This window comes from Papilio machaon, chromosome 8 (assembly GCF_912999745.1).
Source record: "Papilio machaon chromosome 8, ilPapMach1.1, whole genome shotgun sequence".
NCBI classification, from domain to species: domain Eukaryota; kingdom Metazoa; phylum Arthropoda; class Insecta; order Lepidoptera; family Papilionidae; genus Papilio; species Papilio machaon.
This window is the reverse complement of record NC_059993.1, coordinates 7741177-7863072: the sequence shown is the minus strand read 5'-3', so window position 1 is coordinate 7863072 and position 121896 is coordinate 7741177. Positions and strand designations below refer to the sequence as shown.

At 34.4% G+C, this 121896-nt stretch overlaps 8 protein-coding genes across 13 annotated transcripts; 2 read left to right on the top strand and 6 right to left on the bottom strand.

Annotated features, from left to right (window-relative positions):
- Positions 1 to 1388: 1388 nt before the first annotated feature.
- Positions 1389 to 41375, bottom strand: LOC106720350 (myosin heavy chain 95F). 2 transcript variants are annotated; one of them, XM_045679116.1, is made up of 26 exons: positions 41136 to 41375; positions 20773 to 20965; positions 19838 to 19911; positions 17514 to 17643; positions 16904 to 17068; positions 16396 to 16658; positions 16161 to 16310; positions 15531 to 15787; positions 15133 to 15290; positions 14407 to 14571; positions 13834 to 13957; positions 12894 to 13002; positions 12327 to 12524; positions 11765 to 11989; positions 10751 to 10958; positions 10147 to 10388; positions 9415 to 9527; positions 7156 to 7263; positions 6752 to 6889; positions 6060 to 6152; positions 5702 to 5746; positions 3646 to 3766; positions 3199 to 3316; positions 2775 to 2957; positions 2205 to 2343; positions 1389 to 1566 (listed from the first exon to the last, which is right to left on the bottom strand). In XM_045679116.1, the coding sequence occupies exons 2-26, from the start codon at positions 20957 to 20959 to the stop codon at positions 1551 to 1553; spliced, it is 3729 nt and encodes a 1242-aa protein (XP_045535072.1). In that variant the 5' UTR covers positions 20960 to 20965; positions 41136 to 41375; the 3' UTR covers positions 1389 to 1550. The 2 variants fall into 2 exon arrangements, with proteins under 2 accessions (XP_045535072.1, XP_045535073.1); XM_045679117.1 differs by lacking the exon at positions 5702 to 5746.
- Positions 36602 to 37336, bottom strand: LOC106720349 (myophilin). The gene has a single exon (XM_014515003.2). The coding sequence runs from the start codon at positions 37201 to 37203 to the stop codon at positions 36640 to 36642; it is 564 nt and encodes a 187-aa protein (XP_014370489.2). The 5' UTR covers positions 37204 to 37336; the 3' UTR covers positions 36602 to 36639.
- A 2258-nt stretch (positions 41376 to 43633) lies between the features above and the next one.
- LOC106720321 lies at positions 43634 to 64879 on the top strand. 3 transcript variants are annotated; one of them, XM_014514946.2, is made up of 26 exons: positions 43634 to 43809; positions 52343 to 52525; positions 52769 to 52909; positions 53129 to 53161; positions 54314 to 54496; positions 54752 to 54895; positions 54981 to 55163; positions 55269 to 55400; positions 55478 to 55792; positions 55948 to 56262; positions 56344 to 56658; positions 56751 to 56939; positions 57061 to 57201; positions 57278 to 57598; positions 57796 to 57978; positions 60727 to 60858; positions 60931 to 61254; positions 61403 to 61591; positions 61750 to 61887; positions 62079 to 62180; positions 62508 to 62822; positions 62905 to 63061; positions 63135 to 63301; positions 63839 to 64165; positions 64237 to 64416; positions 64651 to 64879. In XM_014514946.2, exons 1-26 carry the CDS (start codon positions 43638 to 43640, stop codon positions 64836 to 64838), a joined length of 5169 nt encoding a protein of 1722 aa, XP_014370432.2. In that variant the 5' UTR covers positions 43634 to 43637; the 3' UTR covers positions 64839 to 64879. The 3 variants fall into 3 exon arrangements, with proteins under 3 accessions (XP_014370432.2, XP_014370433.2, XP_014370434.2); XM_014514947.2 differs by lacking the exon at positions 53129 to 53161; XM_014514948.2 differs by lacking the exon at positions 62079 to 62180.
- A 1555-nt stretch (positions 64880 to 66434) lies between these two features.
- Positions 66435 to 71463, bottom strand: LOC106720204 (2-acylglycerol O-acyltransferase 2-A). Its single transcript, XM_014514789.2, has 5 exons — positions 71288 to 71463; positions 68426 to 68653; positions 67751 to 68194; positions 67300 to 67499; positions 66435 to 66652 (listed from the first exon to the last, which is right to left on the bottom strand). Exons 1-5 carry the CDS (start codon positions 71314 to 71316, stop codon positions 66495 to 66497), a joined length of 1059 nt encoding a protein of 352 aa, XP_014370275.2. The 5' UTR covers positions 71317 to 71463; the 3' UTR covers positions 66435 to 66494.
- Positions 71464 to 73752: 2289 nt separating this feature from the next.
- Positions 73753 to 75323, bottom strand: LOC106720088. The gene is made up of 3 exons (XM_045679092.1): positions 75071 to 75323; positions 74491 to 74827; positions 73753 to 73909 (listed from the first exon to the last, which is right to left on the bottom strand). Exons 1-3 carry the CDS (start codon positions 75288 to 75290, stop codon positions 73753 to 73755), a joined length of 714 nt encoding a protein of 237 aa, XP_045535048.1. The 5' UTR covers positions 75291 to 75323.
- Positions 75324 to 75838: 515 nt separating this feature from the next.
- LOC106720090 (set1/Ash2 histone methyltransferase complex subunit ASH2) lies at positions 75839 to 87297 on the top strand. 3 transcript variants are annotated; one of them, XM_045678852.1, is made up of 10 exons: positions 75839 to 76102; positions 76303 to 76481; positions 76803 to 76950; positions 77504 to 77700; positions 84073 to 84287; positions 84633 to 84810; positions 84899 to 85055; positions 85621 to 85744; positions 86449 to 86703; positions 86962 to 87297. In XM_045678852.1, the coding sequence occupies exons 1-10, from the start codon at positions 75954 to 75956 to the stop codon at positions 87064 to 87066; spliced, it is 1707 nt and encodes a 568-aa protein (XP_045534808.1). In that variant the 5' UTR covers positions 75839 to 75953; the 3' UTR covers positions 87067 to 87297. The 3 variants fall into 3 exon arrangements, with proteins under 3 accessions (XP_045534808.1, XP_045534809.1, XP_045534810.1); XM_045678853.1 differs by lacking the exons at positions 75839 to 76102; positions 76303 to 76481; positions 76803 to 76950; positions 77504 to 77700 and adding an exon at positions 80947 to 81259; XM_045678854.1 differs by lacking the exons at positions 75839 to 76102; positions 76303 to 76481; positions 76803 to 76950; positions 77504 to 77700 and adding an exon at positions 81289 to 81468.
- A 1926-nt stretch (positions 87298 to 89223) lies between these two features.
- LOC106720281 (putative bolA-like protein K11H12.1) lies at positions 89224 to 90656 on the bottom strand. Its single transcript, XM_045679015.1, has 3 exons — positions 90499 to 90656; positions 89996 to 90195; positions 89224 to 89530 (listed from the first exon to the last, which is right to left on the bottom strand). The coding sequence occupies exons 1-3, from the start codon at positions 90539 to 90541 to the stop codon at positions 89381 to 89383; spliced, it is 393 nt and encodes a 130-aa protein (XP_045534971.1). The 5' UTR covers positions 90542 to 90656; the 3' UTR covers positions 89224 to 89380.
- An 11721-nt stretch (positions 90657 to 102377) lies between these two features.
- On the bottom strand, positions 102378 to 103890 carry LOC106720285. Its single transcript, XM_014514879.2, has 3 exons — positions 103660 to 103890; positions 102853 to 102932; positions 102378 to 102617 (listed from the first exon to the last, which is right to left on the bottom strand). Exons 1-3 carry the CDS (start codon positions 103763 to 103765, stop codon positions 102378 to 102380), a joined length of 426 nt encoding a protein of 141 aa, XP_014370365.2. The 5' UTR covers positions 103766 to 103890.
- Positions 103891 to 121896: the final 18006 nt, after the last annotated feature.

Here is a 121896-nt window from a genome sequence, read left to right as displayed (position 1 = left end):
ATATATCAATTTATACCGGTGTCCCAAAAGGTTACGTACACAGGAAGTGGGGTGATAGGGGTGGTCACAAGGGTCACCAGAAAAATAAAATAAAAATTCCCCTCTGAGTATTAAAAATAAATGGCATTTTTTTTAAAACTTAAAAATTTTACACCTTGTGGGGCGATTTTGCTACCGATGACCTACAAATATTGCTATATTTTTTTTTTTTAAATATAGCAATATTTAGCAGAGGGGAATTTTTATTTTATTTTCTGGTGACCCTTGTGACCACCCCTATCACCCTCCTTCCTGTGTACGTAACCTTTTAGGACACCCTGTATAGTAAATAATTAATTACTACGATCAGCCAAGTCATAAGTTACAAATCAATTACTTGGATTCAATTTGTTGCAATATGGATGGAAGAGGAGTTTTTAGACTAAAATTATGACATCAGCGTGAAATATTAGATTTTTTTTCACCAAAACTACTATTTTCTGTAAATACCAGTTAAATTAACCCTGTCCAAATTAGACAACAGCTTTTTTGGACGATGTATTAAAAATAAAACAACAAAGTATTGATTAAATCTTACATTTATTTGGTAAAGCGTAACACAAACGATGTTCATGTAATAAGGCATTACAAAGGCACTCTCTAACTGTACATTGTACTTTAATATAATCTACATCTATATGACATTTAAAATTCATTTAAAAAGGAATGTGTGGAATACTGTGAAGTAAAATACTGCTCTAAATGGAATACTGAAATTATAGAAAAACTAATCCTAGGTTTCTGAGACCAAAATCCCCGTTTAAAACAATTTTTAGCCGACTTCAAAAAGAAGGAGGTTATTTTAATTGTGTTATTAAAGATAATGACAGGGATAACGATATGTTTTATATAAATATAGACTTTGGTCTCAGAAACCCACGGTAAGACATTGCTTTTTCAGTCTATGTATATATAGGAATGCTTTTTTTTAATAAATTTGTCTATACTTTCAATAAATCACAGTTCCATTTTACAAAAAAAAGGAATTAATTTTAATCCTATATTGCATATTATAAATCTATAATAAAAAATATACGTTAATATTTTTAAGTAAATTTCTATGTTTAATTTAATATTTAAATAGTTTCGGAAAATTTTGTTAATTTAATAAAATTTAAGATAAAATTCAATACATATATTGTATGATTTTATAAAATATAAATCATTAATAAAGCAAAGTTTTCTTCAATACAGTTTTTTAATATGCCAAAAATAGTGTAAAATGTGAATATATATTTCATTTTTTGTTTATAATATATCCTTTAATTTTTTTCCATTTATAATTCAAAAAAATGTATAATTCATTACAATTTAGATATAAAAATCATAAAATATAATTTTTAAATTTCATTGGACTCTAAAATGATAGCTTGCTCGCTATGAAATCTTACAATATACCTACATACGAACCTGTGAAGGCACATTTGAAAGCACTAATTTGTTTAATATATAATATCTTAATAATAAATAGAGTTAGAAACTTGTATCGTTGAACTCCTAATTCATTTCCGCTAAGATTGCTGGATTCTGTAAGAAAATACAACAGATTTGATGTGAACATACTTTTATTAACTTTCTAAATGTCTCTCAATGTACAACATTTGAATAACACAATGTTTTTGTTTTTTTGTTTATGCCCTGAAGGATATTTCAAAATCTGTATGAATGAACATGGGTATAAGTCAGAAACTTTTTTATAGCTTTCTATTGACTATAATAATATTACAACACATTTGTGTTTTTAATTTGTACTAAACAATGTTGCAAGTGTTGTGTAGTGCAGTGTGCTGCATTGTGACAAGGAAGCCGTACTAGGGCAATAGTACAATCTTACTAATATTATAAATGAGAATGTTTATATGTATGTTTGTTTGAAGGTAACTCCGGAATAGATCAACGGATGTTGATGAAATTTATCACAGATGTAGAACATAGTCTGGAAGAACATATAGGTTACTTAATAAGTTTTTTTTTTTAGTTCCATGCGGAATAAGTTGCGGGCGACAGCTAGTGTTATATACGTCAACGACACATAGAGTAAAGCAGCCTTATGGTAATAAGAACAAGAGTTCAACTATCTTAGTTAACAGAATGTAAGGGGGAGGTTTAGGGGTACTGTAGGAGACGTAAGGGGAGATGTATGGCGGTGGAGTGAGTGTAGTGACCTGTCAAGAGCGCGATATGGTGGTCCATTATGGCGCGCCCACTCGCGCTCGAACTCGTGCTCGAGGATCTCAGCGCCACGTTTGCGCGTCAGCCCAGTCTCCTCCAGACTCAGCTCACACATCTGCATGTCGTCTATGCCTGTATAAAAAGTACTATGTAGTACATAATACTAAAAATATATGTTTAGTAAAATTGTTTTAAAGTAAAGAGCGTCGGTGGCTCAGGGGTTAAGCACTTGACTTGCAATCTGCAGGTCCTGGGTTCGAATCCCGCCATGTATCAATGTGTTTTTCGATTTACATATGTACATTTATCCGACGTTCTTACGGTGAAGGAAAACATCGTGATGCTGCACATATTTGAGAAGAAATTCAAAGATATGTGTGAAGTCAACCCGCACTTGGCTGTGGTTGACTATGTCCTAGTCACCCCTAACTCGGGGTAGGCTCCGAGCCCCTCGATGGGGACGTATAGTGAGCTGATGATGAAAGTTGTTTTAGGATAATGATTGTGTATTCGTGTGATCGATTTCTACGTGTAAGTGTAAGATAGTGCGTTGTATATCGTACCCGCCTGCAGCAGCACCGGTGTCTTATCAGGATGCAGCTCCATCTGTCGGGCGACATAGCGACCATCAAAGTGAGCATACCACCAGCCGCGCCGCTCACCGCCGCCAGGTCTCACGAACGGGATACGGAAGTAGCGATGACGCGCACCCAACACTTCACGACCGCTCACACGAGGAGCTTTCGCTGTTTACAAATATGTCAATAGTACGGAAGTTAGATTGATAATCGATGTCTATACTAGGGAAGTTGATTTGATAAAAAACGTCAGTTGAAATAGAACTTGATGTGATAAAAATAATGTCAATGGAATGGACTTTGATTTGATTAATCTTGTCATTAGTATGGAAGATATATTGACCGTGGATTGCAATTCTTTATCAGTATTATAACATTAGAAAGAGATAACGTATAGCAGTATACTGACCGGCCTCCATGATGGACTGAGGCGCGCGCTCCTGCTCATGCATGGTGGTCTTGCGCGCGTTCTTCGCCTTCCACGCGTGATACACCTTCAGACGTCGGTGGAACTCATGACGGCAAGCCTACACGACACATAATGATAACAAATACGCCATCATACATCTAGATAAACATATATGAGGTTTTTTTAGGTTATTTTCCAATTTGATCGTCAAACCTAAGAAGAAAGTAAACTATAAAATATATAGTTCGTTCATCGCAATCGAAAACACACATAATTTTCAAATTGACAGTGCAAAAAATTACTAAAACATAATATTTTTAACTTTAACAAAGATGTCGTGATACGCCAGCCAATCACAGACCGCCATGTCACATTACCACAAGCAGCCAATCACAGACCGCCACGTCACATTACCTCAGCCAATGACAGATCGCCTCGTTACATTACCTCAAGCAGCTCGATATCGCAGGACGTGTTGATGGTGTCTCGCAGCTCGGAGTACTTCCATTTTGATAGATCGTACTTCTGTTTGCCCGCCATCGCTTGCTGCATCCGCACGCGCTCAGATCTAACACACGTCAATCTAATATAGATCTTATTGTGATGCGTTAAAGTTTAATTTTAGTTAACAGTGCGGCATTGTGCTAGTGCAATATGTTAAAATACATGCAAATAGTTAAATTGTTTAAAAATACATACAGCAAAAAGGGTTATGTGAGTTTAAATTTTCACATCAGTTCCCACACTTTAAAGATATATTACCATCCCTTTCGTTCTCTTTGAAGAAACAGAGACAGCTATATTACGTTTTTGTAAATGTGTATAAAAAATAAAGATTGAATATTCCGAAGATTTATATACTTTGAAGTAACTTTAACTGTGTCGTAAAAATTGTTTTAATATACAAGATTTAACGTGAGTTTCTGAGAACGATTTTAGTCTCAGAAACCCACAATAAGTAAGCTTACACACTAAAAATTCTTAAGTTATTACTAAAATTAGTTATATTTAGTAACATAAACTACAAACTACTTTACAGAATACGTGCAGAAGAAATAAAAGAAAGCAAAAGCCTAATAAAGTTAGCAGAATTAGTTTGTTATTTACAAGAGTCCTCTTTCAACATAACTTGTTAAATTATTAGACAGAATTTAGATAATGTTTCAATTAGATTATTGCTAATCCAACTATTTAATTGACGTTTGTTTCCGAGACCAAAATCCCTTTATAAAACATATTATTCTCTGGTTTGTCAAAGATGACAAGTATAACGGTATATTTTATATAGAGTATTTTGACCTCAACTAACGCTAATTATTTCAGAACTATAGTTGACAAACATTTTGCCAGCCATTTTAAACAACATGAGGGATAAAGTAATAAAGAAAATAAAAAGTGAGTTATTTTCGAAATCACAAAATATTTAATTTTATAGTTCTCGATGTTGGTACCAATTTAATGGTTTAATAGTTCATTTTTAAGTTCAAGAACCTGGATAAGCGAAAACTTGATAATCAAGAAACCTCTATAAGCGAGAGTATAAGTGTGAGAAACATACATAAGTGAGAGTCATTGTCCGGACGAGCTCCATTAGCGAGAAACTCCGGTGTGAGAAACATACATAAGTGAGAGTCATTGTCCGGACGAGCTCCATTAGCGAGAAACTCCGGTGTGAGAAACATACATAAGTGAGAGTCATTGTCCGGACGAGCTCCATTAGCGAGAAACTCCGGTGTGAGAAACATACGTAAGCGAGAGTCATTATCCGGACGAGCTCCATTAGCGAGAAACTCCGGTGTGAGAAACATACATAAGCGAGAGTCATTATCCGGACGAGCTCCATTAGCGAGAAACTCCGGTGTGAGAAACATACATAAATGAGAGTCATTATCCGGACGAGCTCCATTAGCGAGAAACTCCGGTGTGAGAAACATACATAAGCGAGAGTCATTATCCGGACGAGCTCCATTAGCGAGAAACTCCGGTGTGAGAAACATACATAAGTGAGAGTCATTGTCCGGACGAGCTCCATTAGCGAGAAACTCCGGTGTGAGAAACATACATAAGCGAGAGTCATTATCCGGACGAGCTCCATTAGCGAGAAACTCCGGTGTGAGAAACATACATAAGTGAGAGTCATTATCCGGACGAGCTCCATTAGCGAGAAACTCCGGTGTGAGAAACATACATAAGCGAGAGTCATTATCCGGACGAGCTCCATAAGCGAGAAACTCCGGTGTGAGAAACATACATAAGCGAGAGTCATTATCCGGACGAGCTCCATAAGCGAGAAACTCCGGTGTGAGAAATATACATAGGCGAGAGTCATTGTCCGGACGAGCTCCATTAGTGAGAAACTCCGGTGTAAGAAACATATAAGCGAGAAAAATATAACGATCTCTTGAATTCGACTGTATTTAAAAAAAATGTGTTAGTTTGAAAGAGGACGTAAGTAAGGCGGCGTGCGAAAGAGAAAATGATGTTTATTCCGTCTCGCTTGTACCTGTTCAATTTATTCTCCCCGTTCATTGTGTCCATTGTTGGGAAACTGTGGCAAACATACAACATTACTGACGTACGACAAGCTATGTACAGGAAGAACGCGTGCTTTATGTAATCATTATATAAACATTATATACTTGACAACTATTTATGTATATAGAAATATACACATAAGACATTTTAATTTTTTTCATTTGAGTTTATTAAATAAATGACATAAATTTGTAACTAACATTTTCAAGAGAATGAAATTTGCCTAAATCCTATTGAATATATATGAAATATGAAAAACAACATAAAACAAGTTTTAAATTCACAAAATAATAATATGTTACATACAAATAAATGTGAACAAATACCTTCTAAGTTGCGGCGGAGAACCTTCCACGTGTCCGTTGGTTTCTTCAGCGAGGCGCATCGCCATCTCGTGATCTCTCCTCTCCTGCTCAAGTCTGTTACACAAAATATATTTAATATCTAGTATTGTGTAAAGTGTACAGATTATATTGCGTAATATTATGTGTATTGTTTACACATGTGGTAATTTTAACTATGTACACATGTTGTGGTAACACCGGCATCGGGATTGCGCTGCCACTGCGACCCGCGAATTTCACCTATTTCGTTGATTTTTTTTTACTTTTTCTGACATTCATCTACACATTCTTAAAAAAAAAAATGTATTTATTTCAAGTAAATCTTTACAATCAAGTTGCCGGGGCTTCCCAAAAAGTAGTCAAGAGACACTTGTGTAGGGAATGCCTCGCGCTTCCAGTGTACATAGCAGTTCCGATTTACATTCTTGTCATTTTCATAAGAAAAAATTAATCATTAGCAGAAATATATCTTTTCCTTTACAAATTCATCATTAAGCTATGGAATATATTCAATGCAACGCAACTACACATGTGATAATGTGTATTGTGTACACAAGTGATAATGTGTATTGTGTACACAAGTGATAATGTGTATTTTGTACACCTGTGATAATGTGTATAGTGTACACAAGTGATAATGTGCATAGTGTACAGATGTGTATCACGTATCGGACCTGTCCCTGTTCTCGAGGTCTGCCTGCGCGGCCTGCTCGAGCTGTCGCTGCAGCTGCGCGGCGGCGGCGAGGTCACGCTGCTCCTGCTGCAGCCGCGCCGCCTCCTCCGCCTTGCGACGAGACTCCATCTCCGCTTTACTGCATCACAGATACGTACACTTTGTTACCCACTATCAAGAGCTCAACATCTCTACTGTCTTGTTATTACAGTTTAAGCTTAAATTGTTGCGAGTACTTAAGTGTGTTAGGGTGTAGTGAGATTTTGGGGGGAGGGTGCAGCGCAGTTCAAAGATGACCTTGAGCTGCTAAGATATTTGAAAAGTATAATACCTACCTCTGTACGGTCGCTTGTTCTTTATTTTATGAGATAAGTTGATAGTTTAGGATTATTATGTGCAACTCACAGCCTGCGGTGTTCCTCTTCTTGTTGGATTCTCTCCTGCTCTTTCATCTTGGCTTCCTCTGCGGCGCGCATCTCCGCCTCGATCTTACGCAGCCTCTCTTGTTCCTCTCTACATACATATAAGTAAACAACTCAGTATACATTTGTTAATAAAAATAAAGAGAACAAATTATTATACAATAAATATAGAAATAAAACAAATAAATACATTAACAACTTAAGAAACAGAGCAATTAAAAAAGATGTACAGAGTAATTTACATAACCCAATAAGATTATGGCAAATTATAAATAAATTATGTGGAAAAATAACTAAATCGTTAGATGACACAATTACAAAGTCCTTTTCAAACTGTAAGTTACAAGACCTAGTAAATAACTTTGCTAGAGAATTTAGAAATAATGTTAAAAATATAGGATGTGGAGACTATAATAAAAAATCTGAATATTAATAAAAGTCCAGGTTATGACGGCATACGTGCCTCGGACATTAAATATGTATGTGAACAATTAACTCCTGTAATAACACATCTTATAAATGTATGCATAGCGAAAAGTACTTACCCAGATAAGTTAAAAATTGGTGTTATAAGACCAATACACAAAAAGGGTGCTTTCAATGTTTTTAATAACTATAGGCCAATCACAATTCTCTCTTGTATAGATAAAATTATAGAAAAGTATATCGGCAATGAATTGTGCAAGTATCTAATTAATAACAACATAATAGACGAACGTCAATATGGTTTTCAAAAAAATAAAAACACTACGCAACTATTATGTAAATTCACGAATGATGTTAACAGTTACCTGAATGAAAAGAAGCATGTACTTGCAATGTTTATAGATTTTAGTAAGGCATTTGAAACTTTAAAATTCTCAACTTTATATGAGAAACTCGCACAAAATGGCATACAGGGACCTCTTTTAGATTTATTTAAAAATTACCACAACAACCGATTAACGACATTAAAGATAAATAATGTTTTTAGTGATTTTATTCCAACTGAAGAAGGCACCGCTCAAGGTTCAGTACTGGGTCCGACGGAATACCTACTATATTGTAACGACTTGTGTAACGTACTAACTGAGGGCTCTGTATACCAATTTGCTGACGATACTTGCATTGTTGTAGCAGATCAATGCCTAACGAACGCAATAGACAAAATGCAGTTAAATTTTGATTTGTTATGCAAATGGGCTCACGATGTAGGCTTGGTCATAAACCACGAAAAAACTAAGCTCATGCACATACATTCCTCTCATATTAAATCATTAATCAAACCTTCCATAACAGCACATTCCCACCAATGCCTACACCGACAAACACCCGTTTGCAACAAAGGTTGTACCTTAATTGAAACTGTCAAGGAACATAAATACTTAGGACTTATTGTAGATAGTAAGCTTAACTGGAAGCCACATATAGATTACGTTTGTAAAAAGCTAAGATCAGTTCTTTCTAGGCTGTCCCTACTCAGACAGAAATTACCGTATAAGATTTTGAGAATGTTGTACAACGCTCTGGCCGACGCTGTCATAGGTTATGGGTTGAGCAGTTACGGCAGAACATACAGTAGCTATATAAACAATATATATTTGTTGCAACTAAAAATACTTAAAATAATCATACCAAAGCATTTAAATAAATCATGCAATGAGCAGAATATTTTCCGTTACTGTAACATTTTAGATATCCATAAAAAAATTAAATTGTATACTATTTGTGATGAAATAGATAACTTACCCCAATTAAAACTAAATCAAAGGCCTAACCAGTTACGAAATTTACCTAATGTACCCAAATATAAATTACCTACTTACAATAATGTATATGGTATGCGCAATTGGCAATATCTCTTGCCGCAGCTGCTCAACGAATTAGAAAGCGATGTGCTTGACCAAATCGTTAAAAAGCCAACAAAATGTAAAAGTACCTTGAAATCGGCACTTCTAACTCAATAATTTATATTTATCATACAATTGTCAATCAAACGGTTTTTATGATCTGAAAACAGTTTAATCTTTCTCAGTAAAATTATTGAAATGAAGTAAAGGACGTCTGTAATATTCTTAATTTGTTGATTGTAATAACCTAAGCGACCAGTGAGTACACTTAAACCCTGTGGGTTTTCGTACTGCTGCCTATTATAAATTGTATTGATTCTAAATTGTTTTGTACATTAAAATAAAAAAATAAAAAAAAAATAGAACAAAATTAAGAAATAAAGTGTTAACTTGCTGAGTGTTAAAGTGTTTACCTGTTCTTCTGATCAGTCATAGCCTTCTGAAGCGCGGCCATCTGAGACTCCGCGTCTTTACTCAGCTTGTTATATAACTGGTCTATCTCAGTGCGAGATATTTTCTCGTTGCTCTAGAAATAATTATATAAGACACCAATTAATTTAAGTTTTAAAATTACCATTTATATGTGGACCATTTAAATAAGTCACATTTGACACTTCATCAAAATCCAACAACGTAACCTTGTAACGACAGCCGCAATTTTTTTTTAAATTAAAACTACACAATTTCTTACCTTTTTTTTAAATATTCATTACAAATCTATATATATATATATAAAAGAAAGTCGTGTTAGTTACACTATTTATAACTCAAGAACGGCTCAATCGATTTGACTGAAAATTGGTGGGCAGGTAGCTTAGAACCAGGAAACGGATAATTTTTACCCCGCTATCTATTTTTTATTCCGCGCGGACGGAGTCGCGGGAAAAAGCTAGTTTATTATAATCATGTCAATCGAACGTCGTTACAATGTTACGTTAGTGAACTAACACTAAGGACGTTACAAAAAAAAATCGAACGAAAACCATAAAAATTTCATAAAAAATTAAATTGATTCACACATATTTGAAGTCAAAATCGATTTATTTACTTTAATCTATGTTTTGTAAGCAATTCACCTTCACTATAAAATGTAACCTAAAATTACCCTCAACATATATAAGAACATTTCAGCAATAAAATATTACCTTAATCAAAGCACAAGCATTTCTAATAGAGTTCCTAAGATTTTCTATATTCTTCTTTGCTGTCTCCTTCTCCTTACTGAGCTGTGCTGTGACAGACTCCATCTTCTTGAGGCTATCTTCTATAGCTTTAATTTTAGCAATACCCTGGTAGCGAGGTCTGTGCTGACGCCGCACTAAGTACCCTCTGATGGTCTTTTGTAGCAGAAGAAGACATTCGCGACGATATAGTATTTTATTCTTCACTGAAAATTTAACATTTTAAATTATATATATAATAAAAGTAAAGTAAAGTGGAATATAATGCATACTGGCATTGGTTATATTAAAAAAAAATTCAATTTAAGAACTAGATTGTAAGAAAACAATAAATTCTATTTGATTTCTTAGTACGAAAATTTAGATGGATGGATGGATGTTTGTTTGTAGGTATCTCCGGAAAGACTCAATGGATCTTGATGAAATTTGGCACAGATGTAGAACATAGTCTGCTTGAACATATACTCTACTTATTGTTTTTAATTCAGACAGAGTCACGGGCTATAGCTAATATAAATAAAAAGATAATCAACTCCACAGTACAGGAGTAATAAAAATGTATAATTACATTTAATAACAGAAAGTGCTGCAAATATGGACCGCCTCCAGCGAGACTTGACGAGCCAGGCGAGGACGGAGTCCACGATAGCCTTCAGGTTGTCGGGGTCCGAGCGCATGATGGTGTCAAACTCAGAGTACTTCCCGGGCCGGAAGAACAGACGCGTCACACCGAACTTGTAGTCTTTGTCCGATAGACCGAAGCTGTGCACTATCGCCTGTACACAAACACATAGTCCATCAGAGGAATTGCCAATGTAAGTGTATCAGAATGTATCAGTATACAAGTGTCAGCATATAAGTTTCAGTACACAAGTGTCAGCATATAATTGTCAGTATACAAGTGTCAGTGTACAAGTGTCAGTATACAAGTGTCAGTACACAAGGGTCAGTGTACAAGTGTCAGCATACAAGTGTCAGCATACAAGTGTCAGTATACAAAGTCAGCATACAAGTGTCAGTGTACAAGTGTCAGTATACAAGTGTCAGTACACAAGGGTCAGTGTACAAGTGTCAGCATACAAGTGTCAGCATACAAGTGTCAGTATACAAAGTCAGCATACAAGCGTCAGTGTACAAGTGTCACTACACAAGTGTCAGTATACAAGTGTCAGTGTACAAGTGTCAGCATACAAGTGTCAGCATACAAGTGTCAGCATACAAGTGTCAGTATACAAGCGTCAGCATACAAGCGTCAGTGTACAAGTGTCACTACACAAGTGTCAGTATACAAGTGTCAGTGTACAAGTGTCAGCATACAAGTGTCAGCATACAAGTGTCAGCATACAAGTGTCAGTATACAAGCGTCAGCATACAAGCGTCAGTATACAAGTGTCAGTATACAAGTGTCACTACACAAGTGTCACTACACAAGAGTCAGTATACAAGTGTCAGCATACAAGTGTCAGCATACAAGTGTCAGCATACAAGTGTCAGTATACAAGTGTCAGTATACAAGTGTCAGTATACATGTGTCAGTGTACAAGTGTCAGTATACAAGTGTCAGTATAGGAGCCGTACAAACCTCGCAGAAGAGCCTGGGGGAGAGTTTCTGCAGCTGGTGCGGGAGATGAGCGGAGTACATGGCGTGCAGGTCGCGGCAGTGCGCGCGCGAGGGGTAGCCGTGCTGCATGAGGGCCAGCACTGAGGCTGTGCCGGAGCACTGCAGCTGTGTCAGTACCAGCGCTCCCTCCACCACACGACCCTGCATGCGGCTGTTCGGCTTCACGCATCTCACGAAGTTTGTACCCTGATCATATTTATAATTTCAATCTTATGACCTTTAAACATATAGCGTTTTATATAGAGATAAAAAAATTAAACTTCCTTAATTCATATACAAACAATTGTTTAGATGGATGTTTGATTGAAGGTATCTTCAGAACTGCTGCATGAATTTTCATGATATTTAGTATAGATGTAGAATAAAGTCTGGAAGAACATGTAGACTACATATGATCTCATTATTACATTATATGGCACAGATATAGAACATCGAATAAAAAATGAATTATTTTTCACCCTCTTTAAAAAAAAACATATAGTCTTATGACTTTATGTCTTTGACTATGTCAATAAAAACTTACGTTTTCCTTCAACTTGTCCATGAGCTGAGAGAGCTGCGCCTGGAACTTGGCACCGACGGAGATGAAGTTGAGCTTTCCCTTGGCATTGTTGTTATCACTGGTGAGGAACAGCTGCTGGACCAGAGAGCAGCTCGATTCCTGAACTAAGAACTCTAGCGAAGCATGCAGAGCGTCGTTGTTCTTCTCTATGAATTGATTCTGTTAACAGATGACGTAACACCACGTTTACATTAATCCAGTGATCGAATCCAGCGCTGGATTACAACAAGAAAAGATTAGGAAGACAATTATAAATTATATTTGCTTTTTTTCAATAGAAATACCAACGTAGACATAATAATTAACTCTCAGTGACATTAACTTGCGCGTTTATAGTTAGGGTAATTTAATAAATAATATTTCATGAATTTGCGCGTTTATAGTTAGACCAATTTAATAGATAACAATTGACACTTCAACGAAATTCAACAATAGTGGTATTTAATTATATTATGCCCAGCAGTGGACGTTACGTGGCTGAAAAGAAATAAGAAATGATATTTAATGATAAAACAAGGTAAATATTACCGTGTTATAACAGACGGCGCCCGCAAAATGTCTTAAAAGGAATCCCTCATCATCTCTGAGAATGCGATGCGCCTTCAGTCGGGACGCGCGCGGTACTTGCAGACGAGAACTGAAAATTATTTATATTCATGTTTGACTAGTTGTCACTCGCGACTACGTCCGCACAGAGTTAAATAAAAACTTTATTAATAGTTTATGTGTTCTTCCTGACTATGTTCTACATCTACGCCAAATTTCATCAAGATCCGTTGAGCCGTTCCGGGGATACCTTCAGAAAAACATCTATCCATTCATCCATCCAAACATTCGAATTTATAATATTAGTAAGATTATATTGATTTGACATTATTATATCAATATCAATATAATCTTACTAATATTATAAATGCGAATGTTTGGATGTATGGATGGATGGATGTTTGTTAGAAGATATCTCCGGTTCGGCTGCATGGATCTTGATGAAATTTGGCACAGATGTAGATGACAGTCTGAAAAAACACATGGGACACTTATTATATTTTTTTATTTAATTCCTTGCAAACGTTGTCTAAGGCGACAACTAGTCCTACATAAATACACAATATGTTGCTAGAAAGACACAGTTTATGTTCCTAATAAGGCTTCTACTATATTATAAATAATATAGTTTTGTTTGTTAGTTTGTGTCATTCAAAATCAAAAACTACTGAACAAATTTAAAAAATTCTTTCACTCATAGAAATCTTTTTTTACAGCAAATAATATAATCTATATTTAAATGTTAGGGGTGGACAGCCCTTATCATTTAGGAGTATAAAAAATAGATAGAAGCCGATTCTAAGACCTATTAAATATGCATATAAAATTTCAGAAATATCGGTCAAGTCATTTCGAAGTAATATGGTAACAAACATTGTGACAAGAAAATTTTATATATAGACTTAAACAAGGCTATATGTACCTTGTCGCGTTCCCACCGAGTTGTTTGTGTACAGAGTGAGTGAAGTGACCAAATTCCGGTTTAGGTAACTTTGACTCCTCATCTAACAGATGGAAGATGCCATGATTCTTGCTCTCTATCAAATCTGTACAAATAAAAAAAAACATTCAATTAATCAAACATTTCATAAAAAGAAAAAACCGTAATTTCAAATTGAAGTTAAAAGATATTAAAGTTAAAATTAAAGCTTTATATCTAAAGCAACAAACTTTATCAGATATAATTATAGATGTAATGATCAGCTTTTTTTTAGTAATTTTTACTTTCCTCTCAAAGATAAAAAATATAGTTTTTTTATTAAAGCACTTTTATAAAATAATCTATTGAATTCCTGAAAAATATTTAATCATTATTTAGCATTTTATTAGGAAGAGCAAGCCAAAAAATAAATTTGAACATTTCTTTCAATAAACATGAGTCTATTATCTATAAAATTACTTAAATAAGAGTGTCTGTATGTAATATTACAAAAAACAATTTGTTAACATTTTTGTCAGTCTATCTGTCTGTCCGTAATTCATATAAGAAAGTTACCTATACAATCCTGGTTATCCACAAATCTTATCTCGGGCACATTGAGTCCCTCGCGCTTGTACAGATCCTGCTCGTTCTTGAGGATGCGCTCGTTGAAGAACTGCTGCAGCTTCTCGTTGCAGTAGTTGATGCAGAACTGCTCGAAGCTGTTCATCTGGAAGTATTCTGGAAACAATGGTACATGAATTAAACGATGGCCGAAACGTTAACATACGTACGTAGCCAATAACAAAACTTTTAATTTTATTAATGATTCTAATATTATAAAAGCGAACGTTTGGATGTATGGATGTTTATTAAAAGGTATCTCCAGAACGGCTAAACAGATCTTGTTAAAATTTGGCATATATGTAGAACTTAGTCTGGAAAAACACATATGCTACTAGTAGAAGTCGTGGACGACAGCTTAGAACCACATCGACGAAGGAGGAGACGCACAAAAAGAAAATATTTAACCTTCCTATGCATCTCCTCCTCCATCAAATCCACCTCCCCTTATAAGAAAAGTGATGGGAAGGGGAGGAGGACTAAAATGAGTCCTCCATCACCACACTCATCAGACTGTACTTGGAATTACTTCCACTTGACGCCTGTCTTCTGTGTGGTTGTGATATTTCACTGAGCGAAGCCAATTCGTGCAACTGATGTTATTGGCGTCTACCACTGTTAAATTTAAGAACTACAATTTGTAATGTATTTGTATGTAGATGTAAGTATTTGTCTCACCGAAGCCCGCGATGTCGAGTACGCCGATGTAGTAGGCGGAGGCCTGGAAGGGAATGCTGGCGTTGATGCGATGTACGATGTAGTCAAACAATCTGCTGTACACCGCCTTCGCCAGCGCATCGCGTGCGTTCATCGCTTCGTAAGGCTTCAACGGCACCCTGATACAACCCAGTCACTTAATATCACTTAAGTAGCAGTAATAGACACAAAAACCATAAATTTCAAGTATTTTTATTTCCGCTTAAAGTTTCCTTTACATGACGCACGACACTAGCGCCATGTAGAACTTCTTGGCGTCCACAATTCGGGATAATATATTATTTTATACCAGTCCCTATTAATTGTTATACGTTTTTCACTGCAAATACAAAGAGAAAAAGAAAAGAAAATAATCTTACATGATAGCAGTGCCTTTTAATCCACCTCGCGAGCTCTGCATGAGTCGCGACACTAGCGCCATGCGGAGCTCCGCGGCGTCAACTCCCAGTAGATGTGCGGCTGCGGCGAGCGCCGGCTCCGAGTGCTGGGCGACGCTGCAGCCTCCTCGCGCACCACCGTCTTCCTCAAACTCCACGTTGCCGAGATGAAGAACTGCAGCCACTACACTGTATACTGAACGCTTTTCTTCTTCAGTTAAACCTACACGTGATAGTGCCTGAAATACAATACTACCATTTGTATCTGGAAGTAACAGATCGTAGATATTTGGAAAATTTAAAAGCAGCTTTATACAGGAGTATTAATTTTGGTTCTCTTCCCTTTTCGTACATGGAAAGGATGAGAAGCGTGAGTAGATTTGGCGGCGAAAGGGACGCGTTGGAAATTCGTGTGCTTCTGTGTGTCCCCTGCTCTGCTGATTAAAGTTTCGAAAAGCATCTGCAAATGCGGATGACAATGAACAACGATCACTTCGCTATTTCGGAGAATTCCGGCTGCCGCTTGCTTGTTTGTTAACCTATTAACTTTCCTTCAATCTTTTTCCGTTTCAATGTGATGGCAAAAGCATATTATGAGTTATGATAACTTACCTGATGCAACCTCTGGAAGTCCTCGACGTCGTCCAGTATGGGGTCCCGTAAGCCGCCCTTGGCCGCCTGTTGCTTGCTCTTTTGACTCGCGCTGATCTTCTTCTCAGACCCCGCGCTCGTGAAGTACTGAGTGCAGCCGTTCTTCAAGTACTACGCAATAGTAACATATAAACATGAAGTTGTATGACAAATGTGTGTATGGATGGATGTAATACTGAATGGAAAGAAATCTTACTTGATAATCATCAGGCTTGGTGATCTTCAGTGCAGCTCTTAACTCCTGGGGCGCACCAGCACAGAGCAAATAGAAGACATGGTAGTTCCTTTCCTCTGCGCTCTGCGTGCATATTCTAGACTTTTCTAGCAGATAATGCGAGATATGTCCCCCCACCACTTGGTATTTAGCACTAAAGTGAACCTCCATGAATTTGCCGAAGCGAGAACTGTTGTTGTTTCTCGTTGTTTTTGCGTTACCGAAAGCTTCAAGTATCGGGTTGGCTGAAAGTTAATTTTTTATTGTAAAATAGCTGTTTTGAATAAAGTTACGTTAGTACTCATTTTTGAAGTCCTTTCTTAAGAACCAATAAGTTTCAAATAATAATCACTATATTGTTACGTCTTAGCTCTAAAATTAGATGGATAAAGACTTAAATACACATTTTCTTATGAAGAACCGATGGTCTAACTTTCCTTCTTTACTATTTCAACAACACAGACAGTTTAAGATGTAAATATCAACTGACCATCCAATATCTTCTGTTCAACGGGACCGGCGCCCTTCGCCCACAAATCACAGAGGTACTTAAGTATGTACTTAGTGGACTCCGTTTTGCCCGCGCCCGACTCTCCCGATACTATGATAGACTGGGACTGTTTGAACGATTTCATATCACGAAAAGCTTTGTCCGCTGAAAGGTAGAAATTATGTTAACATAAAATGTGTTTTAGGAACGAATCTGACAAGATATTCACACTAGATGTATATATGTAACGTTAGCGTTGGTTTCCATTGCCGAAACACAGTGGAATTAAACATACTGTTATATCTGTTTTTATCTTTTTCTTGTCTTTTTCCTTTTTTATGTTGTATCTGTTTATAATTAGTTAAAACTTAAGCAAAAACTTTAAGGTTTTCTAAAACCTTGTGTGCTGACCGCACGTGAGTGGGATAAGGCCAGGGAGATGATGATCTTTTATCTGTTTTTAAAGTATACAACTCTTTCAGTTTAAGACCACGACAAAATTTGACTGTGGAAAAGCAACATATAGGCTTCGACTTAGATATTTCTTATGACAGAGACAATCAGCGATTGTCTATAGTTTCTCTGGAAAAGAATGTTGATTTTTTTGTACCTATAGCAAAGACGTGAGGTGGTAGTTCTCCCAACGAACGGCCTTGGTACTTCTTGATAGTGGCCGACGAGTACAAGTCTGGAATGTCTTCGTACGGGTTCACAGCCAGCAGTATATTGGCCACATATGTCTGTAAAAATATTACAATGGTTCACTCGTAACAACGAGTTACATAACATAACATAATTTATGTTGCTCATTTATAACATAACATATGTTATAATGCTCGTTTACAACTTCCTCACTCGGTGCTACATAATTTCTCCAGTACTCGCTTTTCTCTCAACCATCAACTTAGTTATCATATCGTTCCCTAATATATCCATTTTTTTAAACTATCAAAATTTTGTAACTTAATAGGTACGCTAAATTTTACATATACTGGTATTATATTGGTGACGTCAAAAACATGAATCGACACAATAGAAATAAAGTGAAACATAATTCGTGGCAAAATCGAAAAACGTTATCTTCACCTTGTCCTCTGAGTCATGAGTATTTGTCACATTATCTATTCATTATCGTACATATATGAATATTAAATACACGTTAAAAATTGCTTAATGTACTTTATTAGCAGGTGGCTTTGATGTACGAGACCCTGAATATAATCTACTTAGATATAAGTACACCCTAATTTGTATTACTTTACATGAGCGCAGATCCAATTACCTATCATGACCTTTAATATATGCTAGACAAGCATAAACCCGTGTAACGACACGTAGAAAAATATTAATCTTAGAATAAATTAGATCTCGTTTAAGTACATTTCAGCAAAAAAGTGGTTTCTAAAGCTCTTAGGAAAAATAACAAACTGTAGTTAGACAGGAAAATGTTATGATTCAGAGTGTTTTATGTTCCTTTTTATATAAAAAGAAAAGTAATAATTTCATGTACTTAAGATAATTGACCTTGAATTTGTAAATTGATTAAATAAAGAATTTCAATATAAGATGACTTATAATTCTAAGCAAATAATTTTATTTCTAAGTTATTAAATGAGTTCTCAGCACTTATCAAATATCAAACTGCATGACATTGTAGTTGCCAACAAGGCTGGACATCGCAATCTATTGTGTGTATTTCTCACAAAACACTATTCTAAGTGCGGACAGAAACAAATTGTTTCACATTGCTTTGTTCTAGAATCTCACGAGGTAAATCAAGATGGATTTTACTTTAACATAATGTATTACTAACATTTTGTATGGATGTCATTCATAAAATTGCACATTATCGAACTAATACCATAAAAAATCAATGTCACCATGATTCTCTTATATATTTGGGAGTATTCGAATAAGAGATCAACAGCGTAATCCGAAGACAAATCTCTAAGATCTTTTCACAATATATATAGATTATAGATATACTAGCAAAAAAAAAATTACATAGTTAATTAAACTAAAACGCCATGGTTTGAAGAAAATATCTCTTAATATTTAATTTAATTCTTGGCATCTGCTTCCTATTAATGCATGTTATAAATCCAGTAAAGTTACCAAAGAAATATGAACTTGTATGTAGTTACGTAACAATAAGTGTACGATGCGGTTACAATCGATAGCAAAGCAAAGCGCGTCCTCAAGGCTGGACAGAGTGTCGCATGACTCACACCTTAAGACGACATAGAACAGTGACACCGTAGAACAATTTCAATTTTTTTTTAAATATTAGATTTAATAAAAACTTGTTATCTTAATGCTTACTAAGAGTTGCATAGCATATCTCTTAAAGGAATAATTTAAATATGTACGAGATTAACAAAGTGATAGTGATCAAACGAGATGAATTATAGACGTAAGTTCAACGAACTTTATCAAGGACTGATTTGTATTTAGTGATAGTTCAGTCTTGCGTCAATATTTGTTAAAAGTTAATAGTTTCAAAATTACTGGCTTGTCACAATGTTTTTTCTGTCTAGTGCAATAGAGTAAAGTAAATAGTTTAAAGTTTAAATTGTCACTGTAATTAAATTGTTTAAACTTTCGTGAGACATTATTTTAATTAATTAATTGGCGAAAAGTGGCGTATGATTGTCCGGTGAAGGTACCGACTAGTTTCGGACCCGTCGGGGGTCCATCTTCAGGACAAGTGTTTCGAGTTCTTTGCGGTCGCGTCGCGCCCCGACGGGTCCGAAACTAGTCGGTGCCGTCACCAGACAATAAAACGCGAGTTAAGCCGTTCCTAATTAATTTATTGGAATTGCAAGTTTACAGTGCAACTAAAAAAGCAGATACTTATCGTTTCTAAGTAAAATAAATTAAAATTAGATAAGAAATGATTCTACTGATTTAGCCTGTGTCATAATTTATACTTACGTAAATCTTTTTCTTTTTGTAGCGACATATTATGTTGTTTAGCAATGTAGCCTCGTTCAGGAACATCAGTTCGCCTGAAAAATTAACAATATTGTTTATAGTAAAAAAAAACAATGAAAATGTTTATAAAATAATTCAACCCAGAAACAAGTGTCTGAATGTTAATTTGGCTTCGTCTTATTAAATGAATTTGTATTAAATAAAATTAATTTCAATCGATTTTACATAGTCAACTTTAATCTTACTAATATTATAAATGCGAATGTTTAGATGGATGGATGGATGGATGTTTGTTTTAAGGTATCTCCGGAACAGCCCAACACATCTTGATGAAATTTAGCATAGATGTAGAACATAGTCTGGAAAAATGCATAGGCTACTAATTATTTTTTTAATTCCGCGCGGACGGAGTCGCGGGCATCACCACATGGCGGTATGTGTTAAATTTTTAAGAAATCGTAACTATGTTGGTTTACTGCACACAATAAGTACACTAGGTTTGCGTGACCAACTGAATAATAACAATAAATATAATAATTTGTTCAGCTATTAAATTTACTTGACCCCATTGCAATCATAGTTTTACAAACGATTAAACCTGTAGTTTCACAGAGTAAAAACATTATCTGTATTGATGAATAGACTAAGAACTATAGTTAAGCAATGGTCAAAATAATAGAGTTAATAGTCACTTCAGTTTACTTAGAATAAGCTATGGTAGTGCTGAATGGATTAATTGTAGCTTAGAAATTATACCAGGCCAAACAATTGGTTAACTTCATCGTAGCTAGTAGTTTACTGAGAACTTATGTCTGTGCAGATATGTACTGCGGGTAAAGGAAAGCGTTCGCAGATGTGTGTATCTCGAATCCCTTTTCATCTTGCCGATACCTAAAATTGTATTTTGATCAGTCTCAACAGTCAGATTAACTTACAATTATCATCGACTTCCTTGTCAGGGTCGCCGGCGGGCAGTATATCATCGAAGTTGGCGACGCGGCGCGCGTGCTTGCTGTCCAATGGCACGACGTCCGCCTCCTCACCGAGGAGCTCATGTAGCCGCGCTAACACGAACCCCTCGGAACCCTCACGCACCCACACCAACTGCTGTTCCAGCGTCATTGTGATCTGCAAATATACGAGATTTTTTAAGACAAATATGAAATGAACAGCCAACCTATGACCTTGAGACTTGCCTGCGATGAAAACATTTTTCGTCGTATATATTGCTTTATTATGACTCTACAAGAGTACACAGCGAGTGTCACGACCTTTGTGGTGACAATAGTCAATCTTACTCATATTATAAATACGAATGCTTGAATGGATAGATGGATGTTTGTTTGAAATATCTCCGGAACGGCTCAACGGATCTTGATGAAATTTTCCACAGATGTAGAACATAGTCTGGAGGAATACATAGACTACTTATAAAGTTTTTTTTTTAATTTAAGAGCGACAGCTGGTGATATATCATTTGTCTTTAATTTCGTTTGTTGATCAAGTTTCACATAACATCTTTGTATCCCTTCTTTTGTTAATCTTAATACGCATTCCAATTATAAATGCTGGCTGAAAACTATAACTGTTGATCCTACTACGGTGTAATAATGAATAATGCAACAGACAAAACAATATTACATCAGGAATGGTATGACATGTGTCCATATACTACATGGTTAAACATATTCATAAAACAATTCATTCAACGTCACATTGTTTATGGCTGTAAAGTTGATTAATCAATTTATAAAAAAAAAAATAGTTTCGTTTGAATATTCATAGCGATAAAGGTCATTATATAAAACTATAACATGTAACTGTTGGGTAGGTCAAGGGTGTAAATACATTTTTATTTATACAGTGTAGTCATAAACAAAAAAGTTAACATGTTTATTATTAAAATTATATATTTGTATGCTAAAAAGCTAAAGAAAAAAACCATAAACACGTACGTGGTTTATAGTTTTTACACAAGTCGTAATTCGGGACAATTACATCAAGTAACATCGCGTTACTGGCAACAACAAAACTTCACTTTCATGAGAGGCGTGCGTCTCGCGTGGTTGCGTAACATGTTGTGGCACTAGTGTTGTGCGTTATGGTCGTTGAGCTAACGGAAGCGGAAACAACGCCAGAGACGCAGTCTGTTATCGTAAAATATCTGGCTGGCATCGAGTTAAAAACCAAAATATGCAATAAAAAGTTTTCGTTACGGTCTGATTGTAGTTTTTACGTCCTGTATAATAATACTTTATCCTTGACACTGTAATTTAACGTAAATTTCATTTCTTGAAATGTTAAAACACTATAGCATATAGCATTGCCAGGCGTCGGATAAAGCTGGACATAGGTAGGCTTTTTGATTGCGTGTCCGGCAAAAAAAAGGTTTTCCGGCTTTTGTTAGTCTTTTTACATTTCCCAAACGAGAGTGTACCTATTAATTACTAAATAATATAGGGTGTCCGACCTTTCTACCCAAATGTCCGGCCAAACTGGCTGGTCTATCTGGCTAGTAGGTTTGGCGACCTGGCAACCCTAATAGCATAAAGTCCGATGAAAATGTGTAGGAAGTATTCAGTGGGCCTAGCACGAGTATTTGTGACAATCGCTTTCGTATCGTCATTGACAATAATGTCGAAATTAGTATGAGATCTTTGGTTTTCTTTACGCCCGAGAGGGGCAAATTTGAATACAAATTTTGTCTATGATGATATGGCGATGGCGATTATCACAAATATTCATGCTAGACACAATGTACAGTAAATTATAATTAAAATATAAGTAAATTCAGTGTACCAAGTTTAAGCTGCTGTAATTGGATTGTTTTTGTTTTTGTAGTTGAAAAAGTCTTTTCCTGGGTATATTTTAGTTTGTTTTATTAACTCACTCGCAAAAAAGTAAACATTCAAACTCGGATTCAAAGAGAAAGCAAGATTTTAGATAAAAAACAAGAAACAAAAACATGGTCGGAAGCGGAATATTGTCACGTAGATGTAAATGGTCTACAATAAAATTGAAACACGAACTGTTGCGGATCTGTGTTACATATTAATGGTATATAAGCACGAGAAGATAAAAAACTATTATATAATAGGAAGTTACAATCACTAGTTAGTAGTATGCTATAAATAAATCTCCAGTTACCTTTATTACAAGAATATTGCCATCAAACTCTTTCTTTTAGGAAAAAACTGAAATAAAAATATGATTTTTTGTTGAAACTCGCGGTTACCCCGGTTACCTAAGCATCTAATATGTTCTATCTGCATTTGTTTTGGCCCTACGTTGTCATAGTAACCATGATGAATTAATGAAGAGCTAGACAACTTTAAACAAATTGAGTGTGCCCGTTGAGCTCTTCGATTTAGTGATCCGTAAAATCGTATCATTGATCGGTCGGCCCAACGGGAAACACGCAACATATACAATTTTTTAAAAATAATTGTATATTAATAAACGACAGGGTAAATTAACGACATCGAAAATGATACAGCCAAATTCAATATTAATAATCAATAGAGACGTTGTTCTCAATTAAAAAAATATTTTTTGGTCAATATTATTTTATTAATAAAAAAAAACGTACCTAAATTTATCTTAGTAAAAATACAACCAAATACAACAGACAAGACAAAAGAACCAGGTCATTGAAATTACAAAAAAGCATGAGGGAAAAGCGAAACTGGTACGACGGCAGTAGCGTGGATAAACGTAGCCACGCGAATTACACGGTCCAGAGGTGGTCGTACAACGGAATCCATAATACCGCTGTGATGGGTTTTAAATTGTTTTATATGGATACCAATGACTCTGATGACTGTATTTCTTATGAGAAACAACGACCAAAAGAAGAAAGTTCTAAATTGTCAAAGCATTCAATTTATATACTGCGTTTGGTTACAATATAACTATAAATTGCTAATTAATAGTTCGTTCGGAAACTCATTTCGTTTTTGCTCGAATTAGGATTCGTGTATTTTCGACGAACATGCACCACGTCCTGGAAGGTCGGTGCGAGCTGATAAAGGCATTATTAAACATAGAAAATAGAAACTAATATAGAAATAAACGTAGACTCTCACGCCCCCTACCTAATATTGACTAGAGTTTTGTAATAAAGCGCGCCATTTTCCATTCAATCTTGTATTATCTAAAAGTTCTTAGGCACTAATATATTAGGTACCTCACTCTCATTTTTTTATTAATAAACAGTATTATAACAATCAGTATGTTTTATTATCAACAAGATAACTCTTATAATTTTACAATCAATACGGACATATTATTTTTCCATTATTTATTTCAAGATTACATTCAATACTTTCCGTAATTCATTGTTGGAATAAATATACAATAATCGATAGATTTATAAATAATATTTAGTTTATGTTTAAGAGATTCAATAAACAAGATGTAAACAACAGGTAACAATCACAAATTAGAAGCTGTATTTTATAATCAAGGTCATGAGATGTTATATAACAAAGGATATATGTCTCTGTTCTTTCTTTGTTTTTGCAACTTTCACTTATACAACTTAGGTATAACTATCCATCTTGTAATTATGCATATCAAATTAAACTTTATCTCATTAACAACTAAATCTAACTTAATAAATGTGAAAGTTTGGATGTATGTATTATTCTTTGAATAAAACATAGTTGACTCAATTTTTTTAATTCAAGCGAACGAAGTCTCGAGCCATATAACATCTAATATATAAAATTCTCGTGTCACAGTTTTCGTCACCGCACTCCTCCGAAACGGCTTGACCGATTCTCATGAAATTTTGTGAGCATATTCAGTAGGTCTGAGAATCGGCCAACATCTATTTTTCATTTTTTTTTTAACTGCGCGCGGACGGAGTCGCGGGCGACAGCTAGTAAAATATAATTAAATAACAACTCTATACAGTTCATACATCGTACAATTGAATACGATAAGCAACGTTATTGAGAATTATTGGTGCTTCGCTATTGGGAACACAAAACAGGTCATGATTCCGCACAAGATAGATCCAATTTATTACTAAGTATTGACTATAATCCTCAAATAAGTTAACAATAAAGGCTCGATAAAGTACTATTACATTTAAATCAATATTTGATATTATATTTTGAATATTCCTGAGGGTTTCCATAACTGGAAAAATTGTATACAAACATATCGTCCTTGTCATAACTAGCGGTCAATAAATATTTTTATTACCAGCGGTCGCCCGACTTTGTCAGCTCAGAAAAAGAAAAAGTAGTCTACGACATACCCAGGTACATAAACTATCTTCCCGTCAAAATATGTCCAGCCGTTCCGGAATGAAATGAAAGATCAAAATTCAAAAATTGATTTTTCGCTACCAGCAACGTACGTACATCAAATGTACAAAATGTGTTTTTTTCGATATAACATAAAGACCCTCAAATTTTATTTATATTAAATTTATAGACAAGTATAACAGGAGTGGAATTTCACCGTTACATTATCTGCATGAAAATAAGATTATCAGTAAAAATGTTTCGAAATTTCTGTATGAGCGAGTGATATCATTATCCTAATCCACATAGCTAATAAATAACGTTGTTAGAAAGCAATTAATTTGTATAAAGTTGATAATCCGACCGATATGAGGTCAAAGCACCGCAGTCGTCCTTACAACCGCCAAGTCGACCATGTCACTGACCGCGACACTTTAGAGAGTACAACGCTTTTAAGACCACTATCCTATATACCTTCGATAATTTAGACTCTATAGTGCAAACAATAGAGTTTATGTTACAATGAACTTGTTATCCCGGTCATACGGAACATTAAATCCGACCCGACCTCAAACTGTGCCCTTTTCAGCGAAAGGAAATAAATGACCGCACCTCCATGGGTCGTGTATCTAAGATTTATGTCCCTGATGACTCTATATAGATCAAATATTAGATGTTTCGTTGTTAAATTAGGAGCTTATGTTCACACATTTCATTTTATTGATCCGGGCAAAATGATTGCTGACCTCATAAATAAACGTAACAAGGAACTTAATAAAGTTAAAGTAAGTCAAGTTAAAAACTACATCCGACTTTAATATTTTGAAACATCGTTTAAATAACTATCGCCCTAAATCTAAAGTTTTCGGCTAAACCTCAGTTACGATTTTTCCCAGTTTTCTTCCTTCAGTCATTATTTAGAAAATCCAGACAAATTTTTGTAAGTAAAATTACGATATGTTATTCTTTATTATACACTTTAATAATTTAATCTTCGGACAAGGTTTCAATCTGCGAAGCCAACACAAGCATATTGGATTGTACGTAACGTCAATACCAAAGTTAAACCTTTAAAACATTTTAACATTTACAATGTGTGAAATTGTGAACTAAGTTGCAAACAACGTGTCACTATCGTTATAATTTATATGTATTTATTTAGATTAATGTAAACAGTACTTGTATATTCTGATAGGAAAAACAATTGCGACATAAGAAATACCATATTCACCAACTATGATGGGCAAAATCGCTGGAAAGAGACGCATTGGACCTATAAAGAAGTATTGGCTAAGGAATATCAGGGAGTGGACAGACATTGCAGTATCGAAGACCTTTTTGACTTGGTCAAGGGAGTCATTCTCTAAGCTAACGGACAAACTTTAATAGTGGAGGGGTAAAAAAAGAAGAAAAAAAACCACTAATAATCGATTATTCCAAAAGAGACATTGTTTTTTAAATTAGATTATCATATATTGCTTACTTTACTGGATATAAGAGTGTGAACAAAACAATCCTCTTGCTAAAAAGTTTTATGGATGCGGTATCTAAAGTTAACATTTAATTAAACGCCTTAACATTCATAATCGTTGGTTTCTAAGACCAAAATCCCTGTATAAAATATATTGTTATCTCTGTTCTGTAAAAGATAATGAAAGGGATGACGGTATGTTTTATAAAAGGATTTGGTCTCAGAAATCAACGATAAGTGAATTAATTTAAAAATCGGTTTACAAAATGAATCACCACAAAGACCCATTAGGGACAGCTGTGCCGTGAACAAATTTACGTAGACAATACGCATTGCGCAGTTTGTACTCTTGTACTATTCTAAGGGATTAGTATGAAATTATTTCATAGTTTACACATTGACTAAGTATTTTGTAAACATGTGAAAATATAAGTTTCAATTCTTGTTATAAATAAATGCGGTAGCTGAGGTCTCACCACCGTATGAGTCATGGGCACAAATTGGCTGCGACCTCCGGGGTCGGCTGGCCCGTAATCACTTTCAATCAAAATTTTCACGAACATTAATACATAAGAACTGCGAATATACCAAGCAAGGAGACAAACTGTATCATCTACCAAGTTATATTGCTAAAAAATAGTATAAACTTTCAATTGTCAATATTTTTAACTACCCGTCGCCTGCGATTTCGTCCGTGCGTAATGAAAAAATCTTAATTTGTAGCCTGAGTTCATCCAGACTATGTTCTACATCCATGCCAAATTTCAGCGAGATACATGCAGTTGTTTAGTATATACTTTCTAACATCCATCCATACAAACATTCGCATTTATAATATTACAAGCTTTTGACCGTGACTCCATCCGCGAGGAATTAAAAAAAAACACTTAATTAGTAGCCTATGTGTTCTTCCAGACGATGTTGTACATCTGAGTCAAATTTCATCAAGATCCGTTGAGCCGTTCCGGAGATATCTTCAAACAAACATCCATCCATCTAAACAACTGAAAGACCATACAGCAATATTCTTTTTTCTCTCACTCAAATATGAATCTTAAACTATGAATTGCATTTCATTTAATTGTACCATACATAATAAACTTTGATCTTCTAACTTAGAATTCTGATTTCAAGACGTACTTAGCATCAAGTGGTTTAAGAACGGTTGATGTCAGATTACGCATCAATGCTGAGGCGTTATAAATAGACGCACCTGCCCCAGGCTCAATAAGCAGGTTTACTGACGCCTCAAGAGCTCTCTGCCCGTGAGAATAAAACCTTCTCATATCCCAAACATGTCTTTAACATTGAATATGATAATTTAGTCCTTATTTCCTTACACATAGAGTTGATATACAATAATATAATGGTGTAGACTACAATTATGTAAACTTGATCCTGCGTCCATGACCACAGAATGTTGATAAGCCACTAAATAAAAAAAAATAAAAAAGTAATAATAAATAAAAAGTAATTCATAATTGTAATCAACAATAGGAAAATGTGCAAAAAAGAGTACGGACTAAGAGTCTGTAGATGTCGTTTTTGTTCCTAAAAAAAATGATGTAAACTTGTAATTAAGGTATTATATTTTGTTTACTTTTACATAAAAAAGCATTAACGCGCGTACAACGCCCTACGCGTACAATATAACAACGCCTTCAGGGCACTGTTGGGGCTGCCGCGCCACTGCAGTGCGTCGGGGATGTTTGCAGAGGCGCGGGTTGATGGTTTCGCCGCGATTCGGCGCAAGCACATTGCCTCCCTGATGGAGCGGGTGCGCGGCAGCCGTAACACTATCCTGGAGGTGTTTGCGAGTCGCGTGGATAGCCCATTGTGGAAGCACTGGGTTAATGCCCATGTGCAGATATAAAATATATTGTATGTATAAGTTATTGTTTTAGATATAAGTTATTACTAACATAGTTTTTAAGTAAAACACTGTACTAACAATTAATGGATGTTTATCTGAAATAAATAAATTATTATTATTATTATTAATATTATTATTTTAATTTATAACACACAATAAGTGTTATGTACTACAGAAAACTTGTATGATAAATGTATGTATATATTTCTCCATAACGTCAAAATATTCTCATTGATGTCTTGCCTTACACAGACTAAAATTATTACCATTATTTATATTATCTATTTGAAAGCGAAGTGTTAATTAGAACGGAACGATCATTTCTTCATAACAACAGGTTCACTTTCCGAGACTGATCCTATTATGTGCGAAACAGATCACACTTTCCAATGTCGACCCAAAGATGATTCTAAATGTACCGTTACTATTAGATGTGTTATAACGAAAAAGGTAATATCTCGTTGAAGTAATCATGACTAAGAAATCAATGTATACTTGGAAGACAATAGACAATAAATAGTTCGATTGCTAACCCAATTTTGGAAGGTTCTTATGTACAAAGTTATTCGAAGTAACAAGCTAAAAAGTGAGGATTAAAAAAAAACTAGAGTTGGTATTTTAGATGGAAGTTTTGGGATAGAAAGAAGTTACATATGTTCTGTAATATTAGTTATCGTATATCATTTTCTTCTATTCAAATGAAAGTCGAACCTGAATAACGTCCCTTAGCTTACAACACCGCTGAAGTCGAAAATTGGCGGTTTTCACATTTAAATGCTATTATATTAGATGAAGCTGCTCTTTCCGCGTCTAGGGCTGCCAGGTCGCCAAACCTACTAGCCGGACAGACCAGTTTGGCCGGACATTTGGGTAATAAGGTCGGACACCCTATATTATTTAGGATTTCGTCTCAGTATTAATAGATACACTCTTGTTTGGGAAATGTAAAAAGCCTAACAAAAGCCGGAAAACCGTTTATTTTGGGCGGACACTTAATCAAAAAGCCTACCTATGTCCGGCTTTATCCGGACCCCTGGCAACGCTATACGCGTCTAACTAATGATCACATGATAATTGAAAGGTAAAATACATTTAAAAAGTTAAAATAAAGTAAATCGACCAAAACTAAAGAAATAGTTATTTCTTAACCGCTAAATAGCATATTTATTAAGAAATAACTAAAAAAAATTCACCGATTTTTTTTTAACTAGTCAGTTTTTTTCGTCTCCTGTAAAGTTGATAAAAATGACTTATGCGGTGTTGTTAGCTAAGGGAACGATAAGCGAGAGTCCAAGGCACCGCGATATTTTTCTCGCTTATAGAGGTTTCTTTGTATAAAAGTTCGACTGTATGTTCAAAGGCGCAGAGCTTATTTTTCCTTGTATTTTACGTCAGTGAATCTGATAAAAAAATCATCGTATTAGTCATCGAGTTCCCTCAATGCCAAGGCCTGTCGCCGCATTTGGTGACTCCCCATACAACTTGATCGTTAAAAAGTTACCGGTACTTGTATAGACTCGACGATCTTGTTTTTATCGCATGTTTTTTTAATTAACATCTTCGGTCTGACGTAACCGGTTGTAGTTGAAAGAATCGAGACTTTAATGCGAAGTAGTGTTAGCCCAGTATACGAGTATAGTTAAACCGTTTGAGTTGAGACCTGGTTAAAAGTTTGAATTTTAATTGAATGAATATAACGTATGTTTGGTCGATGTTTATCTTTAATTATATTTATCATGTTTCTAAATATAGATTGCAGTTTACTTCTCCCGATTGACACTAATGTTAAGGCGGTTCCACACTGCAAGTATAGAAACGGTACGGTTTCATCTTTAGATAAAAGATGAAATATTAATTAATGAATTACATTAGTAATCCGTGCCGTCTCAGTCCGACGCGTACGTCAGTAGGCCGCTGTGTTAAGTAACAGTTAATTACATTGTTTATACATTACATTTCATTATTACAATTTTATAACACGAACTGTACGTCACGGAAGACTTCGGACACAGATGACGTCATTATGACGTATTAAGTTACTATATATTTTCTATTGGGCCTAGCACGAATATTTGTGATAATCACCTTCGTATAGTTATCGTCATCGTATAAAGAAGTCATTTTTAGACTACACAATCTACTTTGGACTTAACTATTAGCGTAGAAACGATTAAAAGCATCACACTGTACATTGCATTTGATGTGAAAATACATATGTAAATGCAGTCCGCAAAACATAATGAATTTGCAAGTAGATTATTAGGACGATGCATACCGTTACAACGGTGCGAGAGGTGGCCAAGGAAACTGCGACAGCCACTTGGCGACATGTGGGTTAATCGACATCAAGTAGCAAACGCTTTACGGAGAGAAGCCTTCCAGCACATATTTTACATTACCAGTTTATAGGTACCACTTTTATAGTGGTACTTATTCCTAACTAAATGTTGTTGCGTTGTTAAGTGACGAGAGTTGAGTCATCGAGAAGTAACCGCAAAAAGTCTATTTTAGAATATCATAGTTGAAGCCTATGAACAAATAAATACGCCACATTTCAGGAATCATAGCTAGAGTTTATTATCGATCTGTCTTCACAGCTAGGAAAGGTAAATGTACATTCACCCTATTTTAATGCCTCTCTACTTACGTTGGCTTCTGTTTTCTATTACTCGTCACTTCACGTGGGTAACATAATAAGTTTAAACAATATGTACCGTTCTAGAGTTAGATAAATAGAACCGTATTTATTCAATGTTTTACTAAAAAGTCTGGTACGGTTTGTTCCTAAAAGTATAGCTTAACCATAGTTTGAATTTCAAAACCCGCAGGCTGATAAGCTTACGCCAATCAATAACGTCATGCAATGGTTCAACACATGAGTACAGAGGTTAAGCGGGTCGCTAATGTGATGTGCACATAAAATGGGTGAGCAAACAATTACTGCTGAGGTCGAGTATCGATGGGCAGGTTAACGAGCAAATTATCGGGGGAGCGCGAGGACGAATCAATTGTGTCCCCCACTGCGACGCACTTGCACGTGTTGAACGTGAGAATAACATGTTCCACCTATTAACAGACGTTCACGTGGCGTAGATCTCGAAGAGATAGTCGTTTATATATAGATATGACGTAATAAAGGGAATAAAAAGACTGAGTTTTAAGGAGTTCTCTCTCTAATCGAAGAGTTAATTTATTATAGTAATAACTGAATTAGTAGTCGACGAAGTTGTTAGATTGCTAAGCTTAAAGTTATATTAAACTGGCTCCAGTGCCCCAAAACATTTCAGCTATTGATTGCGCATTTAGAATACATCTATATCTCAAACTTATGAAGCAGTTCCTAAACATTTTTAAACGAAAGTAGTAGGTAATTAATCTTATTAAGTGAAGACTGAAACGTCTATCCGCAACATTACAGATCTCACACATTTCATTCACTTGCAGCAAATCAAACAATTACAGTCATCAACTTTCGCGTTTGACAAGACTGTATGAAAGTTAATGCAAGCCTTTGTACACGGCTGTAACACGGGTCAGCCACTGACACAAAGTGCACTGTATACTTTCTCCGAGATGACGGATCACTTTGTATATTGAACATTTACTCGTACAGTATTGTAAGTGTATTTATTTATAAAGCTTTCACTGTCTGTTTTGAAGCTTTGTTATTTGCAAATGTAATCGAAGATGTACCAAGGTTTCTCAGATTTCAACGAAAATTGGATAATCAAATTTAGACATATTAATTCTTATTGCTTGGCTCGTGCTGGAAAGAACCGACTATCTATTTTGTTAATTGAAATTATTTATTACAGTCCGGAGCGAATCCAGTCCCGTTACAAATTATCCGAAGTAACGGGACGAATACGAATTAACGGTAATCAGATCTTCGGATAACATGGATAAAATGTTTAACAAACCTCCCAATAGGAAAGCTACTTAAACCATAATCACAAACAAATCCACTTAAAATCAACTATCGTTTCTTTATACAATAGTTAGAGAGGTATCGTGTAGTATCGAGGGCAGGTCTGACCACAGACGAGCTTGGGAAACCTGACAAGCGCGGCGTCGTATTACCGATGCGTACCGCGGTAGGCGCCGGAATTCTAACACGAATAACACGCTATTGAATATTAAATGTTCTGAGATTTAGTAAGGACCTTAACAGTTTACAGATGCACCTAAATTTAGCAGAGAATTAGTCTATATGTAACTCTTCGTTAAAAAATAATATTCATCAAAAAAAACAAGGCAAACAATAACCTTACTAACCAAATCAATTTGAATGTTTTACAGTAAGTGGTCATAGCAGTGCCTCTAACACGTTCAGTGCCGTCAACTCGTCTTGCGTGCTCGCTTTGTTATGTGAAAATCATAGCAGCATTGAACGTGTTAAAACCCTAAATTCCACTTACGTAAAGCATCATTTAACGTGGTTTATTTTATTGAGGTGAAGACAAACTGAATGCATTTTTCGGTACCAGAATCACGTATTAAAAAAGAAATGTTTTGCTTCATCATAGTTGTACTCTCAAGTATCAAGATGTACTCAGTTTATTGTATTGTCCTCAGTAATATCACGCTGACCAGTTAGCGTGTATTGTACGCATAATGATAGGATCAGAGAACAGTTCAAATAAGCCAGGATTAACGGATTACCCTGAATTCCACTTACGTACGGCATCATTTAGCTAGTAATTTAATAGATCTTTGTGATAGTCTGTGGTATTTTTTTTTTATTTTTCATATTAAAAACAAAAGCTTTTTCATTATATTTTTCTAAAGTTTGTCTTATGTATGTCACTATTTTATACTTTATTTACTAGTACATATGCATATATACTTTTGCTCTGGTCTGTCGGCAGAGGAAACCTATGAAATTTATTGGTACGAACATAAATTGATTTGTTTTTTTTAATCCACCAAAAGTTATCTTTATAACCTCTTTACGTATAGACAAGATTGAATCCTATTTAATGGCAACACGAACCATGAATCGTACTAATATTATAAATGCGAATATTTAGATGGATGGATGGAAGTTTTGTTTGGATATAGGAACGGCTGAACGAATCTTGATGAAATTTGGCACAAATATAGAACATAATCTGGAAGATCACATAGATAACTTACTACTACGTAATTCCGCGCGAACGGAGTCGTGGGCGACAACTAGTTACAACATAAAAGTTGTTACTTGACGTTAACGGATGAATTGATAGGTGTCAATTTATATGAAAGTTAACATGCTTTTACATTTAATAGACGCTATATTTTCTAAACGTGCAGTATCATGGTGTTAAACTAGTGGTAGTTTATGGAGATAATTATGCACTTTCGTTTCGTTTAATTTCATGTGATATTAGATTTCAATCATCCGTATACTTCATTGATAAATGTAGTAACGTTATACTTTCACTTTATTGGAAAATCATTTCATGTTTACGTGGTTAAGGTATTTTAAGAAAAATTTTAGGGCCAGTGCAAAAAGAGGATGGAACGTGGCGCATCAGAAAAAACACTGAGATTGAGAAACTGGTGGCCGAGCCCAACATCATTGGCGAGATAAAAGCGCAACGACTCCGCTGGCTCGGCCACTTAGAAAGAATGGATGATGTTCGTGGTGTCAAACGCGCATATATGGGACGACCGAGTGGTCGGCGTCCAGTTGGCCGTCCCAAATATCGCTGGATAGATGAGGTAAATAGAGATCTTCGGGACCTACAGGTCCGAGATTGGGTCGGGACGGCGCGGGATCGGAAAAAGTGGAGACTTTTGTTGTCGGAGGCCAAGGCCTAATTTGGGTCACTGCGTCACCCTAGTTAGTTAGTTTACGTGGTTACATTTTTAATTTAAATTTAATTCAAAATATTCTTTCGCTTTCATTTTTTTTTGCATAAAATCAATATAAATGTTATAAATAAATTATAATTACAAGAAATTTAATACTATAGCATTACATAATACTCTAATCTTACTTATATTATAAATGCGAATGTTTGGATGGATCGATGTTCGTTCGAAGGTATCTCCGGAACGTCTCAACGAATCTTAATGAAATTTGGCACAAATGTAGAACATAGTCTGGAAGAACACATAGGCTAGTTATAAAGTTTTTTTTAAATTCCGCGCGAACGGAGTCACGGGTAAAAGCTAATCTTATCTAAATGTATTGCATACATTAATGTATTAAAGCAAAGATGTGAATTCTAATAAGATGTCTTATATAAGAATTCACTTTACAGTAAAAATAATGTTTTGAATATGTGTACAGTTCATTGCAAAATGAGTTAGGCTATATTTATTTCTCTTAACGATTTCATTACTATTGTTTACGTCTACAATCAACCGATCGTGTATTGTTACGTAAGAATAATATATGCGCCTGCGCCGAGACAAAACACCCCAGTTTTATAAACAAAAAGGTTCATTACACCCCACAAAAACATATGGCGTGAACATTTTCGAGCAATGAACATGATTTCTTTTCACTCTAACATACATTGAAACTAGTAGGTGTGAATGAAATAGATGTATGTACATTCAAAGCCATAATTCAAACGGTGTGGATCGGACATCCGTGGTTCCGGTGTTAGCGACGCGTGACCGTGTCTTCCTGGCCTATGACTCATTTGTATCGTATTTATAGAAACAATTAAACTAAAATTATTAATAGAATTTCTATGAGACTGTACAAGTAAAAGTGAACGAGATTTATATGCTTCGTTTCAACTGTTAATACAAAACTGTAGTATGAATAAGTAGACTTAATTGATTAGCAACTAAATATTGATTCAAAACGCTAAAAGCAATAGAAGTCTCTAATCTTTTATTATAGAACTTCAATATTTGACATATTTTCACCATAATATAATAATAATTATAATAAACTCATTTAATCCATTCAGAAAGAAAACAATAATTAGAAAGTAAACAATAAAAATGTAAAAAAAAAATACCAAACATGCTGAAAGGAGGGAAAAAAACACAAAACCTATATAAAAAAATAAAAAAGCAACAGGCATGTACATATTAACAAGTATAAAAAATCAAAGTTCGTACTAGGTTTGCAATGCTGAATGGACAAGGCCTTTACTCAGCATTGTGCTTATTACTTTTCAGAAATAAGCGCTGTTTTTCTGCAAAAGCCTTTGCGTCAGTGCGTCAGTTACAGCAGTAAATAACTGTTAATTTTCATACATTTTCATAATATGGTGACGCATTCAATATCCAATATTTTTTGATATCATTTCACGTTTTTATTTTACAAACAAGGAAATATTTGTACTAGGATCATCTTATAACCTATCGATTACATTATGAAAGTTTCCCACGACATATAAATATGAAAACAAGCACTGCCTGTTACATACTGACCAAACATAATGTAATATGTGCATAATAATACTTAGATCTTTAGACATCAGCATATATTTTTACAAAAAATTAAAGAAGAAGAGTGCAATGATCAGAAATATTCCGTATAATATAATAAAATATGTCAAACTGAATAAAATTTTACTGTTTAATTTCATGACAAACCTCGATAAAGCGTTCGATTACATAAATCACTCGGAAACAATGCTAACAATGAATTCAGACAGACCGTAAAAAATATACATGTATAAAGTACTAAGTACGTCAATGCTGCATTGCATACAAGAGTTATTGGCTTGTTGGATCGATACACAGTAGCGCTGTCAACGTAGTTTACCTCAGGGGAGTAAATTTGGCCCCTAACATTTACTAAAGGTCTTGTATCATTTGTTATTTTAGTATAAATTTTAATTAAAATACTGTCTTTTAGTGTGTATATAAAATACAACATTTCACTAATCATTTTGTGAATTATTTGGGATTACGTGACATTACGACAATTTACATAAAATAATGTTTATGTAATATTTAATAATAATGCTCTTTGAGTTAAGGTTTATAATACAGAAGAAAAATTAATTACTGCAATTAAATTGCAATTACATGATTATTATGATATTATCGAAATCGTATTACAGCTCGTTTTATTGCAATATTGCACTTATAGTCATACCTACGATCGACTGGAGTTTATCTAATCACTCCTAGTTACGTATTCTCTAAAGTATTTCGATTTGCCACACCTGAATTAAGAAAAAAAATTAAGAAAATATAAAATACTGTTTATTAAATTTTATAAAAAAATACATATAAATTAATAATATCACATTTGACGTCTGTTGCCGAACGAAATACCGGACTGCTGGCCTTTGTTGCTACCGTACTGCAGAGAGATGACGTTCTGCCCCGCCTTGAGTTGTTCCTCGGTGAATTCGCGGACATTCTTCTCCGCTTCTTTAGGCCCGATAGAAGGCTTGCCGTAATTACCCGCCTTTCTGCCCAATGACTGTAGACAAATCACCACCGAATACAAATTCTGTCTCTCCCAAAGGTCAATAGTCTGGAAGGTTTCTTGCGGCGGTACTCCTAACTTCTTCGCTGCTTCGAGGAATGCGTTGATATTCTCCATGCACTTAAAGGCCATGGTTGACTGGTTAATCTTTTTTACCGAACCCTCTTGTATAGCGTTGACCAATTTACAGAGAAGCGTGCCGTCTTTGAGCACCTCGTAAAGGTTGTCGACATTGCCCGAGGTGTCAGCAGGCGAGCCAGTTAGTGTCTTGATCCATTCTAGTGTTTCATGGGCGATATCATCATTGTACTTGCTGTTGATTCTCGCCTGTGCCTCAGCGTTGATGCCGGCTTTATTAGCGCGATACTCTGCCATGTCTGTCTTTTTGTCTGTACTGTTCGTTCCACGGACACGTAGCCACTGAGGTGCTCGATGGCCGACTTTCCGATATCTGCGATTGTTCCGATAAAGTCTATCATTCTACGAACGTTACCGCGACAATTTATCGTCTGTTATCTTTGCCGCATATTTGATGATTGAAACAATATAAATAAATGTATGGACGATGCGATATGGATTACTAATAAACATAATAGGTTAACATTTTTATATATTTTATCATGGAATGTTTTCATTTTCCACGTAACGATCAAAAATTTATAAGGAAGGAAAAATAAAAAGAGGGATGATGTAATAATGTTTATCAGTATGTTTGTAAGTTGTAAAACACCAAGAAAATAGTTAAGCAGACATAAAATTCGACGCCCTTAGGAAATAACAGTATTGTTATATGCATCGACTTTTTCTTAAGTTTATTATTATAGCAGGGCCAATTTGATAGGTCACAATTGACATCTATCAATTTTAACTTCATTCCGAGGGATCAGCTTAAAAACATCGATTAAAATGGATAAATCGATTTTGACTTCAAATATATGTGAGTCGAATTGTTGTTATGAAATGTTCTTCGGTGTTCTTTGTTCGATTTTTTTGTAACATCCTTAATATTTAAAAAGAAAAAAAATCACTGACGCAATATTGTAACGACGTTTGATTGATACGATTACAATAAATAAGTAATCGAAATTTGAAAAAAGTTGAACAACTGTGCAATTCTAAGTTCAAAAAAAAATTTATGCCGTCATTACAAGGTTACGTTATTGGATTTTGAAGTGTCAAATGTTGCCTATTAAAATGGCACTTCTATCAAAATATTAAAATACTAGCGACCCGCCCCGGCTTCGCACGGGTGCAACGCAAAATATACCTACTACAGAATGTCCTTATACACAACGTTCACAGCGTTCACATTAGAAACCTTTAAATTTATCAGTGTTTCTCTACTATATTATGCATTTATTATACATACAAACCTTCCTTAAGAATCACTCTATCTATTAAAAAAAACCGCGTCAAAATCCGTTGCGTAGTTTTAAAGATCTAAGCATACATACGGACATACAGCGAAAGCGACTTTGTTTTATACTATGTATTGATATATATATTGATTTTCTTTACATTTTAATATTGTGTTTTCTTTCAAATAGATATTAATTTCGCACCTATACAAATGTGTACTTATTATGACTAATCTTTTATAATAGCTATCAAATACAAAGTATGTTAAGAGCTGAGTGGTCATTACTCATAGAAGCCATAGCACCGGGCACTACGTAATCTAGACTTAGCTCTTGCTAGCTAAAAACACTCAAATATTACGTCACTCGATAACTTGTTGACTTTTTTTGCAATTCCAATTGCATTTTAATTTGTAAAATTTCTACTTACTTTAATTTATTTTTAATTTACTTTAATTTATTTTTATTGAATGAGGTTAAAATAAAATTGATTAAATTACAGCGACTTTTATATTTTAATTTCATTGGATAATCGGCTCAGTCCATTTATACCTGTAAATGGTCAACAGAATTTGTTTCTTTTTATTCTTGAAAACTTTACAGTTTTTTTTTTAAGGGTGAGATGGAAAAGGAGAAAGAGGACTTATTCGTGCAAAGAGATGTAGTTGTTGCTGACGACTGCCACTGTTAAAATGATAAAAAAATAAAAGTTTAATGCATTATGTTCAAAAATACAAATAATTCTTCTTTATAATATGATTTTTAGGAGGTAATTTGGGGAGTAATAAGAGGTTGTTAATATTAATAAAAGAACATTCTAGAAATGTGATTGGTCAGGACAATCTTATCGTGCGGTATAATATACGCTTAGATTTTATCGTAAGATTTGATAACAATTCAATTGCATTCAAGTACAAACGCGGTTACTTTTATATCATATCTACATACTAACAAAAGACCAATTAATCGTGCAATCTGTAGAACATAGTTTTCATAAAGTATAGATGACGCAGGCAAAGGCTTCCTAGGTATATATAGGTAGTTAAAAAAAATCATCGAGGAGAGATTTGTCCTTGAAACCGTACGCTACATGGAGCCAAAAAGAGGTTACAATTTTCATCCATTTAATGTTTTAGTGGCGTTCAACTTATTTTTTTTTTACCTTGTTTAATACAATGACTTTTTTTAATTATTTCATCTACGATTAAATAAATTTTGCGGTTTGTAAATGAACACAATGAGCAAAAATAAACAAAACGGGTATCGATTTTTTTTTCAAATTGTGCAAAACAGTGTAAAAGACAAACTAGTCGCGAATAGCCTTGTTACTGCACGGCACAGATCCGTAATTTTTATTGTGTTTAATCAGCGAACGAAACAATACCCCGAGCGGATTGCGCCAAACAAAAGGCCGCTATCACAATTTACAAGTGATAAAACTGGCCAACGATATAAATCTTAAAAATAATAACCTGGCAGAATGCTTTGTTTCCTTTGTCTAAAACGGATAACATTTCATTTGGCCAAAAAGGCATTTACCAATTCTTTGCAGAGCCAGGAAACAGATAACTTCTCTTCCACATTTTTTTAACATATAAAGAATGTTAATAATCTTACTAACATTATCTTACTAATATTTTAAATGCGAATGTTTAGGTGGATGTATGGATGGATCTATATTTTATGGTATCTCCGGAACGGTTCAACAGATCTTGATGAAATTCGGCATGGATGTAAATCATAGTCTTGAAAAACACATAGGCTACTTATAAAACCTACTTTTTTTTTCGTGGAGTCGCGGGCAAATATAATAAATAAATGCATGGACATGGTCAATCTGAATGGGATAACTTTTTTTTGTGAATGTTTTGTATGCATCTCATCTCTCTGTTCCTTTTGCTTTTTATTTTTTGTTTGTCGAACTGCTAGTGTTTCTTGAACATTCAATTCGTGTTCCTTCTTAATAAATATTTAAGTGTATACAAATAGAAGCATTGTGCTAAAAGAAATGTGTTGGCATAAAACTTTTAAAGGTCAAAATATAAAATGACATATTTGATCATGTTTGCTTTCAAAATAAAATTATCATTCTCTATGGTATGTACTCACATAATGGCTATGAAACTCTTAATGGATGGATTTGAGATTTAATAGGGAAATGTGAACACCCCTGTATACAAGACTTTAAGAACAATAGCTTATTGACTACATAAGGGAACAACTACAAACATTATGTATATTTCTATGTACTAAACAAGTATGTTATGTTCCTTTCCAGATTTTTAAGACTTGATACTTGAAGTATGATTAAGTTGTCAGAATAAATATGCAGTGACAATGTTTCTACAACTTAGAATATTATCTTATAAGTTAGTTCTAACAAATAACTTATAAAATCATAATTGTTATAATTTTCAGGAAGTGTCCTTAATTTATTTTGTGTGTTAAAGTTAAATATCATAATTTAAAAAGTTTGAAGTCTTAATTGACATCCAAAATAAAAAAATAAAAGTAGAAACTTGTAAAAAACAATTACTATTTGACATTTTTTTACAAATTGACATTCTATTTGAAGGTACGTGTTTGTAGAATTATCGTTACAAATGTAACGTAATGTAATGGGACAGTAATTATGTTCTTTTGTTGGCGCATAAATTATAATTTCAAGGTAATTCATTATTGCTTAACGTCATAGTAATAGTTAGGCATAATATTACAGCTGTAAATGTTGTTGAATAAACAATTTTGTTGAGAGTAATTTAACATTTTCAAAATTTGAAGTTTCGTAACTACAGAATAGCTGAAACGCGACAATTCTAAGCAATCAGTTTTGTAACTCGGACGAATAACGTGATAAAACTATGATAACGCTCTCAGGTATGCACGCGTATCAACTAAAATCAAACAGAGATCGTGGAACAATAGTGACAAAACCAATAAGAAACTTACCGAAACTTTTTACACCTGAGAAAAGTTTTGAAATATTTTCACTATGCACAGAGAGATGAAATGTTAAATAATTAAATTCATTTTATTTCACAGCACGACACTTTCACAGTTTCGTTGTAGTCAGCCGGCTAAGCGGCAAAATTTGTTGACTCCCGACAGCGTAAAATGAATAAAATAAACTTTTACGTTAGATCCGCCGTTCACGAACCGTTCGTTCGGAAACCTTCGCTCTTTTCCTTCGTCACGACCTCCCCACTACAGGCCATGTGACATTAGGTTCTAGCCTCTCATTGGTCACTTACTTTGCTAGTGTTGTTCTATATAAATTTTGATCGATAAGCACGATTCGATGAAAAGGAATTATGCAGTCAAATGTGTTATTTTTCTAAACAACTAAAGTGAGTCGTCAAATTGTAAAAAGAATTACTGGTTATTTTTAGTTTAAACACTCCTTCTGATGGTTTGCGTAGTCTGACCCATGAGGTATGCATCGAAGTAAGTTAGCAATTTTTTTTTTAAATCTGGAGATAATAATGAGTTGGTATCTCTATCTCCGACAGTTCACTAACATTCACCATGTTTATAAGGCATAGATAAAAAAGATAAAAGTGCAATTGATAAGACGAAAAAATAAACTTTTATAAAACTATCTTTCAACTTAAGCCATCGATAGAGGTATCATAAAATATTAAATCCTTAATCACAGCCCTATCCATTGACTTGACGTCAGCTGTCGTTGACATTTATAATGGCGTTCCGAAACCTAATTCACTAAGTTAATTTAAAAGTATTTTATGACTTGTAATACTTTCCTTTTTTCCGTATTAAATCAAAAATTTGCATTATCATTATCCATATCTATACATATCATTAAAATTGGAGTGTTGTGTGTAACATTCTCTATAAACATATACACTCTAAATTAAAAAAAATCCAATTTCATACATACTAATTTTTCATTTGCGTTTCTGATGACAAAAAGCCAATTTTTAAAATTTCTGTCTATCTGTGTCCGTCCAAAAGGTCGCGTTTGTTTTGGGTAATCTCCGGAACGGCTGGACCTATTGTGACGAGATTTAACAGAAAGGTAGCTGATATACGAGGTCATATTCAGGCTACTTTTTTTTACCCTGCGCTAACGAAAACGCAGACAACCGCTAGTTTTAGAATTAAATTAAATTGCTACATATATCTATACACTATATACTTGAAACTATATTTTTTCAGAAAAATAAAACAAAATAACGCCTGTGCAAACAGTTGCGGCAAAATATTTTTTCTGATACTTTGCGATTTTTTTTATGGATCGGATAAAAATGGGAATTTAAAGAAGTTTACAATTATTCGAATACATACCTTCTTAGTCTTTACCATTTTAGGAGCCCCGGTGCGCCGCCAAAATCAGTCTAAAACACTTAAAATGATAAACCTATTTAAACGCCAAAAACGTATTTAAAGGGTGCAAGGCGCCCTCGGTTTAGGACAGGCCTGGTTATTATTGTTTAATTTATTTACTGATGATATTATTCAAATAATTCGGTTTTTCAAATGGATGTTATTATACTTTTGGACAAGTGTTTTATCAGTGGAAGCTCACGTTGAATAAGATAATAAGAAGTTCGTGCTATCGAAACGCAGAAATACATCTGTGTCACACAAGCTTCTATTATTTCGTAATACTTTTTGTAGTCGATCCATGCTATTATTTATCTTACTAAAATATGAAAGAGTAAACTGATTGATTGTCTGACTGGCTGATATAAAAAGCACAGCCGAAACTATTGGGCATAGACTTGCACACAGATTACTACGCAGACGAGCACTAAGAAAGTTATTTACGAAATTCATCCACTAAAGGTCGAAATAAGGTATTAAAAGTTTCTATTCCGTTATTCCTTCGTCAGAATTACTAGGAAATTGACATAAATGCTTTTCCTGCTTTCAAATTTGTCCTGTAAAAGTTTGTAAAAGTCTTTAAAACTTGGTTTAGACTTTTAAACACTACGCGAACGAAGTAGCGGGAAACAGCTAAACATTCATATTACAATTGTTAAAAACTTAAATCATAACCCGACTGACTCAGGAAGGTACGAGTATATAGTGAATGCGAATGTTTAGATGTATGGATAGATGGATGTTTGTTACAAGGTATCTCCAGCAGTCTGCAACAATCTAGCTGAAATTTGGATTAGATGTAGAACATTGTCTGAATGATTACATAGGCTATCAATTAAGTTTTTTTAAAACCGTGTATTTATTTATAATTGAATCAAGTAAGACAAGGTCATTGAAAATGGATCAAGTTAAATTAAAAAGTTAAACAAGTTTTTGTTTTTGAAGTCTTTTGTTTTCATTAGGAAAAATGTGGTAGGGCGGCGAGAGCGAGAGGTTGGGCGGGCGGGTGTTCGTGCGTTGATTGCGCATGCGCGTTTGGGCGCGAGGTGCGAGTGTGCGCGCGCGGCGGCGGCGCACGCGCGGCGTCAGTTCGCGCGCGCCTTCGACATGGCTCGGTGGCTGCCGGCCCTCGTGGCCCTCGCGGCGCTCCTCCTCGCCGCGCCGCCCGCGCTCGCGCGCAAGTCCGCCCCTCACAAAGCCGAACCCCAGATCGAGGAGGTCACCGCCAAGCAGCTGGAGCGAATACTGGAGGACAAGGACTTCGTGGCGGTGTACTGGTGTAAGTGCGGCCCGGCGCTGGCGCCCCGCCAGGCCTGCGCCGACGGCGCCCGTCCAAATGGGTTATCGCCGAGTTAATGATCTTCGGTCGGGCGCGGAGGACCGCCCGATATTTTCGAAGCTTCGCTCGGTCCTGCGTCTCGTTATGCAACAGACATAAAACTTGACCCGGCCGCTGCGGCCGTCGACGACGCCTAAAATGGCGGCGAGTCTCGGACTCCACGGCACCGGTGCTGGCGCGGCAAGGTCGCCGGGCGCCTACGCTCCGCACCGGCTAAAACTATAGCGGAGACGGAGTGCGTCGCCGCCGCCGCCTGTTCCGCTGAAATAGATCTCTCTTACGTTGTGTTGGCATTTCGACTATTTTCGTTTGTCGCCAACGATTGTATGGTGTCCATTGACATGTCGCTCTCTGTCACCCGATGTTGTCTGACGATGGGACTGCCTCTAAGTAGTCTAACTAATAAATATCAAGTTGCTACAGTTATTTTACCATGTCTGAACACGATTGTACTCCTTGTATTTGTGTTCATTCAAAGAAACGTTTGAACAGACGACGTCGCTTTAATTATTCAAGACGCGAAAATGTTTAATTAATCAATGTCAAAACGACAAAACGGTCATTTGTCTAATGAACTTTCGTATCGGTACTGTTTGCAGTACTCCCTTGGTTCGGAACGGTCTCCTTGCAACTGGTTTCATAACTAATATACGCGTCGGTCGCTCTGAAAGCTCCACATCAATGTCCGACGTCAAAATAAACATAAACAAAACATTAAACTTCATAAACATTCCGCGCAGATCATCAGGAACATAACAATAACGAGCCGTTGAAAACTTCTACGTGTTACTTTCATATTTTGATTTTATTTTTAAATTAACTATCCAGGACTTATTAAAAATTCAGAATTGTGAGAAAACAATTAATTTACTAAAATATTTTTATGAATTGTATGGAAACATTCATTCTTTGAATAAAATACTCAAGCCATATCTATGCCGTGATCTGTCTTAAGATTAAAATAGGTCTCATGTGGGAGTTCTATAAATTAACAAAAAGAAATATCTCCAGTCTCCAGATTTATCAAGATTAACTACACCGGTAATCTACTGGCATCTTCAACGTGAATCGAGTTAAAGAATTTAGTTACACGATGTTAGTTTGATCTGACAACGCCTGCCGGTATTTAAAACGATTTGTATTTTAAAAATAGTGCCAGTTGCCAGTATAATGTTTTAGAAAAAGACATAATTACGAAAATGCTCCGCAACACAACTGTTGCGTTTGGATAACATCCAAAATCATGGTACATTATCAATTTAGTTACCGGATTAATGAAAATCACGACATTTTTCTCTGAAGAATGGATGTAAAAAATCATTCGTGCGAGGTTAACGGAAAAATAGATATAAGCAAGGGCAAACATGGCGTCAATGTTGGCGGGAAATTTTGACATTACGCCATTAGGTACTGTCATGTTAGGGGTTAGGCACGACAATTATTTTACACTCTATTGATGTAAACTACTTCAATTTGCTTAAGCAAGGTTGTTACATTCGATTTAGAATATTATTGACGCTATTAACCCACATATTTAGAGAGTTGTTACAAACAGATGCTAAGAGAACACCCTTTAGTGTTAGCAAACAAACGGTCTAGACACCATATTATGTGTTAACCGCTTTGCTCCTGACTAAATGTAAACGGCAAGAAAGCTAGAAAATTAACTATAAAAATTATAAGTTTTATTTACAGCGATATTCCGTAGTTTCAACATTTACCAAACTTTATCATTTTACTATAACGCATAAATCACAAAATGCCAAAACAACTTATCCATGGGTTTTCAACAAAAAGCAAAAATTAATTTTTCCGTTCGTGCATTAATCAAGAAGTTAAAAGAAAACTAAAATTAAAATAGTGTTCGTGTTAATTCCGTTGAAATTTATGTGCCTTTGCGTATCTTACTTCTGAACGATTTATTAATAAGAAAACTAGAAGAAACTAGTTCTTTCGCGTGGTAACAGAATTTTTTTTTTGTTTGTAATACTGATCATATCTGGTTTGTTAGAGTAGCTTTTTCCAGACGTGGCTGTGTCCTTAAAGATTTAATAAGGTAAAAGGAAAACTGAAAAGACAATGTTTTAGTTTCATACTTAAAAGAAAAGTGGTAATTTTAACGCACAATGACATCCATATATTTCTTTACTTTATGAAATACTTTATTGTAACGTTTTAATATTTTTTTTTTTTTGGGCGGCCCTATGCCGCCCTCTCGTTCCCCTAACATAGTTTAGGTCAGGGACTTGGGGTGCGAAATTAATCTTTATTTACTTTATTAATAATTTAAAAACCAATTACATAAATCTTAAATTAATATCACATTCGTTAAAACTTAAATAACTTTAAAATACAATAAAACCAATAAAATAATACATTTTAAATATCTATATACATTTTAAAAATTTCCATAAAAATAATAATACATTCAAACGTTTTAATATTATGGCCAATCATCAAACTAATGTCCAATATAACTGTACTCGTTGGTTAACACTGTACTTTAACAAGAATATAATTACATATATCAAACACCTAAGTGTGGGTCTAATGGTTAAACATACGGACATTAAATCTCGTGGCCGAGCGTCGAAAGTTCCAATTCCACCATTCGAATAATGCCACAGATAAAATAAGTTTTTTACAGGTGCTTCTATAGTAAAAACTCACGTTTGTTAGTTTATGATCTAAAACAGCGATAAATCACGTTTTTAAAAATTATAATGGCGTTAGAAACGAGGCTATTAATTTATTGGCAGCTGATCGTTGGTGAATCAGATGTTACGTTCCTATTCACGTAATCCGATAATTGACAGGAATGCTTTTTAAATGTAATCCATATTAGCTGTTGCCCACGACTCCATTCGCGCGGAGTTAAAAAAAAAAACTAATTAGTACCTTATGTGTTCTTCTGGACTATGTTCTACATATATGCCAAATTTCAGCGAGACCCATTCAGCCGTTCTGGAGATACCTTCTAAATTAAAGTTTTAATTTTTATTGTAAAATAACCAAGTAGTTATCAATTTAGTGAAAGCCTTATTTATTGATCCTTATTATGTTTATGTGAAACACTATTAAACATACAAATATTTAATCCCCTTATAAATCTGGACCTAAATAATTTAAGTAACAGTTCAGTTCCGCGTATAAATCAAGTTGTTAGTCTAAATTTGTATCGTTGGTTTATAATTACAGTGGATTTCCACTGTAATGACGTATCACATATGTTGCTATCTCTGTTTTTTGAAGAGATTGAGACGGATGGTAAAGTTAGGTATATTAGTGCTTTGACAATGGAAACCCATGGCGTAGAACAGAGATGATTTTTATTGCATATAAAATTGAGTTTTGTACGATTGGAACAAGGGTTATTTTATTTTTTAGCCGACTTCAAAAAGAAGGAGGTTATCAATTCGTCTGTATTTTTTTTTTTTTTTATGTGTGTTACCGCGATACTCCGCCCCTGGTGGTCCGATTTTGATGAAAAATATTTTAATCGAAAGGAAGTGCTTGCAGGTGGGTCCCATTTTTTTGTTTTTTTTTTTAAATAACTAGAAGACTAGTAGATTTTGAATATAGCTTCAAAATTTGTTGCGAAGATTAGGGACATTTTTGCTTTCAGCGCTTACGTAGGCTAAACTATAGGACCTACATAAAAATGATGTATGGCGAATTGTAGCTCTTTAAATGTGCTAAATAAAAGTCAGCGATAGCATATATCTATCTTTTATAGTTTTCTCACAATAACCATTTTTTTCTTCAGAAACATCAATTAAATTCATGCCCTATTTCCGACGCTATTATTCGAGTTCAGTATTAACCCTTATGTAAATAAACATGTTCATTATCAAGAGAATTTAATGTAGATTATATTTGCAATTGAAACTATATCATTCTGTCTAATAGTTTAGGAGATATCGTAAGAATAAAATTACGCGGAAACGAAAAATGCTACATGAAAAGCACAATTTTGCTTTCTGGACTTACGTAGGTCAAACTATATGACTTACATAAAAATGATGTCTGGAGTAATTATAGATCCTTAAATTTGCTAAATAAAAGTCTTCGGTGGCATATATCTATCATCTATGGATGTCTCACAAAAACCATGTTATTGTGAACAAACTTCGATTAAAATGGACACGAAAAACAGCGCCGTAAGCTTACGGCACTATTATATTATATTCGATATGAATCCTTATCCAAATAAATATGTTTTATGGCAAGAGTATTAAATGCAGATTACATTAGCCTTTAAACTATGTAATTCTGATCAATAGTTTGGGAGATATTAAATAATTAAAAACTACGCGCATTCGAAAAATGCTAGTGCGGCGCGCGGCTGGACCAAATTAAAGGTACGCTACGATGTATTAGTTCGGTAATTTTCAATTTGTATACCGATTTTGATAATTATTTCATTGTTTAAAGGATAAGTGGTTATCTGCTGCATTCTAAATTAGTTTTTGAATTGAAATACACACATATCAAATAGGAAAGTCCTTTTCTTTATTTGTCTTATTTATGTCTTTATACGTATTAACGAAATTTGTAATTGAACTTCAAATTCACTAAAAATTGTGAAATAAAACAAAAATTTTAAGAAAAAAAAATAGCCGACTTCAAAAAAAAACAATCTCAAACAAAATGCACTGAAAAGTAACCTAAAAAAACCAATTTCAAACAAAATACACTCAAAAGTAACATAAAAAAACAATTTCAAACAAAATGCACTCAAAAGTAACCTAAAAAAAACCAATTCAAACAAAATGCATTCAAAAGTAACATAAAAAAACAATTTCAAACAAAATTCACTAAAAAGAAACAAAATAATGTCATGAAAACTCTCTAAACTCTAGTAGTTGCTCTCGTTGCGCTCTCTAATAGTAGGGGCTCAGTTTTCCGCAACTCCACGACTAGCGCGTATTTTGCGTGTCTCTAAACTCTAAAGAAAGTTCTCTTCTTTCTTGTAACATGTCTATATTGTATAATTATTGTTATTTTGGAGTCGGTTTCGGCCTAAGTAGGGACATAAACGTAAGTATGTCTAATACATCTCAAATATAAAATGTCATCTATTTACTTCGGCCGACACCGACTGCGAAATAACAATAATTATACAATATAGACATGTTACAAGAAAGAAGAGAACTTTCTTTAGAGTTTAGAGACACGCAAAATACGCGCTTGTCGTGGAGTTGCGGAAAACTGAGCCCCTACTATTAGAGAGCGCAACGAGAGCAACTACTAGAGTTAAGAGAGTTTTCATGACATTATTTTGTTTCTTTTTAGTGAATTTTGTTTGAAATTGTTTTTTTATGTTACTTTTGAATGCATTTTGTTTGAATTGGTTTTTTTTAGGTTACTTTTGAGTGCATTTTGTTTGAAATTGTTTTTTTATGTTACTTTTGAGTGTATTTTGTTTGAAATTGGTTTTTTTAGGTTACTTTTCAGTGCATTTTGTTTGAGATTGTTTTTTTCACATCTTTTCAAATCTTTTGATAAAAAAGACGCGCAAAATAAAATTAAACCTTGATTCAATTTTCTAAAGCTCACTTTTATTTGAATTTAATTTGATAAATTTAATCTGCTCCCCGCCCCGATTTGTGTTAACAGGCCCTTAGTTGTTAAAAAACAATTGCAGCGTGCAAACACCCACCCGCGCAATGCTGTTTGTTTATAATTGGACAGATATACTCGCATAACTTTGCTACTGGAGGTATCTATGTAAAATAACGTAATATTTTTATTAAATAGCCCAAGTACTGACAATGAGAAACAGCTTTGTTTATTTATTTTTGAACTGACAATCGAGCATTTTGGTATTCTGAAATTATGCTGGCTAAACATTCATATATTCAAGAGTATATAAGAGCTGGAAAAGATCGTATGATCGTCAGTTTATTCAGGCGATTTTTTTTGTATTTCGTTCATTTCAGAAATGGTTAGAAATACCACATATCTAGGGAACTTACTTCTTACTAATGTAATTAATGAGAATGTTTGAATGTATGTATGTATGTATGTATGGATGGATGTTTGTTGGAAGGTATTCTCCGTAATGGCTCAACGGATCTTGATTAAATTTCGCATAGATGTAGAACATAGTCTGGAAGAACAAATAGGCTACTTAATAAGTTTTTATTTTAATTCCGCGCGGACGCAACTGCGGGCGACAGCTAGTTTCCTATTAAAAAAAAATTGCTATGTGCCATTGACATATATACTTTCAGCAGTAAATAAATCTCGTTTGAATAAATAAGTCTTATGAAGAACGTAATAAATATTATAAATCAAATAATTTATCATACATATTAGCTATTTATTTAATGTTTTGTTCACGGACACGACGTGTATTTTAAAGTTTAGATTTCTATTAAATATGCGAACTCTTAAATTTAAGTATTTGTCCAACAAAACTAAAACAGACAATGAATCATGATATTCAGTACGGCGTAGATTAAGTGCTTAGGATTATGTTCATGCAATAATTTCGTAAATCAAAAGCAAGTCTTTTGCTCATGATGTTAATGTTCCCTGTGCTACTTATTTGTTACAAAAACCGTATTATCATTTGTTTCAACAAAAGTCAATTAAAACACGTGCAGTATTATTGTTATTTAAAAACAAAACAGTTGAACCTGGACGCGAGAGTCTAAGGGACCGCGATATTTTTTTCGCTTATAGAAATTTCTCTGTAACCCGAATTTCTCGCTTATGGAGGTCGTGTCAGAATCAAAAAATGACTCTCGCTTATAGAGGTTTCTCGCTTATCCAGTTCTAAGTTATTCAGGTTCGACTGTTGTTACTTTTAATTTTTAATACGTAGGTATTCTAGCCACAATACCCTTTTAATTCTATATGTGGGTTTCCAATGTTTACACGTGGACGTTATTCGTTTATCCATCTTATTTAAAAAGAAAAACATTTCTATATAATGGACCACAATCCTGTGGTTGGCAGAGTAACGTCATTTCTGCAAAAGCTGTGACTGTCTGAAGGCAGCCTTAATTATTACTTACATTTAATGATGAATACTTGAATTTTTCCTTTTTAGTTAGTTTAATGTTTATAAGAGTTATTAATAACATGCTATACAAGTCCAGTGCCTCCTAAAATTAAGTTATAATTTTATTATTATGTGCAAACTTACGTTGATAACTACACTAGAGATGATCAGGGCGAGCGATTAGAGTCCCATACTGTGCCACAATGCTTACAGTTTTGTGGTACACTTTACTAAGAAACTAATTTTCTTTCAGATTTAGTTTTGATACAGTTATATCAATATATTCCTAGACTATATGTGTCCAATATTAAAAATCTATTTTCTGGTTATATAAATATAGAAGATTTTATTTAATTAGACTTTCATTGTATTTAAACGCCATCTGTCACTCTGTCACTATAATAAATTAAAAGGCATTTTTTATGTTACAAATTATGACAGGGTAGAAAGCTTTCCGAGCCCGCCTATGCACCGTTTTTAGCTAGTTAATTAAAATAAATATTGTTTGCAAAGTAATTTGTTTAACATAATTTTAGAGCTTTGAGGTTATCCGAAGCGTTGCAAGTCGTTAACTTCCCGCGCGGCCGCAGAATGGACCGCGACGTGGCCGTAGCTCGTAAATCCTCCACGCATATGACTATTTACATTTGCCACGAGTTTATTTTCACTCAAATATATAATTTTACAAGTACTCAATTTAAATACGAATAAATTAATAGAGAATGGCACAGAAAAGAGAACATCTGAGGTTGCTCCAGAATATCGGAAGTTCATAATTATCACCAATTTAGTTTAGATAGAGTTTAGGTTTATTTAATTAAGTGGTTTACGTTGCCGTCGTTTCTAGTCTCGTAGTCGTAGTAATCTTCGGAATTCTTAGTGGCCTCTATTCTTGGCCTTCATATAAAATAGTCTAATTTCTCTGATGGCGAAAGAACTCTTTAGTTCAAATAAAATCCCTCACACTATCTTCAAAATATTGATTATAAATATCTTCAAAATAAAATTGTATTTAATAGTTATTATATTAAATGCATACATTTTAGTTTAACTTGGTATGTAGTGCGTCTGTTAGAACTTCGGAAATAATTCTCTATGTAATGACGTCGGTGTCTGAGAGAAGATATTTGCGGAAAAAGATTGCAAACAAATAGAATAGATACAAGGTTAAAATACATAGGCATTTTACTTGCAATCAATTGAAGTACAAATTCTAAGCAGCTCTTATTTGGGAATTTATTATAAATTCTTATAGATACACTAGTATGTATGGAATAGTATCACCAGTGCCGTGCATTTGAATAAATAAATCAAGAACCATTATGGATGGAATACGTAAAATTGACGTGATTAAGAAAGAAGTGAAGGTTGAAACAATTGATGAAAACTAAATGCGGATCACACGTAGAGAAGGATAAGACCAGAGAAATGATTACAACGATAATTAATCTGTGTTAACAGATGCCAGAAGCTGCGTTACCTGTGACAAAGTACTGGAAGAACTGGAGAAAATCGATGACGACACAGACACTTTCGGCGTCGACTTCGTCAAGATCAACGACAAGAGACTCGCAAAGCAGTATGGCATCACGAAATTCCCCGCCCTCACGTACTTCCGTGAGAAGGAGCCGATTATTTACGAAGGTCAAATCTTTACTATTGCTCCTTTTTATCAAATTTTTTGCTTCTTCAGTATGATTTGTCTAAACCAAGGTCTTGGCAGTGATTTAAGAATTTAATTTCTTATTTGAACGGTTATGTCATCAAAAGTTACAAACTAAACAGAATATTGTTCATATAGAAAGATCTTTTAAAACTTATTAAATATTAAATATTAATTGTGATCAATTGGTATTTATTATAAACGTAATTTCGATTATACTTTAGGAGATCTCATGGATGAAGAGAGTGTCCTGGATTTCCTGACGAGTTTAGAAGCAATGGATCTTCCTGACCGGATAGAAGAAGTCAATCAGAAAATTCTAGAAAAGATCATAGAAGAGACCGAATACGTAGCAGTTCTATTTTGTGAGTATCGAACACGTACTCGTGGGTTTTTTGTACTTTAACCAGTTCATCAGCTATTGTGGTAAAATTTGAGCTATTTTCTAAACTAACAAAATAAAAAGTAATGTAAGATTCTAGTAATCGAGTAGTTATTCTTCTCTGTTGGCTTAACTGAACTGTAGACGAAACTGTTCGTAAGAAAATAATCGTGCCGTGTGTTTGATTGTGTTTTTGACGTAGGTCCCGATCTCAGTAAATGCGGGCCGCTGCTCAGTAAGTAAGGTTTTCAGCTCGCGGCATGATTTTTTAATGTCGGTGTTGCTGTAGCTGCTGGCTTACTAGACTAGATATTTTTATTTTAGTGCGGATCTGCTTTTCGCTTGCATTGAAGAATAAATCGAAGAGTTTCAAGAGTTTTTAGATGTGTCTACTGAAGGAGCTTTGAAAAGGAGGAATTCGGTTAACGATTACGTCTGAGTGCTTGGCTCGGAGGCTAAGGCGACATCGTAATATATATTACTCATGAATTCGAAATCGTAATGCTTTAACAAACAAAAGTAGATTCGAGCACCGCAGAATTGCTTTTCTTCGTCAATTTATTGTTTGTCATCTATATGAACTTTTGGCCTATCGCTGTTCTGTATTTTCTTTGATATGTTCCTCTAAAGCAATGCATGTCCATCCGGTGTAGGAGAAGGTTAGAATCAAAATCGCGTTAGCATTATCTGGCCGTGCGGCGAGTTATTTTTGCCGTCCTATTTCTGTCTCGCCAGCCAGCTCGGATTGACGGACCGACTTGTCACGAACACGTCGTCCCTACATTCTAATCGTTAAATTAAATGAGATGAGAGAACAAAAATTTAATTACTAATTTGCCTACTACTATTAAGACACCATTTCAAAATTATAATAAATGATGAAAATTTGATGACCTTGACCCAATATTTCATGATAGGAAATAGCTAGTATAGAAACAGGAGCATGCTATTTGTGAAATTTGTCTACGTAGAAACTATACCGACACACATTCTATAATGCGAACAAACGATACACCAACCGTTGTTGCTATGTTAGAAATTGTAGTAGAATAGTTTATTTTAGCGGATTTCTAGCAAACCCCGTGAATTTAGGTTGGTATGCACATTCAATGAATACCCGAATTCCGAGCACCGAGCACATCTCCTGCTTTTATTGTCATGTACGATAAGTAAAAGTAGACGTATCGTACAAAAGTTTAAATATCATATCTTGCCGACACACGAGGTCTATTGTGTTCACACTCAATTAACTTTCTTTTAACGCACTCAATTCACTGAGCATTGCGCTTACCTGCACTGCCACAAATCCTTATGACGCATGAGAGGAAGTAGGATCAAATGTTGGTACATTTCTAACTATATTGGACGTAAATGCGGTATTTTTCAGATAAACCAGAATGCAAGAAGTGCGCTAAGGCTCTACAGGAGCTGGAGAACATCGACGACGAAGCCGACCAGCTCGGAATCGGCTTCGTGAAGATCCACGACGAGGAGCTCGCCGAAGAGTACAGTCTTGGAGAATTGCCAAGATTAGTATACTACAGGCATCAAATACCTATTATCTACGAAGGTGTGTGACTCATTATATGCTGACGTTCCACACGTCATGAAATTAAATTACAATCAAATGTTTTCTTTATGATTACTGTAGTCATAAACGTTAAGATAACAGGTTCAAGTTTATTATGTTACTAACGACTTTGTTTTATAATTTTAAGTGAGCTTAAATTAAATTCTAATGATGATCAGTTAATGTTAATTTTGAATTATAGTTTTATGTTGAAAACAAAATACGTTAGTTTTAATATCTTTAATTTTATTTAAGGTGAACTAAGCAGAGAGGAAGATGTGTTAGAATGGCTGATAGCGAACAAATCGACCGGGGATGAGGAGGACGTCATTGAGGACGTCACTGCCAAAACGCTTAATACACTAATTGGCAACGTAGATAACCTTGTCGTTTTGTTTTGTAAGTACACTTTTTTATGTACTTAAATTAACTGAGCGAAACAACCATAGTGAAATTGTTTTTAAAATTACTCGTACTGTTTCAGACGATCACGGTGATGAAGAATCGATGACAGTATTAGGAGAGCTTGAAAAAATAGATGATGATTGCGACCGTCACGGAATTCAGTTTGTCAAGATTGATGATACGAAAGCTGCTATAGAATTTGGCATTGACAATCTTCCAGCCATCGTTTACTTTGAAAAGCAGATACCTAATGTTTATGACGGTAAAATACTCTATAGCTATTAAACTCACCGACATGTTCGACCTAATTTTTTAGTCTCAAGCTCGTTAAATTTTATGCCACTAAAAATAAGTTCTTTTTGCGTAGGTGATCTCGAAAATGAAGAAGAAATGCTTGAATGGCTTGTGGATCAACTAGAAAAAGATGAAATCGAGGATGTTACTGACGAAATGCTTGATCGATTGATCAAAGATGGAAAAACTGTAGCAGTCTTGTTTTGTGAGTATTATATTGTTAATAATTAATAATATATGAAGGAATATTATAATTTTTAACGTATATGCTAATATTTACAGATGACAATAATGATCGTAAATCCCAGAAAGTCCTAAACGAACTAGAAAATATTGATGATGAATGTGATCAACTTGGAATAGCCTTTGTTAAAATTGACAACGATGATGAAGCTAAAGAATATGGTATTGAAAAAGTGCCTACATTATTATACTTCGAGAAAGGCATACCTACGTTTTATGAAGGTAATCTAGAAGAAGAAGAGAAAGTACTTGATTGGCTCAGACACCAAGCTGAAAGCGACGAAATAGAAGATATTACCGATGAAATGCTTGACCTCATAATTGAGAAAATGCCTTATGTTGCCGTACTTTTCTGTAAGTCCCTCTATTTTTACTCCACTAATCAATTTTATTAATGGTTCAAAAACATCATGCCATATTTCCGAAAATTGAAGCTATAATCATCGACCTTACTAAATCATCTTCAAAACTGACTTAAAATAAAATACAGATTTCCAAATAATTTTCAGATGACAAGGACCAGAAAAAGAGTCAGAAAATATTAGCAGAACTTGAAAACATTGACGATGAGTGTGACCAGAATGACATCGCATTCGTTAAGATAGATGACGACAAAGAAGCCAAAGAGTACGGAATTGACAATATACCAACAATGGTGTTTTTCGAGAAAGGAATACCACATATTTATGAAGGCGATTTAATGAAGGAAGATGAACTATTAGGATGGTTGCTCCACCAAAAACGTCATAGTGAAATCCCAGAGGTAACCGATGAAATGATGGACAAATTAATAGAAAGTACGCCATACTTAGCTGTGATATTTTGTAAGTATTTAGTATAATCTATCGATTTTGTCTCTTCACTTTTAGGCTACTACTTATTAATATTTACTTATGTTATTACAGACGACAAAGATGATAAACAAGATATCAGGATCTTAAATGAATTAGAAAACATCGATGACGAATTGGAAAAAGAAGGGATTGTAATTGTAAGAATGGATAATGACGCTGAAGCCAAGCAATATGGTATAGATCATTTGCCAACCTTAGTTTATTTCGAAGAAAATATACCTGCGATCTATGAAGGTGACCTCATGAATGAGGATGAAGTGCTGGAATGGCTTATTGAACAGAAGAACAGTGCAACCATCGAAGAAGTTACTGACGAAATTTTAATAGAATTAATTGAGGAACACGAATATGTTGTAGTCTATTTCAGTAAGTGATCATCTCATATCTTGCATTAACGCCTTACCGTAGACATTTTATAATTACAGAGAATTTTAATGACGTCTTTTTTATAATTCCAGGTGGTAAATGTGAAGAAGGTGAAGAGTGTGACAACATTTTGGACGAATTAGAAAATATAGACGATGAATTAGATGAAACTGGCATAATATTTGTTACAACTGAAGATATCGCATTGGCTAAAAAGTACGGCATCAAGACTTTCCCGACACTTGTTTTCTTCAGGAATAAAGACCCTCTTATATATAAAGGTAAATAATTTACCGTACTTAATCTAGCTTACACAAGTGATAAATAACTACAAACTAATTTGTACTGTAAGAACTGAAAGAAATTTCGACTTAATTAATGAAATCTTAACTAAAATTGCAGGTGATATTGAAGATGAAGATGAAGTATTAGCTTGGCTTACTGATGAAAATACACTTGAAATTCCTGGAAAAATTGAAGAAGTAAACTCCAGGATGTTAGAGAAAATTTTAGAAGAGAACGATCATGTGGTAGTCTTCTTTTGTGAGTATACCTAACATTATTTTAGATTTTAGATACTATTTTATCTGAATGTGACTCTAATATACAATATTTATAGATAAAGAGGGTGACAAGAAATCTCAAAAAATATTAAGTGAATTAGAAAACATTGATGATGAATGTGAAGAGAAGAATATTGATTTTATTAAGACATCGGACGAAGGTGTGGACAAGGAATATGATCTGTCAGAATTGCCAGCTTTAGCTTTCTATCGCCACAAATTCAGAACTATCTACGACGGCGATTTAATGCATGAAGACGCTATATTGAAGTGGGTACTGGAACTGCACGATTCCCAACCTGATGTTATTGAAAACGTTGACAGGAAAACACTCAAAGATCTGATTGATGACGTTGAACATCTTGCAGTATTCTTTTGTAAGAATTTTATGTTTTTCTCTTCTTTTAACATATTGTATAAAAATTATCGTAAAACTTTATATTTTTGTACCTACAAATTATAATATTTACTTCTTTATATACTGTTTGCAATCTAAACCTTCTACAATTGGTTTTGAGTCTCTAAATTTTGTTTTCGAATCTTTCTTTTATTTTATTGTTCTTTCTTTTTCCAGATAGTGAAGATTGTGATACTTGCGACGATATATTAGAGGAATTGGAAACGATAGATGATGATACAGACAAACACGGTATTCAGTTCGTCAAATCCAAAGATTCTAAGTTGGCATCAGATATTGGTATTTTCAGTTTCCCAGCTTTAGTTTACTACGAAACAGGTGTACCTATAATGTATGACGGTAAGTGAATTTGAGTGTTAGTATTTTTATGGAATTGTAATTCTTTTAAGTATCAAATTTTGTTAATGCCTTCTCTAAACGTATTTATTTTAGCAAGTCGCAAGATAATTGAACGGAGTCATTCTTGTAAATTTATTGAATTTTTTTACATGGTCTGTTATTTTTTTAAGATGTAATATAATTTATGCGATATTAACAGAAATTAAATTGTGCCAGCTTAAATGTTTGTATTATAATCGAGATTTTATCCTGTTTATAGGTGATTTAAAGAATGAAAATAAGGTTCTGCAGTGGCTTGTAGATCAAAAAAGTAAGAATCCACATCCATTTTAAAAATTATAATTTAAATATTTATGATATATAAAACATTTATATCTTATATCGTCGTTTCCAACAATATGCATGACATCATTCTTTATGTTTGTACAAATAAAATAATACTTTATGCCTTTATTACTGAATGTTTGAGCTACGTCATTTTGCATGACAGTTACTAATGCCTGCAGGTGAAGATAGCCACCGAAAAAGATATAATACTAATACTAAAACAATGGCCAATGCAGATGGTGATAAAGCCTCTGGTCTCAAAAGAAGTAAACGGAACTTGAATGACATTAAGATGAACACGCGGAAAGAGTCACAGTGGACGCAAGAAAAGGCTAAACCAAAGCTTATGTCGCAACCAAAATTTAGAGGTCAAAAAATAAACCATGAAGATGATAATGATGACGACGACGACGACGATGATGATGATGATAATGATGACGATGACGACGATGATGATGGTGATGATGACGACGACGACGATGATGGTGATGGCGATGATGATGGCGATGATGACGACGATGATGACGATGATGCCGATATTGAGGATGAATATGACGACGGCGATAACGATGGTGAGGATGATGATGATGACGAGGATGACGATGATAACGAGGATGACGATGAGGAAGATGACGATGAAACTGACACCAGAGTCAGCACTGACGGAGATGATGCAGAGGATGACCACAATTATTACAGTTATTTCGGTAGCATTAAACAAATTTTAACAGGTAAATTGGTAGTATTGGACCCTGAGAGCAGACCCTGCACGGAGGCACCGACGTATCCCAGTCACACATCTGCATGGTCGAACAAAAGAACCCGCATGGGTCCTCAGTAGCTATCGCCTGCAGTCATTCGCGAACGCTTGACGAATTAAATGTTTTAGTTCTTATACTAACATAATATTTAGAATTAATAGCGCGCATAACAAATAGGCGCATAAATTACAAATTTGCACAGTATTAACTCTAAAGTTAACTGTAAATGTATTTTTCCAATTTTACGGGTTATAAACAACAAATTTTTACTGACTGCAGGCGATCGCTGTTTCTACATTGGATTGGGAGCGAAACCGGCTGTCCCTAAAATGACATACGAACCTTACCAGTGCTGTCCAACCAAAGTAAAGAGTCCGACAAAAGTGGCGAAGGCGACACCAACCAAGGTTCCGCCGAAGAAGTTGGACAAGAAACAACCGGCCTTGGAGAGACCGAACAAGGGGAACAAGGGCAAAGCTCTAGCTAAGCCCGACAGGCCGACTAAAGGGAAAAAAGGTTTATTCGGCTCTGACAATATTTGGTGGTGGTAAACTCTTATTGTTAGATCCTTATTTAAAATGTTGTTACCGGATGAAAGATTGTAAGGTATCAAGAGGAGACGAACGTTTTTACCTCAATTCAAGATTTAATATCACAGTTGCTTGACGTGTTCAGATTTCAATCATCGATTAATAATCCATTTTTTTATTTTTGTGAATTCGTATCTCTTGGACCTTATCAACATCTAACATAATTGTACGTTGTATTAATACTTTGTACACAAACTGTATTCACCGAATTACAAAAAACATTACACTATTTCTTCATTTTATCAACTAAATCATACTTTTAATTGAGGTAGCATAACATCATTGAACAAAAAAAAAATTTAAAAAGTATTATGATTTTATATTTTTATTTCTTGATAAGGAGCTCAATGGTGCTAAATATTGGAATTGTAGAACTCTAAGAAGGTGTACAAATCGTTATTTGACTTTATTTTAATTCCAATATTTAGTGCTGGAAGGTGAGGTGAAACATCAAACAAAGGCATTTCTTTTTGTATTCACATTGCCGTATCATCTTGAAAGACTTATTGTTCTAAGTATTTCATGTTCATATAGTTTTCTAGTCTTTTCATTATCATTATATTGTAATAAATTTGAAGTAAATACAATAACATTACGAGATATTAAAAGTAAAAACTTTTAATTGTAAACGACAAACACCACCAATTCTGTGAACAAACATCAAAAATTTGACCTTATTCTAGTCAATAATTAGTCGTACTTACTTAAATGATCATGCACAGACTACTTAACCTGCTAGTTTAGGCTCTAACAGGGCTGGCGTTGTGAAACATATAAAAGGTTGTATTGATTGTACGAAATTAAGCATGTATGTTTTATTATTTTTTTGTTACAATGTTATAACGGCGCTGATATAATATTGTTTTTTGTTAAATAAATACAATTTTCTATTATTGTATTTATTATTGCTCATTTCACAAACGAATGATGTCGGCATGGTAGTTGTACGAGCATGCCTATTTTTGGATGTACCTGGTAAGTTTTAATTAGATCAAATGGATGTGGTTTCTTAATTATCTATGTTGTATTTAATGAACATTTCAGCATTGAAGTAATTTTAAACATTGTAGGAAACCTATTGGATGAATCTGAAGTACTCGATTGGATGGTTAAACAAAAGGAAGATGAGTCTATTGAAGAAATCGATAGAGATGAGTTGTTCAAATATATTGAAACTAAAGAATTTCTGGCTGTCGTATTTTGTAAGTTTAAATCTATTCATCTGAACATGCAAGATTGGTTTCGTATATTTAAATATTTTGTTATATCTACAGATAGAGATGACGATCCGGGAAGTCCAAGAGTATTGAGACATGTGGAATTAATCGATGATGAAGCAGCAGAATATGGAATAAAAATTGTGAAGTGCAGTGATCGTCTGATGGCCAAGAAGTATGGTTTCCGGAATCCACCAGGCATTACTTACTTTAGAAAGACAAAATATATTAATTATGATGGTGACATAGATGACGAAGAAGAAATATTAGACTGGCTAACCAATCCAGAGAACATGGAACTAACGGACCACATTGAGAAAGTCAATAGAAAGATGTTTCAGAAAATAAGGCAAACATCTGATTTTGTAGCCGTATTCTTTTGTAAGTTTTCATATCCTCTTTTCATTTCAATGTCTACTCCTATCATTTAGTATTTCAATTATCAGATTTATTGTGATGTGGGATTTTTTCCAACTGTATTAGACATTTTGAAAAATTGAAGCCGTATTTCACTTATTATATGTTTTAGACAGTAATGACTGCAAACAATGCCCCAGAGTGTTGGCGGAGATCGAGCACATAGATGATGACGCCGACGGAGCTGGTATTAATTTTGTCAAAATCGATGACAGACAAATGGCCAAAGAATATGGAGTGTTCGCTTTACCGGCTGTTTTATTCTTCAAGTTGGGATCTAAAGAACCCGTTATATATGCTGGTATGTATGTAGAACTTAATCTGTATGCATACGTAAAAAAAAGTTCAGTTCAGTTCTACTAATTTAACAAAAGTCTGGTGTTTTATTATCTTTGTTTCCGAAATATTATTAACGTTTTAGGAATCACGTATTTACTCCTTTTAAAAATCTGTTAACAGGTGATCTGTATGATGAACAACAACTGCTCAGTTGGTTGCTGACACAGAAAAATCCGGCTGGTGATATCATTGAAGCTCTCGAAGGAAAAGATCTGCTGGACCTAATAGAGGAATCTGTTTCTGTAGCGGTATACTTTTGTAAGTTAATCTCGTTTCACTTTTAATACTAAAATATTCTTATATTCTTTCTTATACTTTCTTTTCTATTATTCTTTTATTGTTTCTTCAGTTTGATAATTTTTAAATTATTATTTTTGGATATAAGTAGATATACTACAGGTAAACGTAACGTAAGACTTTTATTAGTAACAAATATGTATTCTTAATAGGGAATAAAACATTATGTGAAATATGCAATTTGAAGGCCATGCAAAAGACAGTCAGAAAAAAAGACAAAGGTCACGATGACGAGGAAGGACAGGAACAAGAGGGTACTATCCCTTATACTTGTTTTCAGTCCATACATATCCCAGTTTTGTTCACATGCATGAGGCACGTTTTCACATACATTGATACCAAATATGAAATGCACTTGATTCATAAACATTATTTGATACCTACAAATATTTGTCACCCCGTGTGGTTTATTGATATGATGAATTGTCTTTAGTTTAGTTGTTACATAGTTTGATTTTTTAATTTCTTCCACATGAATTCGTATTTAGACGTAGTGTAGAATAGTTTTGTTTCAATTATTCATCTAATAAATGATGTTATTAATCAAAAGTTTTGTGGTTGAAATTATGATAATTTTACAGATGGAGTTGACTGCGAGCAATGTACAGGAATATTGGAAGAACTCGAGAATATTGATGATGATTGCGATAGACATGATATAAAATTTGTTAAAACTCAAGATTATTCAATTGCTGAACAATACGGTGTAACTGATTTTCCAGTTTTAGTATACTTCGAACATAACATACCAAATGTCTACGAAGGATCGTTAGCTGAAGAAGAGGAAGTTCTACAGTGGTTGATAACCCAGAAAACGGAAGACCGTATAGAACTCATAACCAGAGTAATGTTAGAGAATATGGTTGAAGAAACACAATATTTGGCGGTTTATTTCTGTAATACACATAAAAATATTTTACAAATCTCGAACGTGCTTCATAAATACTTATACTGATTTGAGACTTGTTTCCTTTTCAGATAAACTAAATTGTCATATTTGTGACCACATACTTGAAGGTTTGGAGAAAATCGATGACGAATGTGATGTATATGGTATTCATATGGTGAAGATCCAAGATCCGCAGCTTGCTAAACGATATTCCATTAAAACTTTCCCAGCTATGGTTTACTTTAGGTACCGCTTAATTCATAAACTAAACCAAAATAACTATAAACTGTTGTTTTAATTTTATTTTTCCATTTGACAGAAACGGAAACCCGCTACTCTTCGAAGGTGATTTGCAGAATGAAGAATCGATCTTAGAATGGCTTATAGATGATGACAATCGTGAATTGGCGGATGAAATTGAATCAGTAAATGAAAGAATGCTTGAAAGATTACTTTATCAATCACATTTACTTGTTGTCTTTTTCTGTAAGTACTATAAACAATACCAATCTATATATCGACGCTGGAAAGCGTAAACGCTGTGACCCCGAAAGTATGAACTTTACAGGAGAGCCAAAAAATGATAACTCGTGAGCTGATACGCCTACAAGCATGCGGTATTTAGCAATGTTGTGTAGTTTGTGCTAACCTATAATAAAATCATTATCGTTTGATAATGGTTGAAATTATTAACGTGTGAAAAACATATTCGCGATTTCAAGGGTTACAGCGTTTATGCTTTCCAGGGTCGATATGTAAAAGAAAGTCGTGTTAGTTACACTATTTATAACTCCAGATCGGTCGAACTGATTTAGCTAAAAATTGATGGGGAGGTAGCTTAGAACTAGGAGACAGACATAGGAACTTTTTTTTATCTTGTGTGCATATTTTTTATTCCGCGCGGACGGAGTCGCCGGTAAAAGCTAGTTAGTATCAATATAAAATGTTCGGAAATTATGTGGCACATTTTGTCCATAGTTTCTTTACAGATCAGTTTGATTGAACAATATAATTTAATTTTAGATGATGACGAAGATTGTCCGGAATGTGAAGAAATACTTGAAGCTTTAGAACAAATTGACGGAGAAGTGGATCAGTATGGTATTGATTTCGTGAAAATAGCTAATGTTGAAGCTGCAGCGAAGTATAATGTAGTAAATATTCCATCATTAGTGTACTTCCGTAAACGTGTGCCGATGTTGTACGACGGAGATTTGCATCATGTAGATAAAGTACTGCAATGGCTGACTTCTCAAGACGTTTTTGAAATCAAAAATGAAATTGAGGAGGTTAACAGAAAAATGTTAGACAAACTCTTGGAAGAGAACGAATTTTTAGCTGTGTATTTCTGTGAGTATAAATATTAATTTGTTTATTTTCAATTAGCTATCCCTCATTTTACTTACTACAAATATTTTTAGATGAAAAGTCTATGGAGAGCAGAGCAGTTTTGGATAAATTAGAAAACATTGACAGCGAGACTGACAATTTGGATATCACATTCGTTAAAATGCAAGACCCACGATACGCCCGTAAATGGGGAGTAACAAAATTACCGGCTATTGTGTACTTTAGAAAACGTTTCCCGAGTATATACAGAGGTAAGTAAAGTTCACTATGAACTGGTAGTTGCAGAATTAGTTTCAGATACTTAAGGAACATGATGCTTTCTGCCCCTCAAAAGTGTCGGCTTACATTTCTTCCATACATTTCTATCAACCGTCATACCTAAATTAAGCATATTCTCTACACAATCTAGCCATACTTTCTTCGGTTTTCCTATATCGTAGTCATGTGCATTCATTTCAGATATTTTATAGATTATTTTGTTGCAGGAGATTTAATGTCCGAGATCGAAGTATTGGAATGGCTACGAAAGAATCGATTCCGACAACCTGAACTCAATATATTTATGTACGCATTGATAGCACTCTCTGTGGCGTTCGTGATGTACACAGCATTCTTGATGCAGTGCTTCAAGCCGTCTTCGCCTACAACCACACAACATCCTAAACAAGCGTGAGGTTATTCCTCAACCAAAGACTAAATTGATACTCTGACCATCAGGTCGACTGTAAAATAATTTTCTTTTAAATATGATTTTGTGCACAAAACTTGTTCAGACATTCAGTGATTCAGATGAAGGTCACATCTGAATTTGTGACAACTCTTTGTTATTTGGGAACAAACTTTTACTTCGATAGAAGTTGTAGAATTATCTATAGATTTGTTGTAATCATATTCTGTTACGATTTGTTATGTTTTCAATGATTCAAAGTTTATGGTTTTATTTCTTTTTTTTTTGTAAAATTATTGGAATGTTTTATTTATTTCGTAACGGGCTATGGATACACTTATGAATGGTAAGTACTTAACATAATTTAATGAGAAATAATATTAACAATATGATATTCTTAATTTTTTTTTTAATTGCAATTAACTATGGATATTTAGTGGATATATCCTGATAATTTAAATCGTGGTTTATAGCGTATGATGGTTTCCATTTCATAATTTTACGTTTTTTATCACTTCATTGTTTATGGCACAATGATTACCATACCAGTTATGTCAACTGCGCCTATTATTTTTAACTTATATAGTAAAACTAAAAAAGACCGCAAAGAATTGCTAATGATCATTTCGTGACGAAAATAATTTCCATTTTAAGTCATTTAAAAAACGAAATAGTTTTTTCTTTATTTGGATTTGATAATACATTATTTCAAATTTTATCTTTTCTTGCTTTTTTGACAAGAGTTATTTTTCTTGTGTGTTTTATGTACTACTTTTTAAAAATCAAAGATTAAGACGTTACAAAACTTTAAGTTTTGACTTGTAATGGTATACGTAAATGCTAACTATTCCACAATTTCCGTGCGAGTTTTTTCATACATTGTTTTTTTAAGGGCTGCAATTTCTATCATGGATACATGACAAAGATGTTCTTTTTTTTTCAATCAATAAAAATTTGTTCCAATATTCTTTCCTCAAAGCAGAAGGAACATTGTTCCGTGTTTATTACAACGATGCTCAAAGGATTCGAGCGAGGCGCGTGCGCAGAGCATGAAATTATGATACATAATGCTGTATATAAAATGTAAATATGTTAAAATACATAAAAAATAGTAAAATTATTTAAATTGTTTCATTTTAATTATTACCTGTTAAAAACTACTTCGATATATGGAAATTATTATTACTATAGAAATATAAGACATTGTACTGTATAACTTTTATTAACGAGAAATAATAATTAGTTACATAAAAATTACAACACATGCAATTAGAAATATTAACATAGGACTTCTAGACCTATACCCGTGATAACTAACACTCCATTAAAATTTAAAGATAATATATTGTACTAAAATGTTTATAGCGTTCTACAAACATAAATGTATTGTAATACATACATTGAGCATCGTATTCCATACAATTAATAACATAGTAAAAAAAGATAAAAAAAATCATGAACTTTTTTTGTACTCAAAATTAACCCCCTGAAAAATACTATAGTAATATATAAAAAAATATAGGTATTTAAAAAAAAATAACTTGACAGTTACTTAATGTTTTTTAACTAAGTAGACGAAATTTGTATTTACACAAACCTCTGTATACAGTAGACCTTCAAGTATTCTTTGAAGTAGTAAATAATTTTGATAATTGAGTTTTTTTATGTTATGACAAGAGTTTTGTTTTTATAATCCTTCAAATATTTGGACTTCTCAGATTCGAATAATTCTATCAATCTTCTCGTAAACTCTGCATGTACCGCATCCACTTCCTCGTCAGTAGGTTCCAAGTTTCTTTCTACCTCCATTGGAGTGCCAACTGAAAATAAAATTACAAAATGTTTCTCTTGATATTCTGATGTTTAATTTTTTGTTTATATCTACACATAAATACTAATTATTCTTCCAAGAAAAAACTCAAAAATTTATTATCATAGAAATTTGCATTATGTTTCATTCATTCTTGCGTCTGATAAATGTCTGGGTTCCTAACATTTTTAGTCTCGTAGTTGCTAGTAGATGTGTAGATGCTTTAGTCTTTGTTATAAACGAGAGCAATGCGACGGAGACAGCAGTATGTAGGTCAGGAGCTTACCACAAAAGAAGCTATTTATAAAAGTAACGCAACAAATAGATCTATTATTGAAAAGACTTTAAAGAATTAGTTTAATGCAAAATGCCGAATGAAAATAAACTCGCCAGGACAGTGTCAGTGACAATGATTTTGTTCTACATAGGTAAAATATTAGCATTTTGTTCTATTTTAACTAAGCACCAGACTTGTACTTGGATAAAGTTATGACATCGCGTCCTGGTGATCAAATGTCGGATACTTCGACCTTAAGGCTTTTGGTGCTTCCATACTAAACATCTCTGGGAAAGAAGTAACGTCAAACAAGGACGTGATATCAGGTTTTACTCTGTTTATCCTGGTTTTTAAATAAATAACATAATTTATTGACTAACCAACAATAGTGATAGGCGAACGTAAAGGAAATACGCCGAACGTATATTGGAATAGGCCGCGGCCTATGGGCAGGATGGGTGAGATGCCGGTCCACTGGCGGACCTTCTCCTGGAACCGACGCAGCCGACTGTCCCGTGGGTTGCTGAATGGACGGAACACGTCTGGTTCGCCGAAAGAGAATACGGGAACTATAGGTGCCCTGGAATGGAATAATTTTTATTTGTAACTACGCTCCTGAAAACAACGTTTATGTAGGTCATATTTTATATTTTAACTAGTTTCGATGACAACTTGTGAACCCTCAGCTATTTACCTGCACCACCGGGTCTTCCGTGGGCAACTGGACCACTTTAGAGATGAATAATATTAGGTTATCGTAACATTCGTAGGGTAAAACCGTGCGTACTCTTTACACATACAAGCATCTCACGAAATATTTCAACATCTTACCCAGTCTTCATGGCAACTCGGATGAATCCTCTCCTTCTGCTCAGAATGACGCTGTATTCTCCGGGATGCGAGTCCAGTGCCTCTGCAGCCCCGCCAACAATCAGCGCCACGCATTTCCCCGTATGTTTCCTTCTATCTAATAAATACAATATACTCTCTTCTGATGACGAGCATCCACCTAACGCAAGAATCAGATCTCTGAACAGTGGAACTAAGAAATGACCACCTAATGTTATCATATGGCACGTCATGCCAGGGAATGTTTTGTAGAAGTTTAAGGCGTTAGTGGCGAATGCTCCGAACGCCCCGGAACTGACAACACCGTGCGGGAAACAAGCGAAGAGATAATTCTTCGATGGATCCAATTCAGAAGTCTTGATTAGTTTAATTGGAAAATAGTCGCAATAGTTCCGCCACCAGGACCAATTCCTGACCCATTCGAATCTGAAAAATATAATAAATAACTACTAAACTTTTGTATGTATGTTTCAAGATTTTACAGAAATGCTTAAATATTCGATAATATATTAAAAAGAGTTTTAGTTCCGTCAGATAAATCAGACAATAGTATGTTTTCAAATACCATTTTAATTCATCTGAATCAATTAATATTGAAGCTAATAACATCTATAAAAGATATCAGAAAACCGGTATTTGCAAAACTCGTTGTCTTACCTACGCCCACCTTTATTTGGTGTTTCAACATCTTTCAGCATCCAGACCGCATAGGCCAGCGCGAGCCACCACATCGAAGAGTACAGGATGCTGAGGTAGACTAGTACAGTGATAGCTTCTCCGAACAGCACGAGGCAGATCCAGCCGGCAGCACCCAGGGTCTGGAGACGGCGCGTCATTGGAACGCCTCGCGGTGCCCATTGTATACCGAGCTTTTCTGATACAAAACTGAAAGGAAAAAGTCAATCCAGAGCTGGGTTATTACCTATGAATTTGTATTGGAAGATTTTAAAGAGCGACTACAATAGTCCATTTACATAAGAACGAGCAGAGCATATTGACAATATCTTGGTTCGTTCCTAGTTTAAGAGAAAAGTTAAATTTTGTATTTGTAATTTCTTTGTATAATATCCCAAAACTACCTAAATTATTGGGAAAGAGAACTCGGTATAAAGATAACTAAGTAAATATGTAGTTTATCTTTTACACGACGTAAACTGACGATTAGAGTTCTTATCGACGTAAATCCATTTAGTTTAAATATTACACAACTGTTAACGGAACACAGTTATTTTTACTGTCGAATTTTGAGGACATTTTATGTATTACGATATTTGCCATTTTAACTAAACCAACTCTAACAGTTCTAACAGTGTAGGCATTACGTACTTGAATTTGGAACGGTTACAGGAAATTACTTTTCCTTGTATTTCAGCTGGAACTAGATTAGATCGAGGAGAGTTTAAGGGGGCTAGTGGTAAAGGTGTTTTTATTCTAAATGGGAAGGCATATCATTACGTATCTATAGGCTTTGTAGGCATCTTAGTATATAAAAGTAGTTTATACGAGTATATCTATTTAAGATTTTCTCAATTCTCTTCAGCATACTACTCTAGTGTCCAAAAAATGTAGCCTCAAAAGTCACGATCATATTATTATTATAAATGAGAATGTTTAGAACGTTTAGATTAGGGATTCCCAAAGTGGTCGATATCGGTTTCCTAGGGGTCGACATAAAGGAAAACTGATTTTGGGAGTCGATGAGGTCTAAAAATAGACCCCTTTCAATAATACTCTGCTAACTTAAAGCATTGCTAATTCTCACTCTGTCTTCTTCTATTGACCTAAGTCAGAATGAAAAATAACATTATGTAGCAGCTGTTTTAAGTTAGCGGACCATTATGAATAAGCGGGTTGATCTTAAAAGTAGGTAATTTTGCCATGGGGGTCTGAGGTAACGGTTTATTTTGGAAAAAGTGTCACTTGTCCAAAATAGTTCGGGTTTAGATGGATGAATGGATGGATGGATTTTTGGATGTTTGTTTGAAGGTATCTCCGGAACGGCCCAACGGATCTTTACGAAATTTGGCAAAGTTGTAGAACATAGTACTAGGATACTTATTAAGTTTTTTTTGATTCATTCGCGGGCGACAGCTAGTAACGTTATAAAACTGTTTACCAATCGCTTACATTGTTCTTAATTTTTGTATTTCGATACATTGTATTTTAATACTAAAATTACTTTAGTATGCAATTAAAAATTATTTTTAAATCTCGTTCCTCATTGATGATATACTCAGCTATTATATACCTTATTAGTAAGAAGATAATCTCGCGTAAGTCTGATTATAATTGGTATTTGTGCAACTCGTATACTTATCTATATATATAAAAGAAAGTTGTGTTAGTTACACCATTTATAACTCAAGAACGGCTGAATCGATTTGACTGAAAATTGGTGGGCAGGTAGCTTAGAACCAGGAATAGGACATAGGATAATTTTTACCCCGTTTCTTTTTTTTTTTTTTTTTATTCCGCGCGGACGGAGTCGCGGGTAAAAGCTAGTTAAAAATAAAATGAAAACATTAAATAAGAAATTTAAATCTTAAACAAAACAATTTATTCACTTATTTCTTCAATTTGATTGAATTTAATTTGGAAAAAATGTAACTAACCACAAAATATTTACCCCTTGTTTTTACACTCATGCATTTTTTTTTGTAACAATAATACATGTTATTTACCATCTTTAGATTTCTTTACCTTTGGAAACATATGGCGTCGGTGAACTTACTCCAAATACAAAAGGTCTTCAAGTTGGAACAGTGCATGTTATTAGTAAAATTGCTGTTTAAATAACTCTTAGTGGAAAGAAAAGAATAAAAATGTTTTAGTGGAAATAAGGGTTAAATAAAACATAATAAGCAAGTGATTAACCAAATATTATTCTTATATTACGTGACATCGTAGTTCTTAGTTTCCGACACTTACTTTAACCAGTTATAACAGAGCTATGACAGTTAGGCAAATTTAATAACCCAATTGAGTTTTTAAATAAACTACCAAAGATAATCGCCTTTTTATTGTCTGTTTTTCTTTTGTTTAAAGTTTTTATTATCACTGCTGTGGATGCGCGTCAATAAGTTCAAAGGCCTTGTAATGTGTCTAATTGATAAATACTATTGCAAGTAGTAACTTTGTAGTTTACCTTCGAATACATATTTATTTGCAGCCAGTTATTTTATTCTAATTATATTTTCGACAACATTAAGGTTAAAATTCATTAATTTGCTAAAGCAACAAAATACGTTTACGTAAAGTTACTTTTTTAACATTGAATAACAATCTTGATGTCCGTCCTTTAAGTCCGAGTTCACTAATAACGACAAGAAGAACATTAGTATTTATTTACTTTAATATTGTTCTAATTAAAAAGACTCTTTAATAAAATTAACTTGACAAATATAAGACGTAAACATGATAACATAAATCTTATTCTACCTTGAATATATAATGGATTTAAAATCAGGTAGGCACAGACCATTCCAATTTTATAATCGCTCGTTTTTGGTTAATACTTACTGAAACATCTCAACAGCCGTCTCCATCATCTAGCCGGGCATTGACGTGATAAAATCGACGTATACATATATCACACAACCACACTTCACAGCGTCCCAGATGCGACTGACGAACACGTTATAGTTCTTATCTTTGACGCATAAAACGTACAAAGTTTTTCAATTACATACTACTTACAGTTCATGTGCCTACAATGTGAATGAAACTCGGACACGGACAAAGAATAAAGGTATTTTCCATAAAGGAAACAAATCAACAAAGGACTTAGATTAAAAATATTTTACAATTCGTCATAATTACCTAAAGGTAGAAAAAATCAGTACAAGGAGACTATTTCCTTTTTAGGATGTATTTTCAACGTTCTATGTGGGCCGTAAAATATGCAAATGTGTGTTCAGTTCGAGACCGAAGAGTTCTTGGGTGACTATTTTCTTCATGAGCTAAAATAAACACAGGAAAAGACAGTGTAATTAAAGTAGCGGATTAACTGAAGAACCATTTAAAAGTTATTAGCGACCACTGGCGGCGACCGTGAGGCCACTCCCTATAAAAGCGTAACAGTTGGATTGCGTACTTCGTCAGTTTTTGTAATCGGATTAGGCATTTTATAAACTGTACCTATCACCAAATGCAATCTAAATTGTTAACAATTCTTTGAAGCAAAGAAAGAATTACCAAATTTTAATAATATCTTTGGATGAAAACGGGACATTACTAACATAGACTAGCCGTAGCCATCTAATGAAATAACGGATTTATAATACACGTGCGGCTGTTCAAACAAAGGGCAAAACTTAAAAAAATTCTTGAACATTTTCATTGTAAAATAATTTCGTATAAATCTACTTGGCCTTTTGTGAAGTTGATATATATCTTCTTGTGAAGTTAAAGTACTTATAGGTAAAAAAAATTACATTCTGCTTTAGTAGCTAAGTAATTAAAAGAACTCGCTGTAATCGACCCATTGTTTTAATTTTAAAATTAATGAAGTGAACAACATGTTATCGCAGTATAAATATAGTTACGATTATAAATATTGTAATAAACAAGTGCAACGGTTATTACTCTGGAAAATCTTACTAATATTATAAACTAGCTTTTTCCCGCGACTCCGTCCGCGCAGAATAAAAAAAAAAAAAAGAAAACGGGGTAAAAATTATCCTATGTCCGTTTCCTGGTTCTAAGCTACCTGCCCACCAATTTTCAGTCAAATCGATTCAGCCGTTCTTGAGTTATAAATAGTGTAACTAACACGACTTTCTTTTATATATATAGATGCGAATGTTTACATGGATGCATGGATGTTATATATATATAGATAGAAGTAGATGCGAATATTTCCATGGATGCATGGATGGATATTTGTTTGAAAGTATCTCCGGAACGGCTTAACGGATGAGATGCTGTTGCGTTACAGCTTTCAAGGTACCAGCTGACAAACTTTCCACCGAGGTACAGCAAGCTGACATTAATTTTCATTCATAGTAGCATATAAACGATCACCAGGTAAATTTTTAGTTGAGAGGAAATCATTGAAAAAAAAAATTTTTTTTTTCATCTTCAAGGAGCCACCTGACGTATAATCCACCGTGTTATGGTCAGCTGACTATGTTTTTCTTTTAAAATACTACATAAACTATACTCTTATAAATTTTCAAATGAGATCAAGTGACTGAAAAAAAATTTTTTTTCCATGCGTGGGAGGCTGCCACTGCCCACCCCACCCACGGAGTCGCAGCTGACGGTCACCAGTATTCATAGTATAAGCCCCTTATGCATTTTACGAAGTTTCTATTGGGAGGGACTTGGTCGTGAAAATCTGTCGCTGGCTCCCGGACCATAAGGAGCACAGCGCAAAATCCGGAGGTGCCATGTTCGGTGGTTTTTTCGAGTTTGCTTTAAGCTTTTAGATTATTTTGGACATTTAGGTTCTGTTTCAATTATTATAATCATTGGGTGTATTTTTTCTTTCAAACCATGCATAAAGCAAAATGTGTAACTTGTGTCCAGTAAAATCATTCACCAGTGGGTTTATTCCCCTTTCACCCACCCTTCGAGTCGTTTCCGCAGCACTAGTGCCACGGCGGAACTCGTACTCGTAAATAATGCGATATTTTAAGTTTTCCATTTTGTAAAATGAGTGACGCAAACAGAAAAAAACAGAAGAAAAAAACAAATGAATGACGGTCATCGAACCACAAATACATGAGTCTATAGCTGTACAAATTTGAATTTGGAATTCCTTACCAAAGAGGAGAAATTCGTGATTAAAGTGGCCAGTACGAAAAACGCCAATTTCATATGTAAGGACCTAATACTATGATCTGAATGAAAATAAAAGATAGTGCTTTCCCAATATTTAAATACTCTACTAAAGGATAATATTGTGGCAGATTATGTGATGGTATTTTGAAAAAAAAAAAAATTACGGCAATAAAAACAATTTATATTAAAAAATATATATATCAGTCATTATCACTTTCAACAATATCTTTGTATTGTCTAATACGCTTTTCGGTTTCTACAATACTGTCTTTGAGATCCTTGTGAATTTCACCATATGCTTTTACAGATTGGTTTGTCTCTGTGAAAATGTTTTGCAATATTTGCAAATTAAGAATCCTGAAACAAAGATTATCATTAAGATTGTTTTATCTTTCATATTTTAAATTAAAAAAAGTAATTAACAGTTTTATCTCTAAGCAGTTAGTTAAAAATTGATTGAACATTAAATATTTCATATAACTATGGTTTATATTTTTCAAAATAACAAATCGATATCTATTTATATATAAAAGAAAGTCGTGTTAGTTACACTATTTATAACTCAAGAACGGCTGAATCGATTTGTCTGAAAATTGGTGGGCAGGTAGCTTAGAAGCAGGAAACGGACATAGTATAATTTTTACCCCGTTTTCTATTTTTTTATTCCGCGCGGACGGAGTCGCGGGTAAAAGCTAGTATTGATTATTTATTGAAGAGAGATTACATATATGCTACAATAGTATGACATATTATGTAGATATGAGTCTTTAAATATCTTGGTATCTCAGGATCCTCTACACGTTATGTTGCTATATGCTCGCCCTCACATCCCTGTACTTCCTCCACAGCAAAATTGTATTCTGCACAGTGATTTTTATGATGTTCCGAGCAGCCAGCAAAAATGACAATCTCTTTAACAAGAATATGACGTAACTTACTGAGATTTAAGATCAATTATCTTTGTTTTTAATGTGAGAAGTTCACTAGAGTTTTCACTGAACTTCAACACATCTTGCAGTCTATGATTGATCCAGTCCATCATCAGATCAGTCTTTTCATTCTCTTGTTCTTCTAACATAGATAATTTCTCATTTATACTCTCACGGAGTTCTTTAATTTGGTTTTTGTTGCTTGCTTGTGTATCCCTACTTTTCTTCAAATGTTCCAACTCGGCAGTAAATGTTGGTAATTTGCTTTGTATTTTGTGAATAATTGCTTGGTTCAGTTCCGACTGTTCATCAAATGTTAGCTCAGACGATGTTTGATGCAAAACTCCTGGAAATTACAAAGAATTCTTATGAATTGGAGTATTCAGAAATATTTTACTGAAAGTCTTAATGACTTCAACAAGTAAAACTCTACTATTCTATTTACTTATTTCCATTTTTTTTAAGATGCGGGGAAAATAAGCAGCCAAGTTATCATAAACGTCCATGTAGAAACGATGGAATTTCTGTTACTGTACAAAGGCACTTTTAACATTGTTTAAAACAAGATTTTAATAAATAACGTACTGACCCAAAACTGTTGATGTACTCTCATCTGCAGTACTTAATCTATGCAAGCTTCCATAATGTAATAATTCATTGTCTTCTATAATACTTGTTACCTTTTTGATAATTTTACTTGAAAGAGAACTTTTTTCCGAGCATAACTCTTTAATAATATCCATGAGTATACAATCTTGTTTTGTTTTAGTGTCTAAACTCATTATTTCTGGATTGTTAATGGAATCCATTTTAGAATACAATAAAAATAAAAAAGTTAAACTATTAGCAGAGAATTCAGTTAAAAAAAGATTTAAACCTTGTCTCAACTTTCCTTCAAAATTCAAATTTCATTCAAAATAACAACTTTCGCATGACAGTGACAGTTGTTATAGATGATAAATTAAAAATGAAATCTGTACTGGCTTTTGTCTATCTAGCTTCTTACCATTTGCTATTTTAACTTTGTATTATGTGCATTTTCAACTATCTTTAAACTCGAAGTTGGCGATATCATCGAAATAACAATTCATTAATAGAAGAAAATTTAAGTCGAAATATCGAAGAATCGGGTTTACATGAGATGAAAAAAAAATAATATGAAACTGCTTGACAAACTATAAATTTCAATTTTCGAACAGCAGGTTTTGATACTGCTAAATTAAATAGTAAACATAAAATTTTTGTCTCTTTCACACTTATGCGAAAAGGTGTTATCTGAAGGAGACATTGTAGTTAAAGTGTCGAAAATTGGGTAATTTTAAATGTCAAGCTTTAAACACCTTGCCTTACTTGTCAATTCGATATCACATTGTATTTGTATTGTACAGTTATTTTATAATGAAATAAGCAAATCGATGCAATTATGTGTAATATTGTGGTATAAGAAATTTTACTGAATTGAATAATGCAAGATGTCGTTATCAGATGGAATACAAAAGTCAATCGACATGGATATTACAGCCAATAATTCACAAAACTCAGAATCTCAAAAAGCGGGAGAGAATGGCGAAAAGAGTAAAAACAAAAGCGCGGGAGACCCACAACAAAGCAGTTGCTATTGGTACGAGATTTTTTTTAATTAAGAAGTTTAATGGTGTTGAGACCAAATACAAAATAAAAAATTAACTAACAGTAAAAAGAAAAAAACAGAGTATATCAGTTTTTATTCCTTAATACTTTACGATTCTTTTCTTTCTCGTATATGGATGATGATTAAAGTTAAAGTTTGTATAATAATATTTGTTTATTTGATCATTCCAGTGGCAAAGAGAGGAATTTAAATATAGTGGAGTTGCTATGTGCATCTTGTAATAGATGGTTCCACGAGTCCTGTATTGGATATCAACTGGGAAAGCTTGTTCCGTTCATGACAAACTACCTTTTCATCTGCAAGAATTGCTCACCAACAGGACTAGAGACATTTAAGAAGAACCAAGCACGTAAGTAGAGATTGGAAACCTTTTTTATAGCCAATTTGGAATATGAATATTTATCATGGTTGTCGGCTCTTATATGTCTCCACAGACACAATTTTTTCTTTAATAAAACTAATTATTAACTTTTCATAATGTTTTAGTTTATTTTAATATTATGGTATTGCTGTTTTATTGAATGAGATGTTAAACATGTAAGGATGGATATAAAGAGAAATCTATTCTGTCATCTAATGTATTAAGATTAATATCTTACATTATTATTTCTTGAATGTATAATGTTATTTAAATGTTATAAATAAAAAAGTATATTATATTTGTTCACAGCATTTCCGCAGATGTGTCTAACTGCTATTGCTAATCTGCAACAGGAAAGCTCTAAGGAGGGAAACAATAAAATGCTATTTAGCAAGGATAGAGAGATAATTCCATATATTGATCAGTACTGGGAGGCAATGACCACAATGCCACGAAGGTATACAAATAAAAATCAACCCCTCTCTTTTTACCTTGTAATAATGTGAATTTCAACTGTTGTAACATGTATCAGAACAATATTGCTATCTTTGTTTTTCACAATGAGAAAGAAAGTGATGGCAAGATTATAGTACATGAGTAACTACAGTAGAGACTTACTACTGCAACATTTGATATATGTTTCCACATCAATTGATAAACTAAGATCTTTTTGGTGCAGATTGGAAAATACAAACCTCTTTTGTAACATAATGCTACTAATTAATAATAATAAAAAAGGAAAAATAATATGTCAGTTGTCAAAACTTTTGCATAAAAAGATTTATTTTAAACTAGCTTTTACCCGCGACTCTGTCCGCGCGGAATAAAATTACAAAACGGGGTAAAAATTATTCTATGTCCGTTTCCTGGTTCTAAGCTACCTGACCACCCATTTTCAGTCAAATCGATTCAGCCGTTCTTGAGTTATAAATAGTATAACTAACACGACTTTCTTTTATATATATAGATTTTAATTGATTTAATTTCAATTAATGTATTCCTTGTTTCAGAGTGACTCAATCTTGGTACGCGACGGTACAACGAGCTCTGATCAAGGATATACAGATCCTGTTTACGTACGAAGAAGATCCAGTACAGGGACAGATGTTTGGCCTTTATAATACAGAATTGACTTCCATCAAGCCTAACTATGAAGCTATGATCAAACAGGGCCAGCTGAAAGTCACAGATATGGGTATTGCTACAGGTATGAGGATATATTCATTCTTAGAGTAAGTTTTTTATAAATTAACTAGTTGTCGCCCGCGACTCTGTCCGCGCGCAGTAACAAAAAACTAAATGGGGGGGGTATGAAAAATAGATGTCGGCCGATTCTCAGACCTACTCAATATGCTCATAAAATTTTATGAGAATCGGTCAAGCTGTTTTGGAGGAGTTCAAGTTCGAACCCCGTGACACGAGAATTTTATATATTAGACATAGTAAATAAACTGCACTTAGCCAATATGAGTGACTAAAGTCTAGCCACACTTGTTTCTTTTATATTAAGGTGAAAAATTGAACTAAATTTGTCAAAAATCGAATCTACCGCTGCCTATACGTATCCACAATTGCAGATGCGTTGCTTAACTGTAATCATCGGAGGAGGAGACGCATAGAAAGAAAATATTTTTCCCTCCTGTATGTCTTCTACTTATCGGGTTGTATGTCGAATTGCTTCCACTTCTTGCCTGTTTTCTATAAGATTGAGGTATTGTGATGAGCGAGCCGGCCCATTCGTGAACCCAACAAATATTGTTGTTGCTGGCTCTATCACTAGTAACAACACTTTTGGGTTGGCTTTAGCCTAGATGTAGTAAATAAAATTGTTGCTTAGATGTGAATATTTTACTAATATTATAAATGCGAATGTTTAAATGGATGGATGGATGTTTGTTAGACAGTATCTCCAGATAGATGTAGAACACAGTCTGGAAGAACATATAGGCTGCTAATTTAAATTTAATTAAAATTTGAAAATTTATAAAAATATATGCACCAAAAACCTTCGGTCCTCGTGTCGTTAGCGGCTGGTCAATAGACACGTGACAAGAATTACTAACTTAGCACGCTTTGATGTTTCATTTAGTACTTTTGTGAAATTAGGAAATTTTCAAACACTTTTTGCCCATTTTTCGATAGTTCTCATGATTCTAAAGCAATCAAAATTATTTACAATATTTTGTAATTGGGTGATAAAATTTTTACTAACTTGGTTACGTTTTGGGTCGTGTAGTGTCTAAAAATAATGAATGAGTGTAGAAGTATCGAAATGTAAAAAATAAATCTTACTAACTAATAAGTGATAAGCTTCCTTAACTAAACAAAATATTTACAAGGGATGTTAAACAAAAAAAATAATTAGAAACTATGTAAAAAAAATAGTGCTAATTATTTAAACAGATGGAGTTTTTTACAGATTGATATACATAATTATATATTATATAGAATTTATGCAAATATAAGAAAGTAAAACATAAAATTAATAATAATAATTTGATTCTGTTCCATTGATTAGTTGGATCAGAGATCCCCAAACTATTTTGAAGAAATGACCCCCTTTTTTCATAATGAACTATTATCTCAGACCCCTATGGCCAAATTACCTACTTTTAAGATCAATTATTATTATTATTTATTCTGACTTAAGTCAATAGAAGAAGACAGAGTGAGAAATATAAATGTTTTAAGTTCAATATCGACCCCAGGGGGTCGATATCGACCCCTTTGGGAATCCCTGATTTATATACATACATATAAATGTGTCTATGAAATAATATTAGGCGATCTGCTACTTCTTTGCCTTCTTATATAAAAAGGAGTGAATTTTACAGATCATTAAAATATATTTAATGTTACGATTAATGTGCAAAAAATAATTTAGAATAAATTTTCCTTGTTTTAATGTTTATTAGAACGAGACTTGCGAGCTTGTTCTAAAATTAAATAAGATAATGTTCATTGTATTTATTACGTTGTTTTATACATTTAACCGTGGAGTATCACTGCCGTAACACTTTAAAAAAATGTCGTTAACAAAACAATTTTTTGTAAGTATAATGGCAGTGTAAGCCCACGGTTAATAAACTGTAGTGATTGGAAACTCAACTAAAATGATGACCTGCAGATCAGCTCACGATTCGCATAATGTGAATCGGATCAGCTCAATTTGTATCTGTCAGTTAATAATTACGTTTCGAGCTGCGAACTGCGATTCACCACGCAGCTTGCGGCTCGTCATAGTGTATCGCTATAAGCCATGAGTTGCCAATTTAGTTTTTGAGCCTCAGCTCAACTCTTCTATGTGACTCGAAATTTTGAACCGGTTCAAAACTAATTCATACACGTCTAATAAGCTCTAAGATTTTGATGTGTTCGCTTTATCAAATGAGTTTCAATTTCCTGTTACATTAATATTGAAAAATTTTATTTCTTAATAAAAACTCTAAGAACTCTTTTTAAAAATTAGTAAGTATTGTAGAAGTTTGGCAGAATATTCAAACTTTTATTTTAATATATATTAGATTGATTTGCGTACGTTTTTTTTGTATACAGACTGCCATTTAGTACATAACTGGTTTGATGAACCAGTTGTGAATTATGATAAAGTAGAAACACGATGAGTGGCGTAGTGCGACCTGGGTTATTGCTCTGACCCAATTTTAGAGTGAGTTCGCCGCATAAGGTCTTACTTTATCTAGGTTATAAGAAAGCTATGCAAATCATTAAACTAAACTTATTTGTCTGTTTACTAAGATTTTTTTAGTAAATCTTTATAAATTACTTTTTTGTCAATTGTAATTTGCAGTTATTATCACAAATAACTAATAATTAACAAATGCGGATGCATTAAATCAGGACCTTTGAATTGTAATTCGATAATTAAAAATGACCAGTAAATAAGTTCTTATGCATAATCGAACTTACGTAATCTAAGTACAGTTATAACTTAACACGTAGTTGCCTCTGTCAGATTTAAGTTACTTATATACATTTTTGACTAACACGTCTATCAGACGCATAGTAAAAATTGGTTATTGTAATACTGCCCAATTTCAGTTTGATCTGTATACAATTTAGTTCATCTGTGAGATTAAGAATTCTACCAAGTGAATTCGCGCACGTTTTGAATAGTCTATTTTTAACATCAGTAGGTAAATAGCGAGCTGTTGACGCGGACAATATCGATTGCTCTGCACACTGCATGTAATTCTTACGACCATAAATTAAAGAGGATAGGCGCATTCAAAAGATTATTGGTTTCAATCTATTTGAAAGGGATTTAACGAAATCTTAAATGTTAATATTGAAAACAAAGTCGTAATAGCGACCTTTTTCTTTTTAATTGGTCGATTGGTTGAAAATTTTTACATAGTGAGAGAACCGATACGATTGTCTAAAAATAATTTCGTCATGCTTTACTTTTTTAAATATATTCATATCTTAATAAAATGTTTGTCTGTTCGCGGAAAGGGAATATTTGACGTCGCACTCAAGATTTGTTATATAACGTAGTCAAAGAATGCAAGGAGGTTGTAATGTGGAGAGGAGTGCGGCATAGCCAGTAGCGGAACGTTAGTGCCCCACATAAAACACTAGAGCAGTCGCGTATTGAATAAATGACATTGTCCCTCGCTGCTGTGTTTGTAAACAGTCACCGCGACGCACACGCGCGCCTTACTTGCTGCCCGGCGACCACACAGCCGCGTTGCCTCTGCGATTTCTCCATCGATTATTACCATATACAACCTTGAACTTCATGGCTGGTGAGTTTTTTTTAATCCACACGTCCCACTTGTTTACATCTTTACCGGCCAGTGTTGTTAGCAAGGAGGTGTTAAGCCGATAATAATAAATTAATTTTAAATTCGGAGTTCGGGAAGTCGCGTCCTTATCTTATCGCGTCTCCACATACACTAGCTCTATCGTGTGTCGGTCAATGAATTTCGGAGAACGCTTCAATTCGACATGGACTGTAAGTGTTTTACGATATATTTGATATTATCTTTACATTGTTTAGTTTTTTGAAGATTTAATTAACGACTGCCAGTTATTTGTCTTGTAAAATTTTGTTTTATTTTGAAACTTGTAACGAATCTGTGTGTATTTATTTTTGTTGCACATGGCGCATCTAATTGCGTCACATTTTTATTGGTTAGTGAAAAATATGACCTGATTAATATTACCTTACGATAGAGGATTTGCGTCTCGAGAAAGTTTTTTTAATCGGACAAGCGACAATAAAAATGTACTGAGATACGAAGAACTTTGTTGGTAAAGTGTGCGATCATTTAAAGTATTACATATCAACCAGTTTTCTGTCACAAGGTTACGTATACAAGAATACAAATACGTACATGGATGCAAACTGTTTGTGCAAAATGTTCATTGTCTCTATCTGTACTTGAGAGACAAGGGTGTGAAAGTATTCGTTATATTTGATGTTACATTTATTAAGAGTTAAGAAAGCAATATGCTAAATGTTTCTATAAGTTTAAGTTGTCTTGATTACATAATCGTAGTATTGATTTTTTATAATGGCCTATTTATAGTACTGCCTGGAACTTGTTTGTGCATGTGAGGGTCGTATTTTCCCCTATTATAATGATTGTAAGTATCACAAACTGCGCGAAGTATCCACGCTGTCTATTACTCACTATAATGATTGATAATTCTCTTGTCGATTAATGAAATCGCGAAATTAACCTATAATTCAAAATTAAATGCCTTCTTGTTTGATCCCATTAGAGGTATAACACGTCCATTCCTTGGCGCTCCCCCAGGTTCTGGCGCCCGGGCGCCCTTAAGGTCCGGCGCCCAGGCGCCCCGCGCCCCCTGCAATCCCGGGTTAACACGGCCCTAATTTTAACGTAATAGCATAAATAAACAGGCAGTTGTAAAGTCGTTTGTAACACTAGATGTATAAAAATTTTCATTAATTAAATGAAACTAGGTACCTCAACCTGCTTTGAACACATTTAACCTTTCCTCAATTTTCTGTCAATTCTACTCGAGTGGCATATGTGGTGGCACATATGTATGCTCTGTTTTTTTTAAAATTATAATTATGGAGACAATATATGTCACAATTCAAGTGTCACTATAGTCGATACCCACAGTAACAGAAGATTCGATGCGTCTTACTAGTATTATAAATGCGAATGCTTGGATGAATGCATGGATGTTTGTTAGAAGGTATCATTAGAACTGCTCAACGAATCTCGCTAATTTCGTATAGATGTAAAACATGGTCAGGAAGGACACATATCCCACTAAATAAGTTTGTTTTATTTTTGTCCGGATGGAGTCGCGGGCGACAGCTAGTCGTATATAAAATTAATGTACTTCAGATAAAAGTGTCGCCAATTAGAACATTATTTATATCATTATGTGATTAAGGCATCGTTACGTATAAAAAGGCTTAGGCTGGGTTTCCACTGTACACATTTGTATGTCAAAAAATAAAAAATAAAACACAAAAGTTTTATGGCAAGTATTTCACGGTTTACCAAAGTTAATTACATCTGAAACTTTACACACTTCAGACTTAGGAATTAGTTATTATTAACGTAAAATTCACTTAGAACATTAACTTTGGGAGATCAGTTAAGACGATAAACTTTTATTTATTTACTACTAGCTGTCGCCAGCGAATCTGTCCGCGCGGAATTAAAAAAAAACAAGAAAGTAGCCTATGTGTTCTTCCAGACTATGATCTACATCAATGTCAAATTTCATCGAGATCCTTTCAGCCGTTCTGTAGATACCTTCAAACAAACATCCATCCATCCATCTAAACTTTCGCATATATATTAGTAAGATTAGTAAGATAAGCTGCGAAAATACATCATGTTCATCTATTAATTGCGATGTCTATACATCGCAATTTATTCATTGTATGGATTTATGTGTATTGATATGGTAAGGGTTGGAAGTGCGTATGTAAGCTAGGCGCGGTCACATTTTTAACAGCAATGAACCAAAAGTATTGATTTTCTTGACACGTGCCGCTCTAAATTAGGACACTAACCGTTGGTTACTGAGATTAATTTCTCATTAAAACATGTCGTCGATACCCACGGTAATACATATCGTGGTACAACGTCACTTATTAATAAACGTTTTATATTATCATTTAAAAAAATAAAAACCTGAATCGTTGGCATGTATTCATAATCTACAATATGAATCGGACCGCTGTAATAAACTCTGAAAACAGTTTTCATTCGTGCATACCACGTCGGAAATGTAGCCATTGTTTTTATAAATAAAGCACTCGGTTTGTTCATAATGTTTTTTTTGCTAGAAAAATGTTTATAAATAGAAAAAAAATGGATTAACAGACGTTGCTGTGAATGTTGTTATTCTATTAGTATTTATCAATCATCTTTACATGTTTCACGATTAAGAAAATATTTGTACAAATTCCTGAGTAACACAAGACAGAATTCTAGCTGATTCTAGTTGCACTCAGGCAGTTAAAGTTACTAGTGTCTAGTTTTTGTTGAAACAATTATTAAACTGATCCATACCATTAGAAATTCAATAAGAATTCACTTCAAAAGTACACCTGTTACAGTACCACTTGCCGGTAACGTGAAGGGTCGCCAGGGGAAGCGACGGCCCGCTGTGGGGGGGTTGGAGACGGGTGCTCCTGTAGGTAAGAAGGGCCGTGCGAGCGATCTGAGCGCCCTCAAACTGCCCAGCCACGGCTATCCCACCGAGCATCCCTTTAACAAGGACGGCTACCGGTACATCCTCGCTGAACCCGACCCCCAAGCGCCGTTTAGACAGGTGTGTGGATTTTATTTTGTAAGCCGTTTTTGTATGTGTTCATTTCAGCTTCAGCTGTTCTCCATATTACTGCTCTAGTTTGTAACTATTTATGTCACGCAGTATACTGTAACAACTTTCACATCGTCAGCCTTAACACACTCTTTTGTCTCATGGTACAGCTTGATTTGCTGTCATATTTTAGTTCCTGGCACTACTTTGTAATACCAACACTCTTAATCTAATCAACAGTTTTATTGATGCTTTACTTTTACCAATAAAGAAGTCAACTAACAAATATAGGTGATAGAATAGAAAGAGAACGAGGTTTGTGCGTGTTGTTTTGTATGTATGCGTGTGTGTCAGGAATTTGACGAGAACAACGAGTGGAGCGGCAAGCCGATCCCGGGCTGGCTGTACCGCGCGCTGTGCCCGGGCGCGGTGCTGCTGGCGCTGCACGACCGAGCGCCGCAGCTGCGCCTCTCCGAGGACCGCCTGGCTGTCACAGGAGACAAGGGATACTGTATGGTGCGCGCCACCCATGGTATGTATGTGTTACAGCACCTCGACGAAAACGGTTGGAACAGCAAAACGAACGAAAGGAAATTTAAGAATGATCGACCTTTGTGTAGGTGTGTCAAGGGGGGCGTGGTACTGGGAGGCGGTGGTGGAGGAGCTGCCTGAAGGTGCGGCGGCGCGGCTGGGCTGGGGACGCCGCTACGCCAACCTGCAGGCGCCGCTCGGTTACGATAAGTTTGGCTACTCGTGGCGCAGCCGCAAGGGAACCAGGTACATACATACCACAGACAAAACTAACAATAAAAAAAAGAAAAGGTCATCTGAGGTATACTGTCTATGACATTGTGGGCAAGACTACTAATGAAATTCCTTGTTAAACATTTTGTCAAAAAAGGAAAAAATTTGAAATTTCACATAACACAACTAACACCGTAAATTAGTGAAAAGCGAACATTCATTAATCTTCAAGTTTTATTTATTACTAGCCTTTTCCCGTGACTTTATCTGCACAGTATTAAAATAAGTATCTCATGTATTACTGGAGACTGTGCCCTATATCTGTGCCAAATTCCAATAAGATGTGTTAAACAGTTGCAGAATTATCGAGTTAATATGTTAATCAAACGTATCCTACGAGAATCGGACACATTTCCGGGATCACAGATAGCCTATGTGTTCTTCCAGACTTTATTTTACTTCTATATCAACTTTCAACAAGATCCCTGAAGCCATTCTGAAGACATCTTCTAACAAACATACATCCATCCATCTGCAAAATAGATATATAGAAATGCTGCAGTATTGTTGGCGAACATCGTATAATATTGTATTGCAGGTTCCACGAGTCGCGCGGCAAACATTACAGCGCTGGGTACGGGGAAGGTGACACCCTGGGCTTCCTCGTAGTGCTGCCTGACAGTGCCGCCATCAGACACACGCCCAACACTTACAAGGATAGGGTCCGTATTTTGTTTCTTTTTTTTATATCATAAGCTCAAACAAGCAACATGCCACGTGAATTCGCCGAAATGGCGAAGTCACCGCTGCCATATTGGCAATTGCAGTTGCGTTGCCTATCTTTAATTGAGCACAGATAAAGCTTTCCCTTTCCTATGCAGCTTCTCCATCAAAGCCACTCCCTTTCACATAATTTCTCTATAAGAAAATAGTGGGAAGGGAAAGGGGACATAGAATGTAAAATTTGTTGTTTGTAAAGTCGGTTTACGGATGATAATTTTAGAAAACATTATGATGCATCACAAGCCAAAAACTTAGGGCGATCGTGTCTCTATCACTTGTAACTTGCTCTCGCTTGTACACTCGGCTCAGGCAACGAGTCATGCATTTTCACGTCAATAAATAAAATAGTAAAAATATTAAAAGAAACATCTAATTAATTAAGAAACGGCTTAACTCACGTTTGATCGTCCGGTGACGGCACCGACTAGTTTCGGACCCATCGGGGGTCCATCTTCAGGGCGAGTGTTTAATCCGAAGACTTCGCGGTCGCGTCGCGTCTCGCACTGAAGATGGACCCCCGATGGGTCCGAAACTAGTCGGTGCCGTCACCGGACGATCAAACGTGAGTTAAGCCGTTTCTTAATTAATTATGATGTCTCACGAAAGTTTAAACAATTTAATAAGAAACATCTAAATTCCACAGCCTTTAGTGAAATTCAAAAGTCATTTATACTACGAAGATAAAGACAACATTCAAGAGTCTCTCAACAATTTAAAACCATTGTCGGGTAGTCGCATATTATTCTTCAAGAATGGTGAATGTCAGGGCGAGGCGTTCACAGATATCTACCAAGGATGCTACTACCCCACGGTATCATTGCACAAGAATATCACCGTCAGCGTCAACTTTGGACCCAACTTCAAGTTTCCACCTGCTACTGAATATAATTATAGACCGGTAAGTGTATTTTATTAAATTAAATATCATTTAATACATCAGTTGAGAGGACATATTGATTATTGACTCAAATAATAGATCACCGATGAATGAATGCAGTATAAATGATAATAGAAGATTGGTTTTTTACAATTGAATGTATATTCTCGATTATTCCATTTTTTTATCATTAAGAACATAATTTAAAGCATTTAAATTTAGTTATATTGAGTTCCCCTCAAAAATAATGAAGCAATATAAAAATTTCGTTTTTTCCAGATGTCAGAGAAAGCTGAGGAAGCGATATGCGAGCAAACAATGGCGGATTTACTTTATTTGACTGAGAACGAGGGAAAACTGCGCCTCGATAACTTCAACCTCTGATACTAAGCACACCGCGTGACGGTGTGACTGCGGCTGTGTAGTGTGTTGTGACTGTGACCCTTGGCAATGAACTACTGTTACGTTGAACTGGGATCCAAGGCAATGAATCACTGATATGTTGAACTGTGACCAGTGGTAATGGAACAGTGATGAGTTGAACTGTGACCAGTGGCAATGCATGAGTGATGAGTTGAACTGTGACCAGTGGTAATGGATCAGTGATGAGTTGAACTGTGGCCAGTGGCAATGGGTCAGTGATGAATTGAACTGTGACCAGTGGCAATGCATGAGTGATGAGTTGAACTGTGACCAGTGGTAATGGATCAGTGATGAGTTGAACTGTGACCAGTGGCAATGGGTCAGTGATGAATTGAACTGTGACCAGTGGCAATGCATGAGTGATGAATTGAACTGTGACCAGTGGCAATGCATCAGTGATGAGTTGAACTGTGACCAGTGGCAATGCATCAGTGATGAGTTGAACTGTGACCAGTGGCAATGCATCAGTGGTGAGTTAAACTGGGATCCATTGCAATTAATCACAGATATGGTGAACTTTGATCTGCAATCAGTGTTGATTTGTGACCAGTGTAAAGCTGCGATTGTGTAAAAATGTTAGACTATAAATTCATTGTGTAACAATACACATAGGTAGCTATTATGGAAAATTTTCGTTTTCCCGGTGTGGTATAAATTGAAAATGTTTTTTTTTTTCAGGTCCAAATATTGACTGTTTTATATAAGCTAATTTTTGTCACATTTGTGACCAAAACCTTACAATGCAATCTCAGTCTATGCAGTATTGTTGAAAATGTAAGATTATAAATCTAAAATGCAATATCATATTTATATTTAAGTAAAAATATTAATGTCAAGTTTAAAATGTACTTGTGTACAAATAGAAATTAACAAAGCCTTTTTTCATTATATTCATTTAAAAGTTTTAAATAAAAGTGTTTTTGAAAGATAGACTGCAATTTGTCTCAACTCAACTCAACTCAAAATCTCAACAGTCTGCTACATTATTACTGGAAAATATTGCGAAAGGCATACAAGATAATGTATAATGTATTAGTGTTTAAACTTGTGTTAAACATAAATCTCGATTATATAGTTAGTTGATTGAGAAAATTATCTGTAAAAATTGAAAAATCATGTATGCAATGTGTATAAAGTGAAAAATAAATGTTTCAAAGTTTACTTGTTTTTTTTTATTATTTTTTTTTACTAGCTGTCTCGCGCGGAATAAAAAACACTAAATAAGTAGGTTATGTGTTCCTCCAGACTATGTTCTACATCTGTGCTAAATTTCATTAAGATCCGTTGAGCCATTCCGGAGACACTTTCTATCAAACATCAGTTCTTTCCTTCATTCATATACAAAACTTTTATTCTTACTTTAACCTTGATTAGAAACAAATTCAATCCGTCCGAAAAGTTCTACCAATTTTGGGAATGGATTGAATTTTTAAAACTACACCATATTTGAAAATGTTTGAAGGCTATCTCGATCAGATTTGATTAAAAAATTTAATAAATAAAAGTGTTGATCTGGAAATAAGCTGAAGTAATTATAATAATTATAGTAACAGTGGTAGATGTCAACACACAGCTGATGCATCGGCAATAGCCTGGTACAATACCACATAAGGCAGGAGTCAAGTCGATCCAATTCCCTGTTTCATCTGATGAGTGCGTGCCAGAGGCTTAATTTTAGTCTCCTATTCTTATTAGGTAAGGATGAAAAGGGGAAGTGGATTTGACAGTGAAGGGCATACCCTTCTCTGTCAAATCCACTTTCCCTTAGGATATATATATTATAATAGGAGGGGAAACATTATTTCTGTGAATCTCCTCCGTCGGTTAAAGGTAGGCAATGCATCTGCAATGCGGATATCTATGGACAGCGGTCTTTTAGCTATTTTAACAAACCCAGGTAGCTGTTTGTTTGGCATTTAATAATATAAATAAATGCAATGAAATCTTTTAAATTAAATTTACTTACATTAAAACTACATTTATATACGAAAATAACTATAAAAAAATAGGTTTTCTATTGTATTCTGTTTCTAATGTCATAAAACAGGAACTAAATTTTCCAACAAATGTTTCCAACTATAGAAACTAAATAGAACTATATATAGAAACTATAGAAATAAGGTATTTAGTTGGCATTATGACAATATTATCTTTACAAGCAGTTCTGACCACCATCACCAAGCTTTATGATTAGATTTTTTGTTTGAAAATTTAGAAACATTGTATACCATTTTTTATGTCTATTAACTTCCATATGATTAAGGTATACTGTAGTTTATTTTCCAAAACCTCCTCTGCAGCTGGGGCTACTTTCAATAATTTTTTCACTCTCATCCCATTGTTTTGTTGTTTTTGCTACAATAGACAATGCATGGACTCCATTCTGCAATTCTTCTTTTAATATATCATTCACTAGGCGATGTCTCTGAAATCCATGAATTTTTGTTATAATTTTTTTACATCACAAATATGATAAAACAAACACGAAATAGCACGCATGTTCAAAGAGAGAGAGCGGGAGTAAGTTCTCTGATTATAAAAAAAAAACTAACTAGCTAGGGTGACGCAGTGACCCAAAGTGGGCCTTGGCCTCCGACAACAAAAGTCTCCACTTTCTCCGATCCCGACCCAGTCTCGGACCTGTAGGTCCCGAAGATCCCTATCTACCTCATCCATCCAGCGATATCTGGGACGGCCAACTGGACGCCGACCACTCCGATTATATCTCCAATTATACACATTTTATTTGTACAAAATTTTAATATGAATATTTTCATATTCTTAACATCTACAAATAAGTTTATTTCCACATAATTAAACAACAAATAAATGTTACCAATTTGAATAACATTACTTATTTAATTAAGATAACATACACTTCTTCACTTACCTTGATCAAAGCAAGTCCATCGAATTTATCAGAGACCACAACAACTTTGAAATGGGTTTCTGCACCTTTGGGTACATTATGCATGTAAGATTCATTTATCACATCCAAATGAGTAGCTTCTAATGCAGTCTGCAGTTTGTTGCGAATTGAATTTGCCACCACACCACTTTCTGAGCTCATGTTAACTAGATGTATTTTTCCTGGAAAGATAACTTTTAGATTCTATCTTATCTTCACTTTCATTTAATTCAATCTTAATACAACATATCACATGCGATACAAATTTAGATATAAAGGGATTTGAGGTATAACGGTAAACCAAGTAACGTGTAAGGTTTCATCGCGAATTAACAGCATTATAGACAGCTGTATCGAAGATTGTGTGTTCATATACGAACAACATGTCACACTAGCACACAATTATTGTTGTAAAGTTTTATAATTATTGGGTTTTGGGTCGATACTAAGGGTTCACATTATTTCTAAGAATAAAATTATATTACCCAAGTGGAAGCTACTACTTCTAAGCCGCCGAAGAGCAATCATAAGTTACAATATTTTTTAACTCTTTACGGTATGTTTAGATATTTTAAATTAGTCTGTTATAAATATTACAATTGTAACCAAATTTCCTTTTGTTTTCGTTTTGGCAATTTTGAAGATGTCACTCTGTCACTGTCAGTGTCATCATCAGCTGTTTTAAGAAATCATTCAAAGAGTACAAACTTCTGCTAAAATTATACGCTCTTTGATTAATCCAAGTTAGTAGAAAAAGAAACCATAATTTCTTTCATTACTTATGTAGATATTATCTAAAATCCCTACTTTGCTAGGAAAAAAACCTATCTAGTTTATGATTTATGAGTTGTTATATGGTCAGACAATTGGATTGGACACCACCGGTCTCGGATAGCTCTATATTTTGTATTTCTTTCCCCGCCAAAGATATTGTTTTTTAAAGTTTGATGTTTTTTTTACTTTTATTAAATAAATTAGTGTAAGATTTAAAAATTAATTACATCGACCATAACACTAAATTCAAATCTTTAACCTGGTTTATTAGGTCCCAAAAGATGAAAAGCTTTTTAGTAATCTTGCTACTAAGGACAGTAATTTTAGCAATTTTCTTATTAGGAAACTTACGTAGGTATCCGGTAATCTATAACGGCTACTGTTGAATAGTTCATATAGAGCTGGGAAGTAACAGGAGGGGAATAGGGTATTCCAATTTTTTTCGTATTCCCTTATGAGGTCTAAGGGTACGTAGGTACGGCCCTTACCTTATACCATCCCCTTAAAAAGCTTGTACAATATCTCTTGATAGTTGCATCCAGTGAACCGTTTGCTTATGTCTGTAATTGCTAAAATGTAAACAAATATAAAATTGTAATACTGGTTGTTTCAGTTTATCCTATAATAATTTAAATTGTTCTACTTTCACAGAGTGCGCTATTATCTGTACTGTTATTATGTCCTTGTGCAATTTTAATTACAATATGGTATTAATATGCGACCGTTATGCAGATATCGTTGCGTTTATTGTTACAGTACTATCTATGCCTTTTAAAAATAATCGTATTAACATGTTCGTATACCGTTTTAAGTTGAAACATTTTTATACTAAAACATTGTCGTTTGTGCAGAGAAGAACACAACGACTTCACAACTCAACCTTAATAATCAGGCCTTACTAAGACCCAAGAACGTCGCTAGATCTAGATAGATAGACTAGAATCTAAGAGGGGGGGACAAGTAGTAAAAAAATTACATGCATTAGGAAAAAGTGACAAGAATTTTTGAGTTCTTTATCTTTAGCGATTTTTAGTATCGTAGTATTTCAAATTAGTTTATATATATTTGCGTTAATTTGATATTTTTTCAGTTCCCAGGATAGGGCAACTGTAGGTTTGAAGTATTTTGGCAAAAGTCAATAAAATTATCTAGTGGCTCAAACATATGAAGGTACAAGGCTTTTGTTACAAGTGTCCTGAGTACAATTCCTGCTTCAATTAAATTCCAAACTACGAATAATTAGAAATAATTTTTTCGTGTAATTGATCATAGTCTAATTATTATATACTATACTAGATATAATAGGGTTGTCATATAATTAATGATTAAACGAACTTACCTGTAAGTGAAGTTCTATCATAATTATACGAAGAGCTTTGTCCGAAGAGATTAGCATAGATCACATGTAGTAACACATATCGTGTCGCCATTCCGCACTATGGTTGAGGGTAGATAATTGTTTACACACCTATTTCAACATAAATAAAAAATAAAAAATGAAGGTAATGTTGAAATTTCCCTGCTCTTTGCCTGCCCTACCGAACATCGTCATTTAGTTTAGAGCGTAGAACACACATTGTTTTACATATATGTATACACACCAAATAGTCACAACAATAAAAACGTTTTTTATTGTTGAGCACAAGGATACTTATTTGTAAATTTTTGGTAAGGGAAAGGGTGGGTGGGATGCTAATCTCTTCGGACAAAGCTCTTCGTATAATTATGATAGAACTTCACTTACAGGTAAGTTCGTTTAATCATTAATTATACTCGAGCTTTGTCCTCGAGATTAGCATAGATCACATGTAGATGTTGAGAGTTATATTGGTTCCATGTAGGTATCTATTACGTAGGAATATGAACTTACATAAAATTCATATAAGTATACGATAAATTAAATGCACTTTTGATTGAAAGAAAGATACATTGTCTTCTTTTAAGGATAACAACAAAATGAAATGGTAAGAATCACATAAACTTAGATATAAGTACACTATTACCTAGATGCCTTCAGCTTTCAGATTTGTTTCCTATCTTAGCAGTAATTAATTATAAGATGGTAACTAAACCTAGTTACATATTTATTGAATCGAATCACTAATAATACTTGTTTATACATATAACAACGCAATGTGCACACAGGGCGCAATTCTAGACGGTCATGAAAACAAGGTAATATCAGTTCCGGTTGGGTTGCACCAGCCCGGGATGATTTGATTAAAGATGGAATTTTAATGTTTACTAAATTATCCAAGAATTCTATATTTTTAATGTTGATTTTTGACAAAGTCTGTACTCTGTGTGCAGTGGTTAAGGCAAGTAAAGTGACTAACTTCTTTGAAATTATTTCTGGATTTAACGATTCATTTGGATACCAGGTAGCTATAACATTGAGGACTTTGGTCGTATCCCAAGTTGAGTTGTATATGGGCATGGGAGGTTGTAACCTATATATGCCTTTAAAGAACCGTTTGATTCTGTCATGAGTACCTATATCTAGACTTATAATTAAGGAGAGAGCTGACCTACAGCTGTTTAAAGTCCCATACTGGGCACCAGACTCATATAGTTTTGTAAGGAAGTATATAATATTCGGAATTGATGCTTCATAGAAATCAACATTATTGTCATTACAAAAGTTAAACCATTCTTTAAAACAAGTATCGTATTGTTTTATAGAATTATCTGACAGCGAAGCTAACATGATGGGGACTGATGACGGAGGCACACATCTTCTCAGGAGGGATGTTTCGATAATATTCCGACAACCAGGGTAATCCTTTGATGTACATCTCGGTTGCTAGAATGAGAGATAATAAGATTTGGATTAGGTTTGAAAATTATGGGTTCTGAAACTAAGAAGCTTCTAAAAAGTGAATACCACGGTTGAGTAGTCCAGAGGGGAACAACGAGTATACCAGACGCATTGTCGTTAATAATTTTTCTTAATGTTTTTTATATGACAGCAAACGGTGGAAAGCCATAAAAGAACAATTTTGACCAGGAAACCGTGAATGCGTCAATCGCATAAGCATCTGGGTCCCTGTGCCAAGATCTATTGGCTAATCTACTGGCAAAAATGTCGACCTGTGGGTAACCAAAATGATGTACTATCTATTGAAAAGCATGTTCTGACAATTCCTATTCGATATCTGGGTGAACGCGTCGTGACTCAGCGTCTGCTATACTATTGTCAGTTGATCTAATATATGATGCGAATACCACAATATCGCGGGCTTCGCACCATTGCCAAAGTTCTTTAGCAATTCCAGTAAGATGGGGAAATTGAACACCACCCATGCGATTAATATAAGAAATGGCTGTGGTGTTATCAATTCGCAAAAGTATTTTGCAATTTCGATATGATTTGGCAAAAATTTTCAACCCAAAAATTGCAGCAAGCAATTCTGGATAACCAATGTGATATGAACGTTCTGAATGAGACCATATTCCACTCGCTCGTTCCTCACCACATGCTACGCCCCACCCCGTAGTTGAGGAATCACTATAAATTTCTAAACAAAAGTAATTTTGTTAAATTTTATTTACAGGTTTGTCGAACGCACGATACCACCATTGTAAATCGGGTAAAACTGACGGTGGTATGTTCATGTAATTGTCGTAATTATCGTTATGTAATAGGTTTAAATATTTACATCTCTCTAGTTCCTTCGTGTAAAGCCAGCCATATTCTACTACATACAAGTTTTAACGCCGTTCTTAAATCCTCTCACTTAAAATGCTTTGTATTTATAAATTTATTGAAAGTTTTTATATTTAATATAAATCTGTTCTTGCTGTTTGGTTTTTGGAATCAAAAATACTAGAGATATAAACTGTCCTTTGCGAGGCTGACATTCTGAGATGGCGCCAATAGAGAGAAGGTCATTCATAGATTGTTCGAATTGGCTTTGTTCAATCTCTGAATATAATTTACTTTTAGGCAAATTACGTTGGACCACTGGGCAAGAAAATGGTATTTTATAACCTTTCATCCACGATAACAGGGTCGTATCACGAGTAAAAAGTGACCATAGCTCATAAAAGTTGGATAATCTACCAGCGAACTGTACCAGTGACGGTGTTAGCGGTGAGCGCGCGGTGGCACGCGCGGAGCTGTCGGCGGGGGCGGCGGGGGCGGCGGGGGCGGCGGGGGCGGCGGGGGCGGCGGAGGAGGGAGCGGTGGCGGTGCTGGACGCGACTTAGATAAAAGTTCCTTTCTTGTTTCTTTAGAGAGCCCAGATGTAGTTATCTGTTGTAAGCGTACTGCCAGATTAGACTGTATATCTTTACCTGAAGTATTAGCTTTTGATGGATCTTTACCCAACACCTGCAGCAGTTCGTCGTCTAATTCCGCTACAAGTGGTTGTTGTGGCTCCGATCTCGGCGGCGCGGGAGGTGGCCGTGTGTTACTCGTAACGTTACACTCTCGGTTATGTTCACCTTCGTTCGAGGGCACATCGGAACCAGAAACGGAAACAGATGTCAAATATAAATTTTAGCAGAAACGGAAACGGAAACGGATGCGGAAACAGAAGTGTTAATAATAATAAAAAAACATATTTACAAATATATATATTTTTTTTTTTCTCGGTAAAAACAGTTTGTATTCGTTTTTAATTTATTAAGGCATTGGATTTCGGTGTCCTTTAGCCTTCAATGTATGTATTTTTATTGCGCTGCAATAAGTTAAAATACGCGTTTTCTTAAATTTATTTTCAGGAAACAAAATTACACTATTTACAAATTAAAGTTCGCCAAACCACTCGTGTTGACAAACGACAAATATAGTTCTAACTATATAACGATGATGATATATTACATGTTTATCAGTTATTCAAAAGTACATTTAATAACTCGTAAGTATGAAATAGTCTCATTTTGCCAGTTGTCAAATTTTATATGGACAACAACTAGACAGTTTACTCCAGCAAGAGAAACTGATTGTTTCAAACAGCAGCAGAAAATATTACGCGCTTAAATTCACAAAATAGTACGTAAACAAACAAATGCGACAAGTGCCGAAAGGCCGCGCACGGACTGCCCGTCTCGCGCCGCGCATTTGGATCTCTCAGCCGTCGTAAAGTTCCGTTTTATCTCCGTTATAAAAGTTGCGGAAACAGAAGCAGAAACGGATGTTGAAAAGCACGCGGAACTTCCGCACTTGCGGAAACGGAAACAGACATCCGTTGCATCACTAGTAAGTACCGATATAAGGTAGGTATATTTAGTAAAGTGATAACCCCAGAGGCGACCCGCATTACTAAATTAATTGTGTAGCAGTCTGCACACGTCAGTACAGGTCTGTACAGGTCAAAAAACGGTAGTAGGTGCATAGGTACACATTGGTAAAGTGATAACCCCAAAGGCGATCCGCATTACCAATTTATTGTGGCTATTTGCACACGTCAGTACCAATAGTGTGTAAGTAGGTAGGTATTAGTAAAGTGATAACCCCAAAGGCGATCCGCATTACTAATTTATTGTGAGTGGCAATCCCAGAGACGGCCCGCAACACATCTACCATACCGAAAATCACGTAATTAGTGAAGTGGTAATCCCAAAGACGACCCGCAGCACTAAATATTTACGTGAAGTCCTTCCTACCTATGTAGGTTGGTAACATGTTCTTCAATTAAGTGATAACCCCAGAGGTTACCCGCAAAATTGATTAAACGAACATGTAGATACATCGGTCGATGTAAGTAGATAGGTATATAACCAAACCAACCTTCGTATCTTGACGGCTCCTGTGACGGTGTAAGGGACGGCGGTAAGCCGGCCAAACTCGACGTCGTCGGTGGCGTCTCGCGACCTCGCTGCAAGCAGCTCGAGGACGCGGACGAGGACAACGAGACGGAGCTGGAGCGCAACGAGCCGGGCGACTCGGGTTCCGGTGACTGCGATCTGCTTCGTGACTGCAGCAGTGGCGGGACTTCCAATCTTGAATCACTTCGATGTTGTCGATGTCGAAAACGTTGTGCTTGTGCACGCGCAATTTTGGTTTCAAACTTTTTGAATTTTTTCCACAAATCGTCGAAATAGTTACTTTCGAGTTTACACTTACTCATCTTAAATCTTATAGGAAAAAGATGCGCTGTGCTGCACAACGAAAAAGGTGTGCGAAGTGGCGGAGCACTAAAATGTGAATGACGATGTTCGGTAGGGCAGGCAAAGAGCAGGGAAATTTCAACATTACCTTCATTTTTTATTTTTTATTTATGTTGAAATAGGTGTGTAAACAATTATCTACCCTCAACCATAGTGCGGAATGGCGACACGATATGTGTTACTACATGTGATCTATGCTAATCTCGAGGACAAAGCTCGAGTATAATGGGAATAATTTCATCCAATATCTTCAATGACAATTTCATTTCAACCGCCAATATAACTGAGATGGAACAAATCGTTTCCGGAGTCGTTACGCAGGAAAACTTTTGTGGCGTTTTTTTATCGAATCCCATCAAAACTTTATTGGATATTTTCACATGATCATTTTATCAAAATCATTATTGAACAAGACGATTAGATATCTAGGCATAGAAAGATAATTATTTTTCTTTTATTCACACTTCATTTATTTTGTTTTTTTCTTAGTAATAGTTTTGTTTCATATTTTCAGTGCAACGTTTTCCGGTGTCGACATTAAAAATGAAACGAACAACAAGCGAAACAAACGTTAGTTCACTAAATTGGATCCTTCAGGTTCGCTTTCTTTGTCTCTACACAGTTAGTGTTAGATAAATTGGGACAAGGTGCAGATTTTTTTTTTGAATTTTTGTAAAGTCAATATTAGACTAAGTACCTACATGTCGTCCATTCTACATAAAAACAAAGTATATAAAATAAAGCCCTCCGTTCTAATAAGCATATGAAATAAAAGATAAAAGTAGGCACGTTGTTAAAAAATGCCATAATTTAGACTGCATCATAATAAAAATTACAGCCATTTTTAAACAACTTTTTTTGAATTGTAGGTACATATAATTTTCCTGTTCTTGGTATATTTAATTTTTCGGCAATCCTTTTGGCATTTCTAACTCGATTCTCTCGAATTTTATTTCAATTCAATAAAAATAGAATAAAAAAACAAACCATAGATCGTTTCCCGATCGTAACACTGAAATAACTTTGGCCATTTCTCTTATTTTTGCCGGTTTGATAGATCGTCGGACACGAGGAGTGACTTCGTTTTTTCACTTTTATCTCACAGCCGAGCCGTTGTCGAGATATACGCCGCTGGAATGATTGTACTACGTCTTTTTTTATCCCCCTGTATATTTATTTGATTTTTTATCTATACTAGCTTTCTGAACTTCCAATTGTAATTTATTACAACAGCTTTCTTTACAACAAAATAAGCTACTATAGTCAATAAAAAACAAAGAAGTCAACACAACGCTATTACTAATTTAAACATTTTTTAAAATTAATTGAAACTTGATTCTTGGATTATATGTATTTTAAGATAGTAGTTATACATATGTATACAAGAGGGAACCCTAACACTATTATAGTATCTCGTTAGACAGTATAACAACGATAATTGGACAACGTTAGTTGTAGTTATGCTTTCCGTCCCGCTATAATGCGACGAAGCGACCCTTGACGGTAATCTTCCTCACTTTGTATTGTAATATCTTATAAACTATGTGTATTTCTATAAATATTACAGATTAAATAATAGTAATTTCTAGATTGTGCTATAATATTATGATAAGACAGTAGTACTTAATACCTTACCTTAAAATACACGATTACACAAAGGAAAATTTCAGTTGCTGCGATGTCAGAAAAATGTAAAATGTTTTAAGTCCTACAATTTTGTTGTTAATTTTTTTTAATAGTCCAAATAGTTTTTCGCATTTAGTTTGTATAATTATGTTCATTATTCGTTATTAAAAACAGCAACACGTCGTATCGTTGTAGTCCCCTCGACTGGCTCGTACACTGGGCAGCATAATTACAGAGGCAAGCTCGCGTGCTCGCTGGGGCAGTCGTAAGTGATGGTAATGGACGGAATACACTTAATGTTTTTTCTTGAGTGACGTCCCTAAATGTTTTTGAAGTAACTCATCAATACTTCCTTTATGTTTCTTGATACTTTTTTTCAAAGGTGGGCATTAACTCGTTAATCCGTTAATCGTTAATTAACGAAGTTAACATTTTCCTTAACGGATTAACTTTTAAGTTAAATTCAAAAAGTGTTAACGCTCTTGTTAACTTCCGTTAAATTCTACTTCCGTTAATTTAGTCCGTTAATTGTTACAATAGACACTTATTGACGTGTTGTCATTTTATTTAAATTATGCATCAGGCTACATTCGTAAGTTCGGCTATGTTCGGGGACCGTCGGCGAGTCGAATGGTGAACAAGGACGAGAGAGAACGAGACCGAGCGAGTGTGATTCATGTTATACAATACACCGAGCGGCCGGGATAGACGTGATCAAAAGAGTACCACAGAATCCTTGTTAGAAAATAGTGACGATTTAAACAAACTTACCTCTATCAAATATTGCGAAGTTTAGGCGCTAGACACCTTCAAAGTTTAATAATTATTTCACATTTACACAAATATCTCGAAAAGTCTTTATTACATTTAATTCACATTAAAACTGGTTTTCATTTATTTAACATCACTTTTTTTAGAACAAGACTTTGTTATAAAATCAACATAAGGTTCGAAAACACTTTACTCTTAATACAATAATTGTTATACGTGAGACGCAAAATCTATTAAAAGAGATAAACTCTGCGTTGAATTGCAATCAAAATAATCAAGTGTGCATTACTCTTCAATGTCGTACCTAAAATACAACTAAACTTTGTTGCAGACAAAAATGTTTATTTTAATGTTGGAGTTTAAAGACAACAAAAAATATAAAAAAAAAATAGTTTATGGTTCATTTGAAATAGCGTACAAATAAGATTTTTTTGTCATTGCGTATCGCGTCGTTATTTTGACTCTGCCGTCGGTCATCCAAATCCGCTAGTTGTAGGTGCCGCCACCTACAATCCAATCGCGCTCGGTAAGTTTCGTCGGGATTATCGCAGACCTAGGCACGTTCTTGACTTTCAAGACGATGCAATTACTATCGCCCAGGCTAAGCTCAAACATCACAAACAGATCACACGCCGCAGTCGCTGTCGGCTGCGACAATCATTCTCGCGATACGGCCTCATAGCAGGCAGGTTTTCTCCTATTAATAGTAGAAGCGTTGCTGGAGTTTCTTCCGCCACTTCTTTTCCCAGCGCTAACGCTTTCCGAAGTGGTAGTAATGTTAGCTGTATTAATAATAGCAATCAGATAATAGCAACCGATCAAGCCGAGGTTCGGCCCTCTCGGGCACCCTTGAATCGGAATGCTAAACGCGTAATGAGTGACAGCCCAAGCCGAGGTCCCCTCTCGGGGGCCCTCGCGCCCAGTCACTCCATGGAGCGTCCACCGAAGCGACCTAAGAGCTCGGTGACCTCCCAATCCGGTAATAATAACGAAGTAACAGCCCGAGCCGAGGCTCCTGAGGGAGCCCTCGAGCCCAGTTACTCATAAACGAGGTTTAGGCTAAGCGCCATCTGCGCCCGGCCACCTCAAGCCCGGTGAAGCTGTAAATGCCTCTTCAAGGCAAACAGTGACGACTCAGTCACAAAAAAAAAAATGTCATTGCGTAGATAAGAAACAATGAAAAATAAATTTAAAAATTCGAAAGACGAAATGTGCACGCAATAAACGTTCCTCAAAAACAAAAGGGATTTAGGTGTTTATTACCGTCGTTTGTTTTTTTGGGGCTTCTTCATAGTCAACGAAAAATAATTTTAACAACAACAAAAATATGAACAAAGGATCAAATGGACAGCCGCACAGAGAATGCGATAACGAACTCGATGGATTTATGGCCCCAACCCTTCTAATGGTCGGGGATGCACGTGCGCTGCGAAAAGACAATAGCGAAGATAATTTGTTTGTTTACAAAAAAAAGTATACGACAAAACGAGAAAGAATGAGGAAAAAGATAAAATAATTATGTTAGTGAAATAATGTTAAACTGTGTTATACTAAAGTTTATTTTAAAATTAATCGAATGTCGTTGAAAATAATTCAAAACATATTCTTATTAATTAACTATAACGATTTTATAAGTGATAAGAAAGAGAGAAGACATCACCCGCGATCGGTTGTTTTCGTTATGTCGTGTAACTTATGCTCTATAGTAACTGAGAGTAATTTAACTTGATTTATCATATAACAATAGATCGGACGATAGACATTAGATGATAGAAGTTATCGAAGGCATCTCAGTTGTATGGTTTGATGCGTTGAGATGTATCACTGGATTGGTTATAATATAGTTTATTTATCAATGTTATAATAAGTTTCCTCTGATGTTAGAAGTTCTATTAATAAATCTATATTAATAAATAAAAAGTACGTAAAAAATGATAAGTCTGTTCGTGGGTCCTTAGCTAAAATAAAATAAAAAAACTTGGGGGGTGTCAAGGGACACCCGGATGGAACGAAGTTCCTTTCAATTAATTAGTGAAGGAACCAATGTTTATTCTATGAATAAAAAACTTAATTCTTCACAAGAAGTACATTTTATTTCTATGAATTTTCGTTATATATTGTCACGTCGTTGCCATCGTGAAGTAGCGCTCATTCGTCTATAGCAAAAAAGTGTCGTGACAACTTTTCGTAAGAATTTTTTCCGTCTAGCCCCCTTTCGCAGTGCGCGATAAGGAACTTCGTTCCAAAAATATTACCCAATTATACATAAAATTAAATGTTCAGTTGTTGGAGTATGAGCAAATGAATATCCGGGTGCAAATAGTAACAGATAAATACTGCACAAAAGTTTTGATTGTTTTCTTTTGAATATTATCACATGTCTTACTGTTTAATAGAAAATTTGTGGTGTCTAAATTTAGTTAGCTCTCTAATTCCGTGACGTCGGATTGTCGATAAAAAAATTGACTGAAAAAGTAAATTGTCCATCATTGTCAGTGTAGTATATAAGTGTGTGTAACAAGTGCATGCTATGTCATTATTATGGTACAGGCATTAGTACATCGCTCCTATTGTCTAAATTATATTTTAGTATATTATATAACTAAACTATAGATAGGATTAGCGATCGCCCGAGATTTCGTAAGCGCAGTAAAAAAAATAGCCTAAGTTCTATTGAAAGTCTCGACAAAATCGGTCCATACGATTCGGAGATTATTCATATGACCATTTCCCGCTTGCGCCTTATACTCGTAGTATAAACAAAAATTAACTTTAACTGTTAACTTTAACTTGCGTTAAATTTTCGTAAATTAAACGCTTTAACGATTAACGAAGTTAAATTTTTATTTAACGAATTAACGATTAACGAAGTTAACTTTTTGATTAACTGTGCCCACCTATGCTTTTTTTAAGTAGCAAATAAAATTATATGTAGAAATGATATGCGGTGAAAAAAATACGAGTTTCGAATAAACAGAAAAACAAACGGATCGATTTTAATTATTTTACTAAAAAAAAACTAAATATATCTGCGTATTGTTACGGTTATTATCACGTCTAAATCTACCAGTGTTTAGCTTTAATATTCAATTTCAACCACACGAGGTGCCATGGTAACGTTGAGCATGTCATGTTGGATGTTGTGGCTACAGAGCTGGTAGGTGGTGATGACGGCGTTGCCCTGGTAACGCCCCGTTGGGTCCACGCGTACAACGTGCATGTATTCATCACCCAAGGTGAACTGTACTTGTGGGGGTGCTGCCCAGTCGCATACTGTGGTCACTGCTTTGTTCACCTCTGATGGGTTAATACAGAACATCTAGAAACAAAGTAGGGTAGTGGGGTCACTTGATAAGGTTTAAATCTGCATAATGTATCGTATCGTATTAGAAGTGTTACAGGATTCAAGAGTCGGATTTATTTAACAGCTTGTTAGATTTCTTTGAAGAAGTAAATTTGATAATGAATTTATACAGTAACTATTAAATATTAGCTGAACACAATTAAATGTGTAATTAGTTGCTATAGTTAGCAAATAGTTAGCCATAACTTACTTGTTGATATGCCTCCCGTTGTCCGGGTATAATGTATACCACAGGATACGTCATCTTAAATCTGTTTGCATAATCTGTGTCTATAAGCAGATAAAAATATGACACGTGTATGTTAAAAGTAAGAATATACTCGTACATAATGCAGGCATAATACAGTTTCATAGTACACATAAGATCCTTCGTACACAAGGCTACTTAAATCGTCGACGTGCGTCGCCTATTCGTTCAGTACAGGCATAGCGAGTATATGTCAACTGTACAGATTTTCACCGTCATCTAGATAATCGTAGCAACTTTTCTCACGACGATCTTGACAAGAAGGTTAATACATCGGCCACGCGCGCTGTGTACGAACCTCTATGTCGTTGTACTGCGTAAATGGCTCGGCGACTGAACTCGCCAGGTTTCGAAGATTAATTTTGCCTTGTGTACTTAGGTCCTTACAGTATAGTTTTGTCACACACGCTAGGTTTTGTCAGTAGGTTGTGCATGTAAGGAAAAAACTGTCAAACAAAATCTGACGTGTGGGGCCTGCAACATTGTCAGCGCAGAATTTAAAAAAACTAGCCCATAATACGCTCGCGTGCCTCAGCTAACTTACAGACAGACAGACAGAAATTAAAAAAAAATAGTTTTTTGTTATCGGCTACGTAAATACTTAATGTGTACGGCATATGATTTTTTTTTTCATTATTACATACAGACACTACAATTCCAACAATATGTATATATATGAATGTTACATAGCCTTTTTTTATAATAGAGTTTTGTAAATCTTTATCCTTAATCGATGAAGTAGTCACTTACCTTTAGTAACTTGAGTACAATGCGGCGGAGAGGCAAGTTTTTTTGACTTTCCTTCTAATCCCAAAGCAAAAGTTAAGAGCAAAATACATAAGTACACACGAGACATGACTTCTAAATTATTGATTACACTCAAATGCAATAAAAGTGGTAATATTTATTTAGTTTTGTTTGTTATTTGAACACTTCTGACGCTGGTCGTTAGTTGACTGATTTGTTTGTATCACTTCATTAGACCACTCAAAGTTATAGGTTGTTTAAACAACATTATTTGCGTAGACCACTCATAGTTTTATCAATGCTGTGAACAAACAGGAAAATGTTTAAACGAACAAATTTCTTAGTTTTTGTTACTCACTTTAATTAAAATTTTGCTTTGTTTATTAATTATGTTTTTCGTTGTAAAAATATAATTTTAATTTAATAGTGACTTCATTATTACTTGTGTAAAATATATCGTCATGTTTGTCACTCACATTGAAAGACAGAGATAGCGATATGTTTGTGCAGGTGTTTCCGTCTGTATATATTAGATTGAATTAAATATTAAGTTAAAATAATATGACAGAAAGTATAAACTTTCGAATAATTAATTTTCAAAAATAATTTGATTTCAAACTAATACATGACTAGTTGTAGCCCGCGACTCCTACCGTGCGGAATAAAAAAAAACCTAATAAGTAGCTTATGTATTCTTCCATACTATGCTCTATATATGTTCCAAATTTCATCAAGATCTGTTCAGCCGTTTCTAAGATACCTTCAAACAAACATCCATCCATCTAAACATTTTCATCTATATCTATATATATAAAAGAAAGTTGTGTTAGTTACACCATTTATAACTCAAGAATGGCTGAATCGATTTGACTGAAAATTGGTGGGCAGGTAGCTTAGAACCAGGAATAGGACATAGGATAATTTTTACCCCGTTTTCTTTTTTTTTTTTATTCTGCGCGGACGGAGTCGCGGGAAAAAGCTAGTTTATAATATTAGTATGATTAAATGTTAATTGTATTTATCAATTATTAGATATGATTCCTTCAGATGTCATTTGTTATATAGAATTTACATGAAATGTTTGTTGTTTGTTTGATAATTGAATGAAATCCCGGACAGGGTACCCCAGGGACTGACATTCGGCGGACCCGACAGATTGATAAGATTTACGATGGCCCGGGAAGTTAAATGCCGGAATATTACTTTGTTCTAAATTGTACCGTAACTAAATTTCTAAACGTTATATTCTACGCCTTAGTTAATATTACAATAGCTTTAACACTGTCAAAACACTTACAATAAAACATATTTTGGGCCTTACCATAAAAAATATAGACAAATACATTTTAGCTTAAACATACGTCAACCCTATTATACATTGACTCTAACGTCCGACGCGGATTTTTGGAACGATTGGAACGAAGTTCCTTATCGCGCGTTGTGAAAGGGGGCTAGACGGAAAAAATTCTTACGTAAAGTTGTCACGAAACTTTTTGCTATAGTAAGTATGTTAACGACGAATGAGCGCTACTCCACCATAGCAACGTCGTGACAATATATAACGAAAATTCATAGAAATAAAATGTACTTCTTGTGAAGACTTAAGTTTTTTATTCATAGAATAAACATTGGTTCCTTTACTAATTAATAGAAAGGAACTTCGTTCCATCCGGGTGTCCCTTGACACCTCTCAAGTTTTTTTTTTATAAATTATGGTTATTGAAATATTATTATACGTAGGCTAAAGGAATGCGATCTTTACCAATAAATAATAAAGTACTTATACCTAAAGCATTGTGGTGATAGATATTAATGGTGAAACATATCACCATGTTAACGTCAATAATGTCAATCAGCCGCGGTCAAAGGGTTAAAAGACGTGTCTAACTAAACAATGCTTAACAGTAATTGTATGGAGTAATACAAATATTTTATTTGTTATTATTAAGAAGTGATAATATTGTGATATCTCTGAGTATTGTTATTTGTGTAATTATTGCCCAACTTATATAATACATGTTTTCGTAATCTTACGTATAGAATTCATTACGCAACGTAAATAGGCAAGTTTACTGCATCGGGATTAAAATTAATAAGTACACTGTGTTAAGTTAGATTATGAGATTGAATGTAAGGCTATAAAGGTAGAGGAAGACCAAAGAAAGTGTGGATGGATTAGGTGAAAGAGGATATGCGTAAAAAGGGGGTGAATTCAGATATGACGTCTGTTAGAGATGTATGGAGGAGTTGTACATACTGTGCCAATCCTTCACAGGGTTAAGAGTAGGTTGATGTGAGTGTGTTTAGTTAGATTGTTATATCTGACAATACTATATAGGTAAAAAAAGGACTGTGATTTTTGGAATAACTTTTCTATTACCACCTAACAGGTTTTCTTATTACAAAGCTACGCCAAATAAAGTACAATTTTAAACGTATTAAGGGCAGGTTTAATATCTGTCTAGCCTTCAACAAATGCCATCTCTTAATTAACATTGTCGGCAGTAAAGCGGGAGAAGTCGGGTGTCGTAGTTATACTTTGACAGTAACTGCTTGAATGTCAACATTAAATGTTAATTCATCACAATAAACATGAAAACATTTCGTTTATTGCGGATGTTAACAACTTCATTGTTATACTTGTGTTAGGGCAAAAAGTTTAGTTACTCATAAAGTGCGAAATTGCGTTGACTGCTTTGACCTTTTTAGATATACATTATGTATATTTCTATGTAAACCAAATAAAAATAGTCTACAACATTCTTCGGAAGATTCTGAGTCACACTTGACAAATAAATAACAAAATTTGGACAGATTATAACCACTTTGGTGTCCATAATATCACCTGCGGTCGAAAGGTTAAAGTACGTGTTTTATTAAACAGTGTCTAACTGAATTTTTCTGAGCAATACAGATCAGCTACTTAGCGTTGGTTATTAATATTATATGTTCGAATATTTGGATGGATGAAAGGATGTTTGGCACAGAAGTAGAATATAGTACACATAGGCTACTTATTAAGATTTTTTTTCAGTGCTGACGGAGCCTCGGGCGACAGCAACCGCTACTGCTTTTAAAATCAGAATCAGGTCATATTTTAATTTTACTATTGATCTTCCAGATATGGATTGAATTTTTCTTTATCACATAAGTCTAAATATGTGATAAAACAAGTAAGTCTTTTCATCTATTTATATTAACATTTTCTATAAATTATGTTATTTAAAAACAGGCAACGAAATCCCCAAAATACAAAACACAAATAGGACATCAACGTAATAAGAACACGTGAATAAATTATGTGAGTATGGATAGAAAAGGAAAATCTTATTTGCTTCGAGGAACGCGTATAACGAGACTAAATCATCCTCAGGGATGACATGACTTCGAAATATTAAAAAGGACATAGGAATATTTCATATTTACCTCGTCCTTTACGTGAATATCGAATCCAGGTATCTGACTCTTAACTATTCTTGGAATTTGCACTGTCGTTTGATGCACTAAGCATTTTAAAGCATGTACTACACAGAAGCAAAAGATAAGCGTAACGCAAAAATCATGAAAAGTGGTACGCAGAATTTGCGCACCATGTTAAGATTTAATTTCGCGTCGTAAACTGTTCAATTGTTCTTTGGAACAGACTAAATCCATGTCAGGTCACAGAATAGATAGTACGCAGCTAGGTTTATATTAAAAATTTAGTCCGCTTTGGATAAGGCTCCGTTTTCGTTGCAGTGTGCTTTATAAATTGAACTGAGTGCTCACTTAACTGAACATTTTTAGCAAACAATATTGGTTAAGTTTTATCTAATATGTAAAATTCTCGTGTCACGGGGTTCGAACTTGAACTCCTCCGAAACGGCTTGACCGATTCTCATGAAATTTTGTGAGCATATTCAGTATGTCTGAGAATCGGCCAACATCTATTTTTCATAACCCCCCCCCCCATTTAGTTTTTTTTTTAACTGCACGCGGACGGAGTCGCGGGCGACAGCTAGTATTAAAATGAAAATTCTAAGCTCCGAGAATGTTTGACTAAATCAGAGATTCTCAAACTTTTTCTAGATCTTTTCCAAATTATACAAGTTTCTATGAACACCTGTTGCCTCATCGAATTCAACTAATGAACCCTCAATTTATTTCCCGTTATCTTCCACACCTTCCGTGTTTTCCGTCTAGTCTCTACTCCTGGGATTCTGGACTGGACCACTTTAAGAATCCCTGATCTAAACTGATGATTTGGGTTAGATTCGATTACGCTGTTCGAAATTGGGTCCTAAAGTTTGCATTACAATTCTGTTTAACACCTTATTATCAACTATATAATGCCTTCTCTTAATATAAGGCTTATTTTTTGTTACATTTAATCGTCTAATAAAATCTTTATAGCAGAGTTTATCGTTCATGTGTTCATAAAGCTTGTGCGATGAAGTTGTTAGAATTTAAAGTCGACTGCCAGTTTTATAACAGCGGGAGTTAATCAAGTGAGTGCCGGTTTGTTTTAACTGCCGCCAGTTCATTACACCGCTGTCAGCGCAACTGTTCAAATACTGATGGAAATGGAGACTAAAAAAAAACTAGTTTTTGTTAGTATTTAGTACTATAAAGGAAAGAATTATTTTATGAAATGTGTCAGAATTTTGTTTTTAATTTATCCTTGAATTTTCGCCACTGACAAAAAAAGTATAATTTCATTATGTAAGTTTTTTTTTTTCAAGGAAAATGTAATTAGGCAGCTATCTTATCAAAGGTTATGGAATACCTAGGTTTAAATGCACAAACATTTTGGTGGAAATACAAATCTGCTTGTGGCGAAACCCTTTTTGCAGTGGAAATATACCTTATAGACTCAGAGGAAATACTTAACTAATAGTTATTGAATGTTCAAGTCTAGGTACGTAAGAAGCACGTGAGAACGTTTTACTTTCCTTGTTTATTGCTCTCTTACTCCTAAAACGTCTAGCGCATGTAATGAATACCAAACAAGTGTTACATTAGACTACGTGTGAAATATTTCTCAATATATAATAATAATTGCCCGCGACTTCGTCCGCGCGGTGTTAAAAAAAACTTACAAAGTAACCTATTTGTTCTTCCAGACTATGTTCTACATTTGTGCAAAATTTTATTAAGATCCATGAAGTCGTTCCGGAAATACTTTCAAACAAACATCTATCCATCCATCCAAAATTTTGCATTTATGATATAAGTAAGATTACTTACCTATGTTTATAATTATATCTTCGAGTATTTAATTTTATAAAATTACTAGATATTACCGACGACTTCGTCCGCGCGGAATTAAAAAAAAAACTTAATTATGGTTTCTTCCAGACTGCTCTATATCTAAGCTTAATTTCAGCGAAACCATAAAGTCGTTCTAGAGATATTAAATGAAGAGTTTTACTTTGCTAACGTTTGTCCATTAGAAGTTTTTTTTTTGTTTATTAAATGAAGACTTTAATTAAAGTCGAGAAATAGTCAATGAGTTCCAGATCTCATGAGTTTAACTTGTACTTTAATATAACATCGTTCGTTTGTTTGAAAACATTTGTCAAACAAGTTACTTCTGCAATTATTATCCGCCGACAAAAATGATACAAATGAAGCGAAAAACAAAAGTAAAGTATATACATATTATACATATACATATTATCTCAATGCAAATCACCATTAAAAGTACAGAAAGAAGATACATTTATCTTAATGTTTTTTCCTTATCCACGCGGACAGGAAAGGGTCATCAATCGTGAATCCTTATAATTGAATAACGAGAAAATTTCGCGGACATTACGTTGTTATGAGTTAGTTCTGGAGTTTCTTGTGAGTTTTCTAAGGAGAAAATTGAGTGCGGTTGCAAGCACGAAAAAGTTATACAAAATCACTAGATTGAGAAACAAAAGTTCAAGGTTTAAGTCAAGTATTTTTGGTATCAACGTCAATTAAAATAAATTATTTTAATTTAACGTACGTATTATAAATGGCCCACAATCCATTTTAATCCATGATGCTATTAATGTCTAAAGAAATATGAACGCAAGTGAAAACTTTGAATCAGAACAAGGGTAAATTTTGCGCAAATTACTTTGTCGGCTTGTTGGGGCTTCGCAAATCTTATCAATTTGTCGGGAAGCCCGCTGATTGTTCGTCCCGGAGGGGAGATGTCTGATTTTTTTTTATTAAGTTTTCCCTTAACTTTTGAGCTCGAGTTCCTATGTGAGCTTCCAAAAACTTATGTTTGAAAGGGTGTACGATCATTTGTAGGGATAAAAAAATATTCACAAGTTATGATAATTTAAGAAAATATTTTTTTGCCTGATTGGGTAAAATTTGTGGCCTTAATCAGCCGGATCCATTGTGAAAAGTAGGATATCGTATGATATGTATCTTCCCTGTAGAGCCATAATTCTACGATAGGAATTATTGATATAAGATATTAAAATATATATAGTAATACCACTCATATTTACGGAAAACAAAATTTGACAATATATTTTACACATATATTTCAAAAGTGAAAATCCATGATATGAATTAGACAGTGTATTTTTAACGGTCAGCACAAATTGTTAGAAGATGAAGCAATTCTCCGGTTTTCATTGTTAACTGATCGCTTCGTTTTTGTTTTAGCACAATTTATTTCAGTGCTGCCAACAGTCCCACACTAAAGTTAAATTATGATGACTGCGCATGGAATTTATTGTTACTACCCTAGAATAGTTATATAAAATACACTTAAATATTTTACCTTATTTAGTCACGCGTTTTGTTCTTCTTTTGTAGGTTAGTGGTGGTCGTGGTAGGTTTTGTACTAGTGTTTCGGCAACTTAACTAAAGTTTGAGTCCTTTTTTTGGAATCGGGGGACAATCTTTGAAAGATACCATGGTTTTTGGTGGACAAGGCAGGGTTATGTGTATTCCTACTCACTAAAAGCCCCTCACTGGCCAACTTCAAGTGTGACTACGAGGGTCTTGGGAACTCCAATGGAACACACCGGGACCAAAGTTTGAGTCCTAGTAATACCTCTTAACTATGTCATTGAAAAAATACGAATTTCTTTTATTTGAAGTTCGACTTTAAAAGATTTATTTCTTCGTCGAACATCGCAACAACAATATATGTTCTCACAACTGTTTCAAAAGAACTGAGTTTGAAACTTGAGGGTAGGATTTATATCAGACGGGTTAGATTTGTGGTTCGACTGCTTAAGTGTTTTGTTAATATATTTGTTTTTTTTTCCGCTATGATACTATTCTGATGCCACATATTATGTTTTTCTAACTTGATTTTTCTTTTACTTACTCATTTGAAGGGTGGCTAATAAGCTAGAAGTCACGTGAACTAGCTGAAATGGCAATGCGATTGCTGCCAATAGAATCTGTCATTGTAAATTCGTTGCCTACCTTTAATTGATGAAGAAGGAGACGCACAGAAAGAGAATATATCCCTTCCTATGCGTCCCCTCCTCTATCAAATCCTCTTCCTCTTCCCAGACTCTCCTTATAGCAGATGTGCAAAAAATGTTTGCTAAATAAGCTAAATAATACCTCACAAAAACAAACAAATATCTTTAATTAAACTTGTTAACTATGAGAACAGATAATGTAACGTTTTTTTTTGTTTTGTAGGTAATCTATAGCGTTGATTGGGTGATTTAGCGAGTAATCCATGGCGATGAAATGAGGGGATAATGCTTTGGAAAACATTCGCAGTCTATCTACCATTGAACGTGTTTTTGATCCTGCACTCAATCAATAGGGATTAAGGCACAATGCTTGTCTGACGCGATGATAACAGCGCAGTGAGCGAAAATAGTTTAGCTTTCTATTACGTTATGTCTCACATAATTAACAAAGTACGTAAGTTGTTCCTTATTGTAGTTTTTCATATTAATACTAACATAGTAAGGGTTCCTTTAAACGAAATAACTGATGTTTAGAGTGACAATCAAATTTTTTAATGGATCCGTCCGCGAGGAGTTAAAAAAAACTTTATTAAAATAAGGCTACTGCCTATGTGTTCTTTCAGACTATGACATTTCTGCAAAATTTCATCAAGATACCTTCAAACTAATATACATTCGCATTTATAGCATTAGTGAGACTGCCAGATTAACTTAAAAATGTTAAGATAGTATAATTTAGTTTATGTTTGTTATTTTAAATTAACGACGTTAGAAATTAAATAAAGTACAGTGCAATACAGAAAAATAAACCTACACTAATTTTATAAAAAGGACTAAAACTACTGAACCGATTTCAAAAATTCTTTCAATGTTGAGAAGTTACACGGGAGGGTTAGGAGTGCAGAGTTAGGAGGTGATAAAGTCTATATTTATTACTAGATTAATTTGTATTAAAGTCGCGGGCAACTGCTAGTCTAAAATATAAATGAAGGTACAGTCAAAATTTTGATATTTCCATCGTTGTTCGCATTCAGTTTGAGTTATGTCTTCACAGAGCACGCAAGACAGCGTGCCCACAGAACCGAGCGCGGAAACACGCGATGCATTAACACGATACCGACAATAACTATCTAATTTTCAACAATAGTAAGACTAAATAAAAAAAAACGGCTACAACGTATTAACCCAGTGTCAGCACCGACTAGTTTCGATCACTTTGGAGTAATTTCAGGTCTATAGTTTTAGTCGGTGCCGACACCGGAGTGTACTTCAGTATAGCCTTTTTTATTTAGTTTAAAACCAACAGTTTTTTAAAGACAAAGCTTTAAATATTTTTTTTAAAACAGACCTATCATCCATCTAAACATTTGTATTTATAACTGTTTTAAGATCTTATTGCTCAGTAGTGATCTCACTCTGTCACTCTTTATCACCTCTATATTTGATAATCGTCTTTAAAATGGTGGAAAATGTTAGATTAATATTATAAGTACCAATTATCTAGAACCTTTATATTACATCAAGGAGCTTACAATCTACATTGTCTACAGATACAGTCGGTACACCGCAAAACGTGTCACCTGGACCAGACAAATGTTAACCTTATTCGACATTGTTAATCGAGGATTAATCTTGTCAGAGCTGACGTTGGCAATAGATTAAAATATCAAACGTGATCGTTAACCGACTGAATTGAAACGTGATTTAATTGTAAATCTATTATTTACTAGCTGTCGCCTGCGACCGTCCGCGCGGAATTAAAAAATATAAGTAGCCAATTTTTTCTGTGCGCCGTACCGAAGATACCTTCAAACAAACATCCATCAATCCATCTAAACATTCGCATTTGTAATATTAGTAATATATATTATCTGTTAAAGGAGTTAATTACGTTTTAGTATCAATAGTAAGAAATAAAAGTGTTAGGTTTGTGTACAGTCGGCTGCATAAATCAACTTCTTTTTTTAACAAAATTTCTCGAATGGAAGAAATTTGACACAGTTAAATGTGGAGACGAAGCGAATAAATACATTTTTTAATTAATAATAAAAAAAAATTGATCATGACTTTTGGTCAAATTACGACCAATGGCTGACCACTGCTAGAAATGAAACATCTTACTAATATTATAAATGCGAAAGTTTAGATGGATGTTTGGAGGTTTGTTTGAAGGTATCTCCGGATGTTATACGACTCAACGGATGTTGATGAAATTTGGCACAGATTTAGAACATAGTCTGGAAGAATACATAGCCTACTTATAAAGTTTTTTTTAATTCCGCGCAGGCGGAGTCGCGGGCAAAAGCTAGTAAATATATACATAAAATTAATAAACAAACACCGCGAAGAAAAAGTTGAAAATGCTATGCGGTTTAGGTATTTAAAACTGTCTTATCATATCAGACTTGACTTTATGTCCTTATCCTTATAAAATATGGTTCCAAGTTCAGTATTGCCACATCTTATGAAAGTTTAAACGTGTTTTATAAGGCCATACTTCTAGTTATTACATTAAAACCGAATAAAACCAAAGTTTAGACGAGGTAGCCTTAAATTTTGTGATGCTTTTAGCTAAATTAGTTTCCTTTAAAGTTTCTTGTTATTGAGTCATGTTAAGTTAGGGAAAACATTTTCCAACCACAGCGATCTGTTTTTATTTAATTCCACTTAGGAAGGAAAGTTTTTCAGTAAGTCCTTTATATAAAACACTTTGTATTACTAAATATTACAGAAAGTAAGAACTAGAAATTAAATATCTTACTAATATTTAAATGGATGGATAGATGGATGCTTGTTAGACGATACCTCCAAAACGGCTCAACGGATCTTGTTGAAATTTCACATAGACGTAGAACATTGTACAATTAAGTTTTTTTAATACCGCGCGGATGAAGTCACGGGCGAAAGCTAGTATAAAATAATTATAAAACGGTTCTCCTATTTCGGCATAACTACAACGAAAAAAAAAAACATTTTGTTTGTATTTAATCGGGGAAAAATGGTTTGGCCTTTGATAGAAGTTTTGTAAACAATAGTTGTAGATAAATGTGTAAAACGGAATCCATGATGTTTGTGTTTGGTCGTGTTGAAACACAGTGTATGGCCTTTTGTTGGGCTGGAACAGTCATTGAACAAAAGCTGTACGCCTCAATAAATACGAAACGAAAGCTGTTTACTTTTTAATATTCTTTTCATATCATGTTTATATTTTCTATTGAGTGGATTTTTTAATACATCGCATATTATATTAGATGTTAAAATTTGTTTTCTTCTAAAAAAAGGAGAGAAGAAACAATTACAATATTTTTTTTCCTGTAGAGTACTGTTTTTATTTAAGTAAGTGTAGTTAATGTTTAAACATTTTGCTCGGAAGAACACCATCACCATCTCAAAGGCCGGCAACGCATTGCAGATGTCCATGGGCGTCGATGAACACCTTGGTGTTCCCGGTTCTCGTTTGCCTCATTCTGTTATAAAAAAACAATTGCTGCAATCTATGCTTTATAATCAAAATTTACTTCTTATATAATTTATAAATTACGATATATATTTTTAAAAAATATTACGATGCCGTCGTGTATGTTACTCGTGCAAAAGTAATTCTGTGTCCAAAATATCTCGTGTGACATGCATGACGTCAGTTGTGTGTAATGAGCCACGCAATGGGCAATGGGCACGCGCACTACTCACCAGACTTCCTTTTGTCTACAAAACGTCTACGCTTAATGAGACGAAAACAAACGTTGTATTTAGCTTGTGACTCGTGATAATAAACTAACATTTATATAGTTTTATTACGAATGACATATAGAACCTTATGGAATTAAGGATTAATGTATGAAAAAAAAGCTTTTAATTCTGAATCTACCGTCATTTAGTTTCCTGATAAAACCTTTATTTTATGAAATTTCACTTATATATTTAATTCGTTGCAAAAGGGTTGCCAAACCCTATACTGGAATTACTATGTTTAGTTGATATTTGAAATTGGTTAATTTTTCGAGCAAAACACATCAAATATCCTTCATGAAAATCCATCAATTATTTTTAAAATATCATCAACTCCCTGACCTTGTCCGTTTTACCTAGGGTCGGCACACCAGGTATCCGGTCCTAGAAATCAATCTATCTGCCTTCATCTCCATCGTCACCCCTTCTTAATCATGTCACCTTTCACGCATTCCATCACTCTCTTCCTACCTACCTCTACCGGTGTATCCACACTCATACTTAACGTTCTTCTTGTCACATGTCTTTCACATATGTTTGAAATATGTGAAACTAATAAGAAATTGTTTTTATCAGGAAACTAGATGAGAGTAGATCATTATCAGTCCTGGATCTCGTACAAAGCATTTAGATTTTCATTACGCAAATAACACTAAACATAGAAGTTTCATATTTAAGGTTTGCTTTGAGTCCACCTTGAGTCAACAAACACAAAGTATAGGCAGATTTACCTTCCAATTTTACGAAAGGTTTTTATTTATTTCATTTCTTTATAATATTCTCTCATCGGCGAACACTTTTGAGTGTTCTCCACAATATCGGTTCATTGAAAAATAACTCTCGAATATTTTATGAATAAAGTTTTCGAGTGAATATTCACGACTCTTCAGTTTTATTCCACTTATTTCGACACTGGAAAAGCCTTCATTAAAATTAAAATTATTTTAAAATTGCTTTCATGTTTACATTTGAAAGAGAATATATATTTATATTTAATAATAGTTGCATATTAAATCTATAAGACGATGTACGTTGACGGAGTTCGTCTAAGTTTGTTTAAATTAAATAGACTCTTTTTTGGACTTTTTTCAACTGCTGTGGTATAATTAACGAAGTATAATTCTTTCTTTACATCATTAAATAATAGCGCAGCGTTTAAATTAATATTTATGTACTTGTTAAAATACTTAAAATGTAACTAATAAATAATCGATGGGTCTTATGTATAAGGGGCCAAAGTAACATATTGATGATTTTTACTATTTTGTGTTAAAAGCTACCTCTTATTTTAGTTAACAACATGCATTAAACAAAATACACATTTACAAGTGTAAATGTTATTTTTTTGATAAAGTAAAAGGGCGTATCCGGCCTATTTTCCTATATGGTTGAAACTTTGAGATCCTCTCCTGAAAAGTTGACAATTTGCACATTGACCCTTAATCGTAGGAGCTATCGTAATAAATATTATTCCATTAAAAGTAAATTAAATTGAATAATATCATAATAATTCTTTTTTACTGCATTGTGATAAAATAGTTCATTCTGTGCACAAGCGTATCACATCTGTCAATGTCCGACGCTAAACCAACTTACATTGACCTCTACATGATACAGATATTCCTTTTAACTGTTTAAAAAATAATCATCCTTTAATAAAATTTCACAAGTGATGTAATATTTTGACGGTTCAAGCAATGATGGTGTAAATTTACTTAAAGCAACCGTTTTAATAAAACTTGTTTAATGACTTTTATAGGTGCGGTTGTTACCTACTGCTAAAACAGCTGTACAAAACATTTTGAGGATTGCAACACATTTTGTACAGACATTTCGGGCGAAGAAAACCACAAAAAAGCATAATGAATTTGAAAATTACTTTATAATTTAATTGATCTTTTAACCCTTTTTCTGTAATTATTTCTATTTTTGAAACTTTAATTTTTAGTTTTCAGTTAATCGTTTAACTCTAAAGCTGCCTTAGTTGTGGTTGTTTTAGAATCTATATATATAAAAGAAAGTCGTGTTAGTTACACTTTTTATAAATCAAGATCGGTCGAACTGATTTAGCTGAAAATTGATGGGGAGGTAGCTTAGAACTTGGAGACGGACATAGGAACTTTTTTATCTTGTGTGCATTTTTTTTATTCCGCGCGGAGGGAGTCGCAGGTAAAAGCTAGTTTATTATATTTAAATATTGCATAGATATGTGTGTTTAACTATTCATTGTTCTAACACAACTAATGATAGTTTTGTGAAGTTTAATAAATCTGGCGATGGCGAGGCGAGGCGAGAGTCCCACGAACTCGGATTAGCGGTCTGCGAGTAACGAGCAAAGACTGCATGTGGACAGAGTTAATATTGTTTCATACTATATTGGATAAAGTTTTTCATTGTAAAGTAAATATGTATCCTAATGGTTAAGAGTATCGAATACCGATCTAGTAGTTGCGGTTCGAATTACATATAATATTTATTTTAAAATTAACAAACGATAGTTCCATGAGGGTCCACGCCGAAACAGTCTTAAAAGCACATACTGTTATTTCTCTTATTCAACTTGTGACAAAATGTTTCTGTACGGATGTTTCAGCAGTGGAAACGTTTATACCGTCATAAAATATTTGCTAGTGTATTAGATTAATCGAAAACATGTTCCAAAAGTTCTGTAATATTGTAAATCGTCTATAATTCAAACGAGTACGTTACTTCGCTACTCCGCACGCTATCTGCCGATGTATTTTGCCAATAAAGTTACATTATTGCTCGTGTGGCGCTGTTCACAGCGTTATTCGCTTTATTTCATGCAGATTTCTTGTGTAAAATTTTACAGAGGAAAGTAAATAAATTAGTTTTTAAACAATACACGAATCTGTGTTATTACATGAATATGATGGCGAAAAATTAACTTGATAATATTATTTTCCCAGATTTTAAGTGTTACTGTTGTATTCAGTATCTATGGGAGGTCTTTTAGTTTAGATTTAATACTTACAGAAAATCAACTCAAAGCAACTGTTTATGCACGACGCGAGAGTTAATTACTTTAATCGTGTGTACACTTAGGTCGTTAAATCTATAAAAAATGTTTATTCCATATTATAATCCGTATATATGCATCATGAAAATATTTAACTTTAGCATATATCGTAGTACAAATTTGAAAATAGCTTTAAAAAAAGCTCGCAACGTTTACAGAGAGGTTTATGTTTAACTTTCACTGAGCACGTACTCAAACATTGAAATTATAGTTTTTTAATCTCTTTACTGTTTTGATGGAGTTGTGAGTTAGGAGTGCATTGCGGAGTATATGGAGGTTGGTAACTGGGAGGCTCATGTGCCAACTCGGATTAGCCAACACGAACAAACTTTATTGTACTTGTTTGCAGATTAAAGTTACCTTTATTAAAACGGACCCTATTTTAGTTGTATGCGGTGTGTGAATTTTGGATTTTGAGAATTTAATTTTAGTCTATATTCTATATTTCAATTTTTATGTGAAACATCTATAGGCTCACTTGTAAACCGAATTGTTGGCGTGGCGACGCTTGCCGTGGCGACGGGTCGCCACGCCATACATATACATATACATGCATATATATAATATTTAATATTATTTATTATTATTATTATACCATATTCATTTATTCACTCATTATCTATATAATACATTTTATATAAAAAAAAATTAACAAAATACATTATATAAAAATAGTATGCGGCTGCGGAATCCCATTACTCAAACAACCAGTGGTGAGGGCTACAGAGACAGGAACCTCCTCACTATACGCGCGGTTTCTAAAATAACTGCCTTTTGTATCAGGCCCTTAATCCAACTGTTTAGCGAGAGCTTCTTAAGATGTTGGTCGAAGCTATTCGCTATCAGTCCATTATTATTATTATTATTATTTATTTAATTAATTGTAATATTTAATATTTTATGCATATTACTTGTACACACACGATGTTTCACATCTGCCATGTGTCCCATGACGGCTCACATTTTTTTGTACATATGCAGTGATACTTCGCTTGGTGTACAGTCGAGGAAATTTATTTCCTATCCTTTTAGGTATTTTCACCTTTGTTTTGACGTTCAAAATGAAATTAGGTCGAAAATCTTTCATAGCAAAAAACGAGCTAAATTATAGCTCTTATGGTGCACAGTTTGCTAAACGAGAGCGATCATATCATTAGAAGCTATTAAGTTTGCTATATCATGTAAGTTAAGGGTTTCTTAAATTGTTCAAACTTTCGAAAGACATTATTATGTAATTAAAAACCCGTCGGGAGTCCTTCGAGTGCTTATATGGTAGTGTTCACGGTCTCATAAGAAGGACCCCCGACGGCCTATAAACTATTGTAGTAGGTGTCGTCACCGAAATTAAGATGTGAGTGTTAGCCGTTTTTAATTATTATATAGTTAAAGTGCTTAATTACATCAAAAGTTATTAAGTTGAATTAAGTTAATTGAAGTTGAATCAATGTTCGCGTTACAACTTTCCCGACGAAAACAAGCGACGCTTTTTGTCTTAAAATTTATTGTGCTATTACTGAAATTACTGTAAGAAGAATTTTCGCAATTAACTTAGTTGTTATCTTTAATGAAAACGTTCAATATGGAAATTAAGTGAAGAGTTTCATGTTAGTATTAGAGTTTATGTAAGTAACTGTTTTTATACTAAGGAGCCATATTGTAGCAATTTTTTTGTCAATACTAGCTGTACCCCACGACTCCGTCCGCACGGTATCAAAAGAAATACTTAGTAAGTAAGTAAGTAGTATATGTGTTCTTGCAAACTATGTTCTACATCTGTGCCAAATTTCATCAAGATCCGTTTGAGCCGTTCCGGAGATACCTTCTAACAAACATCCATCCATCCATAAAATCATTCGCATCTATGGTATTAGTAAGGTTATGTAAGTTGATCGGTGATCACTCCATATATGCGGCAGTGTATGTAAGTCTGTATGTAAAATATCTCTTTAAGTGCTCTTGCCCACTTATCCCTTAACTTTCACATTATAACTTAACTGCTGTATCAAGTACATAAAGGTCGGAAAGTCAAGTACGGAAAAGGGTCTCTAATGTCGAATATTTTACACGTTTTTACAAAGCACTTTTTATTAATAAGTAGATAAACTTTGGCAAGGTTTAAAATATAAAAATGTTTCTATTTCATGTTAATAAGTATTAAGGAAACAAGTGAACTTACAATCATTATCATGCCCTTTTTCTTACTTAGAGTCGGCACAGTATGTACTACTCTTCCAAACATCACAATCAGCAGTCATATTTGAATTCAATCACACTTACGAATATATTCTTTCACACAATCTATCTATTCAGTAAACAAAACTTCACTTTTTATTTTTTATACACAGCTATGTAGGTATGAAAAAATACAAACTCGAAATAATAAAAAAAACAAAAGACGACTCTATTCGATATATCTTTATCTTAAATATTTCACGGCGCCAATATGTGCCAGTGCTATTTAATACGCTGGTGGCGCCATCTACTAAAACTAAATTGCTCTTAAACACTATCCGTCTTTTCTTTGTCCTTCCTCTACCTTTGTAAATATAGCAAGACGACTAGTGAATAAGATGAACACTTTAATTTATTCTTACTATATGAGATAACAAAGCAAAATTACACGAGTCTATTCTGTAGTTTTCTTGTTTTTGTAATTCTGTTGCAACTGGTATAGAAAATGAGAGTTCTCTTCGTCAACGGAGCTTTCCCGCTTTAAATTACAGTTATAAACGTGAAATTGGCGACGCGGAGAGCTGCTGAATTTGTCTTTGAGACTCGCGGACGAAATTCCTTTGATTAAAATCCACTCTCAACTAGAAACTACTTTCAAATGGATCTCGTTTTTTTTTCTGGAATTATAAGTAAATAGCATGTTAGTTTTTTTTTTATTTATTTTTAGTCTTAACTCACATTTTAACTCCTAACCATCTTGACGGAATTAAAATTTTACACGTCAATAATAAAAACAAAATTGTGTAGTCCAAATATTCCTATACCTGAACCCCTCGAAATTGTTACAAAATTGTTTCTATGTAATAATTAGTGACCATTAAGTGTGCTTGTTTGTCATCTGAATTCCAAAACCAACAACAGAGCTGGTGCGGCTTGTGAAGCGGCTGAAAAGGCTAAGGCTAATAAATATAGGGGTCTCGGCTCCGAATATGAATTTGTCCCATTCGGTGTCGAGATCCTTGGTCCGTGGGGTCCTAGCGCTAGAAGGCTTTTTAAGGAAACAGCAAAAAGGTTAGTCGACATCACAGGAGACCGAAGAGCTGGCAGCTACCTCGGACAAAGAATTAGTCTAGCCATTCAAAGGGGGAACGCTGCCAGTATCTTCGGAACCTTGCCTAAAGGGACACCTTTTAATGACATATTTTAGTTTTTATGTATTATATTTAATCTAATATTTTAATTTTCTATATATATTAACTATACTATATGTTATTCTATTGTTTAAGCTATCATATAGTAATTAGAAATATGCTTACACGATATAATATATATTTCATATTACGTGTCTACATAATAATTCCAAAACATCCACAAATAGTGGTTAATATTTTCTCTAATAATTGCTGTCTTGTTTTCTGGTTTGCTCAGTCCACAGGAATATGATCTTGTACTATTTAGAACACGCAATCAACAATTTTACTTTATTTCTCAAGTCGTTGACGTAGCAATGAACTGCCAGAGCTCTATATAAAACGTTCTAATGATTAATATTACCAGCTGTAAAACTGACTCGTCTCTCTGTTAAGCTTTAAGAACAGAAACGGTAACAAAATGGCGGCGGTACTTACATTTTAATATCACTTCGAATAACGCAACAATGTCTTTTAACATTTTAAGTTTATAAAACATGTTATCGAGATGTAAAATTAATACAGAGTTATTGTAAGTATACCTTTATATTTGTCACCAGGCTTTATAGTTAAGTTTTCTTAATAGAAATAGAATAGGCTTCTCTTCTACAAAGGCCAAAAGTTATTGATCGCCTTTCATATCGAATTTCTAAAGGAACATTTAATGATGTGATAGTCGTGCCATCAAATAATTTTGACT

Bases quoted from the DNA above. Each gene is read 5' to 3' on its own strand.
- LOC106720204 (XM_014514789.2), bottom strand. From the start codon at position 71,316: ATGATGGAGACGGCTGTTGAGATGTTTCA. The intron at 68,195-68,425 runs GTAAGACAACGA...TATATTTTTCAG, and splicing joins CCAAATAAAGGTGGGCGTAG to ATTCGAATGGGTCAGGAATT. The intron at 67,500-67,750 runs GTAAGATGTTGA...ATTCCATTCCAG, and splicing joins CGAGTTGCCATGAAGACTGG to GGCACCTATAGTTCCCGTAT.
- LOC106720281 (XM_045679015.1), bottom strand. From the start codon at position 90,541: ATGATTGCTCTTCGGCGGCTTAGAAGTAGTAGCTTCCACTTGG. The intron at 90,196-90,498 runs GTAATATAATTT...TTATCTTTCCAG, and splicing joins AAGTAGTAGCTTCCACTTGG to GAAAAATACATCTAGTTAAC. The intron at 89,531-89,995 runs GTAAGTGAAGAA...CATGGATTTCAG, and splicing joins ATGGACTTGCTTTGATCAAG to AGACATCGCCTAGTGAATGA.
- LOC106720090 (XM_045678852.1), top strand. From the start codon at position 75,954: ATGTCGTTATCAGATGGAATACAAAAGTCAATCGACATGGATATTACA. The intron at 76,482-76,802 runs GTAAGTAGAGAT...ATTTGTTCACAG, and splicing joins ATTTAAGAAGAACCAAGCAC to CATTTCCGCAGATGTGTCTA. The intron at 76,951-77,503 runs GTATACAAATAA...TCCTTGTTTCAG, and splicing joins ATGACCACAATGCCACGAAG to AGTGACTCAATCTTGGTACG.
- LOC106720350 (XM_045679116.1), bottom strand. From the start codon at position 20,959: ATGACGCTGGAACAGCAGTTGGTGTGGGTGCGTGAGGGTTCCGAGGGG. The intron at 15,788-16,160 runs GTAAGTTATCAT...ATTGTATTTCAG, and splicing joins ACTTCCAGAGGTTGCATCAG to GCACTATCACGTGTAGGTTT. The intron at 13,003-13,833 runs GTACATATAGCC...AATAATTTTCAG, and splicing joins CTCGGTGGGAACGCGACAAG to TTCTCGTCTGCAAGTACCGC.
- LOC106720088 (XM_045679092.1), bottom strand. From the start codon at position 75,290: ATGGATTCCATTAACAATCCAGAAATAATGAGTTTAGACACTAAAACA. The intron at 74,828-75,070 runs GTCAGTACGTTA...TGTAATTTCCAG, and splicing joins GAGTACATCAACAGTTTTGG to GAGTTTTGCATCAAACATCG. The intron at 73,910-74,490 runs GTAAGTTACGTC...TCTTTGTTTCAG, and splicing joins ATAATTGATCTTAAATCTCA to GATTCTTAATTTGCAAATAT.
- LOC106720285 (XM_014514879.2), bottom strand. From the start codon at position 103,765: ATGTCTCGTGTGTACTTATGTATTTTGCTCTTAACTTTTGCTTTGGGA. The intron at 102,933-103,659 runs GTAAGTGACTAC...ATCTGCTTATAG, and splicing joins TTGTACTCAAGTTACTAAAG to ACACAGATTATGCAAACAGA. The intron at 102,618-102,852 runs GTAAGTTATGGC...CTTTGTTTCTAG, and splicing joins AACGGGAGGCATATCAACAA to ATGTTCTGTATTAACCCATC.
- LOC106720321 (XM_014514946.2), top strand. From the start codon at position 43,638: ATGGCTCGGTGGCTGCCGGCCCTCGTGGCCCTCGCGGCGCTCCTCCTC. The intron at 54,896-54,980 runs GTAAGTACACTT...GTACTGTTTCAG, and splicing joins TAACCTTGTCGTTTTGTTTT to ACGATCACGGTGATGAAGAA. The intron at 61,255-61,402 runs GTAAGTTTTCAT...TATATGTTTTAG, and splicing joins TTTTGTAGCCGTATTCTTTT to ACAGTAATGACTGCAAACAA.
- LOC106720349 (XM_014515003.2), bottom strand. From the start codon at position 37,203: ATGGCAGAGTATCGCGCTAATAAAGCCGGCATCAACGCTGAGGCACAG.